This window comes from Astatotilapia calliptera, chromosome 13, assembly GCF_964374335.1.
Source record: "Astatotilapia calliptera chromosome 13, fAstCal68.1, whole genome shotgun sequence".
NCBI classification, from domain to species: Eukaryota; Metazoa; Chordata; class Actinopteri; order Cichliformes; family Cichlidae; genus Astatotilapia; species Astatotilapia calliptera.
In genome coordinates, this window is record NC_137434.1 from 32,758,091 (window position 1) to 32,883,797 (window position 125,707).

At 42.7% G+C, this 125,707-nt stretch overlaps 2 protein-coding genes and 1 long non-coding RNA gene across 7 annotated transcripts; all 3 read right to left on the minus strand.

The window, feature by feature from the left end:
- Positions 1–28,102: 28,102 nt before the first annotated feature.
- fbxw4 (F-box and WD repeat domain containing 4) lies at positions 28,103–70,665 on the minus strand. Of its 4 annotated transcripts, none has more exons than XM_026189430.1 (9): positions 70,544–70,665; positions 67,337–67,432; positions 66,916–67,101; positions 66,199–66,331; positions 64,480–64,565; positions 48,114–48,179; positions 39,123–39,263; positions 28,797–28,938; positions 28,103–28,333 (listed from the first exon to the last, which is right to left on the minus strand). In XM_026189430.1, the coding sequence occupies exons 1-9, from the start codon at positions 70,648–70,650 to the stop codon at positions 28,199–28,201; spliced, it is 1,092 nt and encodes a 363-aa protein (XP_026045215.1). In that variant the 5' UTR covers positions 70,651–70,665; the 3' UTR covers positions 28,103–28,198. The 4 variants fall into 4 exon arrangements, with proteins under 4 accessions (XP_026045215.1, XP_026045214.1, XP_080143781.1 ...); XM_026189429.2 differs by having other exon boundaries at positions 70,280–70,641; XM_080287655.1 differs by lacking the exon at positions 66,916–67,101.
- LOC145419579 (uncharacterized) lies at positions 53,996–54,436 on the minus strand. Its single transcript, XR_013900871.1, has 2 exons — positions 54,321–54,436; positions 53,996–54,228 (listed from the first exon to the last, which is right to left on the minus strand). It is a non-coding gene; the product is annotated as an uncharacterized LOC145419579 (long non-coding RNA).
- Positions 70,666–83,899: 13,234 nt separating the features above from the next.
- Positions 83,900–94,689, minus strand: fgf8a (fibroblast growth factor 8a). 2 transcript variants are annotated; one of them, XM_026191070.2, is made up of 5 exons: positions 93,525–94,689; positions 93,385–93,421; positions 92,479–92,626; positions 90,601–90,707; positions 83,900–84,996 (listed from the first exon to the last, which is right to left on the minus strand). In XM_026191070.2, the coding sequence occupies exons 1-5, from the start codon at positions 93,554–93,556 to the stop codon at positions 84,730–84,732; spliced, it is 591 nt and encodes a 196-aa protein (XP_026046855.1). In that variant the 5' UTR covers positions 93,557–94,689; the 3' UTR covers positions 83,900–84,729. The 2 variants fall into 2 exon arrangements, with proteins under 2 accessions (XP_026046855.1, XP_026046853.1); XM_026191068.2 differs by having other exon boundaries at positions 92,479–92,659; positions 93,525–94,686.
- Positions 94,690–125,707: the final 31,018 nt, after the last annotated feature.

Genomic DNA, 125,707 nt, shown 5'->3' on the forward strand with positions numbered 1-125,707 from the left:
GACCGGATTTGGTGTGTGGTAGTAACAGGTAAATGAACTTTTTAAAAAATATATATATTTTAAATTATTTGACTATATATGAATATGTTGCTTGTGTATAAATACACAAACAATACACACATGCTTTCAATTGTGTAATTTAAGTGATCTAGGTAGCTGTTTTGGAAGTTCAGTTCATGCTAGAAATGTGTTTTAGAGTTTGTACGTGTTTTGTCTCTAGGGGCCACCGTATATATTTATATATAAACATATACAAATAAAACCACTTTTTTTGGCACATTAGTAATTCCTTTTATGCTTAATTTTATATTATTGTTAATAATAAATTAATGAAAGCAACAAAACAACCTGAAGAGCCGGTTCGGGCTCACTAAAAAGAGCCGGAAATCCCATCACTAAACCAGACATGTCTACTTTTTAATGCACAGGTACGATACAAAGTCTGCCTTTTGCTAATTATTCTAAATATTCCTAACTATTTAAACATTTTTCAGTATCCTGCACTGTTTGTACTCTAATTTTAACAACTGTGCTGTACTCTGCTTTGGTAGCTATTGTCCATGATGTAAAAATGTAAAAATCATCTTTCTGTTCTGTGTCCTGTTCTGATATCATATCCACCCAGAAATCTCGAGTTCATCATTTTGCCCTTCCACAATCATTTGAATTAAAAATTAAAACAGCAGGAATGTTAAAATTAATAATAAAAGGAATTTGTTGGCTTTTTCAAAAGGTACAAATAAAATATTGTTGATAGACCTGCCCCCTTTATTATCTACAAAATAAAACATTAAGCCTTGATCTGTTCTGTTATTCTTCTTTTCAAAAGAAAAACATTTCTAGCCTTCCAGTGTTCTAAAAAATTAAAAACAAACACAAATATAAGATTATTAGAATTTTTAAAAAATAAATACTTAACATTGGAGAATACTCTGTTAACTACGGTACAGAACTTAGCAAAATGTCATTAAAAATTATAAATACTGAATGTCATTCTTTTTCATTTATAAAATACAATCTGTCATATTTTCAAAGAAACTGAACATAGGAACAGTACATTTTGTTTAAATTATTCACACTGCTTTTTTTTGAATCTGTACAATTTGCTTCCCCTTTATTTTAACATTAACTTTGACTATTGCCTCTAGTTCCTTATCAAAGGGACTCCACAGCTCACTGTCAATGTACAGGCTTTGTCCATTCTCCAGCAAAACCTCCAGCTGGCTTGGCATTTCTGTTGTGGCCACAACAATGATGATATATAATATTATGTCAAATCTGAAAATCTATTTCTAAACATTTGTTTACAATCCTTGTAAATGCTGTGCTGTGCAGCTGTAAGTCATACGAGGATTGGCTCCACTTCATGTGGGAGAGGCTGATGTGGTCTCCCACGTTCAAGTTGTAAACGGCTGCCTCCCTCCAGAGGCAGACTGTCATGGTATAACTATCCTGTAATCACAAACATGCTCCAAACCTCTCAGACTTCTTCTGCTGTAAATGGCTCTGGTGGACTTTGTCAAAATAGTTTGCAGAAACGGAAGAAAATGAAGTCTCTGCATCGAACACGAGCTGGAAGAGGAGGATGTGTAACCTCTGGAAGTTGACCAAAGAGAGCAGGTGAGAAGCTAATCAGAGTTCAGAGGTTAAAGGTCAATCGGAGTCTGACAGGACGATGATTTCGTCTGGTGTCGCCACGTTGACCTGAAAACACACAAACAGCAGCATAACAAAGTATTTACTCTTCTGGAGAAACACTGAGTATCAGCAGAATAAAAACTTCTGTTTAAAAACATGTTGATGCTGCTGACAGATGTACCGGTGTGTCCACATCACATGACCAATTTAAGGTGACGTGATTAACTTTCTTCCTCTGCTTTATAAGTGTTGTGGCTCAACCAACCAATGGCCGCAGCAGGCTAAACATGAGGACACAGATGACGCGCAACAATAAACGCATAAAATACACTTCTGTACCATTTGCTCCTTATATTCCACATGCAACTGTCCAATATACAAATCAGCACATGGGATTAACTATTAAACAAATGCACAGACTGCACAAACAAATAACTGCAACTCTCCAATAACTGCACTAACTACTATGTCAAATTACAACCTGGTCTATGGCATCAATTAGTGCACAAATATACAAAAACCATCAAGTTACAGTTAAAATACATCAAAATCATTCAAGCTGCAGTCAACAGAAAGTTTTGCCTCATGCTCACCCTACCTTTCTGCTCATCAACATCAGGTGCTGTGAACAGGTGAGTGCAACCACATTTATCATCTACCACACCCATGAGACACGCCCCACACCCGTGCACTACAATATATCCAAGGTTTTTCAAGGATTTCAAGCACCTGTACGAAACCTGCATATGAAGTTGATGATTGTTAAAATACAATAGAACATTTTCATCAATTTCTTGTTTGCTCCGAAATCTACGACATGGCTATATACAGAAAAGCTTGACATGTTATGCAAAAGAAAAAAAATACACGAACAAAAATTCTCGTAATTGTCAGTTTCGTAATTTCAAAATTCTCCAAAACTAACATTTTCTTTGATTGACTCATATTAAATTGCCTATGGTCAAATTTAGTGTGAACAATATTACACAAACAAACGTGTGTGTGCGCCTGTGCATACATTAGAATCACTTTGATCCCTTGTGACGCGGTAGCTTTGCTTTGATCCCAAAACCCATAATACGAGCGCTCACCCATTATACTTTATGGCATAACGGACGTTGACCTGACACCAACCCAAACCCTTTCGAGATGTTTTCAGAGCATTTTACAAAAGAAACCAAAACAAGTTCAGTTTTGTTTCTAACCAATTCACAGAGCAAACAGACAGATCGTGGCTATTAAAGTCAACAAGAGCGACCCTGAAATTCTGCAACAGGCAAAACTGACCAAAGACCAATTTCAATACGAGACAGATTATCAATCGAAGGAAACTCGATATATAAAACCAAAGCGTTTCGATGACCTCGAACAACTACTGAAGGTTAGGCGAGCACCTGAAAATGGTCAACCATTATTTCTTAGTCTAATCAAACAGATGTTGGCCATGTTTCTGAGGTACGTTTTCTCCTTTTTTATGTTGTTCTTTCAGTTTTTCTCCTGAGATGAGGTATGAAGTGTCTGTGGTGCAGCTGATCACTGCGGGGGCGCAGTGTGAATTAAAAAGAAGATTGCTTGGACACTGCTAGCATAATGGACAGGCTTTTTGACGGGTCTTCCAAACAAACGCAAAGGAGAAGATGAAGCATTGCCAAATATCCTTCCAAGCCAAAGACTAGAAAATATGATGAAGCATATCTTGCCTTTGGCTTCACCTGCACAACGGTGGTGCCAAGGTAGGCCTCCCCGACAGAATTTGTTTTCCCAGCGTCGGGAGCACGTGTTGGGCTGTCCGAATCATGGATAAACAGCATCCCACAGCTGTTCATGTTTAAACCCATTTTGCACAGAGAGGCATTTTTTGAAAAATGGCTTTATAGAATATTCTTAGACAGTAAAAACAAAACTACACAAAATAATTGTCACAGGCTGGGTCTCTGACCCAGCGCACTGAGTATAATTTGGTATTCATCTCAAGTTAGCCTTGTGATAGTTCATGTATTATTTCTATTTAGTTTTTAGTCCACACTGTCGTTTTCAGTCATTTTCACAGAGTTGTGCGTCCACATTGAAACGGCTGAAAACGCTTATGTTCCAGTACTGCACATGTGTGAAACCCAAGACGATTTGACCTGCCTCATTTCTGTCTGTTTGTTCCCAAACTTTTTTTTGCTAAAAATCAGCAAATATAGATTATAGGCTGCAGTCTTCTATAATATTTAATACAGCTAAATCAGGTGGTATATTCAGATCCCAATGTGTACTTTTATTTTATTTGTGTGACGCTGACTGATCCGTCAGGACAAATATGGTCACGCTGCAGACACTATGAGTGAAAAATGCTTCAAGGAAATGAAAGCAACAATAACGCTCTTCCTGACTTTACGCCTGCTCACACGATAAGGAATGTCAACTATTTTCACTTTTTTAAATGAGACATAAGATAGACCATCAGATAACTCCTTGTGCCGCGATGATTACTACTGCTACTGCTTTTATCTGCAAATATTTCGCAAGTAAGTCTGAACTAATTGTACTTTAACAGCACTGTTAGTGCCATCGTTACAAAAACTAGCCTTCAAAGGATACAGTTTTCAAAACGAACGACTAACTTGAGGCTAGCCGTTCTTCATCGTTTTAGCTACACAATAAACTCATGCTAACTAACATTAACATTAAAGCTGTTGAAAAAAGTCAGTTGACTTTATGTTGGCTACTACCTCTGTCACTGTGATGGACGTTGGTGGCCTTTTCTGTCCAGCGTTGCGCTTCAGTGACCCCATCACCTTCCGTATTATTAATAACTGAACTGCCTCTTAACAGTGGCCTTGTCAACAAAGCGTCGCCCAGTAGGGTTAGCCAAAACGAAACAAGCTCAGCCCAGCTTCAGCGATTCGTTCCATAGAGTGGTCCTACATGATGCCATTGGTCTGCCCCTGTTTTCCTAACCGGGATTGGATCTTTGTTTAGTCACTTTCCTTGCTGTTCGCGACTTCTGTCGCCAGTGTTGCAAGGTGGGAGAGTTGGATCATTTCTCTCATAGTATAGGTCCCATTCATTTTGAGCATAGAAATATCAAAGGGCACATAGCTGAAGCATTTCCAAGATTTGCATCGGCATTAAAATTCCACCATATGTGAAAATGAAAAAAAAAAAGGTTTTACATATTAACTTCCAAGCCCCGCCCCCAACCACCACTACACCACGTAAATAAGCAAGAAAAAGAAAGGCTTTAATGCACGTAGACCATTAAAGATTGTGTAATACATATGTCACCTTTAGTCCGGTATGATTTCAATCAAAGTTTCAAAGAAAATGTCAGTTCTCTCTGAATAAAGACTTGGACACACTGGCCTCAGTTTAGTTCTGACTGCGAATGAATGGAGAAATAGTCTTCTCTATAATATGCAGTGCTAAGTGTAGACCTTGATCCAGTATAATAGGCCCTGTCAACAGAATAACCCTGCTTCAACTGACCATCATAATTTTCTTTAGAGCGACATAGTCTAATTGGTCAAACTCTGAATTTCCTCCTCTGTGTCCTTCCTTCTCTGCTGGCTTGCTGTTCTCCCCATGGCCATCTCTTTGAACCTTTCAGTTCAGTTGAAGGGAACAAAAGCAAACAAATCACATCGTCCTTTCAGGGATTTTGGCTTGTTCACTGCCTTTCATGACTTCTTTAGGCAACTCTATGCCTCTGCTCATTCAGGGTTTCTAAGAGAGTCAATGGTTCCTTACATCCTGGTTTGACAAGTCAGGAGGATAGACACTAATCTCCTTAATCTGGCCTTTCTCCTGTGTGCAGCCACAGGGAGAGAGGGACCACAGAGAGTAATCCTGTCAGAGAAACAATAGGATTAAAGGCCCAACACTGTGAGTGACAATTGGATATCCACTGACTGTTCTGCAAAGCAGGAGCACTGGCCACTCTTTCTTCATTGTTACTTTATTTTTGTTTGGCAGGTCTAAGAAGGATGGGGTAATGTAGGGGTTGGGATGGAAGTGAGGATTTTTCTTTGATGGGGCGTTGGAGTTCTGACAGGTCTGTAGCCCCTGAAGCACCAGGAGCCATGGATGACTGACAGGTGAGAGATAAAAGCGAGGAGGGTGTGAGATGTGTATGTATGCATCGAGCCTCTGGAAATACGCCAGCAGTTTAAGCAGTGATTGTCAGACAGACCACCTGGGAGGCGAGTGCTGACACAGGTTTTACTACATTCAGCTTGGGACATTTTTTTATTAGTTGCTTCTGCTTTCATTGTTATGGACTCGGAAAAAATGGTGGTGGTGCAGGAAGTGGTCAGAAGTGTTATTATAGTTTTTTCTAACTAGTTTTATTTCATCAGTGCCTGATCAGGCATGTTTGTTTTTAACAGACAAACAAAAACTACAAAAACGAAAGATATTTCCTCTCTATTTGTATTTTATTTTACTTCACAAAATCATTTCAGTTAGTTTTTATTTGTATTTTAGTTAACTAACATTTAGTTTTATTTCATAGTGTTGTTTTAGTCAGCTATAATAACCTTGTTAGATAGCAAAGGGTTTTCTATGTTTGCATGTTCTGCCTCTGATTGTGCATTTGAATAAGAAAGAAATAATGAAAAAACAAAGAAAAATATAGAACCAATGTGCAAATAAAAACACTATAATGTCGCTTGTTGCACTTTTTAACTGCTGTGATCAACATGGGACTTTCGCCTCATTGACACCAGAGGGCCCCATCAGCACAAGTATGTCCTTAGCAGGATCCTTCACAGTAAGAGACCTCTCTGTGGTCAGGTCAGAGATAAAACGCTGCACACAGACCTTGATAATTGAAACACTGAGGTGCTGTCAATAATGTAGGACAGCAGAAACTTAGGTGCGGCTTTTGGCTTCAGAATTGAGGGAGACTAGTCGCTCATCCAGTGAAAACAGGTTCCGTTTAGCTCCACTGGACTTGGCCAAGAGAACAGCAGCTGACTCCTCACATCTCCTCGTATTACAGTCACGGTTTTCTTAAGTACTGGAGGTAAACTACAGGTTAGAGGATGGTGGCATTTCATGAGTGACAGGTGCCTGCAGTGGTTACTCTGTGTTTGTTTAGGCTAGATGGAGCAGCACTCCCAGTTGTTAGTGTGGAAATTCTGACTGAAGGTTTATTCTCAGAGGTCAGGGTTAATCAAATGGTAAACTAGGGGCCTGAGAAACTCAGGGGTGCCTGACAGAGACATTCTGAGTGACTAGCACTTTGTTCCTGATGAAAATACCCACCAAGACCACTGTTTCATATTTCAAAGCATCCTAATATTTTATTCTTTCTCCTTAAAAGCCTTTAACTTTTTTCTGAATAATCATACACAATCTGACGTTGCCAGTTGGATGTCTCGAGACCGGTCCACTTTTACATGGTCTCGCTGTCTCGGTCTTGCTGTCTTATATCAACATAGTGGTCGGGAGATTTGGAGTCAACAGTATCCATGACACACAGCGTAACGTTCGATAATGTGTCATGCGCAAAAGCTTTAGCTCTAAGAGCCGTGCTTAGAGAGTGCTTTGCAGTGAATCAGAATAGTCGACTCCCATTGAGCGAGAGCTGGCTCCTCACTTAATTTCCTTTTGCTGCTCAGCTCTCACACAGCGACACACAGTGGCTCAGCCATGCTCAAATCCCTCCACATTGTGGGATATTATTATTTCGCCTTTCGCACCCTTCAAACACAACTAAATGCAACCCATTAGATTGAGCAGTATGCCCGGTCAGTAAGTTACAGAAATGTCAGCGACTTCGTCTTTCATAAAGTTTGCGTTCATAGAACACAAAGAGTTTTCGGCAAATGCAAAAGAGAAGCATTCGGCAAAATGCAGATTTTGCAAAGTCTCCTTGACTGAGCCGGGACTACCTCAACCTTCACCAGGCACCTGGAGCGCAAACACCCTCAAAGGTAAGCTAGCCAGTAGCCATCTATGCATCTTCAAACTCTTCTACCCACCTTTCCAACCTCAGATGACCAGGTCATGTTTATGTAATATTTGTGTTGTCTTCGTATAGCTTTGAATAATTACACAGCATCCACTTGTGTTTCGCGAGCGTCTGCTCCAAACATTTTATTATCTCATTCACAAATCAGTCTTCTTTCATAGAGGCATTCATGAGCCCTCTCAAATACAGCGCCCCCTACTGGCAAAACCCCATTGGCACATGAACACCCACACATCACCACATCCCCCTTTCTCTGACAACATAGGTCCCACGAATCAACATATACACATATTTGTATTACAACAATTTTTTTTTTCTCTCAACACCATCAGAATATAAGATAAAAACAAATCCAGTCATAGCTTTACAGATTAAGCCTAACTGGTCTCTTGACCTTACGCTCTGACCTCCTCAATACAGGTTCTGAGACAACTGCACTTTTCTCCACATGCTCATGTCCATCCAGTGGTTTTAAACCAGACACTGTCTCTGCATGTGACACATCAACATTTTCATCTTCCTCACCATATTGTTCCTCCTGAAATGTCTCTTTAGTCTTCAGCAAGTTACGACGGTTCCTTCTGAACACATGACCTTCTTCAGTTCTTACGTCATATGATCTCGGACCTGCTTCCTGAAGAACAATGGCTTTCCTGCTCCATGCATTCTGATCTTGGATTCTCACTACATCATCCTTTGCAAGCAATCCAAGTGCTCTTGTTCCCTTGTCGTATTGCAGTTTTTGCTTCCATTTCAGATATTCTTGCTTTTTTATAATTTCTTCACTCTGCTTGCTTTCTGCATAGCAGGGCAAAGTTGTGTGTAGCTTACGATTCATCAGCAATTCTGCAGGGGATAAACCACAGTGAAGAGGAGCAGTCCTGTAGTTCAGCAGAGTTAAATAAGGATCTGATCGATTGTCTGTAGCCTTCTTCAGAAGCTGCTTGATGATATGCACTCCTTTTTCAGCCTTGCCATTTGCCTGTGGATGTTGAGGACTTGATGTGACATGTTTAAAGCCGTATTCTCTTGCGAAATTCTGCCATTCTTTGCAATTATAGCAAGGACCATTGTCACTAATGACAGTTTCAGGTATTCCATGCCTGGAAAAGATAGACTTCACATGTGTGATCACATTATTAGCAGCTGTACTTGTAAGCAGAGCAATCTCAGGAAAGTTAGAGTAATAATCTATCACCAACAGATAGTCTTTCCCATTAAAATGAAATAAATCTGTTCCGACTTTCCTCCAAGGCGCTGTAGGAAGTTCAGGAATCATCATGGGTTCTCTTGCCTGTCTGCTCTGAAACTTGTTACATGTTTCACACTTTCCGACCATGGTCTCAATGTCTTTATTAATGCCAGGCCAGTACACAGTGTCTCTAGCTCTCCTTTTACACTTTTCTATTCCCAGATGTCCCTCATGTATTCTTTGAAGTATCAGCTGTCTCAGACTATGTGGTATCACAATCCTATTGCCTCTCAACAGCAGTCCATCTACCACATTGAGCTCCGATCTAACATGATAATACTTTGAACAAGACCCTTTGGGCCAGTCTCCTTGGATATTTTCCATCACCGTTTGCAGCTCCCTGTCTGCAGCTGTCTCCTCGCATATTTGTTTTATCTTTGCGTCAGACACTGGCAGAGACTCCACTATCATATTAACATGATCGTCTACTTCTTTCTCAGTGGAGCTTGCGTGACACACCTCTGATGCTCGCGACAGTGCATCCGCTAAAGCTAAATGCTTTCCTGGTGTGTATATCAAGTCAAAGCTGTACCTTTGCAGTTTCATCATGAGACGTTGAATCCTCGGCGACATCTCGTTCAGATGTTTCTTAATGATTGACACCAAAGGACGATGATCTGTCTCAACTGTAAAGGTAGGAAGACCATAAACATAACAGTGAAAAATATCAAGTCCATATGCCAGTCCGAGACATTCTTTCTCAATCTGAGCATATCTGGTTTCAGACTTAGTCATGGATCTAGAAGCATAAGCAACTGGTTTCCAGCTCCCCTCTTCAGCTTGAAGTAAAACAGCTCCAAGCCCATCCTTTGAGGCATCTGTCGAGATTTTCAGACTCTTAGTTGGATCATAATATGCAAGCACTGGGCGCGTTGTCAGTGTGGTTTTTAAATCATTCCATTCTTGCTCATGCCTCGCTGACCATTTAAATTCTATGGAATCACGAAGTAACTCCCTTAGTGCTGATGTTCTCACTGACAAGTTAGGTATGAATTTTCCTACAAAGTTTATCATTCCCATCACTCTGAGCACACCTCTCTTATCTGTCGGGCGTGGCATTGTTGCGATGGCTTTTACTTTTCTTTCATCTGGCTCAATACCTCCAGCAGAGAATTTGTCTCCCAGAAATGTTATTTCCTTTACACCAAAATGACACTTGTCACGATTTAGCTTTAATCCATTCTCCCTCATCCGCTGCAGCACCTTCACCAGTCTTTCATTATGTTCCTGTAGGGTGGAGCCCCATATAACCACATCATCAACATAACAGTGAACACCTTGTAAACCCTCTAACATGTTGTCCATGGCACGATGAAAAATCTCAGATGCTGAGATTATGCCAAATGGCATTCTGAGGAATCTACCTGCCAAAAGGTGTATTGAAAGTACAGTATTTTGAACTTTTCTCGTCCAGCTTTATTTGCCAAAAACCCTGAGCTGCATCTAGCTTTGAGAAGTATTTGGCACCTGCCATTTCACTTGCAACCTCTTCACGCTTTGGTATCTGGTAGTGCTCACGTTTTATGGCTTGATTTAAATCGCCAGGGTCCATGCATATTCTCAAATCATTGTTTTTATTCCTTTTATCCACACACACCATTGAGTTTACCCACGCAGTCGGTTCTTCCACTTTTGTAATGACCTGCAACTGTAACATCCTGTTAAGTTCTTTCTTTAAACGGTCCTTCAGTGGAGCTGGGACTCTACGTGGTGCATGGATCACTGGCTTTGCATCCTCTTTCAGCTGGATACTGTAATTGCATGGTAGACATCCCAAACCTTTGAAGATATCCTCATAATGCTGTACAATGGAGTCAACTGCTCCTCGCTGTCCACTTTCTGTTTCTGGACAGCTGATGTGATACACTCTTTCTACTAGGTTCAATCTTTTGGATGTCACGCAGTGATTCACGACCTTCTGGAACAACATTAAACAATACATCATAATCTTTATGTTTTATTGTCACTTTAAGCCTGCATTGACCACTGCTCTCAATATACTTTCCATTGTAGTCTTTTAGAGGTACTCTTTTCTTTATTATTTTGGGCTTTGGTTTCATGGCATGGATCTCTGTCATGCTGATTAGGTTCGCCTGCGCACCTGTATCAATCCTTAGTGCCACCAAAGTTCCTTGTATTGGGAGTGAAACAATCCACGTGTCTTCATAATCTGAGCATCGCTCACTGTCCTCTGCTTCGTTATGCTCACTTTTTACATCCTCAAGTGACACTATGCCCACAAAGAAAGTCTCGCTTAAATCAGTCTCTTCAACTACATGCACTGATTTGGGTTTGGCTTTCGACAGACATTGTTTGGCAAAATGATTTTTTCCATCGCATTTCAAACATCTTTTGCCATAAGCTGGACACTGTCTAGGTTCATGTCTGCTACCACATCGCTTACAGGAGTACACTGTATCCTCTTTGCTGGGCTTCTGCGACATATTCTTCCTCATTTTCTTTTTAACCACAGCTATTCTTGCACTATCAGGTACTGCAGCGACGCTCGTCTCATTAAATGTCTTTGCATGCTGCAGGGCTAACTCACTTGCATGACACAGTCTTTCTGCTTCATCCAGAGTTAACTTGGAATCTCTGAGCAGCCGTTCTCTAGTCCGTTTATCATGGATCCCATACACAATTTGATCACGAACCATAGAATCTTTCAGCTCTCCAAAATCACATGACTGTGCCTTCAGCTTCAAATCAGTCACAAAGCAATCAAAAGTCTCTTCTGGTTGCTGCATCCGAGATCGGAAAACATACCTTTCATATACTGTGTTCTTCTGTGGTGAACAGTGTGCATCAAACTTTTCAATCACTCTGTCATACTTATTCCTGTCACCAACTTCCTCAAACTCAAACGTGTTGAAGACTTCAATGGCTTGAGGACCAGCTACCGTGAGCAGCAATGCAATTTTCCTGGCATCGGGTTTAGAGTCCAGTCCCATGGCAGCCATGTACAGCTCAAACTGCTGCTTAAAACACCGCCAGTTGCTGTCCACATTCCCCACCAGTTTCAGTCCTTCCGGAGGCTTCAAACTTTCCATCTCAAACAGAACTTTGAGCTACTATCGCTTCCGCTCACCCACCCCACTCCTGGTACCATGTGTTGTCTTCGTATAGCTTTGAATAATTACACAGCATCCACTTGTGTTTCGCGAGCGTCTGCTCCAAACATTTTATTATCTCATTCACAAATCAGTCTTCTTTCATAGAGGCATTCATGAGCCCTCTCAAATACAGCGCCCCCTACTGGCAAAACCCCATTGGCACATGAACACCCACACATCACCACAATATTGTTATTTATAATGTGTTCTTCAAGCGGTATAAATTGTTTAGGGACAGATTTTTTGCAACCGTCTCTGCAGATTTAACTTGTGAAGATTGTAACTAACGTTACATGCTAAGTACAGGTAGCTAGCGCTAGCAGTGGCTATCAGCTACTTAAACAGTTTTCACTTTAGGTATTTTGGTGAATTCATTGAGCAGAAATATATTGAAACCATTTCAGTGAGCACTTTAAGGGCTGGTATGGTGTGGTTTGTTATCGACTTTAATGGGCATATTTATGTGGTTGCTGACTCGTAAGGAAGGACGGGTGTTTCAAGAGTGCCCCATAACATTGCTAGGCTAACAGCAGCATTCTCGACAGTGAAGCCCAGATCAGAGCGGTCTATGGCTCTGGTCCAGATACCATGGATGACAAAACTGAGTCCTAAAGTTCTAAAATTGAACTTATGGATCTTTGACTATGACTATCTTTGACTGATTCGACAAATTGATCATGTTTGATGTGGTTATCACGGTTTAGGTGTTTTCTACTATGTTGTCCTACTAAACCAGTCCAGTGTGTAGGGGCCACTGCAGCATGTCATTATTAGACACAGTTATTTTGTATTGGTGTAGTTCATTTCTTGTCAATACAGCTGTGTCTGATAGCTGACTGGCATGAGGAGGTTTAATGCAATATGCAAAGTTAATGCACAGACATTTTTTTTTTTGTAGATTTCATTCAACTGTTTTTTTGTTCTTGTTATTTAAGGTCTTGCAACTATGAACACTCCAGTATTTTCATTATTGCTATGCCTAATGATCTATAAATGTGTCACACTGGATTGGATTAGGTTATTTTGTATGCAAAGACCTGCCCTAGGTTTAAAATTACTGTGCTTGTAAGATACAGTAGTTTGTTGTGGTTGAATAGAAACACATATCTTACAGATTCCTATTTCCCTGTCTTGTAGGTACTTGGAGTACAAAGCAGGATCTGCAACATCAATGATAGCGGTCAATCCCACACAGCCTCAATTATCATTGTTTGCTCCAAGCATCCACTTATTTTCCCCTCCAGGACCTTATAGTTGGATGCTCTCTCCCCCTGTCTATCGTTGAGAATCCACATTTTAGACACTTCCTGAATGTCCTGGATAGCAAATACACTCCTGTGTCTAGGACCACCTTGACAGAGAAGCTGATACATCACCTTGTCACCAAAGTGAAGGGTGACATAATCAAAGCCCTGGAAATCCAGCTAAATGTAGCAATAACAACAGACCTCTGGTGTGACTGGAGGCTTCGGTCTTTTCTGGGAGTTACCGCTCATGTTGCCTGCAAGAAGAAGGACTCTTACAGTTTACAATCATTTTTGCTTGACTGTAGACTGTAGGGTGAGAAGTTCGGCCATCCGGGAGGGGCTCAGAGTAGAGCCGCTGCTCCTCCACATCAAAAGGAGCCAGCTGAGGTGGTTCGGGCATCTGACAAGGATGCCTCCTGGGCGCCTCCTGGGTGAGGTGTTCCGGGCATGTCCCACCGGGAGGAGGCCCCGGGGCAGACCCAGGACACGCTGGAGAGATTATGTCTCTCGGCTGGCCTGGGAACACCTTGGTATTCCCCCAGATAAGCTGGAGGAGGTGGCTGGGGAGAGGGAGGCCTGGGCATCTCTGCTTGGGCTGCTGGCCCCGCGACCCGGCCCCGGATAAAGTGGATGAAGATGGATGGACGGATGTAGGCGTTTCACAGGGAAGAACGAATCGCCTCAGCATTTGACAACATAGTGGAGGAGTATGGCATTGGCCATAAAATAAGCTACATTCTGACGGATAATGCATCCAATATGAAGCAGGCCTTTAAAGTCAGGATGCCAGAAGTAGAGCACCCTGAAGGTGACAGCAGTGATAACCTCGATGATGAAACAAAGCAGAAGATTCTGATCCATGGTCAACGGGTGAACGTCTTTCTTGCTTCGCCCACTCGCTGCAGCTCATAATCAATGATGGGATGATATAGGTAAAGGCAATAGCTAGAGCCATTGCCAAAGCCAGTTAGTTTACAACCCTGCTGCACAGCAGTAGTAACCACAAAGACTTGTGTGAGTCACACTTTGGCTCCAATAAGTCCATCCCAGCAGCAAACAACACCCGCTGGAATAGCACCTACAGACAGTTAAAGGCTCTGATCACACTAGACCACAGGGCCATTCCTGAAATGTGCAGCGATACAGAGAATTTAGTGTTTTCAACCCGAGAGTGGGCTCAGCTGAAAGACCTTTGTGATTTGCTTGAGCCTTTTTCTGAGGCAACAGACCTTACAGAAGGTGATCATCAGGTGACTATTAGCACGGTGGTCCCCACTGTTCTGGACTTGAAGAATCATCTTATAAAGATGGTAGTGCAATGCCCCAGGTCGTAACTATAGTCAGGGCACTGAAAAGATCCTTAGAGAAACGGTTCTCTGGAATTTTCTGGCAGATTTGCACAGACAAAAAGGATCCAGAAGAGCCGTTTAGCCATCAGATCTACTTCCTTGCCACCGTGCTCGACCCCCAGTTAGGACTGACCTGGGTAGATTTAGATGTCCAAAATGGTGAAACCGGACCAGCACTGAGGAGGTTCAGAGATGACCTTAAAAAGTGATTAATAGGTGGCTGTATGATAATAATTGTCTATTGTTATTGTTGTTGCACTTATTATCACAGTTTTATAGCATTATTGTGTGTTTGTGTGCATCCTTTTCCAGACCTTTTGATCACAGATGGAGATGCACCTGCAGCACCAACAGAAGAATGGTAAATGGTCTGTATTTGTATAGCGCTTTACACTATACACAATCATCCACCCATTCACACACTGGTGATGGCAAGCTACATTGTAGCCACAGCCGCCCTGGGGCGCACTGACAGAGGCGAGGCTGCCGGACACTGGCGCCACCGGGCCCTCTGACCACCACCAGTAGGCCACGGGTGAAGTGATTTAATTTGTGTTATATACTGGGATATTTATAACTGTGCTATTTGTATATATTATAGAGATTTTGTTATATTTTGTAACTTTGCAACAAGAAGACAGCCGCATGTAGCTACGACGGTGTTTGCTAGTTCACCTTACATGCATTAATGTAATAACGTGGTTAGCCTACTCAACGTAAATTACACACGAACAACATGAAGCTACTCACGCAGAGAAGAACGGCTGCTGCTGCATCATCATCCTCATCATTCCTGCTACACTGGCAGGGCTAGGGGCCAGGACTCTCCTCTTCGGGTTCTTGGGGGATGTTGCTAACTCCGGGTCCGATAACAGGCACCACACCCGCAGTAGATGCGCTCGGTGTGAGGTCTCGCAGCAAGCTATCAAATACGGCGCATTTCTCGGCTTTTAAAAAAACGCTATGCGTCGCCAGGTGTTTCATCGGATTCGAGGTGTTACCTCCTTTGCACAATATCACAGTATTAGCTTAGAGCACTTGTTGCTGCTGAGTTTGCATCTTTTGCTGTGAAGTACAGCCAGACTTTGACCTCTAGCTCTGCTCTAAAAGAACGTACGTACCTGGGCCCGCCTACTATCCTCGGAAACGTAAAATGATTGGTTAGAATCTAAAGTGTATCACAGCTCAGGAAAAAACAAAAGCACCGAAATAAAGCACCGAAATGTGCGCTGCTTTTCGGTCTGGTTACTACCGTTTATGACAGAACCGATACCGGTACCCATCCCTAGCGGTGACGCAGATCTGAAGGTTAGACCGTCCCATTTCACAGCCTCGCACTTCCGGCCTTCTCGGTCTTCGAAGGACCCGGCCCACGTAGACCGCGAATGCCGGGTCCTCTGAAGGATGAAGCCTACGTTTTGGGACACAGCTCATATTAGGACACATAGAAGCAATGGTCATGTGACTTCCTCATTTTCAGTCCTCTTTCTGGCAGGACTCTGTGAGTTTTTAAAAGGTTACAACATGAAACCATCTGGCAGGTTCAATAGGTCATGTGTTAACAGTTTATAGGCATTTGTTTTTGTTGTTCTTTCCACAGAAAAATGAATCCTTGTAGGATTATCTGTATGAGAAAGTGTGGCTTCATTCACTAAATGACCTGGTTATGATTTTTGACTAAACTGTCTCCCAGGTGAATCAAACAATAACAAAACTCACTTAAGGAACAAAGAAAAGACAAACTTGCATCACTGATTTTGATTTCCACCAGAGGAGTCGGGGTCTAGATTTAGTGCTTGAGCATGTTATGTTTAGTTGAAACTGTTGCACTGTTTTCAGTAGGAGGTTAACTCTTTTAAGATCTCATATTCACTAAATTAGAAAATTGTAATGGCCAGAGTTGGCAGTTACTGTACTTAGGTAGACTTTTCAGCTATCTATACATTACTCGAGTATTTGTTTAACACCCTTTTACTTTTACTTCCTAAATTATTAAACACATATCTGTAGTTGTACTACTTACATTTTCAAAACATTACCAAAAATATTACTTTTGGTTTAAGACATTTGAGGGGAGTTGTTTGTCGCCACTGTGTGCCTTCAAACATCAAACGATAGAAGTCAAAACAGTAACACATGAAAAACAATCCTACTGGCATATCACCAGGTTATTGCATACAAAGAGATGAAAAAGGCAAAAACATGTAATTTATGCAGAATTTATAGTGTCATGGTCAGCGGCACATTTACACTAAAGCACTGTTGGGCTGGCGTCATGGTCAGTTTTCAATTGTGTTTCGATAAGAAACAGTTGTGTTTGTGGTGTGATGTTCACGTAGTAACTGTTTGGTTGTGCTTGGAAAAAAATAAATGATTTTATTGCCTAAAATAGCAGTGATGGCGTTTTGCAAACATCTACTTTGCCAGCTGATTGCGTGCCTCGGTACACCTGGCCTGTCGAGGAAATAGTTAGCATCTAAATGAATTACAGGAGGCTTGGGATAGTGTGTTGTAGTCAGATGTAGCCACATGATGTCATAAAGCGATGTAAAGTGGGCAGGATAGAGGACCCAAAACACAGACTGTCAAAAAAAACTAAAGTGTTACAAAAAACCAAACTAGGAAAAAGTGGAACTAAACAAACAGGCAGCGCACACAGCTGGGAAATGAGGGAGATCACGACAAAGAACTGAGGAAAATAAAGGGCTGAAATACACACAAGATCATCAGGACACAGCTGGGGAAAACAAGGCACAGGTGAGCAAAATCAACTAATGAGCAAGAGGGGAGCTAAACGGAACACGACACACACTGAGACACAGACCTGCAAAACCCAGGGATCAGAGGGACAGAGAGGGCGAGAGACATGATGGGCTGGGAGAGAACACACATGGCAGACAGGGGAGACGAGGGAAGCATGGACACAACTAAAGGAGACAAGACACGCAGCTGGCCAGCAAACACGGCATAACACATAAACTCAACGACATATAAATAAAGCAAAGAATCAAAAATCACAAAGTAAACTCAAAAGCTGGGTGAAAGACCCACAACCATGACACATGAGGCATGTCCACGTAACATAACTGCATTCATACACAAACAAATCACACACAATTTAATATAATATAAAGGAAAAAGGCCTCCACCTGTAAAACCAGTCCAGTTTTGGTGTTGCCTCGTTGTTGCCCCTCTATTGCACCTGCTGGTAATTCCATTATTATCAGAGCGGCTGAAACTGATGAACAAACCTCCAAGTATCCGAGAGGTTTAACTGACTTGATGCTGTACTTAAAACTATTCCTTTAATTGACCTGTGTATAAGGAGTGGGTTGCTTTGAACATCTTCAAAATGGCACTGTACTTCTATTTGAATCTACATTTTTGTTGTAGCCACAGGGTTCCACATGTTGCTCTTGTACATCTATCCATCTAGATCTACATTTCAAATCTACTGCATTTATAAAAGAAAGAGGAAGACAAGAATTATCATGTCATGAAATCAAATTAAATTGAACCTTTTCCAGTTATTTATTTCTTGCATTTAATCTCCATTTATGGGTGAGTTTTATTTTAGGCAGAATACTAGTCCTAGTAATAACAATAGTGATATTTTTTGTGACCCAGAAAAGATATGTTGCTGTTGTAACTGTCCCCGTTCAATTCAGTCTTATTTATACAGCACCAAATCACAGCAAAAGTCTCCTCCTGGCCTGTATGATTAATTCAACTGTCAGAAGTCCCTGGGTGTTACGTCTCCTGCATGTAATGTCTGCACACACCCTGGTCATGGCTCTTACGGCCCTGGTACATTATTTATTGGACAGCATATGTTCTAATATATGCCATTAAGGCACAGACTCTCAGCAGACACCTTGCCATATGTGTGCTGACACACAAGCACAACATCGTTTTTTGTTTTTTGTAACAGTCCATCTCTATTTCTGTCTTGTTTAATCAGCTCGGGAGATGTACACACAAAATGCCAATTAAAAAAAGAAACTGTTTATTTTAATTAAAAAGAAAGCAAAAGAGGAATTCAAACAGGCCATGGGCTGTGCAGGTCAGTACACTCAGCAGTGTAGATGAGTGCAGAAATGAAATGCAATGTTGTTTGCATACCCAAGCCAAAATCCAAGAAGGGCATCTCAGGGAGGAGAGGCACATGACAGACGAGCTCTGAGGTCTTTTATATATTATATGATATAATTATATTATATATTTCTAATATAAATATTTATATAAACAGGCTGGAAGGGAAACCACGTGGAGTGGGTCATCACAAATGTCTAATTGCACATCTCTGCTGATTCTTTTTTTCTATAGAAGAAAACACCTTGGCTCAGCCAACCTTAGGCTCCTTAAGGACATGGAGATTTTTTTAAAATTATGAGGCAGCCTCTGTGTCTTTTTTGGCAAGTTAGCAAATGTAATAAAAATAAATTTTATACCGTATTTTCCGCACTATAAGGCGCACTTAAAATCCTTTAATTTTCTCAAAAATCGTCAGTACGCCTTATGTATGAATTCTGGTTGTGCTTACTGACCTCAACCAATTTTATGTCGTACACGGCGCTCAGAAATCTGTCAAAAATGTTTTAGTACGACTTTGGTGAGTTACGAAGCTGCACCGCTTGATGGATTGTCAGAGCATTATCCCTGAGAGTTAAAAACTGTCTAAATTCTTTCACCTGTAATAAAATGATCAGCGTTGCTGCTTTACCAGGTGTAACAATTAAGTTTAACATCCAGGCATCCATGAAAACAGGATTTATTAAATTTAACGGAGTTGGAAGTTAGCAGGAAGTTAGCTTGCTAGCTTCCACCTAAACATGGCATAGCATGTTCTGACAGAGATTTCTGAAACAAATTCAAACGTACAGCTCTGCTATCACTTCCAACATAAATAAAGACAGAAAACTAAACAGCAGTAAAGTTTGTAGGGTTACTGAAGTTGGGCTAGCTGGTATATAATGATGTGCTACGTGATCGCTAGCAATACAGCTATGTTAGCATAACATAAACACAGTGAAGCTGGAGGCAGGATGCTAATCCATCCACAATACAATACACAATACACATTAATATACTGCAACAACATATCTGACTGTTTTGTTTTGCTTATTGTGCTTTATTATCCGATGTACGAAAACTGAAACGTCATTGACCAAAAAAATACGGCAGTATAATTCTGCTATGGATCTGGTGCTCAGAGCTTGTCCTTGCATGATAGATTCTTCTCTTTGCTCCTCTTTCTTCTCAGGTTTCTTCTGCATGAGGTACTCACTAAGTCAGTCAGTTGTATCCATCCTTCTGTTTGTTGTATAGTCCTGCACAGCAGACTGTACAACTGACACTCTGACACTTACTAGTCCTCGGCCTCCTTCCATTTGCTTAGCGTACAATCTCAGGATGCTGTATTTGGCTTGAAGTCCTCCATCCTTCTTTGTCTTGATATCAGTGGCTGCTATCTCCTCCTTTGGCCAGCTGATTATCCCAGCAGCGTAACTGATCACTGATCAGGTAAAGGGGTAAATCAACACCTATGCCTTGATCACGCAGGGTATAGAGGTCGATTGCCAAAATCTTGTTCTTCCTATTCAGCTAACTCATCAGGACTTTCCTTACTCTCTGCAGGTGGCTGTAGCTCATGGTCCCATTTGCCTGTGGGATTCCCAGATACTAGATGTCTTTGATGACTGTAATGTTGCCTTCTGGTAGTACAATACACTCAGTTCTGATTACCTTCCCTCTCTTTGTTACCATCCGACTATACTTCCCCAGTCTGAATGAGATTCTGTTGTTGCTGTAGATTCTATTGGTGTGGATCAGTGAATCGATTCCTTGTTCACTCCTGGCATACAGCTTGATGTCACCCATATAGTGGAAGTAGCTGATGATCCACTGTGTAGTCGGTAACCGTAGCCAGTCTTGTCAATGATCTCACTGAGGGGATTCATGCCTGTGCAGAACAGTAGGAGGACCAGGCATTTCCTTGGTAGATACCGCACTTGATGGTGACTTTTGCTATTGGCTTGATCTTGGCCTCTAGTCTCTTTTTCCATGGAGAGTACTGCTCCTTGTGGCTGTTCATCTTGTAGCCAAGCATCTCCTGATCACTGCTGGTGTAGTGTAGCTCAACTGATTAGCCTCTGCGATGGTCGCAGAAGGAATTGTCTGTAATGCTGCATTCACATCTCCCAGGAACCCTTCAGAGAGTACTTCACATACTCATGTTAATTGGCCACGGAGGGTCCAGGTTTCCAACTTTGCCATGATTACATCTTTCAAGTCATTTCACTCAATGCTCCTTCAATTGTACTTGGGGCTTGGTACCCAATCTTGAGTTCCCTGTGATGATGTCTTCCCCCTGATCTAACGTCCTGGCTCCCCCTTGTTGTAGCATTTGTACTGTACCTCATCAATCTCCAGTTGTGATAGCAGTTGTTCTTCCAAATGTTGGAACACTGAGTTTCAGTTTCAATTTTATTTCTATAGCACATTTAAAAGACCAAGGTACATCAAAGTGCTTCACACAAGAACCAAATTTGCAGGGTTACAACAATAGAAAAAAAAAAGAAAATACAGTTATTATTACTGGAAAGTTTCAGATAAGTGGCATGGCACAAGTTAAAATATAATTTGTTAAAAGGCTAGCTTAAACAGGTGGCTTTTTAAACGTGATTTGAAGGATTGAATGGGTTCCGATGCACGGACATCAATCGGCAGGCTATTCCAAAGTTTAGGTGCGGCAAATGCATGATCCCCCCTAGTCTTCCGTCGGGACATTGGTTGCACTAAGAGCCACTGAGTGCTCTCTTTGGGGGTGTATAGGTCAAGGAGCTACTACTTTTTTCACTGTCAGTCCGATGTTGGGTATCACATCCCACATTCTCTTCATGTAGCCACTTCCTGTGGGGTTACATGCGCAGTAGCATTCTAAAAGCGCCCCTGTTCTCATCCCTTGCCCACTTATGCCTTCTTATTCCAGTAGCCCACTTCTCATTAGTATGAGACAAGGTCCTGACATGGACCTTGTTAATCCTGGTGAGGCGGTATGGTTTCACTGATGTCTCTCTCGCTCATATCCGAGGTAGGTTTGGTTAGAATGGGGGATGCAACCTTGGGACCCTTACTGATAAAGAAGCCTTGATTGGGAGTCGAACCCCTGACCTTAAGTTCGGAGGTAGGGGAGGGGCCAGTTGTGTCAACAGAATTGATAGTAATACCAATGGACAGCTGTCTGTGCTTGTAGGGTCGGTTCACAGCGGCCCTTCAAGCTAACCTGTAGCCCAAATAAGTGACCAAAAATAACAACAATCAAAAATTCTATTTAACTAAATTCTATTTACTCATTGGCTCAAGTGGATCGGCCTACAGGGCAAATACCAGTATGCCAGATTACCAGCCCAGCCCTGTTAATGTACCTTGTTTTTAATGTAATGATTTTAATGTTAATCTAAAGCCCTTTGAGTTGACTTAAATAAATCTGCCTTGCCTTGCAGTCGGATGGAGGACCGTACACTATCTGGGGTACCACTTGGGAGGTGGGCATGTGCGCCCCCAGATAAGCAGAATATGGTCGTGCCAGATTTCCTCTCCCACTCAAGGCAGGCCAGATGTTCCACGGCCTAAGTCGGTTGGTGGAGATATGTGGCGGTTGTGGGCTGTACCCTCAGGTGCAGGGGTGGTGCAGTGGGTTCAGGCAGAGGCCACATAATAGGGACAAAAGTGATGACAAATCTAAGAGCCCATGACTGACAGGTGCCCTAGAAAACAGTCAAACAATCAATTAGTCGGATTCTGTGATTTTATTTTTTAAATTACCCTGTCACCATAAATTAATACTTGCTTCACAAGGTACTTATACCTAACCCTTACTGTTTGGTTTGCACCAGGTGCAAATGTGGCGGTGTGAAAGAGGAAAACCAATAAAGGTAACTAAATTGTACTGACCACGCCACCTAGAAGTGGATCTAACCCCATGAAATATTACATTAACCAGTGCAAAGGTTTTAACAGCTACAAAGGCATGAAGGTTCATTATTAACAAAGCAGAGGTATGGCCAATCAAGTTAATAAAAAAAGTTTATTAAACAACTGCAAATCCTACAGAGCTGCAGAAACAAAACTGGCAAATTAAGTGGCAGGACTTGTAACACCAAACCTTTAATGTAGCTAAAGACCGGCCACCTGTGAAGGCAACCTGCAGGGAGGAGTGCCCAGGGGTGCCACCACCACTCACCTGTGATGTCTCACTGCAGTCCTCACAGCCACTCTCACTGCAGCTTAAAGGGAGCTTTATACTTGTTTCCCAGTCTTTACACTCACATGCATAAGAAAGAATCCCACCAAATCCCAACACCAAAATAGAACTCCAGTTAAAAGCACCATCAGGCACACCCAAGCTGGACACCAACAAAGTGAGGTGTAGCAGAGACGCGCACACAAATGGTACACAGCATGATTAAAATATAATATAAAGTTAACACAAAACACCACAAAACACAAAGAATAACCAAACAACACAAGTCAACAAGACAAGAAGACAGCCGCAGGGTAGGCCTGCAACAAAAGAGAGAAAAACAGTTATCTGGGGTTCACCCTACTATAAAGCAAATTGCAGACCTCCTGTGGGGATCCTACCACCCTTCAAGAGTCAGGGAGTAGGCCACAGCTGCTCCCTATAACCAGCCTCTGATGAGAGAGCTAGGGGAGGGGTGAATGTTCATGCTGTGTTCACAGACACCATGCAGGAACAGAACATCTCCTACAAAATCTAACCCACTACACAAGCACTGCTGGGGAGCTGGGGTGTGATTCTGCAGCACAGTGTTACAGAGGCATGCCAACCAAGCCACTCCTACAAAATCCAGAGCCTTTAAGAACACAAGTCAAGCCTAGTCCACCTGAGGGGCCTGGCCACCAAGGAGTTGTTTAAATACCTGAGTGACCTGAGTTCACCCCATTGTTTCCAGACTCTGCTTCCTCTACAGAACATGTGTCAGTGGGATTAAGGAGTATTCCTTCCACTGCCAGACTATATCCTCAGTTGAGAACAACAGCACCCAACCCACGATATATACCGTATGTGTAGATCGGGGCAGCTGCAGCTACTTGCAGCAGCCTCAGCAATGAAAGTGCAGAGCATGGCCCATTAGGATTCAATATACCCAGCCTCCTTCAGAATGGTGTCAAAACCCTGCAGGAGTTGGGAGCTGAAGATCTTCTGGACTGGAGCTTTTGAGTTGAGCTGAATCCGACTAATAAGACCGCCAGGACTGCCGCCCCTGACCATCACCTGACACACATTACACCCGACTTCTATGGCAGGCCTCTCCTGGCTGCTCCAGGCTAAGGCTCCTCGAGCTCCCTCCCTTGGTCTGGCTCCAGGGTGGGGCTCTATTCTGGGCAGAGTAGACTTTTTCCTTTGGGTTAGTTCCTAGGTTCGTAGGGGTTGGCTGAATGGCCTTTCGACTATGACAAAATAGCCCCTGGAATCACTGGGACACACAAACCCCTCCACAATGATAAGGTGGCAATTTGTGTGTGTGTGTGTGTGTGGGGGGGGGGGGGGGGGGGGGGTATCATAATTTATTATTATTATTATTATTGTTATTATTATGATATATTGTTTTATCCAAATATGACCTGCAGTCTCAAGTAGTCCTTGTAAGACCTCACTTTCCAAACACCTCTTTAAATGCACACATATAAAGTTAAGACTCCACTGGCACATGACGCTCAAACTTTACTCTTCTCCTGTTGAAACACCTGCTGGACTGTATGGGAGGTTTTGACATTTCCAGATGTGTGGTTAAAAAATTGATCTCTGTTTATCAAATGGATCCTCATATTGTACAAAGTGGACTTAGGAGATAAAACACTGCATTCCTCCAGTGATGCCACAGACTTTAATCCCTTCAGCGTCTGGATCCAAGCTGCTATTTCATGTTGTTGGGAGCAAAGGACGAGCTGTGTTTCCTTCTTTGGACTTAGTCTCCAGAGACAGTGTTTGCACATGATTGTATGTGTTGAGCATTTGTCTGCACATGTCTCAAGCTAATGGATAAGGAATTTACTGGCAGGCTCAGGCATGCTTTCTATGTCCAACAAGGTAGTTTGGTTTGGTTTGCTTTTACTATTTTATATTATCTTCACATGTTTTTGGTCATTAGCATCCACATAACTTGAAAACTTAAAAATAAGTTTTATTTGTTGTCGTCTATCATTCACCCAGGCCTCACCCCGAGTTTCTGATTTTTCAGACTCTTTATCTATTTTCGTGATCAGCTCTAGATGGATGGATGCTAAAAATGACAGCCTCAACATGGCATTTAATCTGTTATTAGACTTCTCCTCTCAAGATGTAAAAGAACCCACCCACCACTGTAATCACACTCTAGATCTTGTTTTAACATATGGCATAGAAACTGAACAGTTAACAGTGTTTCCTGAAAACCCTCTCCTGTCTGATCATTTCCTGATAACATTTACATTTACAATAATTGATTACACAGCAGTGGAGAGTAGACTTTATCACAGTAGATGTCTTTCTGAAAGCGCTGTAACTAAGTTTAAGAATATAATCCACCCACTGTTATCATCTCCAATGCCCTGTACCAACACAGAGCAGAGCAGCTATCTGAACGCTACCCCAACAGAGGTCGATCATCTTGTTAATAATTTCACCTCCTCACTGCGTACGACTCTGGATACTGTAGCTCCTGTGAAAACTAAGGTCTCTAATCAGAAGTACCTGACTCGATTAGAACATGCTGTAGGTATTACAGGTACTGTGCTGCAGTGGTTTGTATCATATCTATCTAATAGACTCCAATTTGTGCATGTAAATGGAGAGTCCTCTTCACACACTGAGGTTAATTATGGAGTTCCACAGGGTTCAAAAGCTTACTTCAAGGTTCCTCACAGCGTTACTGGAGGCCAAGGTAAGGCCATCCAGTAACGCTGTGAGGAACCTTGGAGTCATGTTTGACCAGGACATGTCCTTCAACGCACATATTAAACAAATATGTAAGACTGCTTTCTTCCATTTGTGCAACATCTCTAAAGTTAGAAATATCCTGTCTCAGAGTGACGCTGAAAAACTAGTTCATGCATTTATTACTTCCAGGCTGGACGACTGTAATTCATTATTATCAGGAAGTCCTAAAAACTCCCTGAAAAGCCTTCAGCTGATCCAAAATGCTGCAGCAAGAGTCCTGACAGGGACTAGAAAGAGAGAGCAGATTTCTCCTGTTTTGGCTTCCTGTTAAATCCAGAATTCAAAATCCTGCTCCTCACATACAAGGTCTTAAATAATCAGGCCCCATCTTATCTTAATGACCTTGTAGTACCATATCACCCTATTAGAGCGCTCCGCTCTCGCTCTGCAGGCCTACTTGTTGTTCCTAGAGTATTTAAAAGTAGAATGGGAGGCAGAGCCTTCAGTTTTCAGGCCCCTCTTCTGTGGAACCAGCTTCCAGTTTGGATTCAGGAGACAGACACTATCTCTACTTTCAAGATTAGGCTTCAAACTTTCCTTTTTGCTAAAGCATATAGTTAGGGCTGGACCAGGTGACCCTGAATCCTCCCTTAGTTATGCTGCAATAGACGTAGGCTGCCGGGGATTCCCATGATGCACTGGGGGTTTCTTCTTAAGTCACTTTTTTCCCTCACTATGTATTTATATAGCACTCTGCATTTAATGGTTAATTATTCATCTCTGGCTCTCTTCCACAGCATGTCTTTATCCTGTCTTCCTTCTATTACCCCAAACTGGTTGCGGCTGATGGCCCCGCCCCTCCCTGAGCCTGGTCCTGTTGGAGGTTTCTTCCTGTTAAAATGAAGATTTTCCTTCCCACTGTCCCCAAAGCACTGGGTCATATGATTGTTGGGATTTTCTCTGGTTTCTTTGTATTATTGTACAGTACAATATAAAGCGCCTTGAGGCGACTGTTGTTGTGATTTGGGACAATATAAATAAAACTGAATTGAATCGTAATCTGAGCACTGATATGTATTATAGTGAAAATGAGGGCTAAAGATAACAATAACCAACTTTCTTAAATTTTGAAATAGTTATAAATCTAATGTAGAATCTAATCTATGGACCTGAAAAACACATATGTGCCGATGCTGTTCATAGACTAGCTCCGCCTTCAACACCATCATACCATCCAGACTCGCCATGAAACTCCGTGACCTGAACATTGGCTCCTCCCTGTGCAGCTGGATCCTGAACGTCCTGACAGACATCACCTCATCCACACTTCCACTCAGCACAGGTGCCCCCCAGGGATGTGTGCTCAGCCCCCTGCTGTACACCCTATTCACCCACGACTGTACAGCAACACACAGCTCTAACACCATCATCAAATTTGCAGATGACACCGCCATCATCGGCTGCATTTCTGATGGAGATGAGACGGCACACAGGGCAGAGGTGAAAGCCCTGACATCACGGTGCCGCGACAACCTGCTGCTCAACGTCAGCAAAACCAAGGAGCTCTGTGTGGATTACAGGAGGAGGCCACACCCCCATCCACTTCGAAGGAGCAGAGGTGGAGAGAGTCAGGCGCTTCAGATTCTTCTTCCTGCGGCGCCTGAGAAGATTCAGCATGAACCCCAGAATACTTACAAACTTCTATCAATGCACCATTGAAAGTATTCTGACTGGCTGCATCACCACCTGGTACGGCAGCTGTAACGCTCTGGACTGCAAAGCTCTGCAGAGGGAGTTGAGATCAGCGCATCACCAGGACTGAACTGGCAGCCATGCAGCATCTCTACAGACAGCGCCGCATGAGGAAGACGCAGCGGATCCTCTCTGATCCCAGCCACAGACTTTTCTCACTCCTGCCGTCCAGCAGGCGGTTCAGGAGCATCCAGACCTGCACTACCAGACACAGAGACAGTTTTTACCCACAAGCCATCAGACCTTTGAACTGCTGACATCCCATACACACCGCTACACACTCACTACAGTTACAGGACTCTGCACACTGTCACTTCAACAAATGCCACTTAAATGCTCGTTGCACAAACTTGTAAATACCAACTCGTCTTCAATTCTCTAATGTTTAATACTTTATTTCTCTCCTTTTCATTATTATTATTATTATTATTATTATTATTCTACAGCTAAATTCTGTTATTTTCCTCTTAATATAACTGCACACTCTCTACATGCTCATGTAAAGCTGAGGAGCACAGGCCAAAGAATTTAATTATGGATGAATGTGGATGCACGGTTTATCTGTACATGACAATAAAACATGAAACTAGGTGACCTGCTCTACCTCCTGATTACATCCTTTGTTACGTGGTGACACCAACAGGCTGAATACATGATTAGGAACACTGGCTCTGTGATTGGCTGCAAACCAGAAACTTGGAGGAAGTCAGTGAACACTGAAGTCACTTGTTCTTCATGGTGAGTAATCCTAACCACCCTCTACACCACTCACTCACTCGCAGCACAGCACTTTGCCTAACTGACCGATTTGACACCAGTGTTAAAAGAATAGAGTCATGTGCTCTTTCATTTGATCTTATTTTATTACACATTTGTAATAGTCAGAAAATAGATATTATATTTATGGAAATGATGAAACTACAAGCAGCGTCTGTGTGTATCATCTAATCTGGGTGCCATTCTGTCTGAAGTCCAGCGAATGCACAGCAGTGGCCAAGGCTGCATACAGGTGGGAGCTGTTGAACCTCAGGCAGTACACCGGGCTGCTCACAGGGTCCGAGCTCAACTGGAAAAACTGCAGAAAAGACAAAACTCCAGATGTAAGGAACAGCATCGAGTGCCACGACATTTATAATCCATCACATCAGATCCTGGACATGTTGCTGTGTGGAGGTTTTTCTGTGGCCTGAGGATTGAGATGCATTTGTTAGATAATTCCTCAATCATCTGACAAAGAGGTCCACATGACTGTGTAGAATTAATGGATCCTCACCACCACCTCCTCCAGCACATATTGGACACGCAGCTGAAAACTTTCTGTGCCACTGGCATCACATAGCGCTACACCTACATGAATTTGAACCTTTTTATTGTATAATATTTAGATTTATTGAACAAAAAACTCACTTTTCTTTAAACTTTGTTGGTTGCTGTAACACATAATTGCCCAACTTTTGGGATGAATAGTTTTGTGTTCTTTTAGGCGTGTCAGACGCTGTGTTTGGTATATTTCAGTTCAGTCCTGTTTCTGTCCTTACCTGCAGACATTCAGTCTGCCGTTTGTCCCAAAGACGTACAACACCGTAATATGAGGAACCGCTGGCTATCATGTGGTTTCCATCTGTCTGGATGCAGTACAGCGCACTATCATGAGGCTCCTCCCACTCCATTGCACACTTCCTGTAAGAAAGGATGACTTAATGCATGCTGATTTGAAAGAAAGATTATTATTATTAAATTTGTAAATATAATAATTTGTATGACTTGTAAATATATGTTTGTAAGCTGGATTTATAAAAGCATAATTGTAGTTTACTCTTCATGTCAGATTCTCTGCTTGTCCCAAAATATGGCAAAAACATGTCAAACCTTTCGACAAGCTTACTGAGGTGTTAGTGCCCACAGCGTTTAAATCATATGTACCATTTTTCAAAAATGATATACTGTTGGATTTCTTGTACTAAGCCAACTTCAAAGCACCCTATGATGAGCCAGCCAATAAAATTCAGTGATTATGCAGCAGACTAACACTTAGGACCATATCTTAACAACCTCACGTCAAAACTGTTGTTTGGGCTTTGTCCCAACTTGTTCGTTATCCAAAAACAATCATTTAACTACAATAACGTCGCAGTGAGCAAGCGTGACACGGTTCGAGTCATAGTCTTCCCTTCTTCATCTTTGCCAACATCTGACAACTTAGGATGAAGTTAAACAACACAGTCGAACATGGTGGGCGTCTAAAATTTATGGCACATCACAGTCCTTGTGGAACTAATTGTTTCTTTCCATTTCCATTAAATTCATGTGTTCAAGTGTATTTCTCAAGTTACACAGACATAGACCTGTTAGCACAGCTCATATATTTAATGCCAGGATATAATAAACATGAATTTGTGGTTATGGTGAATTTGTCAACATTAAATTCGTAATTTAATATCCTGAAATTAAGAATGCAAGTTGGGATAATGTCCTCACACGTGATGTAAACACAATTGGACACACAAGTGTGTCAAAGGTGTGTTCTTGGGTTGTTAAGCAGCAGAGTGATTCTTACATGCTGTGGGGATACGATTTTTCTGTCAATAGACATCAATCCTCCATTAGTGCAGCCTCATCAATAAGTGATGGAGCGACACCGGGACAGACATTGGTGTAAGGAAGTGTGCATGCACACACACAGAGCTAACCTCTACGGGGAGCTGACCTGCTAGACTCTGAAAGTGAGACACATAAACAATGGAAACCACAATCAGAAAGACTTTATTAACCCCAAAGGAAATGATTTGGTCACAATGGCTCCATCACCAGCTGCTAATATTATCTACAGGTACTACAGCCTGTTTCAGCTGAAGCATGGTTTTCAATAAACTGCATGCTCAAAACGACGTTTGGTCCCGTTTCTTCTTTTTTACATGTTGAAGCTCGAGTTGGAAACTTGTGAAGATTCAACCATGCAAAATATGATTTTTTTGCAATTTTTCAAGCAGTCTTAAACTTTTGATCAGGACTGTATTAAGTTTTGTCACAGTCTGCCAGTCCTCACCGGTCGACCTGGCCGTTGTTTCCGTGTGTTGTGTTTTTGTCTCGCCTCCTCTCCCAGTCTCCTATTTTCCTGTTTGCGTGTTTCAATTCAATTCAATTTTATTTATATAGCGCCAAATCACAACACCAGTCGCCTCAAGGCGTGTTTCTGTGTGATGATGTGTGTGTGTTTCCAAAAGTCCGGTTTCACGTGTCATCTGACCTGGAAGTGTTCCTGTGCTGAAGTCGGCCACACCTGCTGCTCATCGTCCTTCGCAAGCTGCAGCTGATTGTCATCGTCAGCAGCCTCCCTACTTAATTGTGCGGCTGAGCTTCAGTCGACGCTGCATCGTTGAGTTTACTCGTCAGCACAGCGGTTGATAGCTTATGAAAACTTTGCGTGTGTTTGGATTGCCTAGTTGACAAATGTGTGTTTCTTCACCAGGAGTTGGGATCGGAGTTTGTCATGGAAGCGGGGCGAATGCTGAAGTGGGCACAAGTGGTACTGAGAACGCACCCTGAAATCACATGTAATGACTTTTTGGCTAAATTGTTGCTGTTTTTGACGAGGTTTCCCACCAAAAATGTGAATTACACGTGTAAACAGTGTCCTTCCAGGGTTTCATAGTGGAAAAGGGGCAGCTTTGGCTTGAAGTGGCCCAAGCCGAAGAATCAGAAATACAGTGGGATGCAAAAGTTTGGGCAACCTTGTTAATAGTCATTATTTTCCTGTATAAATTGTTGGTTGTTACAATAAAAATTGTCAGTTAAATATATCATATAGGAGACACACACAGTGATATTTGAGAAGTGAAATGAAGTTTATTGGATTTACAGAAAGTGTGCAATGATTATTTAAACAAAATCAGGCAGGTGCATAAATTTGGGCACCACAAAGAAATGAAATCAATATTTAGTAGATCCGCCTTCTGCAGAAATGACAGCCTCTAAACGCTACCTGTCGGTTCCAATGAGAGTCTGGATTGTGGTTGAAGGCATTTTGGATCCTTCCTCTACAAAACATCTCTCGTTCCTTCAGGTTTGATGGCTTCCGAGCATCAACAGCTCTCTTTAACTCACAGCACAGATGTTCAATAATATTCAGGTCTGGACTGAGATGAACGTTCCAGAACGTTGTACTTGTTCCTCTGCATGAAAGCTTTAGTGGATTTTCAGCAGTGTTTCGGGTCGTTGTCTTGTTGAAAGATCCAGCCCCGGCGCAGCTTCAGCTTTGTCACTGATTCTCCAGAATCTGCTGATACTGAGTGGAATCCATGTGTCCCTCAACTTTGACAGGATTCCCAGTCCCTGCACTGGCCACACAGCCCCACAGCGTGATGGAACCACCACCATATATAACTGGAGGCAGCAGGTGTGTTTCTTGGACTGCTGTGTTCTTTTTCCTCCATGCATTACGCTCCTTGTTATGCCCAAATAACTCAATTTTAGTTTCATCAGTCCACAGCAGCTTATTCCAGAATGAAGCTGGCTTGTCCAAATGTGCTTTAGCGGCTCTGTTTGTGCTGTGGGCGGAGCAAAGGCTTCTGCATCACTCTCACATGCAGCAACTCCTTGTGTAAAGTGCACTGAAAGGTTGAACGATGCACAGCAACTCCATCTGCTGCAACATGATGTTGTAGGTCTTTGGTGCTGGTCTGTGGGTCGACTCTGACTGTTCTCACCGTCGCTTCTGTCTATCCGAGATTTTTTTCGGTCTGACACTTCAAGCCTTAACTTGAACTGAGCCTGTGGTCTTCCATGTTCTCAATATGTTCCTAACTGTGACAACAAACGGCTTTAATCTCTGAGACAGCTTTCTGTGTCCTTCCCACCATGATGGTGAACAATCTTTGTCTTCAGGTCATCTGAGAGTTGTTTTGAGACCCCCAATTCTTCAGATAAAATTAAAAGAGGAGGGAGACTTACAATTGACCCCCTTAAATACTCTTTCTCATTATTGGATTCACCTGTGTATGTAGGTCAGGGGTCACTGAGCTTACCGAGCCAATTTGAGTTCCAACAATTAGTTCTGAAGGTTTTGGAATCATTAAAATGACAACAGATTTATGCACCTGCCTGATTTTGTTTAAACAATTCTTGCACACTTCCTGTAAATCCAATGAACTTCATTTCACTTCTCAAATATCACTGTGTGTGTCTCCTGTATGATATATTTAACTGACATTTTTTATTGTAACAACCAACAATTTATACAGGAAAATAATGACTATCAACAAGGCTGCCCAAACTTTTGCATCCCACTGTAGTTGCAGATGTTGAGAGATTCACAAACTTTTACAGGCGGTTTATCAGGGACTTCGACACAGTGGTAACATCCCTCACACAACTTGACCACTGAAGTGTCGTTTCAGTGGTCTCCCTCTGCTCAACAGGCTTTCGACCAGATTAAGAAGCTGTTCTTCTCCACTTCTATCCTGGTTCAAGGGGACCTCAACAAACTCTTCATGGTGGAAGTGGACGCTTCTCACCCAGGTCAGAATCACACGTCAGTTTCTTCAGCATCTGTTTTGTTGGCCTTCTTTAGTGAGAGACACACATGAATATGTGACGACCTGCTTGGTTTGCGCACAAAACAAGGTGCCAAATACTCGTCCCGCTGGCCTGATTCGACCTCTGCCTACTCCAAAGAGGCCGTGGTCTCACATTGCCTTGGACTTTGTCACTGGCCTCCCGCCTTCATCAGGTAACACAACCATCCTTACCATAATTGACCGTTTTTCCAGGTTGGTGCACTTTGGGCTCCTCTCCGTGAGCCCAATTAAATATTTGTAACCTACAATTTGTAGGTTGGAAGAAAATTGTCTTTTTTAATCACGACACATCCTTATCACACTGAACTATGTTGAAAAGGTTGATGGAACCCACTGGAATAAATGAAGGCTGAAAAATAGATTTCAGCTTTGAGATACAGGTAGTGCTGCAAAGGTTCAGCACCCATTCTTAAAAATGTTAATAGGACAATAGAAAAGTAGACTGCACACAAATGGGGAAATTCCTCTTTAAAAAATACGATTTCTCAATGAAGTGTGGAGTTCTAGCGAGGCACAAACATCAACCTATGGAACCAGTTCTACGCTGCACTTGACAGACACGACCACGACTTGTGACCCCATACAGACAGAAGGCAGCACACACTAGGAAGATATCGGAGGCACTGTGAAGTATCCTGAAAGTTTATGATCTTCAGGTGAATAATTATAAAGATAAATTTGAGGTGATTGGAATTCTTGTCAAATGAGTAAAAAACAGGCTCTTTTTTTATTTTACACGTCTTGCTTGTCAAATTTCCTCACAGCAACTTTACTTATTGATACTGTGTCTATTCTAGGTTGCCCTTAAGTGGTTATGGGGACCATCAAGCATAGGCATGAACCCCCTCAATGAGATTATTGTCAAGACTGGCTACGGATACCGAATACGGGGATTCCCAGGTACTTGTAGATGTCTTCGATATCTGCAATGTTGCCTTCTGGTAGCTCGGTCCCCTCGGTTCTGACTACCTTCCCTTTCTTCGTTACAATCCGACTACACTTCTCCAATCCAATGGCATTCCTTGCTGTAGATCCTGGTGGTGTGGATCAGTGAATCGATGTCTCGTTCACTCCTGGCACACAGCTTGATGTCATCCACGTAGAGGAGGTGACTGAGGATTGTCCGTAATGCTGCATTCACATCTTCTAGGAGACCTTCAGAGGGGACTTCCTGTATTTTAAATGTCTTCATCCCAGCAATATTCATCCTGTTTGCAAAATCCACACCATCTGTCCTTCTGTGTCTCTCTCCTTAACACCATTCCTACCCAATACCTCCTCTTCACCTACTTGACTATTAACGTCTGCTCCATTCACCACTCACTCTCTACCACTTGAACCAACTTGAACCAGCTCACTGCAGTTTATCTTTCTTTTCTGACATCCAACACTGAAAACCTTCAACATCACAACTTTGACTTTCAGATTCAAATTAATGATCCTGTTTAACACTCCCTTCATCTACACAACACATGCTCTTCCAGGTCTGCTCAACCTGGTCTTGGGCACACACAATGTTACTTCTCTCCTCATATCAACCAGCTCCCTCCCTTACTAGTCATGGTCCATAAACCAATATGATGTAGGGGTGGCTGGAGCATAGGAGAAGAGGTAAAGCAGGTCATCTACTAATCGGAAGGTTGGTGGTTCAATCCTTGGCTGCTCCAGTCTGTATGCCAAATATTCTTGGGCAAGATAACTCCAAGTTATTCCCAAAGGCATCCATCGGAGTGTGAATGTATATGAATGTTAGATACAAACACCAATGCATAGGATGCTTCTATGAATGAGGCATGTTGTGCATGTGCTTTGAGTGCTCAGATAGAACAGAAAAGCCCTACATAAGAACCGTGGTACATAATATTAATATGGCCAAGTCTGGAGTCTGTAGGTCACTCCAAACCTCCCTGTTCACCCCGGCTTTGGACTGACATTAGGAGTGATAATAATGATTATAGTTATTGTAAATTTTCTTAAAACGACCAGACCTTCATTTGTTGGCACACATGGTCAGCATGATTTATGCAGACGTGTGAGTGTATGCACTGTTAGTAACTGAGGGTACTGATTCCACACTGGACCGTATAAGCACCATGGCATCATGTAAAATGTGTATTAGTTTTGTTCTTTTGTTTTATTTCTTGAGTGATCACAGTGCATTTTCTGCTGAACCTCTGACAAAGTGCAGCTTCAGCATGGTCACAGAAGTCTTTTAAGTCTTGTTAGGTTTGTGCATATGAATTATTGATATCTAAAGAGGGACCCCCTCCTGTGCCAGCCATTCTCCAAACCCAACTCCTTTCATAGTCCCTAGAGAGATCAGCCAATCAGATCAGATTTGTCTTACTTGACTGATCCCTGAGAAACAGAGACTGAAACTCCTTGTAACCCTTTTGATCCAAAATAATGTCGTTATATAGAGAATTGCTGGTTAGCTGCCTGCACTGGTCATAGAATAATGGTGTTCTGTCAGGACAAGCAAGGCAAGCAGTGTTTGCCTTTTAAAAGCTAAAAATTGATATAAAATGTTCCAAATTAAGTTATCTCTCTCTTTTCATCTAAGACAGCGCTGTCATAAAGCCCCTCGCATGTCAATGTGTGCATCCAGCTTTTACACTACTGCCATCTTGTGGCCACAGTCGTCTATTGTCGCTGAAACCTGCGCTTATTTCATCTCGTAGCAAAGTCTGGTCTGTCTCTGAGGGCATGTTCATCTCCCATTGACAATGACTGCAGCTGAGGAAGCTAAGAGGCCAGCAGCTTGTATCTCGTGATTTATGAGGACACACTCTGGACGAAGCGCTGTTCTGTGACTTTACACTGATCGGAGAGAATCGGTGTGAGGCGTGTTTGCCTTTCTGTAAGAGCATCCCCTGCTTCAAAGAAATTGTGCCAACTTTGATGGCAGTTTGTAATGCACATACTGCAAGAACCTGTTTTCTTCTGCTTATCCACTTCAAGGTTGTGGGAGGAGGGGGTGCGGTGGGGTGGAGCCTGCTGTCATAGAGGCAGAGTACATTCTGGACAGGTCGCCAGTGTATCTCAGGGCTAACACGTAGAGACTGACAACCATCACACTCACATCTACAGCATCATTCATGTCTTTGGAGTGTGGAAGGAGCCATGCAGACTCAGAGCCCTGGCAGACTCGGAGCAAAAAAAAACAACAGAAACAAAACACCAAGAAGAACAATTTGCAGCTGAATTAGGTTTCGTTTTGGTAACATGACTGGGTATAAAAAAGACCGTCTATATGAGCCAGCTTTTCTCAAAAGTAAAGATAGGCAGAGGTTTGTCAAATTTGTTTGTCAATTGCAAAAACTTTGAATATTTCATCATCTACAATATGCATAAATCAGGCTTACATTATGACCACCTGCCTGATATTGTGTTGAGCCCCCTTTTCCAGTCAAAACAGCATTGACCCATCGAGGATTGGACTCCACTAGACGTCAGTAGCAGTGCTGTAGTATCTTGCAAGATGTTAGCAATAATTCCTGTAAGTTGTGAGATGGGGCCTCCATGAATCAAAATAGTTTCCCCAGCATATCCCACAGATCGTTGAGGGGATTGAGATCTTGGGAATTTGAAGGCCAAGTCAACACCCAAACCTTATTGTACTCTTCAAACTGATCCTGAAACAGTTTTACGTTACAGCAAGATGAAATGTCCTGATGAAAGCCATAAAAGATAACTGTTTCAATGAAACTGTGTGCATCATCTGCACGACTGCTTGCTTGTACGAGTCAAGCAGGACCTAAGGTTTCCCAACAGAAGCCCAAAGCATCACTCTGCCTTAGCACAGTTGCTCTCTTCTCAAAGGGCATCCTGATTCCAGGTGATCCCCAGGAAAGTCTCACACACATGTACCCGGCCATCCACGTGACATAAAAGAAAATGTGATTCCTCAGACTACGTCATCTTCTTCCATTGCTGCAGTTTTGATGCTCACATGCCCATTGTTGGTGCTTTTGACGGTGAAGAGGGGTCAGCATGTGCACCCTGTAATCTGTAGTTATGCAGTCCATACACAACAAACTGTACTGCACTGTGTATTCTGACGCGTTCCATTCAAAACCAGCTTGAACTTTTTCTGCAATTTGAGCTTCAGGAGCTTGTCCGTTAGATCAGATGACAAGGGCCAATCTTTGGTCCCCATATGCATCAATATGCCTTGGTGGTCAATGCCTCGAAGAGATTCTGGCAAACCGTCAGACGTCTCAGGAGGGGAAAGCGGTGCTCTACCTGCACTGTGTATAGTGCTGGTGGAGCGCTGCTGACGTCGACTGAGAAAATTGTCAGGCGGTGGAAGGAATACTTCGAGGACCTCCTCAATCCCACTGACACGTCTTCCGAGGAGGAAGCAGAGTCTGGGGATGAGGGGAATGACCCGCCAATTTCCGGGGGCGAGGTCACTGAGGCAGTTAAACAACTCCTTGGTGGCAGAGCCCCTGGTGTTGATGAGGTCCGCCCCGAGTTCCTGAAGGCTCTGGACGTTGTAGGGCTGTCCTGGTTGACACGCCTCTGCAATGTTGCGTGGAGATCAGGGGCAGTACCTGTGGACTGGCAGACCGGGGTGGTGGTCCCCATCTTTAAGAAGGGGGACCGGAGGGTGTGTTCCAACTACAGGGGGATCACACTCCTCAGCCTCCCTGGGAAAGTCTATGCCAGGGTGCTGGAAAGGAGAGTTCGTCCGCTAGTTGAACCTCGGATACAGGAGGAACAATGCGGTTTTCGTCCTGGTCGCGGAACACTGGTCCAGCTCTTTATCCACTCCAGGATACTTGAGGGTGCATGGGAGTTTGCCCAACCAGTCTACATGTGTTTTGTGGACTTGGAGAAGGCATTCGACCGTGTCCCTCGGGGTGTCCTGTGGGAGGTGTTGCGGGAATATGGGGTGTCTGGCCCATTGCTACGGGCCATTCGATCCCTATACAACCGTTGCAAGAGCTTGGTTCGCATTGCCGGCAATAAGTCGGACTCGTTCCCGGTGGGTGATGGGCTCCGCCTTTGTCTCTGGTTCTGTTCATAATTTTTATGGACAGGATTTCTAGGCGCAGCCAAGTGGCGGAGGGCTTTCGCTTTGGTGGCCTCAGAATCTCATCTCTGATTTTTGCAGATGATGTGGTTCTGTTGGCTTCATCGGGTGAGGGCCTCCAGCTCGCACTGGAACGGTTCACAGCAGAGTCTGAAGCAGCGGGAATGAGGATCAGCACCTCCAAATCTGAGGCCATGGTTCTCAGCCGGAAAAGGGTGGAGTGCCCACTCCGGGTCGGGGATGAGTTCCTGCCCCAAGTGGAGGAGTTCAAGTATCTCGGGGTCTTGTTCGCGAGTGATGGGAGAAGGGAGCCGGAGATCGACAGACGGATTGGGGCTGCAGCTGCAGTAATGCGGACGCTGCACCGGTCCGTCGTGGTGAAGAGGGAGCTGAGTGTAAAAGCGAAGCTCTCAATTTACCGGTCGATCTACGTCCCTACCCTCACCTATGGCCACGAGCTGTGGGTAGTGACCGAAAGAACGAGATCGCGGATACAAGCGGCAGAAATGAGCTTCCTCCGAAGGGTGGCTGGCCTCTCCCTTAGAGATAGGGTGAGAAGTTCGGCCATCCGGGAGGGGCTCAGAGTAGAGCAGCTGCTGCTCCACATCGAAAGGAGCCAGCTGAGGTGGTTCGGGCATCTGACAAGGATGCCCCCTGGGCGCCTCCTGGGTGAGGTGTTCCAGGCATGTCCCACCGGGAGGAGGCCCCGGGGCAGACCCAGGACACGCTGGAGAGATTATATCTCTCGGCTGGCCTGGGAACGCCTTGGTGTTCCCCCGGATAAGCTGGAGGAGGTGGCTGGGGAGAGGGAGGTCTGGGCCTCTTTGCTTAGGCTGCTGCCCCCGCGACCCGGCCCCGGATAAAGCGGATGAAGATGGATGGATGGATGGATGGGTCAATGACCCTGTTGCTGGTTCACTACTGTTTGTTCCTTGGACCAGTTCTGATAGATGCACACCACGGCAGGACAGAATTACTACACAAGAACGGCAGTTTTGGCTTTGACCCAGTCGAAGTGGCATTTTTAACATTGTTGAAGCGCCATCAAAGATGAAGCTTTGCTAGCGGGACTCCGTGTTTGACTTGTGTCTCTGTGTCTCTAACTGGAATCAAACCAGTTCAACCAATTTATGATTCACTGAATTCAGTGTTTATTTACATTCATACAGCAACACAACTTTTAAGGAAACAAACTCCAGAGAAACACTGACTTTAAAACCAAACCTGGCAAGAGGAAAATGGTGGCATACCTTGGGCAGAGTCGAAGGTCCCACAGTCGAATAAAGGTATCATAACCACAGGTGAAGAGCTGGAACGGAGACTCAAACCTGATATCCAGCACACCGGCACCACGACGAAAGTCTGAGCCCAGAGTGCCTAAGGATATCGATCTAGTGAAGACAGGAGTGGTAAATGTATTTATTGAGTTTTTTTATTCCACATATGAAATTAAACAGAGTTTAAAAACTGAAAAAAAGAAACTGAAAGTTATTTTTTTGTGGTTTTGTGTTTTGTTCGCCAGCATGACATTGCTGAGTCATTCCTATGCTAATATGCACAGTAGGTTGAATAATTAGACAAATTAATGCTTAACTAGTGGTGCTCTAAGGGGCTATTGGAGAGCTTTATAATAATATGAATACAGTATAGGGCGATACACAACTGTTATTTAATACATGTTAGTCACAGTTTCAGTATTTACGAATAAAAGCTACGTCTCACTCCACATCTGTCATTGCTTTAATAAAGGCAAGAGCCAGAGTGTCAAGCCACAGTATTCTGCCAGCCCCAAGCATGGATGAGTGCAGAGGACTGCATCGGGAAAGGGAACCAACATAAAATCTTTGCCAGATTAAACATGAAGATCATCAACAAAACGTCCGTACTGGAATGGGCGTGGCCCAGGTTAACAACGACTGCCACCGGTGCTGTTGGCCAGGATGGTGCCGGTGGAAACGGTGCTACTGTTGGCTGAAGACGGAGGCGTTGAAAGAAGAGGAGGAGAACGCATGTTTTGAGGCCGTGAGAGAGAAAGAAGATTATGAGTGTATATGTGAGGGTAAAAATTTAAAACACAGGGGCATAAGAGGGAATTCAAACTATTCTACCATAGTGAAGATAGGAAGAGGAATAGAATATATGAAAAGTGTTGTGCAGATGAAGAGGATGTTGAGTTTGAAGCTGGGAATCAACGGACTAATACTGAATGTTGTCAATTTAATGTTAGAAGTGAAAGAGTTATTCTGGAGTAAGTTGGATGAAGTGGTAGAAAGCGTGCCCAGATAAGAGGTGACGAGAATGGACTTCAGTGGAGGTGACGGGAAGAGAAGGGAGGAATAAAGCAGTAGAGGAACATGCCATGGACTATCTTTAGACGCTGCAACCCAACATGTGGTGTCAGGGGAGAATGTTGCTAGGCAGTGTTAGATGGTTGGATGGAGGGTGACTAAAAGTCAAGAAAAAGAAGCAAGACCCAAAGATTACTTTGTGGAAGTTTAAGAAGAAAGAATGTTGGTACTTTCAGCTGCTCCCATATTTCCTGAGCAATCACTCAGGATCATGTCTGAATCATGTTTTGATTTAGCACAGCTTTAATAATAATAATAATAATAATAATAATGGATACTTTATTGATCCCCATGGGGAAATTACTTGTTTTTCTCTGCATTTGACCCATTCACTCAGTGAAGCAGTGGGCAGCCCACTAAGCAGGCGCCCGGGGAGCAGTGTGTAGGGACGGTACCTTGCTCAGGGGTACCTCAGGGTAGCCGTTAAGTGGATTCGAACCGCCGACCTTCCGATCATGGGGCGACCACTTTACCTACTGAGCTATCCCTGCCCCAAATGCCGAAAGCCCTTCCTGATTTAACCCTCCCCATTTATCCAGGCATGGGACCAGCACTGGGACTAACTGGTAAATGGACTGGTTCTTATATAGCACTTTTCTACACTACTGGAGTAAGCGCTTTATACGACTTGCCTCTTTCACCCATTCATACAAGCACCTCTTTTCCTATGCCTATGTGCTTTTCTATCTAACATTCACACTGCAGTTAATGTATTGTAGATCAACCATGGATTCAGTATCTTGCCCAACAGCCAAGCTTCCAACCTACAGATAAGTAGATGACCAGCTTGTGACCACCTGAGGCTGGGTTAGTGGCTCTTACTCTTGAACTAATGGTCTTTTGTATTGGTGCAACGGATCACGGTTGATCCGTAATCCGAACCGATCCCACTCCACGGTTCGGCATGCACAAAGATTCGAAAAAGAAGGAAAAAAAGTATGCGTGGTGAGTCTGTCAAGTGATAGTTATGGCCAGCGCTAGCGGTCCAAGTGCAGGAGCAGAGGAGTTTGCTGCCCAGTCCGACCGGGCTAAAGCTATTACAGAAGCTGTTGGGGTGTTTAGCTGCAGACGGGAGGCCGTATTCTGTTGTGCAAAACAAGGGGTTTAAACTACGATGAACGTGCTTCAGCCACGCTACGATATCTCGTTTGCGCGTCCACTTTAGTGGCAAGATCGTTCCAAGCATGTCTGAGCAGCAAAGGATTTAAGTTGTGGCTGAACTGTCCCAGGCATCTTCTGTTGCCCCAGCTACAAATGGGTGGAGCTCCAGGGCAACGGAAAGCTTCGTGACCGTGACAGCTCATTATGTCGCAGCAGAGTGCGATATAATGAGCCTTGAGGCGACTGTTGTTGTGATTTGGTGCTGTGTAAATAAAACTGAATTGAATTGAGTGGTAGATACAAAGACTGTACTGCCCTATATTGAACCATAATTTTTTTTAATAATTGAGTCTTGAGTTGAATGTTTTTAACAGGCAAAAAATACTTCAATAAGTGAAGTAGTAAATGTTACATTTTTTTGTCTTTTTTCCTTTTTTGCTGATCGGAAGATTGATCCGATCCAAACCGTGAGAGTTTTGATCCGTTGCACCACGAGTCTTTTGCATGTAGAGTAAATGTGCTAACATCACAGCATGGAGCCAAATGACTGGGATTTTACTGTCAAGGTATCAAACAGAGTTTCACAGCAACCTCGTGTTCTCTGAGGTAACTTTAATGTTCTCTGTTTTGTGGTTAACAGAATCTGCGTTTGAAGACAGAAAGTTAAAAGCTCTGATAAAATATCAGAAGGTGAGTGTAACGCATTCTGCCACAAATCTTTGTAAGGGCAGACTACACGAGCAGGTGCTTGAGTTTCCATACCTGTGGGACTAAAAACACCTGGATTCAGAGATTAAGAGGTGTGGACTGATACCTTGTCCCTCCAGTGTCTCTCTGAGCGTGGGGGCAGCGAGACAGCTAAATTATCAGAATGAGCGACTGAAAAATAAAGTTTGTGTTTCCGAGCAGATGTAGTGTGTCCCCGCAGTCTACCTCGGTGCACCACGCTCTTATGATCACAGCTCCATTCCACTTGCTCCTCAGCTCTTGATTACTGAAGAATAACTTGCACTCAGCAGGACGGATTATTAGAGAATAACTGTCTCATTGTTGCCATTTAATACCCTCCATGACCGTGACTGTGTGCGACTCTTGCATGTTTGATACCTGTCTCGTAGCAACCATTTAAAGGAGACTGCCGGCCATAGCAACCGAGCAGCCCTACGCCTCAGCTAATGTCCCCCTCCCTAAACCTGGAGCTCTATCCATAGCCTTGGGATGGTAATCCCCTAGCCTTACCTCAGGGAACCTTTTTATTGGGCCAGGGCTTTCCCTACAGGGTGCCTTATTGGGTGAGAGCTTTCTCATTGCTCGGGTCTCATGACTAAGAGTTTGTGTCTCTGTGAGGTGGTTGTGAGGTAGTGACCCCTCATTTTCCCCTTACCACCAAAACCAAGGAGCTTAGCATATGCCACAAAAGGAAACTCATTTAAGCCAAAGGGATACAAGCCTGTCTATTCATAACTAAATAATGATGTCTCCATCACAGCACTACCACTAACTAAAAAGAGATCAACAATTCATAACCCCAGCTATTGAAATCCTGTTGACACGATGTTATTCCTAAAAACGAGCTAATAAAACACAAAGCATCCAAATGTGAGAGGAAAAGAAAAACAACTTTCATCAAAGAGCTGATATTTGTGCAGCGATCTTAAAGGCAGTAACAGCACCATGAAATGAACTGAAGCACAGCAAGAAACAGCAGGAAATCTCAAACTGGCAGGCCACTGGCTTTTACTGGTGTGTGTTCACAGAACAGAGGCAGAACCATGCAATCTGTCAAAATCTGCTCTCATGTGACCAGCAGAATCTTCTGTTATTACTTACCAAGATCTCAATAACCTAAACTGTTATACAGATGCCACCAAAGAAACCGAGACATATCCACACACATCCCTGAAAAAGAAAAGACAGATGTGCGCTAAACTTATCGCACCAACCACGGCTTCTGCTCAGCCGTCTCCGATTTGTGTAACGTTTATAATGATTGCTGTGAAATGTAACTTCATATATCAAATACTTTTCAAGATCATTAAAAGAGGTCGGTCAACCCACTTATAGGCTGGAGGATTTAACATGAACAGAATATTAAAGACAAAAGCTTGAACTTTGTCACCATTAAATGATTCAGAATCGGTCATTTGCCACAGATACGTCCACAATAGTGTCGGTAAGTTAAAACATGAAACAAAACCCTGCAAAGTCCCAAACAAGCAAACTGCAAAATCACTAAATAGTGGTGATTTCTGAAATTCACAATGCTGTAAAATAAAGCACGTAGAAAACTTTCTAACATGAAATTAGCCACAAAAATCAGGAAAGAGCCATTTTCATTCAGCGTTCATGTTGAACTGAAAGTCTGTCCTGAGTGGAAGGAAATTCTGGAGTTTCCAGATCATACGCTAATGATAACCGAGGAAATCATTTAGTTAAATAAGTGAATATTTTTTATTTTCTAGACCTACTATTTTGAGACCTATTGACCCGGAAGACTTAAAATATACTGAGAGGCAAAACGTGCATATAGTTAACAGAACTTTCTACTGATATTTTTGTTTTTGTGATACTTTTGTTTGCTCGATCCAGCATTAAAGTTGAACGAAAATCACATTTTGTTCATTTTGTTACTAACAAATTCTAGTTGTAAAGTATTCGGGCTAGTTTTGAATTATTGTGAAATCCGGTTGTTCAGTCTGATGTCACTAGTCGTGTCTGGGCCTAAACTCCGCTGCAGGTCCATATATCAAACGATCACTATGGCATTACTGAGAGTTGAAAAACTGTCTAAAGTCTTTCATCTTTAATAAAATGATCAGCGTTCTGCTCTACCAGGTGTAACAACTGAGTTTAACATCCAGGCATCCATGAAAACGGAATTTATGACATTTAACGGAGTTAGAAGTTAGCAGGAAGTTAGCTCGCTAGCTTCTATCTAAATACAATATAGCATGTCCTGACTGCGGGGTTTTGGAAACAAATTCAAACGTACAGCTCTGTTATCACTTCCAGCATAAATGAAGACAGAAAACTAAACAGCAGTGACGTTTGTAGGGTTACTGAAGTTTGGCTAGCTGGTATATAATGATGTGCTACGTGACCGCTAGCGACACAGCTATGTTAGCATAATATAAACAAGCTAACTTTTTTTCCACTCGATAAAAGTTAACGTGAGTGTTCTCGGTGGTCAGGAACAAATGTAATCGCATGGCAGGATGCTGTAAAAGGACCAAACTTCAGCCAGGAGAACAACTGAGATAATCCATCCACAATACGAGGTTAGTCATTCATATACTGCTGCATGGGCTGGGCTGTAGTTACATCCTAAGGTTTTAAAAACTGAGCTTAAATAAATGATTAGTGGTAATAAAAGCCGAGGGAGGTCAACAGTGATCACTGACTGTTTTAGGAGCTTTTTGAGATTAAATAGAAGAAAATACAAAACATTAAACATGTTAACAACACAAAAGCCATATTAAACGCAGACTACTTTAGACCCGGAAGTAGGATTCGTCACGTCATCACTGAACAACCGGATATATTTATATACAGTTCAGAAACTGGCACTACTTGTCTTTTTTATATTGGTGTGCTCCCTAATATGCGAGTTTATGAGACAGCTTGAATACATTTGTTATTTCTTCATGTTTTACGCAGCGTGCACTCACTCTGCGCGTCCAGATTACAGACTCTGGTTTATTTTGATGGTTTGACAGACCAGTGAAAATATCAGGTTTTTTGACGTATCCATGTTCAAACATTGACCGAAAAGTGATTTTCTATATGAAAATTTCACAGCACTAAATATGTTCAAACTTTGCAGTTTTATCAGACTTGGTTGATCAGGACATGAAACTGGCTGATGCTAAAGATTCACACGTAAATGCAACTTTGTTGGAAAAATAATCCATTTCTTCAGATGAAGCGATCCGAGCTGCACTTGGGAAGTTATTTTATGAGATGGGCAGCCTGGTGCCCTGGCTGGGTGTGGGGTGGGTATGTGGGGGGGTGGGGGGGGGGGGGGGGGGGGGGGGGGGGGGGGGGGGCTACAGGCTTAGTATTTGTTATGAAGAGACTTCTGGCTGCGTGACACACAGCGTCTGTCTTGATTTAAGCCTGTCTGGCCTTATTGTAGGAGTCAGGTTGGCTTTAGTGGGCCACACACAAGCAAGCAGTGAAAGGACTTACTAATGAATTGACAATGTTGAAAAAAACACTAAGAAAGGCTGATTATCCTTCAGTATGTGGCAGCTGTAGAATAGTAGTGTGTGTATATTTGTGTGTTTTGGTGACAGGAGGGGTTGAAGGCTCCAAAACTGGATCCTGGGGATGTGCTGGGAAACAGGCCTCCTGTCAAAAGCAATCACACAGGTAGAGAAAAGGAGCCACGCTGAGGTTTTTAGCCACTAAAACAAACAGAGGGGAGCCGTGCATCCACCCAATTTACCCACACCTCTGCGCTCGCTGCTCCACAACTGCACGTCTCCTGGCAGAGTCAGCGGAGGTGGGTGTTGGGACCACATCAATGTCACATACACATGTGCGTCTGCCATTTGTTTAACAGAGCTTCTGCTCCGATTCAGTCATTTCACCGCGCTCCTTTCAGATTCAGGAATGTGAGGAATCCCAGCCCGACCGTTTGATTGTTAAAAGGAGCGCCTCCTTTGGGAAGGAGCCGAGGGTAACGTTGGGTGTTGGGAGCGATGGTCGGGGTGGTTTTTCTTTGATGTGTTTTTCCCCTTCTCTGTGTTTAACCATGAGTGAAGACAGTGTGAAATGTTGGGTTGCCCCTTGTGTGGGATGCACCTCTATATGGGTGATCATAAGACTTCTTTGTCCCTCTGAGATGAGAAAAAAGACAAAATCGACTTGAAGAGGGTGAGAAAGAAAAACGGTTAAACCCAAAGCAAAGCCAAAGGAAGCTTCCTTGTGGAAGCTTGTGGTTTGTTCTTCTCTAAACTGGCTGCAGCAGCTGATGTTCGGTTTGGTGTGATGGCTTTTGTTCTGATATGTACAGAGTTTGATGCTGGAGAGTGTTTGATGCACTGAAAGTATTCACAAAATTCCAGGTAAAGTGTATTTGCACATTATTTCCTCAGAAGTGAGGAATTAAAAAATGCCTGCATACCCGTGTTTAGCTGTAAAATAAAGAAATTTACATGAGATAAATAAATAACACAGAAACCGTCTTGATGCCTGCAAAATCATCCAGGTGAGCAAATCCCAAAAAGTTGTTTCTGTTTATCTGGATGTAGTTTACAGTCAGTCCAGATGAACAGAGACTGAGATCGCTCGGCTAACCTTTATACAAAATTTGAATAAAAGGACTTAACATCCAGTCGTTTATGGCTAAAGTGATAAAGAGTGTTAAAACAGTTTATTTATATGTGATTTTACTAACAGTTAATCATGCTTTATATTGCATTTCTATTTTTTGTGCTGTGTTGGAACCTCCAAGGATTTGACGGTTTCCTGTTGGAGTATAACTTCAAACGATTTGGCTCCTTTCTATTGGCTTACACCGACATGGATTAGTTATTATTATAGAACTATAGAAAAACTGAAAATATATAATAAAAAATATAGATAATAAATGATGTGGTTTTGCCTCTTACATCTCATGTATGTGCGGATTAAACGTGTAACCTGGTATTTAAAAGTAAAAAGGTGTCAGAAAAATAAATACTCGAGTACCTGAAAAATCCTACTTAAGTACAGTAACAAAGTATTTCCCTGTAGTGTGATCCTGATGCTGGCAAGGTCACCGAGCGTGTAGAGCACTGCCACTTCTGACACTCGTGTCTTCTTCGCACGGTCGAGTTCACTGATAATATTTGTTCAGAAAATGTTGCTGTCAGTGTTTCTCAGCTGCTCTCCCTCTCAAAGGCTGCAGAAGGTTGTCAGGTGTGAGGAGTGAACGTCCATCCACGTGGACTAAGCTCTGAAGGCTGGATGCTCTGTTCTTCACGACTTAGACTTCCATCCTCTGCGCTTGGTCCGGCCTGATGTCAGCTCCTTCTGTCATATTTGAAATTATTTAGAGGTTTTTTCTAAGGTCCAAACATTTTGGGAAACAGGGCTGCTGCCATAACATTTCAATATCATTCAAATATATAAATGCTGTTCAAGGGCCATCTCTCTTTAAATAATCAAATTCATTTCATGTCAGGGTAGTGTTTCCTGTTCAGCCGGGAGAAAAACCCAACAGCACAACAACAGCCTCCGGTCGTCGTGCGCCGTCAGTCTGTTCTCACTGGCTCAATGACAGGAGCTTCAGGTCCTCACTTTGGACTGACAAAGACTTGCTCCATGGAGTTTTCAAGCTGATGCAGATTTGTTAGTAAGATGGAAAATCAACAAAAGTCGAAATAGGCAGAGATCCGGTGAATTAAGACTGTTGAGGAGTTTTGATTCCAGCTCATCACACATGCTGAATCTTTGCTTCGAGTCTCACAATAACATAAAACATGCTCATTGTTCTCGTTTCAGGACTGTGTAACCTTTCACAGGAACACATGACGATTTAGAAGACTGAACTTGTGCGTGTTGTATATTGTGTTGTACAGAAACACCGTACACAGCTCATCGCGTTGCACTTCTGTCATGTGGATTACAGCCAAAGCTGCCGCTGCTCATTATCAAAAAGTTTCTAGCTGAGCTAATAATTATTGAAACATTTACATGACAAAAAACAAAGCAGGGTGTATGGAAGCATGTGTTGTGTGACTAACAATACTTTAATGATATGTTGCTCAACACAACGTTGTTATAGCGAGGAGCTTCCTGACTCACCGTTCAACATCCCAGATGCAGAGAGGGGAGAAGTTCTCGCAGCATGCAGTGCCTGTGACGAAGGAGCTGCACACAGAGAGGCAGAACATGTCCTTAAACAAGGTGAACAAACATGTACTGACACAAGAAAACAAGGTAGGAATCTACCCAAAATGATTGATTTAATTTTTACTTTTCATTTTTATCAGCTGGCTTATTGTCCTATATGGAAAAATATATTAAAAACAATTGCAGTGGATGAAAATGACCCTTATGTCCACATATGTAAAAGGAAGCGGTCATTCCAACGTTTCCTGTTTAACCAGCGTACTTTCCAAAATGCACAGAAGACATTTTATAAATGATGAGATCTGGAAATCTTATTATTTCAAATCATTATTCTTTTTTAGATTTGCTTCCCTGTGGCTTCATCTGAACATCCAGATGAACAGACACAGTTTGAAACAGTGGATCCAGCACGAATCAGAAAGGGACAAGTATGAGGAGCCGGCAGGATTTAGCTGCTGGGCTCAAGATGCTCTAAAAGTGCATAAAGAGATTATCCCAGAACGCCTGCATCACATATTGCAAAGTAGCAAAAGATACACAAAAACTCCCTTTTAAAAACATTTGAAGTGTTTACTTTGAGTGAAATTAAAAGTGATTTAATACAGTTTGACAGTTTGTGCTAGCTCTGCTGTCTCAGAGTCAGAAGACTGTCTATAGTCTCCTTTCTCTGTGGGAGCACATGTGAGTGCACAGCATAGAAAGTGTTTCTGAAAAAGACAGTTTTGCACTGCTAAAGGAACAAAACTGTGAGCGCAGGTTCGAGACTGCTGTCTGTACAGAGCACCAGCGGCAGCACCTTAGAGGATTCATCGAGGCCCACTTTGCACTTGATTTCTTGACCTCATTTAGCAATTGTTATAAAAATGTTCTCTCATCACATAAAAGGTTCATTTTGAATAAGAATGTTTGTCTCTGGGGCCAGCGTAGCACAGCTGCATGCATACAGTACGTGTAGACAGCACATGCAGGGTTTGTCTGACCAGAATGGAGAGAAATGGGGAGTCTGGTAGGAAAATGTTCATTATCACAAATAACCAGATTCTCTTCTGGTCTTACATTCAGCACATGTTGTTTCCCAGCAGAATAAAAGACAAGAAAAGACCGCTCGAGCCTTTGACTCAAGAGGCAGGTTGGAATTAGCAGCCTCGGTATGCACAGTGAATGTCACGCATGTGGGGAGGTTAGGGAGAGGAAAAGGTGAGGGGAGGAGCACTGTGGGAGAAGGCTGACTAGGAGGGCTGAACTGGATGTGGAGACTCAGAGCTTAGTGCCCTCCTACAGGGTTGACAGACAGGGGGAGGACCCGCCTTTTACATGCAGAGGTAGCTACTGACAGATGCTTATGTCAAAATAATGAGGACTCAAGTCTGTACTGCAGTAGGTGGAGATGTTATTTGGAAAACATCACACTGCATCATTTCCACAGACTTGTCAGTTACACTTGTCATGCTTTCAACCTCCCATTCAGGCACAGCTTACAGGTACGAGATTAGACAGATTCTGGCTCCACGGAGTCATGCTAACGCTGGCTAAGTCTGTGCATTTGTGAATTTGCAGCCTACGTAGAAATAAAAAGTCTCCTTCCAGCATCAGAGTTCAGATTTCTGTTCCAAGCTGACAGAAGTTGAATCTGCTCTCTTTTTGTGTATTACTGATGAAACTCACTGCATGGCATTGTTTGTTATAATTCAGAGTAAATTCCCAAGATTATTAATGTCCTAGTTTTTAATCTGTGGTAAGATAGGAAGCTCACTGCTAACTTTGAACTTCAGTGTCATCAAATTACATAAAAGCAGAACCAACTAAAACTTCAAAGCAAGATTTTGAGCAAGTGATGAGGTAGCACGGTACATGGGGAGAACTTTATCTCAAACTAGCTTTTAATAGAAGATATTTCTAGATTGAATGTATTAGATCAGGGGTGTCCAACTCCAGGCCTCGAGGGCCGCTGTCCTGCAGGTTTTAGATCTCACCCTGGGTCAGCACACCTGAATCGCACGATTAGTTCATCAGCTGTGTTGGATCAAGGACACATCTAAAGCCTGCAGGACAGGCGCCCTCGAGGCCTGGAGTTGCCCACACCTGTATTAAAGAATTGAGGGGAAACAAGAGAAAACTGAGGCGGGAACAGAAAGACACAAAGCGGGACTGGAACCCAACCAGCACCATAACCATCATCTTGTTCTTTATTACATTTTTTTTTATATGGCATATTGTTCATGCCGTATTTCTATAAAGAGTCAAGTCCATAATCTTGACAAACATTTGTAGAACAAAACCTACAAGGTTCTGTGAGATGTCGAGGATGCAGCTGTACTCCAGCCTACATGTTCCTCCTCAGGACCAGACTCTCTTATGTTGAAAGGGCCACATGCTCTGTCTGACCTTCTTCCCCTCTCCTCTGCTTGACACAGCTCAAGTTGAATCAGCATATACTTTTAGCTCCACAGACAAACAAGCTGCTTGTGAACAGTAATGGCACTGTGGTGGAATCACATGCACTGGCTTGACTGAGCATTTATCATCCTGGAGGCTGTGCTGCCAAACCTAACAGGACTTGGCCTTACAAAGGCCTTGCAGCGGTGCAAAGCGTACCAAGCAGAGCTGCGACTGAGCCATGCTGTTGGCGTGTATGTACTTTGAACTGGAGCAACGAAGAACGTGCATGTTTGCAGGAAAACACACGCTCAGTAATGCGGGCAGCTGTCAGCCCCGTCACATAGCACAGACCTTTGGCAGGTTCCCAGTAATTAGTGTTGGGTAAACTCATTTATGACCCAGATGGGTCTGGGACCAGTAGCACAGTGGGTGACCTCTGACCTTCCTGACACAGGATACAATAGGGTTATAGTCACACTTGCTATCTGGACCCTATTACTCTCCATTACTCACATTACTCACCCCTGACTTGGCTGTATCACAGCAAGAGGAGAGGAGGGGGACACCACCTACACAAAGAATGACTCCTTCTTATTTCTTCTGCTTCCTAAGCCAACTGAATCACCAACCAGATCTGATCTGGAGTCAGAACAATGGACTGATATTATAGCTGTTAAGGTCAAAGCCTCTATCGTGCCTAATTTTACCTAAACACATGCAAACAAACACGCAGCCACATCTCTGACCAGACTCCTTCTCTTCTGCTCAGTCAGTGGCTCCCCATCACATCACCTCTCATTAGCAACACCCTGGCCAACCTCAACAGCTGGCTGTATCATCTGAAGGCCCATGTGTGTTCAGTGGGAACCAGTCATATCAGCAGGTCAAAAAGAAACAACAATTTTTCATCTCTCCAAACACACATTCATACACACTGATACAAAAACACAGGCAGCACCAGACACAGACACTTAAAATGGTCTCATCAGTGACAGGATCATGATTGATCCCTGATGGAATCGTGACCGACGGTCGACCGTAAGGATATCCCCCACCTGCGACGTGGATGATGCAACCACGAGTGGTAACACCGCTAAGCGGCATTTAGAAAAACCAGTGGTAATGTAAAATGTAACCACCAGGGGGAGCAGTACTTGTATTTCATTGCACTGCTAACGTTCTTATATAAAACGCAAAATCGAAATGTAAACACACTCGGATTGTGCAACAATATATGTGTGTGTGTGTATTTCTGCCACGAATATGTGGCGCTCTGTTGATCTCTGATGATTAATCAGGTCAGTGAAACGCTGCTGTACAAGTCTCATTTGGCACTGTGCTTAAAACTACTGATGCTTCTCACCATTTCCACTGTCCAAATAAATTAGCAGCCATAGCGGTGATGATGACAGTCTTGCTCAGGTTTTCTGCTGCTAATCTTAGTATGTCACCTTTGCTGTTTAATTTATGCATGTATGTTACTAAAACTGGTGTTAATACTTAAAAATGCGCAGAAGTAATTTGTACTTGATGACATAATCTGAGGCAGCACGGTGACGCGGTGGTTAGCACTGTTGCCTCACAGCAAGAAGGTTGCTTTCTATGTGCAGCGCACGAGCTGCATTCATGTGAACTCCGACGTCACAACATCGGCCTTTTTTTATCTTGGGGTAACTGTGAGAGCATGTCCTCTGCTGCTTTCAACAGGAACAACACAAGCTGAATATCATGTAGGAAAACCTTAAATTCATGGAGTTCACATAGTAGTTTTCTACTGTCCCAATTTTGTGAAAGCACCAAGAGGTAGCTTCATTTTTTATCACATTTTCAAAGACCGAGCCCATAAAATGCAGCCCAAACAGCTGATCAGAGTCACATCTATCCAGTTCACACGGTTGGAACGAACTTTATTGGAAAAATGATGAGTGATGATAGGGTGTGTTTAAACCATCTTCTTGAGATGTTGTCTTCGGAGCTTGTGTCTGACATCCCCTACTATGTGGACTGGCTGGCAGAACATTTGACATGGGTGTTTTTCACATACGCATCTGCTGCTCAACCCACAAATGCATTTTCCTTACAAATGTGGGCAAATGAGGGAAAAAGTCTCTATCCAGTTCATTACATGCAATCACAATCATGGAGGAGACTGCTGCCATGATAGATGTCCACAGAATTCATAGTGTTTTAAGTTTAGTGTCAAGTTTCTGCAGTCTGTGATTATTTATAATGTATTTCTGCCCACAGTGCCAAAACTACTCCAAAACAGTGTGTTGACTGTGGTTGATTAGCAAGCCCTGATTGACCTGAATTCTAGAGCGGGTGTAGTTAAGAGGAAGGCCAGTATGCAAATATCGTTGAAGACAAAATGATTAGCCATCCCATTATTGTTATGATGTTTATTTTCTACACATACCGTATTTCCCGGACTACAAAGCGCACCCGAATATTAGCCGCACAAGCTAAAATCAGGGGAAAATCCTGTTTTGTACATACATTAGCCGCACCTGACTAAAAGCCGCAGGTGTTTCAATGTTGACTTATCATATGTAAGAGAATATGCACAAAGGGAATTGTCAGGAAAGAGATGGCTGTTTGGAGACATCACTTTTATTAATATTTTGAAAAACAAGTTATGGGTACATATTTGCACAACCTTTTAGGTATATGTACAAGTAGCGGTAATTACAAGTACGAAACATGTGCTGTGCTTCATAAATGAGTAACAAATGTAGTACATAACAGTAACCTACAGCACACCAGAAAAATAGATTCGGCCTACCTTTTAGGCTCAGGTGCAGCGACACGGCTTTAACAAGAAGAAAAGTCAGTCATTCACCATCTTTCTCTTCTTCCTGCGCACTAAAACCACCAAAGTCCTCTCCTCCAGTGTCGGAGACGAACAGGCTCAGGATGGCTACGTCATCCACTCTCAGCTCCTTTCTTTCGTTGTCACTTTCAAAACCAAAGAAATCCTCGTTGTCAGTGTCGGAGTCGAACACCCTCTGAAGGGCCGTGGCGGTGCCCTCCTCTCCATCATGCAGCAGTCCAGCCCTTCAAATCCGTTGGTGATCGTGGATGTTTTCGCACTTTTCCACGCTGTCAGAATCCACCGGTGGAGTTGGGCATAACTTGCTTTTCGCAAGTTTATCGCCGCTCGTCATCCACGCCTCCCGCTGAACGCGTAGCGCTACTTTGAAGTTTGTTTTTCGCGCTACTTGTACGGCACTATGTTGCCTGGCGGACGGACATGTGACCAACATACCAATCTTGAACCCCGATCCTTCCGCCAGGCAACGTAGTGCCGTACAACAGCGGAACAAACAAAACAAATCGTCTTACGATATCACAAAAATCAGGGACAATCCATAGAAAAGCCGCACCTGACTAAAAGCCGCAGGGTTCAAAGCTGGTGCAAAAAGTAGCGGCTTATAGTCCGACAATTACGGTACTAGTTTTCTTTAGAATTAACAAATTATTTTTATTTGGACACGATAACAGAACTATTTCAGAAAAAACAAAAATGACCAGGGAGGATATTATTGGCCCCTGAAAAACTGAGCTTTTAATTGAGCCAGAGCACAGCCCATGCCAAAAATGAAAGAAATTTGTTTAGAGCATTTCCAAGTGTCTGGAGTGAGGCGTCTCATCTAGAAATGTAAAGTGAGCCAAACAGCACAGAACAAGCCTGGCAGAGGTAGAGAAAGCAAAAGATTTTAAAGACTATGGAAAAACAACAAGTGAGAGAATGACTGCCAGGACACGAGTGAAGGACTGAACCTGGTCTGTAGTCTCAATGAGGACAATCACTAGAACCCTGCACAAGAGTTCAACAGGAACTCCTCTTCTGTGGAAGACAGACAGAAGGATTTTAAGGACAACCTGGAGAAAGATTATGGACACTGGACCTTTGGTAGAAACTAGAACGTGTGCGCCACAGAGATGCTGCCTACATATGGAGAGAAAGGAGGGAGTGTACAACCCAAAGAACACTGTGTGTGGCTGTATTATGCAGGGGGGGGGGTGGGGGGTGTGTGTGCATCTAGAGCTGGGAATCTCATCAAGGTGGAAGAAAGAAGCATATGTGAGATTTTAAAGGAAAACCTGAAGGAAGAGTGGGTGGTAATATGAAAGAGTATGAAAATGCTTAAATAATGAAAACTAATTGCATTTGAACTTTCTGAATTACATAAGGTTTTCATGATGACCTACCTTTTTGGAGATGCATCAGCATTTGATAAAGGCTTCTCTAAGATGCTAAAAATCGCGACGGGGGTTTCAATGTGTGAAACAAATAAGCGACAAATAAGATTCTTGCCTTTCATAGTAGCCGTCTTGACTTTTGTTCGAGTTACGGTAGGCAAGTCTTCTATAAAGAGGATTATAATAGAAACAAAAGTAAGTCAGCATTCACTCAGCCTCTCAGACCAATTACACATGAATGCAAGAAAGCAGCCCTCTTCACCACCCTGGGAAGCTGGGCTCCAGCATTTCAGCTCCAGCCTGTCACCAAGCTTCCAGCTCTCACCCCCACCCCCTGTCAGAAATAGGGCTGTTAATTTGTTGCGCTTGACCCCGGGCTTTGTGACCGACGTGTATCTAGTTTGTAAAAAGTGCTTTTATGTGGTTTCTAAATATGTCTGGGCTCAAAGGGTTATGATGCTTTTATATTGCCAGGGAGGGAAACAATGCTCAAAGGGTGCAAGTGCTGACCCCCAAACCCCCTATGCACACTCCCTCTCTTTCTTTCACTTCCAGGGTTCTCTCCCTCGCCCCCTACCCCTTTACACAACGACATGCATGGACAAACATTTGCCTGCCTACAAGCATGCACTTTTTTCTCTCACAAATAGACACTCTTATGCATGGGGACACACACACGCGCATGCCTGGACCCTGTTGTCCCATCACCACCCCCTGTGGCCCTTTTGGCTTCTGTTTGTGTCTCATGTCTGTGGGGTCAGCAGGACATTCCTCAGCTGGGGCTGCTCAGCCGGGTGGAATAGACCAGGACCTAACGCGATGTCCCACACTGGACATCAGCGTGGAAGAACTCTGCTGTATACAAACTGCGTTGGCAACAAATTTGCAACAGCAAATAGGATTAGGAGAAAAGATCATTGTGATAGATTTTCTTAAACATAACAAGGAATATTATATCACTTTGTCTTTCATTTCGGTGATCTGAGGTTATTATATTTCTCATTATTATTAAGCTTATATCTAACACAGACTTGTTGAACCACCAAAGAAATTACAGAGATCTGTACTTCTAACTACCACATGCTAAAATATCTCGACATTCTGGATAACTGACTTGCAGATTGTTGTGTAAGAAAATATGATTAAAAACAAAAATGAACTAATTATCATAGCTTTATGATCTCTACGATTCTTAGATTTTCAAAGCTGCCAAACTAAGAATAATAATAACACAAACGGGCAGCTTGGTAGTGTGGTGGTTAGCACTGTTGCCTCACACCAAGACACAAAGACTCTGTGTTTGCATGTTCTCCCCGTGGTTGCGTGGCTTCTCTCCGGATACTCCGGCTTCATCAAGGTTGGGTTAAATGTGAATCTAAACTGCCCAGGTGTCAATGTGAGAGCAAATGTCTCTTTGTATTTGCCCAACGTCAGGCTGGGCAGTTATCCATCAGGTATCCTGCCTGCCTATCTGATCTCTAGGATTCTTAGATTTTCAAAGCTGCAAATGTAATAATAATAATAATGATGTTGAATTAAAAAAAAAACCCTAATGATAACAAACAACAAAACTGTGGACAGACAATCCCAAAGTGGGATTGGCCATAATACACAGCACTATATTTAGCTTCAAACCCCTCATACCAACTATCAACCGCTGGTGGACGGCTGACGAAGGCCACAGGACCTGGGCACCTTGTAATTATTGAGTAAACCATAAACTCCTGGGTATACCAAATAATTCTAGAGACAAATGTGAGCCCACCTGTCTAACAACTAAATCATGGCCAAAACTGGGTGATGCAACAGGACAATGATCCCAAGCACAGCAGCAAATCTACAACCGAATATCTAAAAAACAAACAAATCAAGATGTTGCAATGTTTAAACATAACTGAACTCTGCTTAAATTACTCTGTAACAAGATGAGAGATTGTACACTTAAGATCATTTTGCATATATAACAAGTAACTGCCAGACCATAACGCAAATATCATGTAATCCAAAAAGTCAAACATTACAAAGTACCATAGGTACCTAGCTGGGTGCAAAGATGCTACATTGTCCTTCCCTCCTGTAGGCCCACCACCCGCAGGAGGAGCTGTAGAGGTCGGGTACATTGTGCATCAAGCAGCAGTCAAGCATGGGGGCCATGTCGGTCCAATCCCAGGCTATTGAGGCTGACTACTGGGACATGGAATTTCACCTCTCTGGTGTGGAAGGAGCCCGAGCTTGTGTGTAATGTTGACAGATCCCGACTAGATATAGTTGGGCTCACCTCAATACACAGGTCGGGCTCTGGAACCAGTCTCCTGAAGAGGGGCTGGACTTTCTTCCAGTTTGGAGCTGTCCTCAATAAGAGGCAGTGAAGAGGGGTGGGTATTCTTGTATCCCTTGGTTTGCTACCTGTACATGTGGAGGCTTTGCCACTGGACAAAGGGTTGTTTCCCTGCGTCTTCGGGGAATGGGTCCTGACAATATGACTGCCTTTTGAGAGTCACTGGATGGGGTGCTTCAGGGTCCTCCATCTGATGACTCCATTGTCCTATTGGGAGACTTCAATTCACATGAGCAATGCATCAAGTGACAGAGAGTGCAGTTCTGCTATTGGACTTCTGTGCAAATAACAGTTTGTCTATAACAAACACCACTTTTTAACATAAAGATGTGCAAATGGCACCAGGACACCCTAGGTCATAGGTCAGTGGTCGATTTTGAAAACATATCAATGGATCTGTGATCATATGTTCTAAACACTCGGTTAAAAAGAGAAGCCCAGCTATCAACTGATCACTACCTCATGGTAGGTTGGATCAGGTGGTGGAGGAGGATGCTGGACGACCTGGCACATCTAAATGTATTGGGAGGGTGTGCTGGGAATGCCTGACAGAGGCCCTGATCCATGAGATGTTCAACTCCCATCTCTGGCAGAACTTTGACAGCATTTGGAGGGAGACTGGGGACATTAAGTTCTAATGGACCATGTTCCGCACCTCCATTTCTAAGGCTGCAGCAAGGAGCTATGGCTACAGTGTGGTTGGTGCCTGATACAGTGGTAGTCCTCGAGAAAGGTAGTGGACAGGTGAAAGGTGCCATGAGGCTGAAGTCCTGGTTAGCCTATGGGACTTTAAAAGCAGCTGAAGAATAGCAGCAGGCCAAGTGGAATGCAGCTCAGGTGGTAGCTGAAGCAAAAACTCAGTTGTGGGAGGAGTTTGGTGAGGCAATGGAAAAAGACTTTCAGTATGCCTCAAAGTGATTCTGGCAAATTGTCAGGCGACTTGGGGACGAGGTAGTACTCTACTCAGATGTTGGATAGTGGGGGTGGACCTGCTTAATCCTACTGACACATCTTCTGGAGAGGAAGCAGAGTCTGGGAACGAGGGGATGACTCTCCCATCACAAGGGGAGAGGTCAGTGAGGCAATTAAACAACTCCTTGGTGGCCGGAACCCTAGGGTGGATGTTCACTCCGAGTTCCTAAAGGTCCTGGATTTTATAGGGCTATAATGGTTGACACGCCTCTACAACACCACATGGAGATCTAGGGCGGAACCTCTAGACTGGCACACTGTGGTGGCGGTCCCAGAGGGAGACCCAGAGGATGTGTTTTGACTACAGGGGGATTACACTCCTAAGCCTCCCGGGTAAGGCCTATTGAAGGGTACTGGAGAGGACAGTTTGTCTGTCTTTAGTCGAACCTTGGAAGCAAGAGCAACAATGTGGTTGTGGTTTTTGTGCCCCAGCTCTTTATCCTTACAATGATATTTGAGGGTGCATGGGAGTTTACCCAACCAGTCTACATGTGGTTGTTTTTGAAGAAAGCATTCAACTGCGTTCCTCAGACTATCCTGTGGGGAATTGCTTTGGGAGTATAGGATGTCTGACCCATTCCTACAAGCCATTCAATCCCTGTATAACCGTTACAGGAGCATGATTGGTGGCGATATTTCGGAATCTTTTCGGTAAATGCTGGACTCAGGGGTGCCCCTTATCACCGATGCGGCTCATAGTTTTTATGGACAAAATTTCTAGCTCTACTCAGGTGGTGGAAGGCTTTTTGTAGACGATGTGTTTCTGTTGGTTTTATTAGAGGGTTGCAGTGGAATGTGAAGAGCACCTTCAAGTCACCTCCAAGTCATGGTCCTAAGCCAAGAAAAGAGTGAACTGCCTACTCTGGGTCAGGGACAGGTTACTGCCCCCCAGGGGAGTAGTTTAAGACTCTCAGGGTCTTGTTCATGTGAGTGAGGGGTGAAGGGAGCAGATGGATTGGGACCACACCTGCAATGATGCTCTTGCTTTACCAGTCCCTTCCTGTTACCTATGGTCACAAGCTCTGGATAGTGACTGAAATTATAAGATTGTGGATACAAGTGGCAGAAATTAGCTTTCTCCAAAGGGTGGCAGGCCTCTCCCTTAGATATAGGGTGAGGAGTTGAGCAATCCGACAGGTGCTCATAGTAGAACCAGATAAGCTAGAAGAAGTGGCTGGGCGTTCTTACTTAGGCTGCTTCTCCCGCGACCGAACCCCAGATAAAGGGAAGAAAATGATTGAGATATGGATATTACTGAATGTATTTTCTAATTTTTATTAATTGTATTTGATCAACTTTTATTCTTCTTATAGGCCATTTCAATTTTTATTTCCTCGTTATCAGCTTGTCAGTCATCTGTCAAAAAGTTTGATAATCTGCATGAATGTTGCTATAAAAATGAAAGTTTGATTGATACTATAGTGCATATATTCACCCAAAATATGCCCCTCCTGATGGAAACAGACATGGAATGCCATTTATATAGTGTTTTTCCAAAATCCTTCTTGCTTTGAGACAACAGTGCTAACCACTGGACTTCCACAAAAGAAAAATCTATAGACAAAACAACGATCCTTAATAACCATCAACACACTGTTTGCAGTTACAGATATACTCTGTCTACCTATTTCAATTATGCATCGCTCTAGTAATTATTAAGTATCAATTGCTTGGAAACTGTTTACAAAGTTGCCAGTTTAAGTGTAGCTCTAAAACACTACTTGCTGAAAACTCAAGACAGGAGAACACCTGTACGAGTGCAGCAGGCTTTCACGTGCCAAGTGTGTTTTTGATGGGAATGCTTGTGTGTTTGTTTCTCAGAGTGTATGTTTATCCATGGTAAGTGTGGGGGATCTGCAAGGTGTGTCGCTCTTAGGTGGAATGTCTGCTTGTAATATGTGTCTGAATGAAACTATCTGTGTGCGTCAGGAATGCAAGGTGCGTGCATGTGTGTGTGTGTGCATGCGCGTCTGTAATGAGGGGGTTTGGAACGAGCTGTGATTATTCTCGCCTCCTGCGGTGTAGGTTCTCTGGCTCTGTGGGCCCCAGAAAAAGCGCTCTGTATTTAGTGTGTGGGAACGCACATTCTGCCCCCTTATCGCTGTATTGTTGCAGCTTCGATCTTTTCTTCTCTTTTTTTAACTAATTGAATTCTTGACTCCTGAGCCACAGGAACGGCTCAGAAGAGACCAAAGAGAAAGACTTGAATTTCGAGCTTTTTCTTGTAGTTGAGTAAGGCAGAGCAGTGGGAGTGAAATTGGAGTGTCTGAGGTTGGGTGGCAGTGGTGGGCAGTAGTTAGAGAGGGCCAGTTCAGGATGGCTAGGTGGCTGCTGTGGCTTAACCCTGTACTTACTGGAGGTCAAAGGTCCTCCTTCCCTGGTGGTGGTGAGAAGTGTTGAAGAGATGGTTTACCCAACAATCATGTTCCTCTTTTTGAAACGTTCAAAGGCGCTTTTGGTCTCTGCAACATCTTTGTAGTTGTGCTTGAGGAATCCTACACAAAACAACTCAAACCCCCCCACCCGCCTGTTCTCACTTCTCTTCAGGGTAGCTGCTTTCTTCATTAGGTTCTGCCAACCCCCTCTTCTCTACATTAGTGATCAGTGTGGCATACCCTCCATGCCAAACCCCACCACATGGCCGTAAAGATTTAGTGTAAAGACATTTCTGGCTCTCTGCTTCTTGGTGGGAATTTTAAAGTTACTCTTTTTTTCTTTATATAGACATAGCAAGACTGCACACGCACACAAATGTGTAAGTGTCAGGGCCAATGAGCACTTAGAGATCATCCAAATAATTCATTATTTTACAAGTATCTCTGTCTGATCTATGAAGGGTTAGGGGTAATTTATACAACCAAAATAACCCGTTCTTGGTGCCAAATACTGATGACAACCTTTAGATGTTTTGTAGGATCCATGCCTGTACTGGAGCTGGAGCAGGAGTGAAAGCGTGTCATGCAGGAGTGGTCATAATGCTTGTTAAATGTTAAAACTACTTTAAATTTAAAAAATGTTTTATAATAACAAACAATTCTGATCCAAAACTGTAAAATGAAACATTTTCAGTTTATTAACTTATGCTGTGCTGAAATTAATTTAAATACATTTAACTGACTGTGTGAAGTGACTTCAATGAAACATTAGTAGAAATAAGTGTATTCACATTAATCACAGCTGTGCACCTAAACAGAAAGAACTGCATTAACACCAGTGTTTACCTGCTATTTCAGCTCAAGTTCAGCTCAGGTTCTGTTGACTGTAATTCATTTAAAGTCATTAATCAGAATTTTGATCATTACAAAGAGGTAACATGGATTCTTTATATATCTATTTTTATGTGCAGGGCTAATAAAAATGTAAACAAAAACAAAACATGTCATATTAATCAGCATCACTTTGGTTGAGACCAGTTACTGCAGGAAATACCTGGTCATCTATTCACCTACTAACTAACTGAAATGCCACTGCCTAGCCCCATACACACATACAGCAGTGAGAGAGAGAGCTACAATAGAAGTTGTTTATCAGTGCGTATCAGAATGGGAGAGTGACTCTGAGCACAGAATGGTTGATGGTCCCAGACGAGCATTTCAGAAACTGCACATATACTGAGATTTGGCTACATAACCATTTCTGGATTTAAAAATGGTAGAAAATAAATAAATTAAAATACATATACAGGCTAAATGATGATCTTCTAAATTTGTGAAAGATCATTTCCTCTCCAGCTTACGAGTTATCTGCTTTAAGGTGCACGTTTGAGAGTTATACCAGGCAGTCAAGTACTTCTGACGAAGCAGGAAAATTATTAACAAGATGATCGACCTCTGTTGGAGTAGCGTTCAGATAGCTGCTCTGCTCTGTGTTGGTACAGGGCATTGGAGATGATAACAGTGGGTGGATTATATTCTTAAACTTAGTTACAGCGCTTTCAGAAAGACATCTACTGTGATAAAGTCTACTCTCCACCGCTGTGTAATCAATTATTGTAAATGTAAATGTTATCAGGAAATGATCAGACAGGAGAGGGTTTTCAGGAAACACTGTTAAATGTTCAGTTTCTACGCCATATGTTAAAACAAGATCTAGAGTGTGATTAAAGTGGTGGGTGGGTTCTTTTACATTTTGAGAGAAGCCGATTGAGTCTAATAACAGATTAAATGCCATGTTGAGGCTGTCATTTTTAGCATCTACATGGATGTGGAGATCACCCGCTTCAGGACATGAAGTAATCCAGTGACAGCTGTATTTGCGTAGAGAAGTGAATCTTTCCATCACACACGATACGGCGTCACTGATTTCAAAGCAAGCAATAAGATTAGGATCCAGTTTGGCATTCAGTATGTTGCCTAAGAACATGCCAAATCCTAGCCATGTAGAAATGTTGGCCAATCAGAAGTCTAGAAGCCTGGGAGGAAAAAAGTACTTCTGAAAAGTTTGTGTGTTTTTCTGGGAAGGCGGATCATTTTGTGTTACTTTTCAAGTGCCTTCATCATTTCAAATGTTAATTACCAAAAACAGTATTTTGGTTGGTGTCGACAACAAAATGCATACAGCACACATACATTTACTTTAAAAGAATAAATGTATTCAAAACCGATGACGACGTTGGTGTCGGGAGTGTGAGAGCGTCTGTGTTGAATGTAGAAGCCATGTCCACAGTTCTGACAGCTGTAGACAGTTTTTTGGACTACAAGCCACATTTATTTATACATTATTATTCTATACACTTTAAGCACCTCATCAATTACTTACTTTACTATGGAAGGAAGCTTGAAAACCTGCATGAATAGGTACTGGGAGATAATGGAGACTACACGACAAAGCTGACCAGTACACCATCATGCTGCCCACCCTGGGAGACACTTTCCTGATGAGTTCATGGTTTCAGTGATCATTTTCATAGTCTTTTATTAACTATGGCCTCAGCTACAGTCAAATAAATGGGAAATGTTCTTGAGAAATAGTCTACTCTGAAGGTCTGTCTCACTTTTCCTTTCACTGCTTTTTCACACATTCTCAGTTCGGTTCTTGCATCGGAGCATTTCCAGAGAAAAACGGTCAGAGGACATTTTTTCCTTCTGTAAGCTGTAATTGAATTATTCCATATATGAACCAGTGCTGTTTCTACAACTAAAGAACCTATTTTAAACTGTGTTTGTACACAGATGTTAATAGCAAAACAACATTTGGTTTCTTTAGCTGAATCTATGAAAAACAGATAATTCAGTTTAAGGGGCACAAAAGTGCATTTCTGCACCGACCACAGACATGACAAATTCTGGGCATTTCCTGACGTGGTTTACAGCGTGTCTTTAAAAAAACTGAGGAAACTTAAAACTTTGAGGACAAAGAACAAGTGGCACGCCTTATAAACCATGTCCGGCAGATGAAGCGTCTCTGTGGACGGACAATCACCTGCCTCTCAGACCAGCAGGTGATGAAGTGGATACTGTTACAAACGTCTGCATCTGTCTGTGCAGTCAGCAGAGCTGTGAGTGTGTGTAAGTCTGTGTTATTAGGTTTCTGAGCCAAAACATGGTTGAGAAATCAAAGGCACTTCTAAAGCACCGCCACAAAGAATCTGCTTGTGCTGTTTCACGCACAGTCTGTGACCAGCCAACGTCTGAAAATCAGCAGAAATCTGCCAGCTGCTTTATTACAAACTAGGTTTAAATGAAATATACCTAAAAATGATGCAAATGTAGGCATGACAGAAATTAGTTTGCATTGAATGTAACAAAAGAAGAAACAAGCCGGGCCACAGTGTTAATGCTGCTGTTAACATCCATATTTGTTCACACTTATCCTTTTTTATTGGTATTTATTTTACTTTATTAGCTTTTATTTAACACATTTAACCTTTTTTCGTGGAATCCTTTTTGTATCGCCCAGATTTCCTACAACAAAATTAAGATGAGCTGCAGTCAAAGGTTTTTAGTCTGGTGATTCCTGTTATTCGCTGTGTAGCACCGTGCTACTGAGCCACTGCACACGGCTGGAATGAAACTAAAACCACTGAACTGCGCCACATGTAGGTATAACATGGCACTGACACCTGCATGACTCATGGTTCCTCACTGTTTACTTATCATTAGTTTCTTTCTTTCATGTCTTTCTTTTAGCACCACTGTGGGTCAGTGTTCCAGTTATGTGCTCTTGTAAAAATTATGACTGAACAATGGCAACAAAGAGTTAAAATTAGTTGCCAATGCTGCATTCACACATTCAACTTATTAACGTCACTTTTATGCATAAACGATGCAGGAAAGCTGCTCCTGTTTAACAAGGGCTGAAAAACTGGGTTCTTAGAGCTGCAACAGCCCCCAGGTCCTGGTGAGGTGCCAGCACGTCCAGCAGCTACTATGAAAAAGTGCTTTAAATAACGATAAGAGAAAACACAAGTGAGTGGGTGACGCTTACCTCAGTGTGGGATTAATAGCCACGGACCACACTCTGTCACACATGGGAATTGTATCTCTGGGAGCGGTGGAAGTCAAACTCCAAATCTAAAGAAAAAAAGCTTATTAGATCATCTATGTATTACATGACAAATTAAATTACATGACATTATTATTGTAATACCAATAACTGAACACATGATGATTTAGATATAGAGTGAAATGTAGCATTTGTTTAGTTAAAATATGAGTAAATGTTTCGTTAACTTCAGTCTTATAAACATGGAGCGGACAGCCTCTGTGTACAGGTCAGGATGCTCTGTGTTTCATGTGAGCAGTGGGGGCGGGGACACAGCAAGGACAGGACGGATATCAGAAAAGTCAGAGAATTAACTTTTGTCTACCTTCATGTGTTCGGTACGCAAACAGGGAGCGTGTTACTTTATAATGGGACATAAATCTGGTGAAGTTCTTCTGTAATGCTTATCAATGATTATTCTACTAGATCCACAATTTCATGAGCTGTGCACCACAATCATGCAGATTAAAACAAAGATTACAAGTATTTCATTTTGAATATACAGCATATGAAAGCTTTCCTGTTGAATTCAACTATATTAAAAGCTTTTTTGCAGATTTCCATCCAGCTGTATCCTCTGTGTTTGAACATGCTTGCCAGTGATTTCACTGTTACGTGTAAAAACTACAGTTATGTCCTTAAATATTTGGACAACTTTTTCCTCATTTCGTCCTGTACATCATCACAATGAATTTTAAATAAAACCTCAGATGTAGCTGAAGTGCAGAGTTTCAGCTTTGACTCAGTGGGTTGAACAAAAAGATTACATAAAAATGTGATGAACTAAAGCATGTTTAACACCGTCCCTTCATGTCAGCAGCTCATAAATAATTGGACAAATTAAATACGTGAAGATGAAATGTTCGTCTCTAATACTCGGTATAAATCCCTTTGCTGGACTGACAGCGTGAAGTCACCAGGTGCTGGTTTGCTCCTGTTTAATGCTCTGCCAGGTCTTTACTGCAGCTGCTGTCCATTATACAACTATATATAACCAAATATGTTTCAGTAAACAGATAAAAGACTTGTGTCAGTGTCCAAATATGTATGGAGCTAACTGTAACCAGCTCGGTGTATGATTGGGCAGGTTCCTGAGTTTCAGGAAGTTGTGCAAAGAGCTCCGCCGTTTAAGAAACTGCAAAGAAGCAGGTATTTATCTAAGCTATATAACGTCAGGAAAGCATCACAACTTGATGCTTAAAAATAAAAACAGACTCGGTGCTTTTCAGCTGGCCTAAGGCCGTCTGCCAGTCTGTCCATCGTCCATTTCTATTCCTCTGATGCAGCTCAGGAGCTGTGAAGACGTGAGGCACATCCTGGACATGCTGCCAGTCTACTGCAGGGCTAATACAAATAACAACCATTCAATCTCACATCTGCACTGCACTAGTTAACCTAGCAAGCCAATGCAGGCACAGGGAGAACATGCAAGCTGTACACAGAAAGGCCTCAGACTGGATCAGAACCCACGACTGCTGCTGTGCCACCCCCGGTGATTTGGCTGAATAGTGAAGGGACTGTTTGACTTGTGATTGGCTCACAGTTCAAAAGTGATTTGCAAATCATTGATATGACATTTTACACAGCATCTTAGAAGTAGGACTGTAAACACTCTGCTACTGTGCATCACATAATGAACCCGAAACGTAGAGTCGTTCTGACCCGGGCTGTCCGGTCTCTGGAGCCGCTGATGATGAGTCCGTCTTTAGCATCCACACAGTTCACCTCCTGGTTATGACCTGAGAACTCCACTGGCACATCACTTCTCCTGCTGTGGACGACGATCTTCCCGTCACTGACACCGATAAAGAAGAGCATTAGACTTTCTTTACATTTCAGCCGTCCAAAGTAAATCTGTACTCACATAAACAGAAGCTCTGAAGTTGTTTGATCGGCTGGAACCCACAAATCACAAGTCTTGACCTCTCTTATGCTGACAGGAGCACAGTAAATGTCTTTACATCAGTGTAAACCAGCGCTTCGTTCAACCAGCCAGATGTATGGAAGCGTGACAGTAAGTCTGAGCCACGGTCTCAAGCTCTCTTTGCTCACTCATCACATCACATTTCACATGTATTCAAATTTAGCAACTGTAAAACCTTTTGAATCCGAGCTGGATGTACTCGTGTTTTTGGGTCTAGATTATTGCCCATAAAGGAGTTGCAGAGTGCGTTTTGAATGTGGACCCTTCTGAGACACTGTTTAAAGCTTATATAGACCCCGTGTAAGGAAATCAGGATCAAATACGCCAAAATAAGGCTAAGCATTAAGGCTGTATCGGATGCTGAGGTGTGCAGACGTGTCAATCTCTACAGACCTCCAAACTTCACGTTTCCTTCAGATTAGCTCAAGAACAACCAACAGTTTTCCTTCAGCTACCTTCCACCGCTGATCAGGAGAGAATCTGTGAGAACGAAGCGACAGACGTCACCCTTGTGGCCCGAGTAGACTTCAAACGGACTACGCTGGAGTCTCCCCGAGTCTTTGTGGATATGGTACACCTTTATGTCAGCAGCCTGAGACAGAAAAAGAGTGTCCCCGTCCAGCTGTAACCATGGTAACAGTCTGACAATGAGATACAAATAAAATGTGAGCGATTTCAACGTCACACCTGAACGTCTTTAAAGTATGCAGATAATGAGGTAAACTGGCTCTTTATCAGGCAGAGATATGATGAACAGTTCTTCTGTGAAACCGATCACAAGTTTAATCTTTGACGGCGCTGAAATCCAAACTCTCGTTGTACATCTGGACATGTGTGCATGATGTGAACTGAAATAAGGTGCAACAGGGGACTTACTTAGTTTTCCATCTCAGAGGAATTCTTCTTCTGCAGATCCCGCTGTACCAGTTTTGAGCAATCTTCACTCTGTCCTTCAGGCGTATGAGAGGATATCTGCAGGGACAGCAGCAACCGAGATGACTACACTTTGATCTGTGTGGGTTTGAATGCTGGTGGCATTATCCATGAAAACAATGCACATCTGACCCTTTCATCAATCTATACATTTTCAGATGACACGTGAACATTTTTATGAAATAAAATGTTTTGTCACAGAAAAACTGTGACGTGCAAACTGTTGTTCAGAACTTCTCAAACATCTGTCAAAGACTATGGTTACAATTTCAATTCAGTTTTATTTATATAGCACCAAATCACAGCAACAGTCACCTAAAGGCTCTTAATATTAAAATAAAGACGCTACAATAATACTGCATCAATAATCTTAGGAGCTGTTTACTGAACTTACATATAACCCCACAATACATTTGAATCAGCTTGTTGAGAGGGTCACCTGACCCTACGGCTTCAGCGAGGAATTCGATTATAAACGCTCTGTAGCGCGCCGCTGTGTTAAACGATGTCAACACCAGCGTTTCACCCACATGTGCCACTAAAAACAGACCTGCAACAGAATGAATACAAAGTCTGACAGCCCACTGACGACACCACAGCAGCAGTGATGATGACCCTGGCACAGAGTCTGCTGACACACCGTGAAGAGGCGGAGCCGTTACCGGCACGCTGAGCTCAGCGAGCGTGAAAGAAACACCAGCGCTGTTCCTGTAACCACCACAAAACCTTTACTGGGACGACGTTAGCAGGAGTCCATCAAAGCACCTGATCAACAAGCTGTGACGGGTGCAGCTGCTCCACCCTCAGCCTGCACATGTTCCATTATACTATGCAGACAAACTGTTGACTTGGTCTGATTGTTGTTGTTGTTGTTGTTGTTGATGCATGTTTACATCCAGCTTAATGAAGGCTGACGCCAGCAGGACATGATACCTGCAAACGTGGGTGAGTCTAAAGGGACGTGGGGGGACCAGACCACATTATTTCAATTCTTTTGTAACATTTCTCAGATTAAAAGTGATATAAAATATTGCATTAATAAAAATGCATTCATAATTAAAAACACAAAAACGTACGTGGGCCATTAAACCCTGAGTGAGGGGTGTCAGCTTGGACCCTGAATTGTTATTATTATTAAATAATGTCCACACCATGATAAAGGTTCTGCTTCCAGCAGCACAAACATCTGCCTCGTATTAACGAGAGAGCCTGCCAAGAATACAGAGGGAAGACTTTTTGACTGTACTGGAGATGATTCATGTTTTCTTTTAAAAATGTAGTTTTAATCTGGCACTTACAGTCAAAGGGTTTCGTCTAGTATGCAGTTACATTTAAAAGCACCGACATTTCTACAATTGAAAGCAGTGAGCATTCACTTTAAAAGACCTGATTTTTCTCTTTTGAATATTTGTTATTGCTCATGAATAAAACTAAAGTATTTCGATTCGTTGATAGATTACAAATAGAGAGCTGCAGCCTGAGTTTACACAAATGATTTTTTCTTTCAGCTTCCTACTGCGACTCTGTCTCTATGCAAACGGTTTTGGTGATATTTTACTGCAAAGAAAATTCAGCACGGTCAGGTCTAGTTAATGTTAGCCTGAACAATTGGAGATCACTATGACGACAGTGGTTTTCATCTTAGTTGTTCATGCAGGCTGTCCTCTTTAAGAACTGTGCTTGCTCACATACAGGTGAGGGAAGAAAGTGCATCTAAAGTTCAAAAACAATGAAAGGAAGACGTCAGATCTCAATGGGAACTCAAATCATCCTGCATATGGGCTGGACAGTGTGTTAGGACTGAAAGGATGCAGCATCGTTAGTTAGAAATGAAAATCATACGGGGCTGAATACATAGACCTGCAAAAACAAAGTGAAAAAACGATGAAGCCAGTCCAAATTTCATTGCAGCAACTCAAGATGTGCTCTGTGCTCCCGCGTGAGGCAAGTGTAGGGAGCAATCAACAGACTGATCCAGGAACTGCCCGGTGAACCCAGGACCCAGTGTGCATCAATGGGTCCACACTGACAGACTTCTTTGGGTCGTTCTCTATAAAAGCTAGCATCTTTTGAAAAACGCAGAGCAGCTCTCTGTCACCAAACATTTACGTTTAACTCTCTTCTCCGTTATGATACTTGACCTTGTCATATAATTGGCTAATTCGATATTTGCATAAATGGCTGGTATATGCATTTTACTGCTCGGCGTACTCTCAGTGATGCACTTTATTTTGAAAAGCCAGACAATCAGAGGTCTGAAACTGCAGTTTTCTAACTGACTGGAACGATGTAAAAGCTGAACATGATAAGGGTGAAAAACACACAAAATAACTGACAGACAAGATGAGGACAACACCACGAGTCCTACTCTGGTTCCTGACTTTACAGTGCTCGCACCTTAAACTAAATACTAGGATCAGGACCTGAGGTCAGGTGTGGAACCTTTGGTTCAAACACTGCACTGCTGACTGAGAAGCAGTATCAGGGCAGCTGTCTCAGTGTTCGTGGTCACAGATGTGGAACACGTGTACGTTTAAGCCAAAGCAGGTGATGCTGCAGCCTGAATTTCACATCGCATTTTATGAAAAGCTACTTAGTCGCGTTTATCGCTGTCATTCAATCAAAAGTGCTGAAAGTGATTTAAAGTGCATCACTTTTATTTAAAGTAAAAGGAAGTCTGTTCACTGGTTTCTGTAAAATGATGCACTGGGACCACAGCGTTTACGGTTACACACAACAACATGCCACGGCCACAGGTGTGGAGTCAGCTGCTGTCAGCGTGAGACGGTGCGGCAGCAGCACGGGCCAATGGACGCTGCATGTTAGGCTAACGCTAAGCTAGAAACACCCAGCAGCTTGCTCAGAAGTGTGCGACTGTTTTCTTACATGTCCTTCCCCTCCCGAGTAATGCCCGTGTTTAAAAGAGCTTTAGCAATCTTCTTCCAAACAGCGTCCCGGTTTACAAAGCGGTAAAAGCTTCTACAAACTTGAGAGAGGCGACTGAGAGATCTGTAGTCCAAATAAGATAAGATGTAATAGAGTAGATCCTCTGGCAGCTGAGACAGCAGCATGGCGAGCCCTCGGGCACCGCTGCGCCGCTCTCGAAGCCTCTATGTCCGGTTCTGCGTGTTTACTTTGTGTATTACGCACAGCGGTAAAGTTTCATCGCTCACAGAGCAGGGGCAGAGATGAGACAGGAAGCCATTCTTGCAGTGAACCACCGCCTGATGACGACACGCAACGTGTCTGTACGTCATGACGTCACGTGTTGCTTTCCCGTTTTAGGCTCGACACGTTGTTGGCCTCCACTGCAAAAGTCAGATTTCTAATGACATCACGTTGTTCTTGAAAGAGAAAAAAAGAGGTTAAAAAGCAGCAAAACAGCGCATGCGTGTGTGCACAGACAGTGTTTATTTGGGAGTTCAATGAAGGGCTTCAGTTAAAAGAAAATTACATTCGAGTGTTGTTCTACAATATTTGAAGTAAAAAACAAAATTACATTTTCGGAAATATGTATATTTTTATAAAAAATATTTAAGTTTGAGACCCCTGCTCCTTTAGCTCCTCTGCATTAACCTTGGTTTGTCCTTGTCTGAGTCACCTACCAGCCCGCCCTCCTCGACTCTGTTCTCTGTTGGACTCAGTAAATGAACCTGCTGGATACATTTCCTGCTCAAACACTCTCTCGGCAACCTCCTCCTACGAGTAACTCACTCCAGCTCGCAAGTAAGCCACGTTTTTGCCCAGCCTTTCATACTTTTCACTGCATCAATGGAATATTTCCCCCAGTTAACTCTGTGTCAATCACAGAGCTAGGAGAAAACGATACACACTAATAACCAAATTAAGAATAGCTAATTGGGGACGGGAATCGAGAACTGGTACCCAGTGGTTCAATTTCTTGGAATTTTTAGTCTGTTTTGCTTATTGGTTCCACAGTCAGCTGATTTCAGTTTGTGTATTGGAGAATAGTGGTGCAGGCTCCAGCACTGAAACTGTGCTCAGAGTTGGATCACATCCCACATCGCTTAAGAAAAAATATTTAATATTAATATTATGAATAATATTAACAAGATACTTCAAGTCTGTGTGTGGCTTATTGACAGACAGCTGTTCCCTATTAAACTGAACGGATTTGATCTGTGAATGTGCGCATTGTGCCACTGTCTAAATACTTACACAGCTGATAATCCAACTACAAGCTGAATAAGTTTACTTTGAGTTTTTGTAACTTCTAACTACGTGTTCTTGTTTCTGCCTACTTGTTTTTGCTAAAAACCTAAATTAAAAACAAGCAAATGTGTTACTTTTCCTTTTCAGGATCAGCTTTTGTCCAGAAAATTTCTTGCTAAAACCAACAGTTAATTTATTTCAAACAAATCATCTTTATCTTCTAACAAATATTTACAAATTTACAATTTCAATAAATTTACAATTTGCAAAAAAATTCCATTTCCATAAAGCTACAGTTGTCAAACTATACAACTATACATCCTGGCAGGAGGTCAGTTATTCTGTCTGCAAGTCCTCTGGTTCACATGTATCAGTGGAAGTAAACTCCACGTTACCCACTGATGCGCTCGCTGCTGTACGGGTGTTACATGGTAAAAAGTTTAATGTTTAAAATACAACACCTTAAGAATGGGGTGAATGATGCTTGTGTAAATGCGTTTTGAGAACTCGTTTTTTATCATAACAGCAGACATGTGTGAGCTTCAGTCATCTTCACTGTTCCTCTGCAGTTACATTAAAACACTCCTCTGTGGGAGAGTTTTGGATGGAAGCTTTAGAAACTTTGTAGTTACTTTTTTATTTCACTATGTTCAGTTTCTCACGCAGGTGAATTCAGGTCCATAAATTAGAGGCCGATACTTCTAAAGTATATGATACATAACTTCAGAGCAACACAAGGTTTGGTTTGAACGTCTTTACTGCTGTTCTCTCCTGGCCTGCAGACCCTGGGACAGTTTCGCCACTAAAACTGTCAAGGCTGTGTTATGGTCACATGACTACCAAAGCTTCATTGACCTTAGCTGTTTAGCATCAGTAGCATCAGTTTGTGCTCATTCACATTATTTTACAAGTTGCTCTTTGATCAGCTGAACTGTTTGTAATTAAAACATGCATCATAAAAATGTGTGTTCAAAGCTTTGCACTCTAAAGGATGAACCAAACACTACGCTGCCAAAAGATCATTTACGGCTGGCTTTCCAGCTGAACTATCATGGCTAAAAAAGAGAAGAGGTTGGGAGGAGGGATACATGGAGTGGAAAGGATGTATGGGGTTTGCAGTGGGGGTGTTTGAAGGGTGAGGGGGAGTCCTTTTCTTTTGATCTTTGATAGCAAAAGGGCGGAAAAGAGCGAGGGAGCTTTGCCAAAGCTGGCAAACACATTTAGCTGGTAATTGTTCAGATTATACTGACAATCTGTGTTAGAAATGCACAGACAAACAAAGGTTTACAGCTCCAGTTGGAAAAGTCAACAGGTCCTGTGTAAAGCCTGTACATAAGCAATAAAACTGCTGAGCTAGAGCGTTACTGTGATCAGCTGAGTGCGTTTCAGTTATCCACACTGGTCTAACTAACTTTTAGCCATTTAAAGCCATTTAAAACCTGCCATTTCTGAAGGAAATCCACCTTATTGCGTTTGTGCTCATTGCATAATACATATACATTACAGTATGAAACTAATCAGACTTCTTGAGTTGTCTGTAGTCACCTAATTACAGGAAATCAACATCTCACAGATGCATTTTTCAAATGAACTCATTTTTAAATTTGGACCATTACACGTTGTAATATTGTAAAACAGTTTACTCAGCAAATAGAGAGAAATCTCAGGAAACTGAGAGTGGCCTTTGGGACCGACAGCGTATCCTTGTTGAAAATAGGCTGACATGTTTAGGAAGTCTCCAGGGTGTCACTAACAGAGTCCTGAGAACTTTTTCAACGTATCTGTTTTTTATTTTTCAAATCCATTTTCCTGATTCTGTATTGGTTCACAGTTCAGACAGAGGCCTGTTTAAATATATTTATGTTACTCTGATTTGCTAAGCCATTAAAAATCAAGCTGCAGGAGGACGGGAACACACAGGTCGCCAGTGTCACAGGGCACAGAAAGACAGAAAACCCGGGCATGGTGGTTAGCACTGTGCCTCACAGAGTATGTAGCCAGCATCTGGCCAGGGCCTTTCTGTGTCAGGTATGCACACTCTCTCCACATCTGGGTGAGTACTCAAGTACTCCAGCTTCCTCCTAAAGACATGCAGTTCCTGTGGCTGAAGCATTCTCCAAATGCTTCAGCATTTAGTGAATTTTCACAATAAATAAGGGTGTCAAAAAAGAACTAGTTAAATGTTTTAAACAGAATAAAAATAGGATTTATTGCCCTACCACATTTCCAGTATCTCTAAATAGCCTTTTTAGTTGAAATTAGACTTGCAAGTTGCAACATTCTAGCCCAGAGAAAAAGGGCTGTTTCCTCACTGGGATAATCCTCGTCTTATTGAGTGTACTGGCTTGTGGCATTTGAGGCTGCTTAGAAGGACAGGATGACATTGCATGATCACCCCTGCTATTTTACAGCCTACATAGGGGAGATCGAGGCAGGGGTTAAACTGGTGCTCACACAAATTAAGAAAGTAGCTCTGTTTGTTTATTTAGGGTCATGGATGATGATCCATCCATCCATCCATTTTCTTCCACTTATCCAGTGCTGGATGGCGGGGGCAGCAGCCTAACTAGAGAAGACCAGACCTCCCTCTCCCCAGCCACCTCCTTCAGCCTGTTTAGGGGAACACCAAATGTTCCCAGGCCAGCAGAGAGATATAATCTCTCCAGCGTGCCCTGGGTCTGCCCCGGGGACTCCTCCCGGTCCGACATGCCTGGAACACCTCAGCCAGGAGGCGCCCGGGAGGCATCCAAGTCAGATGCCCGAGCCACCTCAGCTGGCTCCTTTCGCTGTGGAGGAGCAGCGACTCTACTCCCATCACTCGCCAACAAGACCCCGAGATACTCAAACTCCTCCACTCCAGGGCAGGAATTCCTCCCTGACCCGGAGTGGGCACTCCACCCTTTTCTGGTGGAGGACCATGGCCTCAGATTTGGAGGTGCTGATTTTCATTCCTGCTGCTTCACACTCGGCTGCGAACTGCTCCAGTGTGAGCTGGAGGCCATCGCCCGATGAAGCCAACAGAACCACATCATCTGCAACAAGCATGATGGGTGATGATGTCTCCATAAATCTTACCTGACGATATTACCCTATTTTTATGCATTAGTACTGCTTCACATTCAGTTTTCAATTCAGTTCAATTTTCTTTACATAGCACCAAATCACAACAATCAGATAACTCCCATAGGGCAACTATTTGGTGACAGTGGGAAGGAAAAACTCCCTTTTAACAGGACAAAACCTGCACCAGAACCAGGCTCAGAGAGGGGCGGGGCCATCTGCTGTGACCGGGTGGAGGTGAGGGGAGGATAAAAAGGATAAAAGACACACTGTGGAAGAGATCATTATAACTAATGATTAAATGCTGAGTGGTGCATAAACACAGTGAGTGAATAAGGAACATAGTAGACTGCTGCAGCATAACTAAGGGAGGACTCAGGGTCACCTGGTCCTGCTCTGACTATAGCTTTGTAGGAAAAGGTCCGTTTTAAGCCCAGTGTTAAAAGTAGAGAGAGTGTCTGTCTCCTACTCTACTCTTAAATATCACGGGAACCACAAGTAAACCAGCAGAGAGCGAAGTACTTGACTTTATAAGTACTTGAAGACGTGACAGGTCATTGACACTGAATATATTGTTTTTTGCAAACTTAACTTTGATGGGGTGGTTAAAATATACATGTGGGGTTTTTTAGCGGGGAGATCTAGTAATCTCTGTTAATATTTTTCCTGACTTTTCTCACCTGAAGTAGGTGTTTTAGTGAACAGGATACAGAAAAACATAAAGTGAGTGGGAAAGACAAAGAGCAGCAAAGAGCCTGGGGTCAGATTCAAAGCTGGGCCAGTGCACCTGTCCTTTGGTAACGGGGTCACCTGCTCAGCCCTGCAGACCCCAGGCAAACTTACAACTTTTATATTAAAGAGGATCGCGTCCTCTTTCAAGCAGGCCACACCACCAGAGGAAACATCTGATTTGAAACATGAAATTAATTCACGTGGATTTTTAACCATTTAAGAAATCAGCTGATTCATAGAAATGAACTGGCAGTTTTTGTATTTCTATATATTTTATTTTATCTTATTTTATTCCTGTCAGCCTGCCTCAGGGCAACTGTGGCTACACCTGTAGCTGCCTCCACCAGTGTGTGAGTGTGAGAGTGGATGAACAGTGGAATTATAAAGCGCTGTATAAATGCAATCCATTATTATTATTATTATTATTTCATTTTTTGCTAGTGACAGGACAACAGTTTTTTTAAGTATTTTTTTCCCTCTTAGCTGTCACCAATCTCATAATATTCTCAGGCATTAAATGGAAACTGGACTGGACAAATCATATTTACCCACATTCTTACATATCAGTGCACAATTTAGAGTAACCAATAACCTAACATATAGTACATCTTTCGGAGGAAGCTGACGTGCACAACCTGTTTTTCCCAGATGGTCTTACCTTCAGGGCGATCTCTTTATTACGCATTGTTGCTCCTCGTCTTCTGTCCTCCTGCTTACCCTCCAACAGTAACTGTCTTCTTGAAAACAAAGTAGTGCTCAACTTGTAATTACAAAACAGTGTTTTGAATGTGTGTGTTGGTTAGTTGATGGAGTTCACAAAAAACCTGCTTCCTGCTTCATCCTCAGATGCCACACATTCCCGGCCCTTCGTTCGTGCAACTCCGGAAGATATGGAGACGCAGCCTGCTCCAGCTGTCAGCCCGGGCCCCACGGAAGTGACGGGATTATGTTCTGTAAAGATTATAGTTACTTGGGAAAAGCGGGACATTTCATTGCAGCCTAACTGGTGTGGCCAAAAGAACCTGCTGCCTGCCAGGAACGATGCAGATACTGGTCAGTGGCTCATCACAAGCAGTGTTTCTTGGCTCACTCTCTGCGCTGTCATCTGTTGTTGTCATGATTCTTTTCTCCTGCAAACTCGGGTCGATTTGGGGGCGGAGCAGAATCTCCTCAGCACACAACTAAACATTCCTGCACAGACACACCCCATTCCCATCGCAGCCTCAGCTCTGAACAGACACATCCTCGTTACAGTTACCTATCAGACTGTGCCAGCCATTAACAGTATGTGACTTCATATCTCCTCAGCTCCACTTGGTTACATGTGGCTCAATTCAGTTCAATTTTATTTATGTAGCGCCAAATCACAGCAACAGTTCCCTCAAGGGAGTTAAGTTAAAGACTCCACAATAGACATAAAAAACCATAGATCAAACATTAATTGGGCTTGTTAACATGTAATTTTCTGTTATATTGCAAGAGTACTGTTGCCCGCGGTGAGCTGTTGTTATTGTGTGTGAGTGGTAAAACATGTAAAGCGCTTGGAGTGAGACTACGACGTCGTGTCTTTTGAGTTTACATTGGTAGCAGAGGATGGTTTCCAATTATAAAGTACCACCAAAGCTTGATGAAGCCAGGCCATACGAGTGCTGGAAGAATGAAGTTAATATCTGGAGACGAGTTACGGAGCTGGATAAAAGAAGCCGGCACTCGCGGTGTCGCTGGGGCTCGAGCGGAGAGCCAGAGAAACGGCCATGGAGATCCCAGCGGGAGATCTGAACAAAGATGGCGGTATGGAAACACTACTGGACGCGGTGTTTCAGAGCAAAGAGAAAGACCGTATAATAATAATAATAATAATACATTTTATTTAAATAGCGCCTTTCAAAGCACCCAAGGACACTGTACAACAGATAAAAACTGGAAATATACACAATGATAAAAATAGAAGATAAAAGTTAAAACATACAGAAATTTAAGAATAGGCAATTTTAAACAGATGAGTTTTGAGGGTGGACTTAAAAAGAGAGAATGAACTAATATTTCTGAGGTCCGGGGGTAGGGAATTCCAAAGTCGAGGGGCAGAGCAGCTAAAGGCCCTCCCTCCCATTGTGATCAGACGAGCAGAGGGAACAGAGAGAGAAAGAGAAGATGAAGATCTGAGGCAGCGGGATGGGAGCTTCATCTGTAATAAGTCAGAGAGGTACGGCGTATGACGCTTACTCGTGTTTTGACTCCATTGCAAAGGACCACAGCGTGTCCATGGCAGACTACATTATAGCCTTTGAACAGTGCTATAACCGGATGAAAAAGTACAACATGACGCTGCCCAACGCTGTTTTAGCATTTAAGCTTCTAGATGCAGCTTGTTTGATGAGAAAAGTCGACAGCTTGCACTGACAGCGTGCACGGACTTAACGTTTGCGTCTATGAAGTCTGCACTGAAACGGGTTTTCGGAGGGAAAGTAGCCGGCGTTTTCAACTGAATCAAGATGCAGTTTTCCTTACAGAGCAAAAAGGTCCTAAATGCAAACGAAACAACGGTACTTCATCGCGGAGTGGACAGCGACAACCACTACATCACTATTTTTGTTGAATAGATTTTTTTGTACCTCAACTGGGTTCCAGAGGCAGTTTATAACTTTAGTGAGGATCGGGAGATTAATCAATTACGCTGCATTAATGACGTCTGCGGTCAGGTGCTCTCATGTTCGCTCTGTTTACGTAGCTTTGTTAGCTCGGTAATTTAGACCAGCGGTCCCCAACCCCCGGGCCATGCACCTGTACCGGTCTGTGAGTTGTTTAGTACCGTGCCGCGAGTGTTGAGGTTCAGGTGTGAAATTTATGGTTTACAGGGTTTTTTTCTTCATTTTATTGTTAATATTTATTGTTTTTATCGTTACCTTGGTTTCCCTGTGTCTTTTCCCGTATGTTATGAATACATTTTATTTATTTATTTTTGGTGCCGGTACTCATTTTATTTTGTTGTATTTATCCGCGACACCTTAAAGGCCGGTCCATAAAAATATTGTCGGACATAAACCGGTCCGTGGCACACGATTAAGGCAAAACTCGGGCCACTCCTCTACTCTGAGCCCCTCCCGGATGGCCGAACTTCTCACCCTATCTCTAAGGGAGAGGCCAGCCACCCTTCGGAGGAAGCTCATTTCTGCCGCTTGTATCCGCGATCTCGTTCTTTCGGTCACTACCCACAGCTCGTGGCCATAGGTGAGGGTAGATCGACCGGTAAATTGAGAGCTTCGCTTTTACACTCAGCTCCCTCTTCACCACGACGGACCGGTGCAGCGTCCGCATTACTGCAGCTGCAGCCCCAATCCGTCTGTCGATCTCCGGCTCCCTTCTCCCATCACTCGCGAACAAGACCCCGAGATACTTGAACTCCTCCACTTGTGGCAGGAACTCATCCCCGACCCGGAGTGGGCACTCCACCCTTTTCCGGCTGAGAACCATGGCCTCAGATTTGGAGGTGCTGATCCTCATTCCCGCTGCTTCACACTCGGCTGCGAACCGTTCCAGTGCGAGCTGGAGGCCTTCACCCGATGAAGCCAACAGAACCACATCATCTGCAAAAATCAGAGATGAGATTCTGAGGCCACCAAAGCGAAAGCCCTCCGGTGACAAAGGCCAGCCCTGGCGGAGCCCATCACCCACCAGGAACGAGTCCGATTTATTGCCGGCAATGCGAACCAAGCTCTTGCAAGGGTTGTATAGCGATTCACGGAGAGGACAAACAATGAGTAGTTATTCTACAAGAGATAGTCCGTGACTGTGACATTTGTCAGAGATATTGCAAAACCAAGCCGAGACCTGCTGTTGGTCTACCCCTGGCTTCTGAGTATAATGAGACAGTAGCGATGAATCTACATGAGCTGGAGCCCGACGTGTGGTACCTTCACATCATCGACCACTTCACACGCTTCAGTGCCGGCAGCATCGTAAAGACAAAGAAAGCTGCAGAGATCATCAACTTCTTCATTCACACCTGGATAAGTTTTCATGGTGCCCCCAGGCAGCTCTACACGGATAACGGCGGAGAGTTCGACAACACAGAGATTCTGGACATGGCTGAAAACCTCAACATTGAGGTAAAGACAACGGTGGGGTATAGTCCCTGGAGCAACGGACTACTGGAGAGACATAACATGACACTTACAGAAATCCTCCTGAAGGGAAAAAAGGAACGAGGATGTGACTGGCACACTGCGCTAGACTGGGCCCTTATGGCCAAAACAGTATGCTTAATATACATGGTTATAGTCCACATCAACTTGTGTTTGGCCAAAACCCCAACCTTCTTTCTGTGTTGATGGATAAGCCACCTGCCTTAGAGGGCTGAACATATATCAGCATTACATGCTTCCAGGAAAGCATTTACTGAGGGAGAGTGTTCAGAGAGGATCAGGAGAGCACTACACAAGCAACTTAGGCCTAATTTTAAAACTTAGTAGCAGCCGCCATTGTTGGCAGCTTAAATTTGGCTGGGCCGCGCTATGAATTCTGGGATATGGTGGGCCATGAAGGACACACCCGACCCATCCTTCAAATTCGGGAAAATGAAGGACGCATTTGAAGGAGTCGACGAATTGGGACAGCCTTCGTCGCCTGGTAATCGGCCTTCAAATGCGGCCTCCAGAGGATGCAGCCGACGTTTTGGGACACAGTGGAAGTGAATCAGGCCTTTATGGTCAAATAGCTGCAGAGAAACCAGGCCTAAGGAAAAGCAACAAGCAGAACAGATTTGTTTGGGCCAAGAAACACAAGGAACGGACATTAGACCAGTGGACATCTGTGCTTTGGTCTGACGAGTCCAAGTCTGAGATCTTTGGTTCCACCTGCTCGGTCTTTGTGTGACACAGAAAACTTTAACAATGGTCTCTACATGTACGGTTCCCACCGTGAAGCATGGAGGAGGAGGTTTGATGGTGTGGGCGGGCTTTGCTGGTGACACTGTTGGGGATTTAGTTAAAACTGAAGACAGACCTGACCAGCATGGCTACCACAGCATCCTGCATCCCAATGCTCCAAACGTGACTTGGAAAAAATGCACCACTTCTATTTTATTGGTGACTATGTGATGTCATTTGAACACAGTGCTAATTACGAAAAAAAAGTATCTTTTCTTATTTAACACAACTTTCTAAATCACACATTTCTTGTATGACAAGAATAGCATTTAAAGTGTTTCAACATATTTATCTGTTTTGTTACGTTTGGCCGGAGGTGCTGTGATGTGTGCCTCTTGCAACAGAGGGCGCTGCAGCATCCCCAGCACCCATATTTCCCATGGCCTTGCAAAGGTGTCATGGGAGACAGTAAACTTTCTGACATGTATCGATGTACCATCCTGGAGGAGTTGGACTACCTGTGAAACCTCTGTAGAGTATGGCTTTATGCAGCTAGTGGTGACCTGACCATTGCCAAGTAAAATCAGTGGAAAAAAACAAACCGTCAGAAAAGATGAGGAGGAAAAAACTGTCAGTGGCCTTCCTGTTTGGGGGTTGTGTCATTGTTGCCCCTCCACTGTAACTGTTGTTAATGTCATTAACATCAAAACACCTGAAACTGATTAACAACCTCCAGTTACTTACTAGCTAAAGTCTCAAGTTTAATATGTCAGATCTTTACAAGATCTTTTGTCGTATGTCTCTCTGCTTTGCTTTTGCAGTATGATGTGGTTCTTTTTTTTTTTTTTTTTGGCCTGTCCCGTTTGGCTCTTTTGCATCAGAATTGTTGTCTAAAGACAAAGAAAGATGCCCAACGGATTTACTTTACCAAACTGACCATCCCAGCCTTGCCGTAATGGTCCATTTGATTCACCTTTTATTGTTTATTTTATTTTCACTTACTGAATACGGGACAGACTTGACTGGGGGAAAGAAGGGGAGAAAGAAAGAGGGAAAGAGAAACAGCTGAGAAGAGGGACGGGGGAGAAGGGCAAAAGACAAAAACCAACAGAACGGGCAGAGAAAAAAAAATGCATATATCAATCACCTGGATCACCTGCTGAGAAAGAAAAAAGAAAGCAAGCAGAAGAGAACAAGAGTAATAGAATAAACAACATCACAATGATATATGGGAATATGACAGTAAATACTAAATGTTAAACATTATTGTGCAGCACATAAGATCAACAGAACACAGTGTGCTTTGAGGTAGGAGCCAAAAAGGGTGTAGTTTGTGGGTGTGATCACCCGTGTGTACACCTGTGAGCATGGACGCGCTTGTTTTTAAAAGGTTCCTTCATGTAATGATCTGTTAGAGGGTGTGGGGGGGCCACAGCCCCGTCCTCCAGGGCATGAAGCAGGTATGGAGGAGATCAAAACTCCAGACATCCAGAGGCCCCCAGAACACAAGAGACCAAGGAAGACCAACAGAGGGGCAGCCGCGCCACTGTCCCAGAAAGAGCTGAGGAGAGTCCCAGATGAGGGCTCACTCAGCAGCCGCGGAGCAGAAGCCAGGGGGGGTTGCAGTGACGCGCCCGTGAGCTCCGCCGGCAGCCAGCTGCGCCTGAGTGACCGAGCCCCAGGCCGAGAGGCCGGGGGCACCCCACCTCCGAAGTGGCCCGAGCGAGCTCCAGGCTCCAGGCCCCGATAAGCGGCCGCCAAGGAGTGAGCCGGTGTGTACCTGGACGCCCATCCCCGGACACAAAGAACCACCAACGCACCGACGTCTGAGGGGGTCCGCCACTGGCAGGGGAAGTGGTGGTAGGGGGAGATAGGCCTCCAAACCTTGGAGGGCCTGAGATGTCCCCAGAGAGGTGGCGTCTGATACCCAACCTGACATATAGACACAGACATACAGGCACACACAGATACAAACATCCATTCCCACCCTCATGCGCTCATATGCACTTACTCCACACTCAACCAACGTGGAGACAGACATAAAGAGACGTTGTACACACGATCACACTCCCCAAGCATACTCTACAAACTGGGTCTAGGTACCCTTGCCCCTGGAGGGGGGAACTGCACCCAGATGTGGTTCTTAATCTTTTGCTCCGTGAAAACATCATTATTGAGCTCTTCAGCCAAATACTGAGCCTCTGAAAATAATTTGAATAGAATCGTCAGTAATCCCTGCACAACAGTTTTGTTAAAGCTGTTGAATAAAAGCTGAAAATCTGCATGACTTAATATTACAATCTAACAAATCAATTACTTTGCGTGTGTGTGTGTGTGTGTGTGTGTGTGTGTGTGTGTGTGTGTGTGTGTGTGTGTGTGTGTGTGTGTGTGTGTGTGTGTGTGTGTGTGTGTGTGTGTGTGTTTGAGGGTGCAGGTGGGGCCCATTTTGAATATTTTTCATTACTTCTGTTTGTTATCAAGATTCTAAAATGTGCACTTCAACTGGTGGCAGCTCTGATCTTTACTCAAACCTTACGTTATTTATTTCTATTTATTGACTTTTTTGTCAAGTACTGATGGATACTTTTGTTGTGAGAAGACATTTTTTCATTGAAACTGTGCAAATCTGGAAAATACCACCCTATTTCAACTGAAATAAAGAGTTGTTTTTGTGGTTGCAATGCTGCTGCAGGGATAAAGACACGTACTAGAGATGCACAAATTAAGCTCACTAATTTATTCAAAACAGATTAAAAGGATGCTTAAGCATTAACGTGTTTGCAGGGACAGTCTGGCGGCACTACATGACCTTCATATACTTGCTACTTAATGCAGAAAGGTGTAGGAAGGATGGCTCCGCCCTAGAAGGCTGAGGTGTAAATGAGCCCAACCATTTCACCTAAGAGTAATTAACAAAGACGTGGAAGACGGAGAGAAACAAAACCTCTCCACAGTTCTGCCAAACCATAACAGTATAATGTGGGGAGGCTAAGTGATATCCAGGGTGGGTGGGGGAGATGGGTGAAGAGAAACTGAATCTTTTTGGTTCTAGTTATTGAAAGTGAGCTGTCGTGGCTTACTCCTTCAACTCAACCAGGGCCATAAGTTTCCCAGTCCCCAAAAAACCTCCTCAAGCTCTTTCTCCTGTAAGATGTCTGGAAATGAATAAGAAAAGGAAATGAAATACACCTACAGACCAGCAGAATGAGCCAAACTGTGATGTTTACCCAACATGAGCAGCAATGTTACCCTCGCTACAGTAGAGTGTGTTACTTGGGTATGACTTATCGGTCTATTATTTGACTTATCTACGTGTTTTGCTTAAGGAAAATAAAATAGAATAAACATAGACAGGACGACTATGGGGATGTACAGAGCTTCTGTCATTTTGTATTCTAATAAGTGGAGGAAAGCACTGTGCAACATGCAAGCAGGTACAAAACAGAGGAGTTCTGCTTCCTGTGAAGGCAAATTGGTGTTATCCTCATCAACCAGTGCACTCTAATGCCATACGTACGGAGACATTGGAAGACACCACTCGCACACACTCTGCAATCGGTCAGCTTCATTACTCATTACAGTGTGTGGCTGTAGGGGGATGAGGCCAGTCAGCAACATGTCTGACTTTCCGAAGTTTCACAAATGGATCCCAAGCAAGCACGTACCAAACACGAGCTTCGGTATTCTAATGTGCATTTATTACACGTTTTAAATAAATAAATCATCCGTAAAATTATTTTACACATCCTCAAATAAAAATATATTTATATATGTATAAAAACAGACATTCAGCGAGCAACGAGAAGACAAAGGGTTAGGGGATGTGTCCGTGGATTACACTTACACTTCAATGCATTTTGTACACATCGAGACAAAACAGTCAGAACACAAGCCTGTGAATATCAAGTATAGCTGCCATGTTGTTCCATTCAATGCTAGTGAATGTCTGTTTGGTTGAACTGTGTGAGCGAGATAATGAGCAATCCCAGTCAGGACGCAGCGCCCAGCAAAAAGTGTGGACTGCAGTGTTACCAACAAATAATTCTGATTATAGTCCTTGTTGCCTCCTGTACACTACGAGACAGTTTGTGTGTCTGAATATAGCGTTCCCTGGCAGTGAGGTCAATCAGGGTCCTTCAAGTCTCCTTGAGCAGCAGGCAAGAGTCCAAGAAGTGACTCCACTGATAAAAACAACGAACAATAATCAACACAGGGCACTCTACTAAAACGATATCCTCAAAAAGTCAAACACTGAGTCATGAGGATTAAAAACAAACTTTTCTTTTCCTTTACTTTTTTACACAAGTCAGTACTAAAAATCCGGAGTACAAAAATATATGTTTTTTGTCTTTGTGTGGCTTTTTTTACTTTACAAAAAATAAACTACTCATCAAGGTATCATATTTATCAGTATAAAACTGTCTCCAGAGGTTTTTGGGGAGAGAAGAGAAATCCAGTCAGGTTCTCCTTTTTCTCTGACTTTTCCGTTTTATTCTCTGACGGGTATCACGTACGCTTAGTCCTTTGACTGAAAGGGTAGTGGATGAAGTCAAAAGGCCGGTGGTGGCTCGGATGGGTGGGCTGGTGCCCCTTTGGCAGCCTCTTCATGAAGTGGACTTCACGTTGGTGCTGGCGTGTCCGTGAGCCCTTCCGTGGACGCCCCCGACGAGTGAAAGCCATGTACCAGCCCTCATAACGGACGTTCTTCAGCGCCGTGTAGTTGTTCTCCAGAACGATTTCGGTGAAGATACAGTCACGGCCTTGTCCGTTTTTCTGCAAAATCACAAATGACAGAAAAAAAGAGGATATTCACAAAAGATGTTAAAGATTTGCAGAATGAAAACCTTCCCCTCAAATGTGCAGCGTATGCTACAGTCATTACAAATCAAACAGAGGAAGATCACTATTCTCCCCCTTCAACAGACCTCCAGCAACCCTTGTGGGTCAGTTGCAGCAGCGCACACCTTCCTGTCATAAAGCCTTAATCAGACCCTAAGTGTCACTTTCATTCCAGGTTTGACTTCCTGTTGCATTTGTGGTTAAATTTAACAGCTCTGGTCAGCCAGAATAACAATCAGTAGATGCTTAAACACACATCACCCCCAGGTCTGCAGAGTTCAGTGAATCCCATTGAATTTAAGTTCCAGGTTACATCAGGTCTTTACGACAATAAAAGGCAGGCTATGAAAGATGGGTGACGTATGGATGAACGTGTGATGTCCAGTTGGTAACATCATAAAGTAAAAAAAGATGAGACAAAGTGTACAGTGTAGTTCTCTGAAACTGCACTAGCACGCAGTCCTGGCCTACTGTACAGAGTGTGTTAAAAATAGTCCTGGCACACTCCTGTACACACACTGAAAACACACACTTTCTGTCAATTCTTCAACACAAGCACACACACGCATATGCACGCACACATATACTGCGGGTGAGGTAGGTGGTGACTGGGCCGGTAGCTTGGGGCAGATGGTGTTCAAGGTAGGGTGCTGGGTGGGTGGAGCGTGTGTGTGTGTGGTAGGGTTACAGAAAGGCTGGCAGCTCTGTTTATTAGCCATCACAGTGAGAGAGGTCAGGCAGTCACCCACTAAGACACATCTCACATGACAACGTTAAATGCAGTATTGTGGAAGAGTCCTGAGCCAGCCCGCATTTCTTTATTTCTAACCCTTCCAAAGAGCCAGACTTTTGTAACTTTTAAAAGTGGTCCTTAGTAATAACTCTATGGGCTTTCCGAAGGTCTTCTTCAGTCATTTTCAGTCTGTCTGTTAGGCCACCTAACACTGACCTATGAATAATACGAGCATAAAAAAGGCTAAACCAGCGTTGTATCTACAAATAACGGCCAGCTTCAAAAAGAACCAGTTTTTCAGTTGTATCTTTAAGCATGTTGTTACTAGCAACCATTTACAAAAACACATAGTTTGTTTCCATGTCTTTTGTTGAATCTAAATGCCAAAGATAACAATTTAAGAACCATAAAGTAATAGTTGTGCACCAACAAGATGATTCCCAAAGAGCTATTAAGTGAAATGTTGGCATATCTCAGCATGGTGTGAAGAAATAGTTGAAGAAACTGGACAAGTGGAGGATAAAAGAAGAAGTGGCACATGTAAAAATATCTGCAAAACATGAGCAGATGAACGCCATGTCCTTCAGAATCAGGAAAAAAAAGAACCCAGATGTTCCTGTCTACTATACCGGCCACTGGGTTATGCGTATATGCCCTGTGTGCTAGCGTCTTGCATCCTGTGGTTGTGTGCTGGATTGTCTCCGGGGTATCTGCACAGCCTGCTCCTGGGCTCTTGTCTGGTGAGTTAGGGTCCAGCGTCTATAGATCTTGTGCTTACAGTTCGTTCTTGTGCTGTTTTGATTCGTGCCTCTGTGCTGTCTTTCAGTCCAGCTTTCTTCAGCCATTAGTAGCATGTTTCGGTATCAGCCAGTAGTACGTGCCGTGCAGGGGCTCGTCCTTCTATGATGGTTCCTGTTCTTGCTTCTCTTCTTTCTCTGGTTTTTGCTGCCTGACATATTCACTAAGCACACGATCAGTTGTGGCCATCTTCCTGGTGTACTCATTGGTCTTTGTTGTTTTATCCTAGTGGTTTTGACACTCACTAGTCCTCGACCTCCTTCCTTCCACTTAATGTACAGCCTCAGGGTGATGGACTTGGGGAGAAACCCTCCTTGCATGGTAAGGAGCTTTCTTGTCTTAATGTCACAGGGTGCTATCGCTTCCTCTGACCAGCTTATTATTCCAGCAAAGTATCTGATGACCATCAGGGCATTGGTGCTGATTGCCCGGTTGTTGCTTTTCCAATTCAGCTGACTCCTCAAGACAGAGCAGAGAAGACCAGTCGCTGCACCACCGAGATTTACTACAAGAAAGCCTTTGATTCAATCCCTGACACGGGGATCCTGGAATGGCTTGAACTGTACAAGACCAACAGGGCCCTAAGAACCTTCATCAGGAATTCAATGTGGTGAACAACACTACAGGCCAAGTTCAAGACAATTGCACAGGTCACCATCAAGTGCAGGATTTACAAAGGAGGAGCCCTGTCCCCACTGCTGTTCTGCATAGGCCTGTTCTGCCTCAGTGAGATCATTATGGATACTGACTATGGAATGGTGCAATCGTTAGCTGCCTTCTCTACATGAATGACATCAAGCTGTATGGATCAAACTAGGATCTACAGCAACAACATCGGAATGTCATTCGGATCGGAGAACAACAAGGAGAGGGAAGGTAATCAGAACTGAGTGGATTGCACTACCAGAAAGCATACACTGAGGACAGCTACAAGTAGCTGGGAATCCCACGGGGAAATGGAAACCATGAAGAGGAAAGCCACAACCACCAAAAACCTGCAGAGAGTCAGGCAAGTCCTGAGGAGTCAGCTGAATGGGAAGAAAACAATCTGGGCAATCAACACTGACTGCTGGTCATCAGATACCCTGCTGGGGTAATAAACTGGCCAAAGCAGGACAAAAAAGTTACTGACACCTCCCAAGACCCCAGAAAGAAGAGGAGTTAGAGGAGGAACCATCATGGAAGGACAGGCCCCTACACGGCATGTACCACCGCCAGATCTGTGTTCTAATCAGTCTACTAAAAACTCACTTTAATACATTTAGTTCAGTTTTAAAGTTTTGAAATCACTTCAGTCTCAACTTCACACCAGCTGGTGCAGGTGCAGCAGGAGGGGAGGAGTCAGAGAGAAACTCGGTTCGTAGAAGAGAACCTGCCCGCGAGCAGGTTACGTCGCAGCGTCTGTTACCCTGGTAAGTGACTCAGGGTTAAAGTTAACTCTCGTTCTGGAACTGAGAACCCAGAATTCCCCTCATCTCGGGTCGTTAGCTAAACCTGTTTCCTGGAATAGGACCAAAATGCTTTTGATACCCATCAGCAAGCTTCTAACATAATTCTGGTTGGATATTTGACCACTTTTCTTATCTGGCTGGTTTACTGGTATGAACCTGACTTTTAAGTATAGTCCACATGCCCATGTATAGCCCATGTTAATGTCAGCCTAGTTTATTTATTCCAAAACCAGTTTTTATGTGTGTTTGGGATCATTGTCCTGTTGGAACACCCAGCTGTGTCTGAGTTTCCAACATCTGTCGATATGATGTAAAGTTAAAGAATTAGGAGGTAATCCTCTTTCTCCTTTATTTCACCCATTTTGTGCCACGTACCAGTATCACTGGCAGTAAAACAGCCCCAGTGAATCCTGCTTCAAGTTAAGCTTGAAGGTGTTGTCACAGTCTCCGTCCATGGCAATGTAAAGCTGGTTTCATTATGGGCGGTGATGCTGGCATTGCAGCAGCTTTCACTTATGGCAGGCTTGAGTCCTGGTTGTTCCTGAATATCCTGGGCAAATTCTTTTCTATCTGAGGACAAAAGTTTGGGTTTCTCCTGGGACTTCCAGAAAGATGACACATCTAAATCACTAATTACATATAACTGCTTGAACAGATGATCATGGAATCTGCAACTGTTTAGAAATGGCTCCAAGAGACCCTCCCACTTTGTGCAAATCTTCACTGAGCTCCTTAGACACATTGTTACAAGCGTTGCTCTCAAGCAAGTTATTTTTATGTTGCAAAGAGAAACTACCAGCTGTAGTCAGTCCTGATCACTAATGTGATTTTAAAAGGCCTGGGCCTTGTCAAATTAAAAGACATAAGTGAGTGTGCATCTATATTTGAGTCCATACGATTACTTTTGGCCATGTGTGGATTGGAGAAAATCCCAAATAAATTCAAACCCAATTCTTGTTTTTTAAAATGATTGAAGGTGTGTTCTGTACATTCATTCCACTTTGGAAAATCAACAGTTCAAAGAAACTGTTAAAAGCAAATTTACCATAACATTTATAATAATTGTGTGTACACTTCCGGCCACACAGCGTATGTTTTGTCAAAACTGTGGGAGTGTATTCAGTCTGGACTATTTTCAGCTGTTGATGCCAGTGTCATTATAACTCTGTATTGACAATAAATTACCTGTAAAAATGCAATAATGATAGTTTAACATTAATGTATATATTTAGATAATTCATTGTCTATGAAAAAAGCCTTTTGTAAAGCTTGGACATCTTATTTACTTTAAAATAAGTTTAGTCAGGATCACATAAAGTCAGCTTCAGTTATCAATGAGTCCATGAATTTCTTTTAACCAGTTTTTAGAAACATATTCATAGTTGTCCCACAGATTTATCTTTCTGTACAGCAACTTTAAAAAACTCCTCGTATTGATATCGACACGTCTCTGTGATTGAGCTTTCTGAGTAAACGTCGATAATTACTTTCCCACTATTACTAGACTTGATAAAGTGTTTGGTTCTGTGCTCGTCCTGTTGCATTAAATAATGTTGACCACTGTTTGATCAAAACTCAGATTATTAAACTTTTCCCTAAACCAGCCAACCAGTGGAACCAGCTCCCAGTTTGGACTGGGTTGACATCCCTACTTTTAAGAGTACACTTAAAGGTTTTCCTTTTGATGAAGCTCGCAGTCGGGGCTGGATGAGGTGATGCTGCAATGGGACTTGGCTGCTGGGGCTTCCCATGATGCAGTGTTTCTTTTTCACTCTTCATGTGTTTGGACACCACTACTGTATGTAATCATTAGTAATTAATTTTAAACCATGGGTCTCTTTCCCCTCACCCCCACAGGCAGCCTCGTTCTGCCTGTTTCTCTTTGTTACAGGAAACTTTCCTTCCTGCTTGCTCATGGGGTTGTTAGGGTTGTCTCTCTAATATTGTGGGATCTTTACTGTATAATATATGAATGTGAAATGAAATGGGATTGCACTGAACTTAATAAAATAATGTTATAGATTAGCTTGATTGATAGAATTAATCAATTAGTATTATTATTTTTTCTAATGCGCCATTAATTTTATGATTTTTTTTTTTTGACCAGGATAATAGTCACTCTGACATTTAGTGTGAGGAAGAAGCTGTTTCCAGGTTTAGTCTTTGTTTTGCTTTTAATGCGATTTATTCACAGAAAAAAATAATGAAATAAAACGAGTAAATCAAAAATGACTGTTGCTGATGTTATTGATTAAAAGCATCACTAATATGGAATAATTTTCTTTAATGTGACAAACAAATGACTTGTTCTCTGACATGCTAGGCCATTTGGACCCTGGATACATGACCCTTTCAGTCATATGGTCAAAGTCTGATTCTTTTATATCAAAGAAATCGATTTTATTTCTCTGATCTCTGCAAATTTCTCTTGAGGTCTGCTTAAAGCAGTGGATGGAGCAGTATTTTCTTGAGCTGTACTGCTCCATCCATTATCATTTAGAATCAGCTAGTGAGTCGTTGGAGCATGAGCTGGCTGAAATCAGCTTTGAGCCTCACCTTGCCAATGAGCTTCCCTCTCTTGTTCATGCAGATGTATAGGTCAGTCTCAGCTCCCCTGATGCGCACTCGACTTCCAAAAGTATCTGTTTCCACAATGAGTTTAGCTACAGAGATCAGACAAAAGAGTTCAGTCAGCAACTACAACACAGAGATGGTTTCTGTGCCTTTTGTTAGACATTTTGCGTAAACATTAAATTCTGAATAAATGACTTTGCAGACTATGCAACCAGAAAAAATGAATCAAAAACACACACAAAAACGCTTGCATGTATTTCCAAGCATACACACTCTCATTCACAGGGAAGCCTATGGGACCATTCCTGGGGATTCATGCAAGTTGGAATTTTTGCAAAATGATAAAACCACGTGTCTCCTGAGCCTTTGAAACCTAAAGAGGCGATCCTGGCAGTCTCATTAAGACTCCCTTTTCAAATAATTCAGCACTGACCTCATGCATAGAGCGGCACATTTATCTCTATATCCTGAAAAGTACTGAAAGACATAGGAAATACAGGATTTTCATGTTTATGTTACTTTTTTACCCAAATACAAAAAATATTAGTAAATTCTCCTGTTGAAATAGTGCACCGTATTTCTATATCTCCTGGGTTTGCAGTGCATTCCTCTGACATTCACACACATATTATTTCAGAGCACCTTAAGACAACAGCAGATTGTCTATAACATTAAATAAACAATGTTTCAACAGTCAGATTGTTTTAAATAGATTAACTATTGAGAAGCAGCAGTTACAGCTGAGCTGAACGATGGGCAGAGAGAATGTAGAAAGCACACAGACTTCCCCTTTCTCACTTTCTCTTTCATTCAAAAATGTACTTCAGGTGATCCTAGTTCGGACACACACACACACACACACACACACACACACACACACACACACACACACACACACACACACACACACACATTCTGCAGTAGCAACATTTTAGGCTCCTGTACAGACAGTAGTAAGAAGGACACTAAACACTATTGATGCTTAAAGAATAAGTAGATTAGCTCCATGGAAGACTCGAAATAAAACAAAGAGTGTAAAGCTCGATGAGGCCCATTAGATTCTGAGGCAGGACAGAGAAGGGTTAAAGGTGGGGGCTGACATGGGAGCAAGAACTATGCAGGAAATGTTCAGGAGGCATAAGTAGGATGGCTTCTAATAGCTCTTCCAGATCTGCATGATCTCTAGAGGATCGCCTCCAGCACCATCCACAGCCAACTGGACAATTTTTCTAGGCCTCTTCCCCTCGAATAGTACAGACTGAATTCAGATAGAGTGCAAAGAGGCTACAAGTAAGTAACTCAATACTAAGTAAATAATACTTAGTATTGAGTAAAAAAAGAAGATAATGTTGATATCGTTGCCTTTCTTGGGAAATTTAAGCATCTTCAGACAAGACAGAAACACACGGCTCCGGGATTAATGATTGAAACGAACTGACACATTTATAATGCACGTAATGTACTTGGCGATGTTTAAAGGATCTTACTCTTTTAAAATAATTTCAGACATTTAAATACAAAAGGTGATTTTGCAACTATGTTAATGTTCTCTCTTAATTTCCATATAGTACAGTGGCCCACCTTTCACTGTTAACATGGTTGAATTACAGTGAGAAACAAAACCAAACAAACAATTGTGAAATATGTCAAATACTTCGGAAGCTTAAAAAAGAATGAACCAGGTTTCATTTGTAAGACTATAGTTTGATAAGCACAAATTATGGTAATGTTTAAAAGTAACTGAAATCTACCTAAATGAACGCAGATAAATCAGGTTCCGCGGCCTCTGCGCTGTGTGAAAGCGATTTTAGAGAGTTGTCGGTGCAGTTATTACAGCAGGAGTTACTGGATTTCTCTTACCGTGCGCATCTCCATCCTCGGCCATGGCGTTGATCTTCTTGTTGGGCAGGACCTGTACATGTTTGCCGCTGGTCCGGCTGTAAAGCTGGTAGATCCGGATCAACCTGCGGCTCGTGCGGTCCGTCACTTTGCTCTGTTCGCTTACATGCTGCGTGAAATTAGGCGGGGACTGATTGGTTACCTGTCAGAAATTAGACGGCATTACTTACTTATTTATTTAAAATTTACAAGGTCGGTCGCGCGGCTTCGGGTCGTTGACGGGACTGAAGCGCAGAGAGAAAACGCGTCCGTTTGTTTTTCTCACTTCTTTCTTTCTTTCTTTGGGTTTTTTGTTTGTTTGTGTTTTGGGGTGGTGGTGGGGGGTAACTGTAACAAGTTCCAGAAGAGCGGCTGCCAGATGAAATTAACAGGTTCCAAAAAGACGCACGGTGTGATAACAGGTTGTGCATACAGGAGAATGCGCGCCGCAATGCCCAGAAGAAGAAGAAAAAAAGACGTCGTATGATTGAAATAAAAGCTCCACTACTCATTCATCATGGTGTGAAATATTATGAAACTACTTTAACTTCGTTCTTAATGTGTTTTTCTTTCACTGCACTCTCTCTCCGTCGCGTTCCGCTGTGATGGAATGAGTGGAAGTAACGGAAACGTTGGATCTTTCAACCCCCAATCTGTGCCCGAGCATCTTGTGCCAGGGCCAATATGTTCATCAGCAACCTGTCAGCAGGCCGCGCACCGTGGGAGCCATTCGATACTGCCGTATTACAACATGTTATGTTACCTTTCCCCCTCTCTTTATGATTGCTGCGCATCGCTCGCTTGGACTGACGGTTTTTAACCAAATTCTTATTTTTGCAACTAAAATAATTTGCAGTATTTTAAAGACAAATTGTAGTAATGACATACCTGCGCGTAGTAGAACAATGCAAATAAGTGCAGGAACCTGCAAAAGAAAGAATACCGTGCATTCAGTGACTTAATACGGGGCTGCGTGGAAAAACATTAATAGTGCGTAAAGAGTCGAGGTTAAGCAGGACAGCACTCACACACAGCTGAACCTGGATGGGATGGGTCGCATGTTGGATGAAGTCAATTTTTACTAGGATCCGTTAATAAGAGCACACAATCTACAAAATAAGCAACCAAGTCCAAAGATTTCAAAGGGATCCAGAAAACGGTCAGATGCGCTGACAGACAGGTTTAAAAAAGCACAAGGGACACATTCTTCATTACATCTGTGACCTTCGCCGACAAAATCTTGCTCAGTTGAAACGGCAGTTAGTGCTCATAATGTGTCACTAAGGTATAGCTGCCCGCGTCTGTCACAGAGCTACCCAAAGTGCACTTGGAGAAGAAAAGCTCTGCGATGAAGTTTCTTTCTTGTTTCTACGTACAGCCCGTCACTATATTCCTCCTGCTTTATAAATCCTCGTGGGTCCTCTACGGCCTTCAGGTGTGTTTGCAGAGTGAGCTTACTCGGTGTTGTTGCACTGGCTCGATGCTGCAGCTCCGCTCGGCTATGGCTGGACTACAGACAGGACTCTCCTCTCTCTGCTCTCATCCCGCAAAGCTCCCGTGTCAAGCCTCTCGCTCAGTGCTCACACACCCCCGGTAAAAATGGCAGACTGAGAACAAGCCCCCTTTTTCTACAGAACAAAAGCGACCCCCCACACCCCCAGCCCCACTCTTTCCTCCCTTGCCTTGATGCGAAACATCTCTTTACCTGAGTAGCGCTCCGGACTTTGTTGAGGAACAAAGAGGCGAGGAGGAGCCCTGGCTGCCCTAGGGACTGCATGAAAAATTAAAACCACCAAACAAATACAGTAAATTACAATAAGGCATCAGGGTGATGAACACTTTTCTGCGGGCTTTACCTGTTTGTCACAAAGGCGATTTGATGACCCCGCAGACGCTCGCGTTGATCAGTTCTGGGATGCAAACATTGAACAAACAAACCAAAACAAAAACACCCAAATACAAATACAAACAATTAAAAAAGAAAACAAAATCTGATAAAGACCACAGCCTCTCTTTCCTGCAACATTTAACTAGACTGCAGTGACTATCTGGCTTTTAAAGCCTTAATCTCATGGCAGAGGGAGACATTGGTTCATTAAGGCAAAGCAGACAGCAGCATGTGACCTTCGCACCTCACAGCCTCCCGAGTTATATTTAAGAAAGCCCTTAAAGACTTAAAATGGCCAGTGAGAACTTTATATTGCTTTGATGTGTGAGGCGGTTGGATGAGGAGGTGCGGGTTAATTAGATCAGGTGGAGTCATTCCTCTTTTTTTTAGATTATAAGTAATGTCCAGGTTTGCTCTGATGAGTTTTTGTTAAGAACACCCTTAAACCTCATTAGACCAAAGCCCCCCAGCCACTGAAAGAAGATGGTTTCAGTGAAGCATGTCATACAGACTGAAGCCACCAGTGGGTGCTGCAGCAGAAATTATTAGGTGTAGGAAAACACTGGTTGCCCCCAGTGTTCGTAGTGACAGTATACTGAATGACAGTTTAAAAAGAGAGTGACATTTCATCTATTATCTGCTCTACTGACAGGCTTCATGTTGGCACATAGTTTGTTTTTCTGTTTCCTCCCCTCCCTCTCATTAGCCTCCTCTGCTCCGTGGATGTGCGCACATGTGGATATACATCTGTGTGCAGCGACAAGTTAAACATGTAACCTCAGTTGAAACATTACATGGGTCAGTGTGTGAGGTAATGTGTGTATTGTGGCTGAAAACTGTAATAAAACTTTTTGCATGTGTCCTTATGTGTATTTGTGTCAGTATTTGTGTTAGATGAGTGGCAGGTAGCTGCTATTCTGTGTCCTGGCTCAGGGTCCTGTTGCCCTCCCCTTAACCCTGGGGGCCCTGCATCCATCAGCAGCCCTGCAGGGGGCAAACACCCTTCCCCCTTTTCTCTTCCTCTCTCTCCTCTTCTTCCACTTGTGATCACAGACACACCATTGCATTTATGAAAGCGCTGTGGTTTGAAGACGGTGGAAATGCTAGGAGTTTTATTGGGAGAGACCGGAGACGACAGGATAAAAAAATGAGTATATTGGAGGGACAGGTCAGGTTGAGGAGTTTGGAGACAAAATTAGAAAGCCAAGGTGAAGATGGGTTGAACATGTACAAAGGTGGGATAGCAAATATTTTGGTCAGAGAAAGTGAAATATGGAGCTGCTGGCCAAGAAGAAAGGAGGAAAACTGGTAGTGCAGAACTTGCAAAGAGTTGGTCTGACTGAGGAGGATGCTGGGATGGCAGCGGATGCTGTGGTGACCCCTGAAGACAGCCAAAAAAAGAAGATGACGAAGTCTCAGGCTTTTCAGGGACCCCCTATCACCCCCTCTATCCTTTTCACTACTAAACATTTGCCTTTATTAGATGTTGTTAACTTTAGTCTGTTATTTGCCAAAGTTTATGTGCTTGTTTGTGGTATCACTTTTTCTTCGTTCCTTCAACATTTAACCAGCCTTGACAGATGAGTGCCTTCCTAAGCATCTTCCAGTAATCAGATCAGTGTCTGTGTTCAACATATGCAGGGTATCTTTCTGTTATGTAGATTCACTTCCCCTAACATTGGCGATCAGGATCAGTTACAAAAAAAGATCAGTCAAAACCACAAACAAAACAAAACAAAACAATCATTAACATTAGGTAAGTCCTTGTTAGAACGTGAATTAATAGTTGATCAACGTATGGATTCACTCTGCCTTACAGCAGGTTACCCCTGAGTCCTACCAACTGTCACAATTAACAAGTGGCATAGAAACATTTAACAGTATTCCACAAAAACCCTCTTTTGTCTGATTATTTACTAATTAAATTTAAATTTACAATAATGGATTACGCCAGTCTCTCACAGCAGGCCTACTTGTTGTTCCTAGAGTATTTAAAAGTAGAATGGGAGGCAGAGCCTTCAGTTTTCAGGCCCCTCTTCTGTGGAACCAGCTTCCAGTTTGGATTCAGGAGACAGACACTATCTCTACTTTCAAGATTAGGCTTCAAACTTTCCTTTTTGCTAAAGCATATAGTTAGAGCTGGACCAGGTGACCCTGAATCCTCCCTTAGTTATGCTGCAATTGGCCTACAGTTTCATGGTCCTCCCTGGCTCCCTGCTGGAGTTTGGTCCTTTTGCTTCTCTCTCCCTCTTGGTCTTCTCTTTGTTTATTTTTGTTCTCTCTGTCTGGCCTTTGGCCAAGACACCAGGGGCCCGTTCTTCATACGTCGCTTACTACATCCAAGATCAAATGACACATCCAAGATCAAATCATCGCGCTAACCGTGAGCTCGCTAATCCGGTTCCCCGAACACACCTGCTGTTGACGATTACTACAGCTGGACGCAGGAATGTGACATCACTGGGTGTCGTAAAAGGGGCTACGCATCGATAGTAGAAACATTGATCGGCAACCCGCTGATTGGTCGGCGAAAATGTCGAAGGGGCGTGCTCGGTATTTTCCGGCAGCAGAGCAAGAACTCATGAGTGAGGGATTTCAGGAGTTTCAGAGTTTAATTAAAACGCAAGAGAACACTGCAAAGGCTGCAAAAGCAAGGAGAGAGGGCTGGCAGAAAGTTGCTGACAAATCAAACTCGTAGGTAATTTAATAATAATAATAATAATGGATTGGATTTATATAGCGCTTTCCAAGGCACCCAAAGCGCTTTACGATACCACTATTCATTCACTCCCACATTCACACACTGGTGGAGGCAGCTACGGTTGTAGCCAGGCTGCCATATCGCGCCATCGGCCCCTCTGGCCAACACCAGTAGGCGGTAGGGTAGATCTATCATATGACACTATATTGTCCAATATCATATGGCATTATATTATATTATAATATGTTATATTATATCCCCTTTCACATTAGAGCCACAACAGGACCCACAAGAACATGGGAACAAGTAAAAGTGGAATACAGGAGTATTCTACAGAATGGTAATATTTATCTCTTAGATTGCTTTGCGTCTCTTGGCAAGGTAATACTGGCCTGTAATACTCTGTTAGTTTGTTCATAACAGCAACCAAGAAAAGGGCAGAGGAAAAAAAGACAGGTGGTGGTCCTGCACCCCCTCGTCAACAAGTTGGTTAAGTAAATAATACCCTCACGGGAAAATCGATATCTCTCTATGAGCACACTGTCGCGCTGAGCTAAAGGATCCTGTCTGTCCCGCAATATACGCTGAATTCTGAGGACTCTCCTTATCAATCTTGCACCTTCCGCAATGGGTTGGTCGCGTATACGGACAGGACATGGCTGCGACAGGCTTCCCAAATCCACCTTCGCTTTTATAGCCGTGGTCTCTCATCTTGATTACACGAAGTAATTTACAATTACTACTCTGAAATATGAATTACATCTGTAATAATCACATACATGTAATAGAATGTTAATAGTTCATTTCCCTTTTTTAGGAAATGACCTGTATGTATCTGTGTGAAATCAATAAATGGATCAAGTGCTGCATTATCTTTAGTTACATTGATGTTATTTATTTATGGTGAAACAGTGGAAAAATATCGCTGTTGCTTTCGTATAAATGAAGCGGACATACCTGCGTGGCCGCGATCTAATCCTGTTTACATAAAGTAAACCTGCTCCCGAGCAGGTTTACGCTTACGGCTCTGTTGCTATGACAGCAAGTCCCGGATGAGCTTCGGGGAACCGAACGATCCAAGATCACGCGAAATCGTCAACAATCTAATCCGGCTAACCTACTTAGCGAGGTACGAAGAACAGGCCCCTGGGCCCTGTTTCAGGAAGCCGGTTTAGAAAACTCAGAGTGAAAAACGATACTCAGGGTTGAGTAACCCCGAACTGTCCAACTCGGAATATTCGGTTTCAGAAAGGCTGATAACAAGTAGTTCAGTCAACGCGGAGTTGCTTTAACCCCAAGTTAAGCGCGCGCACGAGGATACATAAAGCCCTGATAAGCGGAGCACAGATTAAGCGAGTCACCATGGAGACGGAGGGAAAGAAGGCGCGGTCAATGTATTTCACAGCGCTTGAGGCCGAAATTCTGATGGCAGTATATGCCGATAACATGCAAATTCCGCGGAAAAAAGTAACACAGCCACAGCTGCAAAAGAAAGTGAGCATGCATGGCAAAACATAGCCAACAGAGTCAATGCGTGAGTGTTAATATAAACATTGATCGAGGGATTTCCACCCATTTAACACGTTATTTTATTATATTTTATTTTATTTTTTATTTTATACATTTTATTTTGTGATGTGATGTGAGCGCAGGTGCAACCCAACAGGCCCCAAACGTTCCTGGCAGCAAGTAAAAATGAAATATAAAAATATAGTCCAAACAGGTAAGGTGTAATTGTATTATGAGCCATAGTGCTTGGTCTGTTTGTCCCATGTAAATCAATTGCAGTTAGAGGCTACATTAATTTTCTGTCTGTAAGCACTTATTGAAATTATCTGAGCACATTACAAGTACATATTTGCTTACTCTGTATGCTCAAATGTGACCCGTTATAGCCAACAGAAAAAAAAGCGGAGGCCTGAAAAACAGGTGGGGGTCCTCCACCACCACCACTCACAGAGCCTGGCCACTTGGCTTCCACATTTGTGATAATGTTGGCAGCATCACATATGATCTTCACAGTGCAGAGAACACAAATTAGCATCCATTACTATAATGAAATAATTTGTTAGTTTGAAATGCTACAGGGAACTATGTACCTGCACATTAATGCTGTGGAAAGACTTCCTGTTCACATAGTCTCCTTCATTTACTGAAGGAGCAATGATTGGAATGTGAGTGCCATCTATACAGCCAATCACGCCTGGGAACCGTGAGAATAAATGTAAAATTTAAGTAGTAGTTCAAATATCACCACATCATGAATTAAGTTTCGTTCATCCTGATACCTGCAATTTTGTGGCATCCCTCTTTGATAAATCTTGTGGGTCTATGACCGGGGAACACCACAGACGAGTACAGGAGACGTTTCAGTGCAACTGTAACATTCCTGACTGCCCGACAGACGGTAGCCTTGGAAACGTGCTCAGCGTCACCAATATTATACAGAAAGCTCCCGTTTGCAAAAAACCGAAGTGCAATACAAATAATATGTACAGAACTGAGAGGATGTCCGCGATGTGTCACATGAGCAATATTAGGCCTGAGGATGTTATTCAAATCAATTATAGATTGTGGTGAAAAACGGTAACGTTCACACAGGAAATCATCAGGAAATGATAAAATGTCCAAACGCGCTCTAATCACTCTCTCCCGGCGGAGAGCTCTGCGGAGAATTTGGGCTTCAACATCTACTGGCTCTTCGAGGAAGGGACACGCCATGTCTGACACTTCCTACAGTCAGGTTTCTGACAAAGAGGCGGAGAAGGTCAGGGTTAGTTGAAGTAAACCTGCTAGGGGGCAGGTTAGCTTCACGGAGTGTGTCGTCATAGTAACTCGCTCAGAATTAATCTAAACTCGCTCAGAATTAATCTAAACTCGCTTTGTGAAACCGAAAACCCAGAGTTTTCGTTAACTCAGGGTATACTTACTCAGAGTTTGCACTAAACCGGCTTCCTGAAATAGGGCCCTGCTGACAATTAGCCACCTGCAACTGACACCTGACCTCATCACTGCTGCCACTACTTTAGGTGATGGCTGAGCTGCAGTCTTTGCTGCATCATTGTACTCACTCTACAGGGAGTGCAGAATTATTAGGCAACTGAGTATTTTGTCCACATCCTCCTCTTCATGCATGTTGTCTTACTCCAAGCTGTATAGGCTTGAAAGCCTACTACCAATTAAGCATATTAGGTGATGTGCATCTCTGTAATGAGAAGGGGTGTGGTCTAATGACATCAACACCCTATATCAGGTGTGCATAATTATTAGGCAACTTCCTTTCCTTTGGCAAAATGGGTCAAAAGAAGGACTTGACAGGCTCAGAAAAGTCAAAAATAGTGAGATATCTTGCAGAGGGATGCAGCAGTCTCAAAATTGCAAAGCTTCTGAAGCGTGATCATCGAACAATCAAGCGTTTCATTCAAAATAGTCAACAGGGTCGCAAGAAGCGTGTGGAAAAACCAAGGCGCAAAATAACTGCCCATGAACTGAGAAAAGTCAAGCGTGCAGCTGCCAAGATGCCACTTGCCACCAGTTTGGCCATATTTCAGAGCTGCAACATCACTGGAGTGCCCAAAAGCACAAGGTGTGCAATACTCAGAGACATGGCCAAGGTAAGAAAGGCTGAAAGACGACCACCACTGAACAAGACACACAAGCTGAAACGTCAAGACTGGGCCAAGAAATATCTCAAGACTGGTTTTTCTAAGGTTTTATGGACTGATGAAATGAGAGTGAGTCTTGATGGGCCAGATGGATGGGCCCGTGGCTGGATTGGTAAAGGGCAGAGAGCTCCAGTCCCACTCAGACGCCAGCAAGGTGGAGGTGGAGTACTGGTTTGGGCTGGTATCATCAAAGATGAGCTTGTGGGGCCTTTTCGGGTTGAGGATGGAGTCAAGCTCAACTCCCAGTCCTACTGCCAGTTTCTGGAAGACACCTTCTTCAAGCAGTGGTACAGGAAGAAGTCTGCATCCTTCAAGAAAAACATGATTTTCATGCAGGACAATGCTCCATCACACGCGTCCAAGTACTCCACAGCGTGGCTGGCAAGAAAGGGTATAAAAGAAGAAGAACTAATGACATGGCCTCCTTGTTCACCTGATCTGAACCCCATTGAGAACCTGTGGTCCATCATCAAATGTGAGATTTACAAGGAGGGAAAACAGTACACCTCTCTGAACAGTGTCTGGGAGGCTGTGGTTGCTGCTGCACGCAATGTTGATGGTGAACAGATCAAAACACTGACAGAATCCATGGATGGCAGGCTTTTGAGTGTCCTTGCAAAGAAAGGTGGCTATATTGGTCGCTGATTTGTTTTGTTTTGTTTTTGAATGTCAGAAATGTATATTTGTGAATGTGGAGATGTTATATTGGTTTCACTGGTAAAAATAAATAATTGAAATGGGTATATATTTGTTTTTTGTTAAGTTGCCTAATAATTATGCACAGTAATAGTCACCTGCACACACAGATATCCCCCTAAAATAGCTCAAACTACAAACAAACTAAAACTACTTCCAAAAACATTCGGCTTTGATATTAATGAGTTTTTTGGGTTCATTGAGAACATGGTTGTTGTTCAATAATAAAATTATTCCTCAAAAATACAACTTGCCTAATAATTCTGCACTCCCTGTAGTTAGTGTAGCCAGTAACCACCTCGTGCTTTCATTGTCGTGCTTCTGTGTGCTAACGCATTTTTCCTCTCCCTGGATTATTCCCTTCCCTCTTGGACTGTGGTGAACGTGTGTTCTGTGAGGGTGAAGAGTGCTGGAGACTGGATGTTTGTTAACGGTTACCTGGATCCCCGGAGCCAACCTGGTGGTTGCACTGTCAATAAACGCACTTCTAATTGTGAAAGTCTCGAGTCCTGCATCACTTGGAAGTAATAAATGCATGAACTAGTTTTTCAGCGTCACTCTGAGACAGGATATTTCTAACTTTAGAGATGTTGCACAAATGGAAGAACGCAGTCTTACATATTTGTTTAATATGTGCGTTGAAGGACATGTCCTGGTCAAACATGACTCCAAGGTTCCTCACAGCGTTACTGGATGGCCTTACCTTGGCCTCCAGTAACGCTGTGAGGAACCTTGAAGTAAGCTTTTGAACCCTGTGGAACTCCATAATTAACCTCAGTGTGTGAAGAGGACTCTCCATTTACATGCACAAATTGGAGTCTATTAGATAGATATGATACAAACCACTGCAGTGCAGTACCTGTAATACCTACAGCATGTTCTAATTGAGTCAGGTACTTCTGATTAGAGACCTTAGTTTTCACAGGAGCTACAGTATCCAGAGTCGTACGTAGTGAGGAGGTGAAATTATTAACAAGATGATCGACCTCTGTTGGAGCAGCGTTCAGATAGCTGCTCTGCTCTGTGTTGGTACAGGGCATTGGAGATGATAACAGTGGGTGGATTATATTCTTAAACTTAGTTACAGCGCTTTCAGAAAGACATCTACTTTGATAAAGTCTACTCTCCACCGCTGTGTAATCAATTATTGTAAATGTAAATGTTATCAGGAAATGATCAGACAGGAGAGGGTTTTCAGGAAACACTGTTAAATGTTCAGTTTCTATGCCATATGTTAAAACAAGATCTAGAGTGTGATTACAGTGGTGGGTGGGTTCTTTTACATTTTGACAGAAACCAATTGAGTCTAATAACAGATTAAATGCCATGTTGAGGCTGTCATTTTTAGCATCTACATGGATGTTAAAATCACCCACAATAATTATTTTATCTGAGCTCAGAACTAAATTAGATATAAAGTCTGAGAAATCAGAGAGAAACTCTGTGTAAGGCCCAGGTGGACGATAGATGATAACAAGTAAGACTGGTTTCTGAGTTTACAGCTGGGGTGGACGAGGCTAAGCATCAGGCTTTCAAATGAATTAAAAGTCTGTCTGGGTCTTTGGTTGATTAACAGGCTGGTGTGAAAAATTGCTGCCACACCTCCCCCTCGGCCTGTGCTTCGAGGTTTCTGGTAGTTAGAATGACTCGGGGGTGTTGATTCATTTAAACTAACATAATCATCCTGCTGCAACCAGGTTTCTGTAAGGCAGAGTAAATCAATTTGTTGATCAATTATTAAGTCATGTACTAACAGAGACTTGGAAGAGAGAGACCTAATATTTAATAATCCACATTTCACTGTTTTACTCTTTGGTTCAGATGTGGATACTGTATTGTTCTTTCTTTGTGTTTTTATTTTATTTTTTTATGTTTAAGTTGTTTATTTCAGATTTTTAGTTTGTTTGTAGTGTGTTTGGGAGCTGGGGGTCCCCAATTATCTATGAAGCCCACATCGTTTCTGGGACACCACTCAGACAGCCAGCAATTTAAGGAGAACATGCAGCTAAACATGTCACTCCTGGTCTGATTGGGGAGGGGACCAGAGAAAACTACACTGTTAAAAGTCCCAACATTGTTTTGGCAAAGTTGCACACCGATTCAATATTGATTTTAGTGACCTCCGATTGGCATAATTGGGTGTCATTACATCAATTGGATCACAAAAGCGTGGATAAGTTTTTCAAGGTCCCTGTGTGGTATATAATGCTTAGCTTTAGAAATCTGGCACAATTGAAAGAAGCCAGATTTAACTGCAGATGACACTTGCTCATCGAGCTTAAAGGAGCTGTCCAAATAGACACCCAGGTTAATTAGAGAATGGCAGGGCGACCTGAGTCAGCAAATACAAGAAGATCATTGTAGACGCTTAGCAGGGCCGTTTCAGTACTATGGTGTGACTGAAATTTGTCAGTGATATTATTTGCTACTAAGTAGGCCTGTATTTGGAGAAAGACGACTTTCTCTAAAATTTTTGATACGAACGGAAGTTTAGAGATTGGCCTATAATTTGCAGGGTCTTTCTGATCGAGGTTACTTTTTTTAAGCACAGGGTGCACTGCCGCATGTTTAAAAGCAGTCTGGACACAGCCCACTAACAATAATAAATTCATTAAAAATAAGATGCAAGGTCCAATTTCCACAAAACCTTCCTTGATAATGTGGGACAGAAGGATATCGTGCACAGAGTTTGAGCTTCTCGATCGTTCAATTAATCCCTTAAGAGTAGGGAGTGACAACAGCTCTCTTACTTTATTGACATCAATTTAAAACAGACATTAAACTAAAAGAGCCATTAATTCAGCTGCACATATACTGTTCCTTGATTCAGAGCTGTGGTTTACCAGTGTGCAAATGGGAAGCCAGATGAAGACAAGGACATGGAAGATCCCAACACCAAGAGACCCAATCACTTCCACTTTAGGTCTTCGGCTTCTGAATAAGAAAAACACAAGTTGTTAATATATTCAAAACATGAAAACAATCAAATTAACCCTCTGTGTAGCTAACCCTACTGCAGCAACACACTAGTGATATGCATAAGTTGTTACTCAACTTTAAGGACCTCCTTAAAGTAACAACAAAAGCTGGAATTGCATGGATGTTAAATTTACGGATTTCGGTACGTGTCCACACAGGGCTCTAACAGTGGATGTTAATGGGGAGGCAGTGTAGCTAAATAAGTGTAACATGTGAGTAGTCTGAAGACTTATTCAGCCTTTTCAACCACCTGCAGCTATTCCAAAGAGGTTTTGTCTTGTCAAAGCTTGTGGTCACAGGTGAGGGCAGGAATTAACCAGTAAATCTACAGTGATCCTGTAAATGTCCCATTCCAATCTCCCCTTACTTCTGAACAAGACTTGACTTAAACTACTCCACTTGGGACAATTCCAACCTGGAGTGGCTGCTCCACCCTTTCCCTGCTCAGAACTATGGCCTCAAACTTGGAAGTGCTAATTCTCATTCCCACTGTTTCACACTCAGCTGCATCTGACACAGTGTGAGCTGGAGGTTACTGCCTGATGAAGCCAAAATCACCACATAATCTGCAAATAGCAGAGAGGAGCACCTAAAACTTCCGTTTATAATTGGCTCCAGCTGGAAGTGTACTGGGAATTATTGTAACTTCCTACCAGCAATACAAACCAAGCTCCCACACCTCTGGTTTCCCAGACGCAAACAGCGATTGTTTAGCTTTTTCTTCAGCTTGATGACCATTTTCATGCCCTGTGTCCCCTAGTTCAAGGATTGTCACCTCAACAGGTACCAACCACCTTGCAGCAGCAACTACTTGTAGCCATTTCAGCAATGAATTCTGTTGTCCCAGGCTCATCTGTATGGAGGACCACATGGTTCGAATTTGGTGCTTAAATAATGAATTGTAAAATAAATGATGTATATGTAAATAAATTTACAAATGTATTTATTAACTTATTTTATTTATTCAAACATTACTTAATAAATGTATTATTTAATAATTTAATTTAAAATAAAAACACTATTTTTAAGTAAATTTTTCAAAATGAATTCTACATCAATAAATACTTCACAAATTCTCAATAAAGACACAATCCCAAAAACCATTTTTGTATTCCAAATAGAAAAAAGGATTTTGTTGAAATAATTTTCATAGAGGTCTAAAAATCACTGCCGATAATCTGGTTGTTTTAAAACACTTAAACATTTTTAAATGTTTTTGTGTGTCTGTAGGTCTGTTTGATGATAGTTTGGACTCCTCTGGGAGATGAGGACACACCCACATCCGTTCCATACCACAGTCATGGTCACAGCTCTGAGTCAGCTTTGTGGCATCAGACAGCCACACAGGAAAACCAGCACTTGGACTTCATATGGGAGAGAATTTACTTAGGAAGTCTGTAACTTGTACTTTTATTTGTTTTATAAGTTACATTTGATGGGTGGCTGTAGCTCAGGTGGCAGAGCAGGTCAGCCACTAATCAGAAGGTCGGTGGTTCGATCCCAGGCTGCCTCCTGGCTGCATGCCAAATATCCTTGGGCAAGATACTAACCCCGTGTTTGCCTACTGGTGGTGGTCAGAGGGCCTGGTGGCGCCAGTGTCCGCCTCGCCTCTGTCAGTGCGCCCCAGGGCAGCTGTGGCTACAATATAGCTTGCCATCGCCTGTGTGTGAATGGGTGAATGACTGAATGTAGTGTGAAGCGCTTTGGGGTCCTTAGGGACTAGAAAAGCGCTATACAAATGCAGGCCATTTACATTTAAGTAAAGTTATTCACAAATTTTTATTCCTTTGTATTATGTACCACAGTCATACTGAACTTTACAGACCAGTTGTCAGCCACCTCCTGTACATGGATGACATCAAGCTGTATGCCAAGAGTGAACGAGACATCGATTCACTGATCCACACTACCAGGCTATACAGCAATGACATTGGAATGTTGTTCAGACTGGAGAAGTGTAGTCGGATGGTAACAAAGAGAGGGAAGGTAGTCAGAACTGAGGGGACTGAACTACCAGAAGGCAACATTGCAGACATAGAGGACAGTTACAAGTACCTGGGGATCCCGCAGGCGAATGGGAACCATGAAGAGGCCGCTAGGAAAGCTGCAACCACCAAGTACCTGCAGAGGGTCAGGCAAGTCCTGAGGAGTCAGCTGAACGGTAAGAACAAGATCCGGGCCATCAACACCTACGCCCTGCCCGTGATCAGGTACCCTGCTGGGACAATAAGCTGGCCAAAGGAGGAAATAGAAGCCACGGACATCAAGACAAGAAAGCTCCTAACCATGCATGGAGGGTTTCACCCCAAGTCCAGCACCCTGAGGCTGTGCACTAAGCGGAAGGAAGGAGCCTGGGGGCTCAGGCAGCAGAAACCCAAGAAAGAGTAGGGAGAGGAGGAACCATCATGGAAGGACAGGCCGCTGCACGGTATGTACCACTGGCAGATAGAGGAGGTGGCTGAAATTCAGAAATCCTACCATGAAACCAGATAACAAGCCAATTAGTCAAACTGCTCTGTGTAATACGGTGACTACCCAAATACTTACCCTGTATGGCATTACTTTGGCCTCCAGGAACACTGTGAGCATATGTCCTTCCATGTGCATATTAAACAAATATATTGCATTGTTTTCTTGCAAACTTAGAAAAATTCTGAGTGTGGCTGAAAAATTACTTCATGTGTTTATTATTTCTGGGCTAGACTATTGTAATTCATTTTCATCATGTGTCCTACAAAATCCCTGAAAAACCGTCACTTGAGCCAAAGTGGTACTGAGCAGGAAACAGAGACTATATTCATTACATACTGGCCTCTCGTCACTGGCTCTGCACTGAATCAAATTTAAAATCCTTCAATTCCTCAATTACAAGCTCTTGAGATAACATCCCATCTTATCTTAAACATCTTATAGTACCCCAAAAGAGCAATTCACTCTCAGACTGTTGGTTCACTTGTGGTTCCTAAAAGTAGTACGTGAGGCAGAGCCTTTGGGTTCCACACCCATCATCTGTGGAACCAATTTGATTAGGGGGAGTACCAACCCCTCAGTTTTTAAGATTAGGTTCAAACTTTCTTTTATGATAATATTATAGTAAGGGCAGAACCCTGGTTCTGCCATGGGTTGCTTCCTGTTAAAAGGGAGTTTTTCCTTCCCACTGTCACCATGTGCTTGCACATAGTGTGTTGTCTGATAGTTGTCTTTTTTCTTGTGGCCGAAATGTGGTCTTTGGGGTCAAGGTCATTCACAAGGATGAACGCAATTGGGATCGCTGGTTATGCCCTCTGTGGTTTGCAGTGCAGGAGGTTGCCCCAGGCCTCCATGGGCAAGGGCCCTTCATGGTGACATGGCGAGTATGCGATGTCGAATCAGAAGGTCGGTGGTTCGATCCCAGGCTGCTTCCTGGCTGCATGCCAAATATCCTTGGGCAAGACACTTCACCCGTTGCCTACTGGTGGTGGTCAGAGGGCCCGGTGGCGCCAGTGTCCGGCAGCCTCGCCTCTGTCAGTGTGCCCCAGGGTGGCTGTGGCTACAATGTAGCTGCCATCACCAGTGTGTGAATGTGTGTGTGAATGGGTGGATGACTGAATGTAGTGTGAAGCGCTTTGGGGTCCTTAGGGACTAGAAAAGCGCTATACTTTACGCTATGCTTTACGCTATGCTTTACTTTTACACTAAGCTCTCTGTTCACCACAACAAACCTGTACAACATCTCTCCCAATCTCAAGTGGACACTTCACCCTTTTCCAACTGAAAGCCATGGCTTCAGACCTTGAGGTTCTAATTCTCATCTAAACTGCTTCATGCTTGGTTACAAACTCTTGGTATGAGCTGAAAGATGTTCCTCGGTGAGGCAGACAAAAATCAGATCATCAAAAAGACGAGATGCTAAGACCACCAAACCTTTCAGGTTTTACAGCTATGGCTAAAAATGATTACGACTAAGAATTGGTGACAAAGAATGGTAATAAATAAGTAATAAATGGTGGATGAAATGTGGACCGAGCTCTCAGTGCCTGTGTGTGGACCTGGTACTATTCAACAAGGGGCCTGACCCCCATATTAAACAAAGAACTGGTGCAGTGTTCCACACTGTTCCTCCCTGATCCACGGTTTGACACCAGAGCTCTGGCACAGACCTTCCCAACGAGGCTGAGAAGTGAAAACTCCGAAGTTGCAAACACGTCTTCTTCATTTTAAAAAATCTACCAAAGGAATCTAAAGTGACCAGTACTGTTAAAGAAACGTGAGGATTACAATATTGATTTCTACGTATGCTTTAAAACAAAAAACGAATATTTAATTTTTAAAATTTATTTATTTATGAACCAAATGTGTAATGCAGAGCATAGGATGATCTGATATCCTCGTGTTGGTGTTGTTCCCAGACCATCATGAAAATGTTGTTCCAGGTTCAACATTGCAAGTGACCAATCACATTGTTGTGACGTTATTCTTTTGCGCGCCAAGCCATTCGTGCATTTATGAAATTCCAATGTTGCAAGGACAATATCAGTTCTGCTTACTGTTTATTAAAGGGTCAGGGTCAGGGTCCGTTGATCGGCGGACAGAGGCGGTTTCTCGCAGCTTAAGTACAGTTTTTTGTTTTACGCCGGTTTTTCCCGAAGTCGCAAAAGTATGACGTCACAACATTCTTGATTGGTCACTTGCAATGTTGATCCTGGAACAACATTTAGTATGATGATCTGGGAACAACACCAACACGAGGATATCAGATCGTGCCAGAGCATATGCCTCCTATCCAGTACTAACAGGAAGGAATTATTTCACTGATCTTTCTGTAACTGTAAGACAGACCAAGATAAAGGATTTGCTATGTGATGGTAAGCTAAATGTTTTGGCTGTTCTCTTGGTGTGTGTGTGTTCATGTGTGTTTGTTGGGGGTAGGAAGTGGGCTGTACTAGCTGATACATTTGATTTGGGATGAGTCGCCTCTGACAGCAGCTGTCACAGGAATAGCAGGGGATAGTCCTTATCAATCAACCCTCCCCCTAGCTGCCAATCAAATCCCCTGACTACAGCAACTAGGGACCTGTTATCTACACAGCTGTCAGCCCTCTCTCTGCCCAACATGAAGAATGATGCAAATGAGTCAGGGATGGGACAGCGTCCCTCTGGGCCTGACATAATAAATGTGTCTTTTTGTTCTCAGCGTTATGAATCTAAATGTGAAACTGTTAAACTGGGAAAAGTTTTATTTTCCCACCATATCTCATTAGAGACCCCTCAGACACTGAGACGGTGCATGAAGCTGCATGGCTGTTTAAAGGAGAAGCCAACATGAATATATCTTTGGGCTGTTTCCTTCATCTGTGTGCATACATATTTACAAACAGTAGAATTAAATTGACCTGAACCCTCTCACAATATTTGGCAATATTTCGTTTTGCTCGTTCCCAAAGTCATGATAGAATTAACAAAAGAAACGTTTAGAATCTCTTTTCACTGGAATAATGCACACAAGGATCGTTATCGTTGCAGGACAGGTTTGAGAAAATTTTACTCTTCATTGAGGTCATAGCGCTAAAATTGGTTACACTGCACAGTTTTTAAAAATGTGTTACACAGTGTGTCTCTCTTTCACACACACACACACACACACACACACACACACACACACACACACACACACACACACACACACACACACACACACACTGCACTACAGTAACAGAGAGAAAGGCAAACTATTCCTTTTGTTGAACTGTAACAGAATGAATATGTAAAAAAGGCCTCATCAGAGAACTGAAAGAACCCCAGCAGAGTCTGTGCTGACTCCCCCCCACACACACACACACACACACGCACACACACACACACACGCACACACACACACGCACACACACACACACAAAGACACACACACACGCACACACAAAGACACACACACACACACACACACACACACAAAGACACACACAGTGGTCTTCTAAGGGACAACCAGGATCTAGCAAAGGTCTATATTTGAGGGATGTTTATGGATCAGTCGGCTTGGATGAAGCTAACAGAACGATGCATGTTGCCTCCTTCCCTTCCCATCTACCTAGTCCTGGCCTTACAGCAGTTATCTACTTCACCTCTGCCACCATCAGGGTCCCACTTCCTGCCATCATTGAAGACTTTGTATTTCAATGAATTCTGTTCAGTTTTTTTAAACGATTCTTCGTCCTTTTACAGCTGCTCGCTTTAGTGTCACCACAGTGGATCATAACATTTTCATGATTGTACCCATCTCACCATATCCCCCTGTCTTCTTCTGTCACAGCAACCCCTTTCCAAGTCCACTTGGTCTTTCTCTTTTCCACCTGCCTGGCTGCTCCATATCTAATATTGTTTGTCCAGTATGGCCAGTACCCTTCCTCTGTACATGTCCCAACCACCTCAGCCTTGCCTCTCTAACTGTCTCCAAACACTCAACATGAGCTTTGTGTCTGATATCCTCATTTCTGATTGCTGTCCATCGTTTCACTCCCAGTGAAAATCTTAACATCGTCAGATTTGCCACTTACAGCTCAGCCTCCTTTTTGTCAGTGCCGTCATCTCCAAATTATACATCATAGCAGGTCTCACCACAATCTTGTAAACCACACTTTCAGTCTCACTGCTACCCTTCTGTAACAAAGCACCCCTGACACTTGTCTCCAGCTACTTTAAGTTGTCTACACACGTGTGAACTTTCTGGCAGCTGCGGCTCAGGTTGTAGAGCGGGTTGTATAGTAGTCAAAAGGTTGGTGGATTGATGCCCGTATCCTTGGGCAAGAAAATGACCCCACTGGAGTATGAGTGAATGTTAGATAACACTGCTGTGGTAGCAAGTGCTGTGAGAGCTTCGATTGAGTACAAAGGTGCTATATAAGTATTGGTTCATTTACTGTCAGTCGTTTTAAATGGTTGACCCCAAGTATTTAAATTCATGCACCTTTGTTGTCTCTACTCCTTGCTGCAGGAGTGCGGTCGGACAGCAGGACAAGCTCTGAAACACAGCAGATCCACCTCTGATGGCGAGAAAAAGGTTTTTCAATAGCTTATAAAAGTGAATTGAATTGCCACAGTGTGTCAACAAAGTGGATTGTGAATCGGTGCAAAGGAAAATCAACGAGCAGAAAGTGTGTGTTTGTGTGTGACTGTGAGAGGAAGGAGAGGTTCAGCATAGCAACATAGTTGAAATAGGTGATGTCAGTTTTTGTAGAGTCGGAAACGCTGCATAGACACATGTGTGTGTGGTCATGTGTTTGTGTTGCTCTGCAGCCGCACTGTGCTGTTTGTCTCCAGTCTGTGGATCCCCGCCATCATCTGCAGAGCCCTGCCAGCCTCTCAGGCGTTCTCTCTCCAGCTGTGTCCCTTCAGTATTTCAACTTTGGCCAGTTTTATCGATTTATTTGCAACAATTATGAATCAGTCAAAAACATTTTGAGGAAAATTAAATTATGCCTTAGAATTTCATTGTACAGGGTGGGCCGTTTATGTGGATACACCGTAATAACATGGGAATGGTTGGTGATATTAATGGTTGGTATATGTGTCTTTCTGGCTGCTGTTACAACCAAATTTCCCCTCGTGGGACAATTAAAGAATTATTCTATTCTATTCTATTTTATTCTATTCTAAAGTCCTGTTTGTGGCACATTAGTATATGTGAGGGGGCAAACTCCTCAAGATGGGTGGTGACCATGGTGGCCATTTAGAAGTCGGCCATCTTGGATACAACTTTTGTCTTTTCAATAGGAAGAGGGTCATGTGACACATCACACTTATTGGTAATGTCACTTCTGTACAATTAAGAAGTACTGCTACTTAGTGCTGGCTGTTACTGCTTTCACAAAGGACATGAAAACTGGACTGACATCATATTGCAGTCTAAGCACAAGACAGATTAAACGTGGTCAAAGCCACAGAGGCCCTGATTTCTAAGAATTGGTTCCAGCACCAGAAAACAAGAATTTTGCATTAATACAGTTCTTTATCTTCCCTCTGCTGTCCCTTTGAAACGCCATCACGTCTGGCCTCATGTGGTAACCTTTGGTTTCCTGCTTGCATTAACCTTGATGACATCAACAATTATGTCACTGGATTTTTATCACAAAAGTATAGAAAATACAGTGACAAGCAGCACATTTATTATATTCGTCCACACATTGAGCTTTCATATTCTCTTCTGCTCTCATTTTCCTCCTACCAATCCTGCCAGCTCCCACCAGTCATTATTGTGGCCTCCTGGCCACTGCTGGTGCTGTAATCATCATAGCTGTGGTGGCCTGCTCATTACACAAGGGCTGAGCTGTGATTTGGACAAATTGTGATGAGATGTCTTCTCTTTTCCAAGGGTAAAAAACACTGGTTGGAACACACGAAGCTGGATCAGGAAAAAAGAATATAGACTAGAAAGGGAAGAGAATGTCGTTTTAGACTTAGGCCCTTATTTTTGGATATTTATGCTGAAGTGCAGCCATGTGACAGGGTGTTGCCTGAATACCTGTGTGTGTGTGTGTGTGTGTGTGTGTGTGTGTGTGTGTGTGTGTGTGTGTGTGGTGTGTGTGTGTGTGTGTGTGTGTGTGTGTGTGTGTGTGGTGTGTGTGTGTGTGTGTGTGTGTGTGTGTGTGTGTGTGGTGTGTGTGTGTGTGTGTGTGTGTGTGTGTGGTGTGTGTGTGTGTGTGTGTGTGTGTGTGTGTGTGTGGTGTGTGTGTGTGTGTGTGTGTGTGTGTGTGTGTGGTGTGTGTGTGTGTGTGTGTGTGTGTGTGTGGTGTGTGTGTGTGTGAGGGAAGAAGAAATAAGCTCCATTCAAAGACTTCAAAGTCAACTAATGAACAAACATCCAATTAATGGAAGTTGTGTTGAACACTTTGGTGTTTTTATTTTTATTGACTGAGTCAAGTCTCAGTACTTGACTGAGACTTTTTATGGTAAATGGTAAATGGCCCGTCCCCCCTGGGGACCCCAAAGCACTTTACACACTCAGTCATCCACCCATTCACACACTGGTGGAGGCAGCTACAGTTGTAGCCACAGCTGCCCTGGGGCAGACTGACAGAAGCCAGGCTGCCATATCGCACCATCGGCCGGGGCTCGAAACGGCAACCTTCCGATTACAAGGCAAACTCCCAACTCTTGAATACATAATCATAAAAAGTCTCCTAACCAGTCTCCTGGATGGATCCGACTCAGTTACTTTACTGTATTTAATGTTTTTATTAAGGAAGTCATTGGTATTAAATCCAAGTGAGTTGGACAAAACGAGCTACAGCCAAGTCCGATGTCCACAGCAGTGTATTTGATTTGTTTCTGAGCTTCTGACCCTGTGTTTGTGTTCCTCATTTCATGTTACACATTTCTCAAAGCATACATTGGGACCTCATCCAGAAAAACGTTGTTTTTTATGATAGAATCCTGGCTTCAGAGTTCACCTAGGTCAACCTCACAGATCGTCTTGGCCAGGTTCAGAATGTGGCCATTGTTGAAATCATAGGTTAGACCTGGTCAGTTTGTGCTGGCCTTTACGTGGACCGAGCTGCACCCAACAAGGTCGGACACACCTCTGACCGCAGCGCTTTGGGCCAAACCCACACTAACTGCTTTTGCCTTTGTTGTGCTGTTGTACAGACCATGTCATCCACAAACACAAGTTAATAAATTATTTGATCATTTTAAAGTTTTGATAACTTGTCTCGGCAGTCTCAACTAAAACTCTTGGAAAAAGAGCAAAATAACCTTTTGATCTTCAACATGTTTACTCATTCGAGCTTTGATGTCCTCTGCTGTGCAGTTTCTTCAGTGCTATTCAAATATCCACATTATATTTGACTATTTCTCTCTAGACAAACAGAATTAAAAGAACAAACTGTTGTGTGTCATTGAATGCAGTGTCCCCCAGCTCGTGTTTTTGTTTGTGAGAGCTGTCAAACACCATTATAGCTACTGAGAACATCACCACCTTCTAGCTGTCAACTGAACATACTACCACCTGCAATTGTCTCCCATCAGTGGAAATTGTTGTAATTTTCCTTCACACAGACTTGTACTCTGAAGACCATTCACTATGTAAATGTCATGAACATGTTGACAGGCTTATCTGTCAGGTAACGTTTGAACGTTTTGAGGCTGCAGTGCACGAGTGTAAACAAATCTGGAACTATATCTGCTTTGAAGGTTGTTGAGTTTGAATGTGATATCAAACATTTAGATGTTAGCCTTAAACATGCAAAGAAGCCGCTGTTAACAGCCAATCAACCCAAGGAGGGAAGTGTACTTTTACATCCATCATAGGAGAAACTAGAGAGGCTGCTATTGTTGTGTTTTGTGCATTAGTGACCATAAAGAGCTCTCAGAGGGCCCAATAGACCCACTGCTGGATTCCTTACACGGGGTCACAACTGTGAAACTGCATTGTTATTCAAAGAGGCTGACACTCAGGTCTTCTTTTTGAGGGCTGTTGGGGGATCCAACATTACAGGTAGTTGTGAACTACTACTTGTTGAGATGAGAACTTAGAATACAATGAAGTGCTGAAGGGCACAATGACTTCAAATACACTTTAAAGCAAACTCCCCTTGCACAATAGGAGGGCTGAGGCACTTCAAGTCACAGACACTGAGCCGCTTTAGGTATTGAACTGTATATTGATGATTTGTTGTTCTCTGGGTTTTTAATGTTGTAAACGAACAAAATAATAGCACGTCTGTGCCACATTTACTAGTGAAAGGAGAGTGAATGGAGGTGGCTCTGGTGATGTTTTTGTGACCCTGCAGAACAATAACGACGTGAATAATGCTGGGAAGCTGCCTGAGAGCCTGGTGCAGTTAGCAGCAGTGTGACTGAACTGTAAAGATGCTGTCACACGTTTCATTTCCACCTGCTGCTCTTTTGTCCTCGCAGCACACACTGTGTCATTAACGGCCTCTAGTGGCAGTGAAGTGTAGTTCAGGACAAGTCACCTCTTCATCTGTCTCCAGTCATTACACCACTACATACAGGGTGGATATATAATGTAATTATGTTTGTGGTGATGACTAAGTTCGGATAAATAGCACTCTCTTTAATGTTGTGGCTCATATATAGAGTTTTCTCAGTAATTACCTGAAGTAGCTCCAGTATGATTGTTACAAAAATACTGTGTTTAATGGGGACTACTTATTGTGAACTGAATTATTTGCATTTGGAAAAAACGTGTGTTGGTCAAAATACAGAGTATGTATTTTATAAAATATGTCGTCATTGTTGGCCTGAATACTTATATCTACAACATCTTCACTCTTACGCTTGATTTGTTTAGGGACACGTGTTGAATGAACCATGCCACATTCGGCAGCATTCATACTCTAAGCTACTTTTCTTAGTTTCAGTCTATATAACAAATACAAACATGCAGACACACTAGCACAGGACACTGATTGGAGTGCAATCAAACAAGTTACAGCAGTTTTTTCATGACCGGGTTAAAGAAAATCTCCCCTTCGTTCAGGGTCCAGCTTTATAGGTAAGGAATTCCACATGTTGATATCGCTAACAGGAAATGCTGTTTGCCAGATGGAGGATTTCTTGAATTGCACCTTGGACTTTCCTACAACTCTGCACTGCTGAACCACAGAGTCATTGGACACTTGGAGAGCTTATGTTTGGAAATATTTGTATATTCGTTTTAGATTAGCAAATATAATGAAATTAACAAAGCCTTCTACAGAACACTGCAGCTGCAATATAAAAACAAATAGGGATATGACTTGATTTTGACTGACAAGACCAATTATGTGATCTAGGACTAGTTCTGAAATAGTTTATTCATTAAACTAAATTATGATGCCAATTTTTATGGCCTGCAAATATTTCTATGTAAAATATTTATTAGCAGTTTTATACAACTGACAAATGAAATGCTTGAAAGCACATCAGTTTTTTTGGGAAACCAGTAAATGGTTAATCATTAAACTGACCCTGACAATAACTTTACATCTTCACTCTCACAACACTAGACATCAAAGCTAACAGGTAGAACAAGGCCCTAACACATACACATTGAGGAATGAAAGGCTACGGTCAATATACGACTGCCTTTGATGACGCAGGAGAATAAACATGTGAGCAGTGAAGGAGTCAGCCCTCAGATGTTTATTGGGAAGCCTTGTTAACATGTCAGCCTGTCTGTGGCCCCAGGGCAAAGGCAGTGCAGATTATCATTGAAAACTGAACCAGGACCAGTTAACACAAAGGTAACACAATCTGGCCTTCGCTGTAGATCCGATGCACTGCACAGGTTTGCAGAACAGCACCTGTAACGTACAGACCAACATGTATGTGTTGTAACGTGTTGTAACTGGCAGTGTGCACTTCTTTCATCGTGACACCTGCCCTTGTTTCCAGTGCAGTGAAACTGTTGCAAACTATTACACCGTGCCTTCAGTTTAGGTTTTTTCTTGTTGTTATTTGCATACAAGCGCATCTTTTCATCCACTTAATAGGTTCAATTCCAATATTGCTTCTCTCACTGCAGATCTGTGACACACAACAGAGGGAACTGGCCTTTTATTTATGTCGATGTTTCTTTCTGAAATGCAGCATGTTACCCTGTAAGCTTTGTTGTTTCTTTTAAAAAGAAAAAGCTGTTCTTCTTCTCTTGATGATGCGTACAAGCCTCAATCCGAACTCTTTTCATTTTAAATGTGAAGGTTACAAACCTTCCTTTGCTGTTGAGCTTTGACGGTGAAAAATATAATGAAATGGTAAATTTAGTTGACAGCAGCTTAAAATCAATCAGGTATCCACCAAGTATAAGAAAGGATGAAAGAACTGAGAAGTCTTGTAAAAAGTCGCATTATTTACTATAATAACTTTTCGTAAGTATCTCCCTCAGTGTGTCCCCCCCCTTTGTTTGTTTCTGTGAGCTGGTTTTATATTAGAAATTGAGGTGTTGTTAATTTTGCAAAAATGACAGATTTTGAGCAGAGGTCTTCTTTAATTATTAATTCTTTAATAGGATGAAAATTTAAGCAGATAAACCAAATCACATCATTATGATGTTTATCAGGAGTTTGGTCCCTTATATCCAGTAAATGTTGCTAAGACGTTTTGAACAATTCCAGGCTCCCAATAGCAGCAAATCTACAAACACAACCGGAAACCCTCTCTTAGCTCACATATAGTTACAGTTCTTAGCAGGTCAACATCATGTTGTGGTTTGTGGTTAAGAGCAGTTGTAAAAGATTTTATATCTGGATTTGTGAGTACTGCTGTGATTCACCTTAAAGCTGGCCGATCAGTGTCTGTGTGTGTCAGACTGGCTGTAGGAATGTGGAAGATAAGAAACGTGTCTCTAGCCAATCATCATGCATGAAGCACAGAATCATTCTTTACATTGAAACTAATCAGACAATAATCTAATATAGGTTAAGCAAGATAATGAATAAGCAAATATATTCCGAATATTGAAATGATTCTAACAACAGGCCTCTGGAGGAGCTGGTTTGTGCTAGATGACCTTGGGGTTTGTGTGTAAGAAGGATGGGGGGGGGGGGCTTAATTATAACGTAACGGCTTAATTATTGTTCCGAGGATGTTTAAAAGTAAGTGGGCAGGCAGAGCCTTCACCTTTCAGGACACTCTCCTGTGGGACTAGCTCGCAGTTTGGATTTGGGAGAGAGACACCCTCTCCACTTTTACGATTAGTCTAAGAACCTCTCTTTTAGTTAAAACATGTCTTAGGGCTGGACCAGGTGTTTATACACCACTCATTTAGTCATCTTTGGCGGGGCCTTGTAATTGCCAAATTGATGTTTTGGTATCAGCCTGAGGAACTTGGAAACAACTTGAAGTTCTGGACTTCCAAGTATCATTTCACGTCACATCAGAGAAGCTTCCTTAGGTCTAAAACCAAATGGTGGAGAGTCACAGACATTTAAATCTCCATCTCATTTATTTTCACTGTGGCGTGTGAAGACCAATATAAACTATCCGATTAAACACTGTAATTAAATAAAATATTTTCTTATTCAAATGATTACTGACATATAGATGAGAGAAAGAGAAAGGGAATCAGCACTACTGGGAACCAGCGGCGGAGCCAGACATTTGAAACGCCCGGGGCTTAGCCCAAAAGGGTAGTATGCATGTGGGATCTGTTTTGTTTTTTTTTGGGGGGGGGTAAGAAATGACTGAAAGATTAATAGGCTCTGTTTTGAGTTTTGTTCAAAAAAGAATGACTTCATATAGGGAAAAATATATATCACATGTGCAGGACACCTTAAACTAGTTTTTTAATTAAGCAGCAAGAAAGAACAAAGTCAGGCTGCATCAAGACACGAGGACTAAACCCCAATTCAACCAGACCCAGAACTGATCCAGAATTAAATCAGGACTACTGAGGACTTAACCAAGACAGAACCAGAATCAGAACTAGATGATAGTAGCACTAAAAATCATCATAGACCTGCACTACACTATTTTTTTAATTCTACCAAAGTCCAATATTTAGATTGAAAAAAGTTTATATAATTATTTAACCTTGTTGTGCAAACAAGCTGCAGAACTTAATAAATGTAGAATTTGAAAAATAACAAACCTAAAAAGAAACACTAGGTACGAGATACATGAGGACCTGTGATACGCTGATACTTTTGGTAAACAACCATTTGACTAACATGTGAGTCTCACCTGCTCTTGTTCATCTCTGTTCTGTCCTCATTCTCCATCTCCCTCTCTCTCCCTCTTTGTGTTGACAATCATCAAATATACAGTTGAAACCAGATATTTACAAACTCTTCAGATAAAAACACTTTTTTAATTGTAACATCAAGCCTGGGGCTCGCTCGGGCCACTTCGGAGGTGGGGTGCCCCCGGCCTCTCGGCCTGGGGCTCGGTCACTCAGGCACAGCTGGCTGCCGGCGGAGCTCACGGGCGCGTCACTGCAACTCCCCCTGGCTTCTGCTCCGCAGCTGCTGAGTGAGCCCTCAGCTGGGACTCTCCTCAGCTCTTTCTGGGACAGTGGCGCGGCTGCCCCTCTGTGGGTCTTCCTTGGTCTCTTGTGTTCTGGGGGCCTCTGGATGTCTGGAGTTTTGATCTCCTCCATACCTGCTTCATACCCTGGAGGACGGGGCTGTGGCCCCCCCACACTCCCTAGCAGATCATTACATGAAGGAACCTTTGGAATGCAAGCATGCTGATCCACACAGGTATGCACACAGGTGTACACACGGGTATTCACAGACGCGGACTACACCTTTCTTGGCTGCTGCCTCAAAGCACATTGTGCGCTGTCTATCTTGCGTGCTGCACAATATCGTTTATTATTTAGTATCTACTGATATCTACTGCTAGCTAGTTTATTGTGATTGTGCCGTTTTTTTTATTATGTTGCTCTTTGCTGTTTGCTTTCTCTTCTGTTTTTTTTCTCCATACAGGTGATCCAGGTGTTTTGTTTGGGGTTTTTTTTTCCTCTCTTCCCCCCCTTCTCACCGTCTCTTCTCCCCTTTGGTTTTCTTTCTCTCCCTCTCTTTCTTTCATTCTTTCTCCCTGTCCTATCCCCCAGTCATGTCTGTCCCGTTTGTAGCAACTGAAAATAAAACAAATTCATAATTATAATAAAGGTCAATCAAATGGACCAATATGGCAAGGCCATGATGATCCACTTGGTAAAATAAATCCGCTTGGCATCTTTCTTGGCCTTAAGACAACAATTCTGATGCTAAAGATCCAAACGGGACACAAAAAAAGAAAAAAAAAATTGTAACATAAAATCAGACTAAATGTTTATTTCTTTAGATTGATAAATATAAAAAACATATTTGTTAACTTTAAGCGTAAAGAGAGAAACTATCTGTATTTCTTAATTGTAAATGGCACCAAATTGTATTCAAACTGAGCCACACTTATGGAGCTCCACAGTTCTCTTCCTGGTGTTTTGTTGACATCTCCTGATGTCCCCATGTCACAGAAACAGGCTCTGTGTTTTGTCTTATATGCATCCACAGCTGTGCCACCAGTTTACTCACATGGACTCTACGAACCAATCAGAAGCTTCTTCAGCTCAGAATGGAATCGTCTGGAGTTTCTTATTAATTAACAAACTTAGTGTATATGTACTCCTAAACTGGATCCTATGGATCAGGGCTGACGGGAACTCTCAAAGTGTAATCAGATTACTGTGAAATTATGGTTCCAGCTCCACAGAGGACCACGCTTTGTAGATTTAATCACCTTCTAGTGCCACCCTCTGCTGTGATTAGCAGAGCTGCCTCTAATAAACATTGTACACTCAAATCTACCTCAATCGTTACAATAAACGTTCAGTGATAATAAATAGAAGCTCTGTCTCTCTTTATTCTGACATTTAACTAATTCAAAAGATGTTTCAATATTTATCTAAAACAAAAGTTTACTCTAAATTGATGTTGTGCAGTAAAAATGTTTTATGTTTTCTCCCTAAAGTGTAAATATCTGGTTACAAATGTGAATATCCTGCTGTGTACTGAAACCCCTCTTGGGCTACGTCCACACGTACACGGGTATTTTTGAAAACGGAGATTTTCCGCTTCCGTTTAAAAAAATAATCCCGTCCACACGTAAAGGCAGAAATGAAGGAAAACGCTGCTAGGAACATGCCAAAGCAGCAGGTGGCGCTAGATTCCTAACTGTGTAGAAATGTTGGCCAATCAGAAGTCGGCGGGAAAAAGTAAACAAAGCTGGGGCATAGAAGCAGAACCGTGTGGAGGGACAGTAACTGTGTGTATATGTAAGCATTTAAACACTGCAGAGAGTAGAATTAACAGTAACAGTATTGTAGAAATTCATTTCACCGAAACAATAACGCGGCGCAGTGTGACGTCAAAAAAGGCGCACATCTTTGACGCTGCGTTTTCTCCATTTTTCTCGTCCACACGTAAATGCAAAAACTGAGTTTTAGAAAATATCCACCCTGCCCGGAGTTTTTAAAAATCTCCGTTTTCAGTGACCAAAAACGCCGTTTACGTGTGGACGAAAGGTTCAAACACATAGAAAAATCTGCGTTTTCAAAAATACCCGTGTACGTGTGGACGTAGCCTTGTTTTGCATAGAAATATACTGAACAACATACAAAGCATAATATATAAAATAACATTTACCTGAGTTTTTTCTTTGAAAGAAGCCTCTCATGTCCATTCTTATCTTTCAGTGCATAACTGAAACCGATTTAGTCGGGAGGGTAAGAACTGAGAATATGAAATAAACACACGTAAGCTAAGACTCTAAAAAAAATAGCATTTGTTCGGCTTTTCATTTCGCCATTTGTTGATTCACTTGAAGAGCAAGTAACGTAATATTAGTCTAGTGATCAGTGTGATATCAATCTTTCGTGATGCACCGTCATATTTACATTATTTGTACGGTATGAATGATTTGCTTTGGTACCTGCTCAAACTTAAGCTCTCCTTAGTATGGCTGGCTCCGTCTCTCCAACAGCGCACTCACAGGCAGCAGCTGCCCCGCCCCCTCACTCAGTCGCTTAGTGCCTGAGCTCGGATCATACCAATATCAGGGGGGATTCACGCACAGTCGTAAATTCCCACAGTGTGCACTATGTGCTTCGAATATTGTGTGTACTTTTTGTTTTATACAGTTGTCAGCCAGACATCTAACTATGAAAAAAATTACACTCCAAAAGACCCCGGGCTTAAGCCCAGTAAGCCACCCCCACGCTCCGCCCTGCTGGGAACCAGTTACCAAGAGACAAGTCAGAAACAGATAGAAGACAAAAACCTAGAGCAGAAGCTAAGTAGGACTGAGGGACCATGACACTGCCTGCTTATAGAGTCCACCTATTGGTTCTTGCTAGTGATGGTGTGATGAAGCCCTGTGAATGTGCCGAATCTTTCCAGCCAAACTCCAACTTACAACGCCTCCATCTCACCTGCACCCGTTTTGCACACACCCTACAGTAAAATGGAAAATGACAAAGTTCACAGGTTGGGGTCAAATGCCAATCATACATATTCTCTCCTCTGTAATATGCTTTGTCAATATTTTTGATATTTATAATTGAGTGATTTGTATATATTAGTGCTATTTCTTGAATTTGTAAACTCTGCAATATATTGTATTGTGTTGTAGGAACTGTAACCCACACAATTTCCTTAGGGACTAATAATGTGATCTGATTCTGATTCCTGATACTGAATCGAGCAGATCACACAAAGACCTGTTTGACAGCTCATTTGGATGTACTGACATCTACTGGTTATTCGAAGTACAGCAGCCCTGTTGTGATAATACATGGCTGTGTCCCAATTCAGAGACCGCACGCTTGACGTACGCATTTTCACCGCCATGCGACGACGGCTGTCTCAATTCGAAGTGTACTTCGAATGCGTATATATAATATAATATAATATATATATATATATTATATTATATTATATATATATATTATATTATATATATATATATAATATAATATATATATATATAATATATATATATTATATTATATATATTATATATATATATTATATATATATATAATATAATATAATATATATTATATTATATTATATATATATATATATATATATATATAATATAATATAATATATATTATATATTATATTATATTATATATATATATATATAATATAATATATATATATATATATATTATATAATATAATATATATATATTATATAATATAATATATATATAATATAATATATATATATTATATTATATTATATATATATATATATATAATATAATATATATATATATATATATATATATATATATATATATATATATATATATATATATATGCACTAGGGCTGCCACAAACAATTATTTTGATAGTCAACTAGTCACCGATTATTTTTGCGATTAGTCGACTAATCAGATCATCCATTGGACGTACAGCGTACAGCTTATTGCACCAGCAGCATCTGCTCTTATATAACTATCATTAGCTTACAGCTTGAAGTGTTTGTGCTAACTAAAAATAAAGACAAGATGGTAGTTTATTAATTTTTAATGAAATTTGCAGATTGTTTCGGTGAAGTTTAATAAACTCCTTGCTTTCTAAAATATAACAGGACACCGGAGTAAATTCTGGAGCATCTCACACTTCTGATAATCAGCTGTCTGCTTGACGTTTATTCAGCTGTGTAAAAACTATAACTTTAATCTCAGCCAAACCGATTTACTCAGGAACAAATAAAATACTAAAAAAAGCCAAACAATAACATTTTTAAGTTATCTAAGTGACTCATATATCATGTTTAACCTGAGTAGCAAAAGACGGCGGTGGGTTTGAAAACGATTTGCCGGGAGTCCGGTGTTCTCACGGCGCTAGTTAGCCTCGCCCCCGGCTAGCTATCGAGCTAGTGGGTAACAGACGTCTCCGAAAACGTCGGAGCGCTTTTGAAAATATGCGGTGTCCTGATAAACTGAGCAGATATTTGAGGTTTACACAGCTACATTCTCGCCTGAAAATATGTTAAACGTTTATTTTGTGACCCAGAAAGAATAATAAGAGTAATATTAAAACTAACTAGCTGCCGCCATTGTTGACAACTGCGCTGGGCTGCGCTATGAATTCTGGGACACAGCTTCTTCTTCTTCGGGGTTTAACGGCAGCTGGCATCCTTGTACATGTAGTGCTGCCATCTTCTGTTTCAGTCCGTTATTACACTCTTAAATCCTGCTACTCATTCCTGCGTCCTTTGTGATCTTACAAAGCTTCAAACGTAGGACTGGGTATCGTCACTGATTTCTAGAATCGATTCAATTCCGATTCACAAGGTCCCGAATCGATTCGATCCACGATTCGATTTAATTCGATTTAATTCGATTCGATTCGATTTAAATCTGGGAAATTTTGACAGTCAGAAATATTATAATTCAGATCAGTACATTTACATATTTTTGTATCTATAAAAAGGAAGCTGACACTTGCAAGACTTTATCAAAAGTGTGAGCATCACAGCAGAGGCTTTTGTGTCAAAGTAGCTGAAGATAAAACACAGAAAAACATGAAGGTGATTTTCCTGGCCTGGATTTTATAAAAATTTTCTGCAGTACATCAAAAACGAAAGAAAACCATTAATCAACATATGAACATCACCTCTGAAGTTACAGCGGTTTTATTAGACACACGGCTAAGCATTTTGCATTTTGAATAATATTAAAAAGTTTAAATTTGTTCAGTATTGAACAGCAGAAATGAGGTTTTCTTTTCGGAAGAATGTAAAAGGGAAAAAAACAGCGGCTGACAGCCTGTAAACTACGGTAGACTTGTGTAACAAGCAAGCGAATAATGAAGAAAGGGAAACTGTTCGAGAGAGAGAGAGAGAGAGAGAGAGGGTGGGGGGGGGGAGGGAGAGAAGTACAGAGAGAGAGAGAGAGCTGTGCATCGCGGTGGAAGCAAAACAGTAAAAGTCAGAGTGAATTCATGACGATGTTTATGTGAAGCGTTTGGATCTTCTTCTGCTGCTGGTTCGGTCAATATTGTTTGGAGAGAGATCAAACTAACAGCTTTAGAATCAGCGCATAAAGGGCGTGAACACAAAGCGCCGACAGATCAGAGTCAGCGAGCTGTCGGCTTTCAGCCCCGACCGTGAGAAAGGCGACATCTCACTGATTCTGATCCGCTGTGTGTTTAAGTCTATGTGCAGAATCCGTGTTCCTGCTCTCATTTACTGTCTTAACTGTTTGGTGGTTCTTGAAATTTTGTGAGATGTCACCAGAGATTCTGGCATTTCGGGCAAAATAAATTTATATTAAAAAAATCGATTCAGGATTTTAATGAATCGATTTTACGTTATCCAAGCCAGAATCGATTTTAATCGATGAATCGATTATAAAAACCCACCCCTATTCAAACGATGCGTCGACTATTAAATTCGTCGTCGACGATTTTAATAGTCGACGTAATCGTGACTAGTCGACTAATCGTGGCAGCCCTAATATGCACACAAGGGCAGCACGGTGGCACGGTGGTTAGCACTGTTGCTGCACAGCAAGAAGGTCCTGAGTTCAATTCCTCCATCAGGCCGGGGTCTTTCTGTGTGGAGTTTGCATGTTCTCCCCGTGTTTGCGTGGGTTCCCTCCGGGTACTCCGGCTTCCTCCCACCGTCCAAAGACATGCAGCTTGTGGGGATAGGTTAATTGGATAATCCAAATTGTCACTAGGTGTGAGTGTGAATGGTTGTCTGTCCTTGTGTGTTGGCCCTGCGACAGACTGGCGACCTGTCCAGGGTGTACCCCGCCTTTCGCCCTATGACAGCTGGGATAGGCTCCAGCGCCCCCCGCGA

What these genes read in the sequence shown, in the direction of transcription:
- fbxw4 (XM_026189429.2), bottom strand. Translation starts at nt 70,464, where the DNA reads ATGCTGCTGTCTCAGCTGCCAGAGGATCTACTCTATTACATCTTATCT. An exon ending in GCTATTAATCCCACACTGAG is followed by an intron (nt 48,180 to 64,479) that starts GTAAGCGTCACC and finishes CTCTGTGTGCAG; the next exon opens with CTCCTTCGTCACAGGCACTG. An exon ending in GACCTTCGACTCTGCCCAAG is followed by an intron (nt 28,939 to 39,122) that starts GTATGCCACCAT and finishes CCTTTCTTACAG; the next exon opens with GAAGTGTGCAATGGAGTGGG.
- fgf8a (XM_026191068.2), bottom strand. Translation starts at nt 93,556, where the DNA reads ATGCGACCCATCCCATCCAGGTTCAGCTGTGT. An exon ending in CATTGTTCTACTACGCGCAG is followed by an intron (nt 92,660 to 93,384) that starts GTATGTCATTAC and finishes AATTTCTGACAG; the next exon opens with GTAACCAATCAGTCCCCGCC. An exon ending in GAGGGAAGCTCATTGGCAAG is followed by an intron (nt 84,997 to 90,600) that starts GTGAGGCTCAAA and finishes GTGATTTTGCAG; the next exon opens with AAAAACGGACAAGGCCGTGA.